The sequence below is a fragment of the Dermacentor silvarum genome, chromosome 5 (assembly GCF_013339745.2).
Source record: "Dermacentor silvarum isolate Dsil-2018 chromosome 5, BIME_Dsil_1.4, whole genome shotgun sequence".
Classification (NCBI taxonomy): Eukaryota; Metazoa; Arthropoda; class Arachnida; order Ixodida; family Ixodidae; genus Dermacentor; species Dermacentor silvarum.
The window spans coordinates 163,287,781-163,431,959 of record NC_051158.1 but is presented as its reverse complement, the minus strand read 5'-3'; the positions used below and the strand labels follow the sequence as shown (position 1 = coordinate 163,431,959).

General features: G+C 46.9%; 2 protein-coding genes across 18 annotated transcripts in view; one reads left to right on the top strand and one right to left on the bottom strand.

The window, feature by feature from the left end:
- Positions 1 to 26,166, top strand: part of LOC119453846 (uncharacterized) — a 214,386-nt gene extending 188,220 nt beyond the window's left edge. Inside the window, exons 1-4 of one of the 7 annotated variants that reach the window (XM_049666868.1) lie at positions 18,685 to 19,367; positions 21,741 to 22,107; positions 23,949 to 24,018; positions 25,705 to 26,166. In XM_049666868.1, the coding sequence (XP_049522825.1) occupies positions 18,793 to 19,367; positions 21,741 to 22,107; positions 23,949 to 24,018; positions 25,705 to 25,925 (1,233 nt within the window). In that variant the 5' untranslated portion in view covers positions 18,685 to 18,792 and the 3' untranslated portion in view covers positions 25,926 to 26,166. Of the gene's footprint in view, positions 1 to 18,684; positions 19,368 to 19,441; positions 21,181 to 21,740; positions 22,108 to 23,948; positions 24,019 to 25,704 lie in introns of those variants that run through there. The other 6 variants (XM_049666869.1, XM_049666870.1, XM_049666877.1 and 3 more) reach the window with 6 other exon arrangements.
- Positions 26,167 to 51,760: 25,594 nt separating this feature from the next.
- Positions 51,761 to 135,548, bottom strand: LOC119454526 (uncharacterized). 11 transcript variants are annotated; one of them, XR_007466713.1, is made up of 5 exons: positions 135,116 to 135,546; positions 129,975 to 130,341; positions 120,793 to 120,853; positions 115,902 to 117,224; positions 51,763 to 54,730 (listed from the first exon to the last, which is right to left on the bottom strand). XR_007466713.1 is itself a non-coding variant. In XM_049666885.1 (5 exons), the coding sequence occupies exons 1-5, from the start codon at positions 110,017 to 110,019 to the stop codon at positions 55,451 to 55,453; spliced, it is 834 nt and encodes a 277-aa protein (XP_049522842.1). In that variant the 5' UTR covers positions 110,020 to 110,157; the 3' UTR covers positions 51,770 to 55,450. The 11 variants fall into 11 exon arrangements, 7 of the variants coding, with proteins under 7 accessions (XP_049522838.1, XP_049522842.1, XP_049522837.1 ...); XM_049666885.1 differs by lacking the exons at positions 115,902 to 117,224; positions 120,793 to 120,853; positions 129,975 to 130,341; positions 135,116 to 135,546 and adding exons at positions 64,541 to 64,601; positions 76,752 to 77,118; positions 92,186 to 92,243; positions 109,851 to 110,157 and having other exon boundaries at positions 51,770 to 55,629; XM_049666880.1 differs by lacking the exons at positions 115,902 to 117,224; positions 120,793 to 120,853; positions 129,975 to 130,341; positions 135,116 to 135,546 and adding exons at positions 64,541 to 64,601; positions 76,752 to 77,118; positions 80,696 to 81,074; positions 85,885 to 86,262 and having other exon boundaries at positions 51,770 to 55,629.
- Between the last annotated feature and the right edge of the window lie 8,631 nt (positions 135,549 to 144,179).

Here is a 144,179-nt window from a genome sequence, read left to right as displayed (position 1 = left end):
GTGATTTCTCATGACAGGTGAAAAGATACCTTGCTCAATAATGCAATGAGTTGCCATGACTCTAACATCTTCATTGAATAAGGCATGATATACATTAAATATTTATACAGCATGATATAAGGCATTATGCTCATATGTAGTACTTACATCGTTAATTAATTTTATTGGCTTACTGGTGCCTAATGCATGTGTTCTTTCTGCTCTGACAGTACTGATACCACGTGCTCCCTGGGAGCCAAAATGAGAGCAGCCGTGTGTGCGCACCCAGCGACCAACGAAACCAACCGCGATCGTCACCGTCTCTGCAAGCATGCATGACCGCTTTGTGACTGCATCATAGAGAAATAAAAGTGACTAAATTACTGAACTCGGTGTGTACCTCTAACTCGATGTCGTATACAATCTTGTTGGACACCTCCGACACGCACTTGGCTTTCACTGTCACATCACCGCCCACAATTTTTCAACACCACACACGTGTGGAAGAAGACGCTCCCCTTTCTTGAGGTTGCCGCCACGAAAAAACCTGTTGGCGTCGGCAACCGTCTTGAAATCGCACTGCAGTCTTTGCATCGCTGTTCAGCAAGCAGGCGATCTGCCGCCGTCGAAAACGGAGCGCCGGGAGCACGAGCAGCGAAGGAAAGCGCGGGCGAAACAATGTAAACAAAGCGGAGACTGCACCGCGGAGCAACCGCGCTGCTTGGAATTTCCACATTGGGGGCGCTGTCAGGAAGCGCAGCATAAAGCCCCTCAGGGCTTTAGCGCAGCATAAAGCCCCTTGATGTTAGAAAGTAGCGACACTCTCCCCCCCGCGCGCGCTTTCCTCCTCAATTCTCCTCGGATTTCTCCCCCTCACCGGTTCGGCGCGGAGCTGAACTGTAGCTGAACCCTCCAGTGGCTCGCTGCAGCCGCATTAGAATCAATGCGCGCGCTTGTTTATTCGGCCCTTTGAAGCGTTGTATGGGAATTTATCCCTTGTGAAACTGTCATGACGAAAGTACGCTTCCGATAGAACGTCGTGCCATTTTTTTAGGACGCTTCGATAAATACTAGCGGAAGCGCTCCGAAAAAATGAGTACCAAGCAGTGGCTGAGCTGTTTACCTCTACGTCGCCACTTGGGTTGTCCGTAACGCGGAGGTGTATTGGGTGCATACAATATAAGCAGCGTAGAGTATAAACGAGAATTTGGTTCACAATCATCGCTCTTAAAAGGCTCAGAGAAGGTGACCAAGAAGAAATGTGATAGTTTACTTAAACTGAATTCGCCAAAATGAGTGGGCCAAAAGCCTTTGTACCAATGCCACTGTGCGAAATACGTGCTGTGTTTGCGAAACAGCCAACATAGAACTTTACACACGCGCCTGTATTCCGTCACTATGAAACGACGAGAAATTACATTCCATCACCTCTGGGAGTAACCTAAGTCTCTCTCTCTCTAAAAAAAAAGGCTGATTGCTTACACGGAAACTGCTAAGACTGGCACTTGATAATTAACTTACAGACTTCAAGATGTCAGGTTTATCAGAATTGAGGGAGATTATCAGAAGCGCGTGGCTTGTACTTAATGAGCATGCGCGAATAATACATAATACATAATACCACTTATCTACCTATATATTGCGGTTCATGCCTTCGCAACATAAAGTACATAAAGAAAAAAATGCTCGCAGTATTGAAACTTTGCAAAGATACAGTAAGCACGCAATAAGAGTAAAATAATTCCTTGGCTTCACAAGTATCAGGCACAAGGATCACACGCACACACACACGCGCACACACATACATGCACACACATACACGCACACACGCACGCACACACACACGCACACAACTATAAAATATGAGTTACAGGCATTAACTCACAAATTACATACATTTGAAAACTAATGCACGCGCGAAAACACAAAAAGCTTTGTCACGGCTCGAAGAGTCAACAAAAATTTCAGCCGACTGACTTAAAAAAAAAGTATATGCACAGTTATCGGTGCTCTGTATTAAACTGAACGAAGAGTCCAGCTATGCGAAGAGCATTAAAATCTCCATGCAACTTCATCCACAAATATCAGAAAAGCTGCAACATTCACCTCACAAAAAACGGCGTGCTTGGAAGGGGCGAAATCCCTTCTCCCGATGTTATGGAGCCACTGCTTCCGACGCACGACATTCCGTTCACCTCGGGGGATATAAAATAAGGCTTGCCCTTTCTTTGGCCTGCTGCTGCATTGAAACGCGCAGCGGCAAGGCATTTTCACGGAGAACGAGTCTCACATTCCCACGAAAGGATGGAAAAACTTGGGAAACACACGTTCGGAGCGGCAGGGCGACCACCACTTGGACTGCTCATGGCGAGCGGGAGAAACTAAAGGCGCGCGAAAGCAAGTTTCGCGCCGTTTTCGTGACGTCAGGGTCAACTGACGGGGTAGTCTCGAGCGCCGCAGCCATTCAGCGTGATAAGTGGTTCTTGAGGGAAAGGGAAAGGTTGGCGCTATCTTCTGCAGCGTGGCGGATGCGCTGCCTCCGCGAAAGAGGGGGAGAAAAAGAGGAGATTGACCGCGCCGGCGAGGGTGTTGCGGCGTAGATCAAAGCGTGTCGCTACTTTCTAACATCAAGGGGTTTTAGCGCAGCAGCGCTACAGTGGCTAGCAGCGCCTTCAGGCGATCGTTTTCTCGTGGTGCACAAGGGCGTTCGTTCCCGACGCGCGCACTCTTTCTCGTCCGTAGCTAGGGGCGCTGCGGTGCACAAGGGCGTTCGTTCCCGACACGCGCTCTCTTTCTCGTCCGTAGCTAGGGGCGCTGCATTGCAGAGAGAGAGAGAGAGAGAGAAATGAACTTTATTAAAGCACCGGCGGAGGTAGCAGGGTGCCACGCAGGGCCCTCTTGCTACCCGACTATATATGTGCAGTCAACAAGTTGCGTCTCGACGCTTACGCCGGGGGACCCAACGTTCTCCATGAGGCTGTCGCCCCTGGGTCCCGTCGGGTGCGTCCCTGCGCGTTTGGCGAGCGAGAGCTGTCCCGATCCGCTGGACCGCCTGTAGTTGTTGCTCTGAGTCCTGAGCCGTTACGGCACGGGCAATGTCCGTTGGCAGTCTGCCTGGGTAGGCCGCTGCCTCTTCTGGATTCAGTTTACAATCCCACAACACGTGAGTTAGCGTGGCGGTCGCACTGTTACACACACTACACTTTGCACTCTCGTAGACGTCGGGGCATATGAAGCGCGCGAGCGCAGGCGTGAGCACCGAGTTCGTTTGCAGCTGTCTGTAGAGTACCGCCTCTTCTCTGGTGAGCTGCGGGTGTGGGTCCGGCATGGAGCGACGTGCGCTCCGGTACCATTCCAGCACGTCCGCGTAGCTCGTTACCAGTTCGGCTTCTTCTTCGTCGTCTTCATCGTCGGTGGCTACTCCCTCCGCTAAGACGCGGGACGCTGGTGCCACCACGTGGCGAGTAAGACCTCGCGCAGCGGCATTCGCCGTCTCATTGCGGTTTGGGGAGGTGCTCCCGAAGTAGCAGCCTTGATGCGCCGGGAACCATCGGAGACGAGTCCGCAGTCCGTCGGTGCACTGTCTGTCACTGCACTTCACAACGCGCACCGCACTGGCACACACATTATTTCTGCCGTAGTTCCGAACCGCTGTGCGCGAGTCGCTCAGGATCGTTGTACACTTGTCGGCGAGGGCCAGCGCAATGGCGGCTTCTTCCGCCTGATGCGCTTGCTTCGCACGGACACTGCAAGCACTGTAGATTTCGCCCGTTGTGGCGCGTATTGCTACGGCCACGTATGTGTCTTCTTCGTCTTTGTATTTAGCGGCGTCCACGTATAAGGCGCCGTTATCGTTGGCATGTGCTTCAGTGAGGGCCTTGGCTCGTGCGTCTCGTCGGCCTTGGCTGTGCTCCGGGTGCATGTTCTTTGGTAGGGGCGCCACCACCAGTCGGCGGAGGGCCCTTTTCGGGAGGGCGTGATGTCTCTTCGCTTCGTTGTCAGTAGTGTTCGTGCCTTGGCCTAGTCTGGCCAGGATGCTTCGTCCCGTTCGTGTGGTTTGGAGTCTCTCGCGCTGAGATGTTCTTTGCGCTTCTGCGATTTCTTCGGGGGTGTTGTGCACCCCTAGCTCGAGCAGCTTGGCTGTGCTCATGCAGTTGAATAAGCCGAGCGCAGCCTTGTATGTCCTTCTGATGGCCGCATTTATCCGGTCGCGCTCCAGTACTTTCCAGTAGTGGAACGCGCCTACGTAGGCAGCGTGGCTGATGGCGAAGGACTGCACAAGGGCGTTCGTTCCCGACGCGCGCTCTCTTTCTCTCTCGTCCGTAAGCTGTGGTTTACCTGAATGATCCCCCGGTGCTTCGCCCACTCATCATCATTCACTTCGTGGATATGCTGTGATATTTTAAACCTCCTTGGTAATGACTAAAGGTAGCAGGAATGCAGCTGTGATGAAAAATAGGGCACTGTGGAATTACAATAGGTACGAAGTGGTGAGAGGGATTTGGAAAGGGGTGATGGTCCCTAGTTCGACTTTCGGTAATGCGGTCCTGTGCATGAGATCAGAGGTTCGAGCAAGGTTGGAAGTTAAGCAGCGAGGGGTAGGTAGACTGGCTCTGGGAGCACACGGAAATAGACCAAATCAAGGGGTACAGTGTGACATGGGATGGACGCCATTCGAGGGTAGGGAAGCTAGCAGCAAGATAGAATTTGAGGAGCGATTGAGAGAAATGGCAGAAAAGCGGTGGGCAAGGAGAGTTTTCAGTTATTTGTACATGAGGAATGTTGACACAAAATGGAAGAAGCTGACCAGAAAATTGTCAATCAAATATTTGGACTGTGGGAGGTGTGCAAACCAGGAAACAGCGGTTAAGAAAAAGGTTAAAGAAACAGAGAGGGGTCTGTGGAAAACAGGGATGCAGACGAAACCAGCACTGGGAACATACAGAACTTTCAAGCAATAAATTGCCAAAGAAAATATCTACGATAATTCTAGGGGAAGCTCTTCGTTGTTTGAAGCCAGGACGGGAGTATTGCGGACAAAGATGTACCTAGTCAAGTACTAAGGTATAGACACGTTGTGCGGTGCGTGTGGAGAGGAAGAGGAAACGGCTGAACACCTCATACTTTTCCCACAGTGCAAAGCAACGGGGCTGATTTTTTCAAAGCATTGGGGTTTAGGGACAGTGGAGGCAAAATAGACTTTAAGCGAGTAGAAATAACCAAACGGAGGTTATCTGATTCGTGGCTAAAATCAAGGCAGGGGTGAAATTTCACCCACCACAAAGTACAAAATATGTCAATATTCACGGCTAGGTGGCGTATGCTACCGCCCGATTTAAAGGGTTCAGCCTGATCCATCCGTCCATTGGGCGCACCTGACGAGTAGCGGTTGCGTTACTGTAGTTGTGTGCTGTGAAATCGTGGCTGCGAAGGGGTGCGGCCGCTGCGCTCCTCTGATGCCGGTGCGAGCCAACGTTACTAGATGGGTGCGAGCGACGGGATCAGGCGCCGGGAACGTTTATTGTGATGTGTAATCACCTGAAGCGTACGGATAAACGAACGAAATGGCGGAACATTTTCCCGTGTGGCATGATGAAGCATTCGTGTACAGCACGCATTGCCCCAGGGTACATGCGCTGATGTCCTTAAAAACAGATTTAAAATGTTCATTACGTGATGCACTACGCAATGAAAAAAATTAAGGTTGCTAAAATTTATAAGTGAGCTAGTTATGACGATTTAGCGTGATTTTCTTCGTAGCTGTAGCTATCTGGAAACGAGAGTACTCCAGCCAGCTGCAATGGTCATTGGCCTAACTACCGCCAAAAGCTCCATTTAAGTGCCTTAATGGATCGTGGGACTCCGAACGCATCTCCTTCGAGATAGTTCGAAGGAGCTCGCGGTCGCAGTAGAGTGTACGGTCTATGGGTGTTCTGTGGCAGGGGCGTAGCCAGGGGGGAGGTTGGGAGGGTTCGACCCCCCCCCCCCCCCCCTACACACTTACCCGCCCTTTGTTTTCGTCGCTTCGCGCTGACATAATTCATGAAACCGGTGCTACTATCACAATTTCATTCCTGGGCGCTTCCGTTTGGTTGGTAATTTACAGCGAATCATGTCTGCATAAGGAAAAAAATGTCACGGTGTTTGTCAAGGCTTTGACACTCTGTGAAGTTTTGGGCGAGAATGCGGCGGCCGCATTCTGAAGCAACAAATGCGGCAGCCGCATTTTAGATGATGGCGAAAACGCTCGAGGCCCGTTTACTTAGATTGAGGTGCACGTTAAAGACCCCAGGTGGTCGAAATCTCCGGTATACATTTTCGCCGCTTCCCTTCAGGTGCCGGTTAGGACGGGCTCGTGCAGGATCTTAGGCTACGTTCACACTTGGTCTCGAAGCTGTAGGAAGCGGCAAAATCTTGCAAAAATCCGCCCGCCTAGGCGGCAAAACAGGCAGAAAAACAGGCTGCGAGCCAAACCAGTCTCGGGCCGATTTTTTCGCCATGGCGAAGCGGAAACGCGTTGGAAAGTCGTTCTGCTTCACTGGAAGCTACACTAGCATGTAAACAACCGGTCGTAAAATTGAACATGGCACCGGAAGTGTAGGCTGTAATGCTGATCGACGCGATCAAGAACCAGCCCTTGCTCTACGACAAGAGTGGCATTAAACGTATACTGTCAGCAATACTCGCGATAGTGTATTCAACGTCGCGCGACCGGAGGTGCCGCAACGAAGCCTTGGCGTGACCCAACTTCTCGCGCTTTTGCAAAGCCAGGCGAACCACACCACCGCCGTTTCCGAGGTGTCCGCGTCTTCCGTTTATTCATTGTCCATTTCTAGAAAACAAGTAGGTAGAAGTATAAAAGCCATTTCTTCTTCCACTTCCACGGCAGACAATAATTGGGCAGATTCCTCGTTGGCGCTCCATAATTCTTCTCGCACGTGTACGGTATGTTGCAGAAGTCGCGGGGTGCTTTTCTCGTCGCGACGATAGATTGGGAGCGTAGGTCTCACGTAGGACGCGCAGGCTTTGGCGAGCCCCAACACAATGGCCAGCCCGGGTTTTAGCTGTGGTGTTCCCGTTGCCCCTTTGGTGTCCTGGAGGCGCCGACAATACGAAATGATGAAATGTTATTACAACTTGTAAATAAAAGCTATTAAAGAAATATAATCACGCCTAGGCACAATCCTGTCACTCAGCGCTACCGCGCCCGTGTGCGGAGAATTACGGAACGCCAACGAGGAATTTACCGAAGGTCGCAGATGAAACGCGAAGTTGCGTAAAATGATCACTTTTGATGACGGTACGTGGGTCAAAGAATGAACATACCGCTCGAAATAATGCGATAATAAGCGCCACCACGCCGACAAACGTACGCAGACGAGATGGATCTGGGCGAAAACGGCAGCGGCGGCCGCGGCGGTAGCAAAACAAATGTGAACTTGGACAGGCACGGAAAAAATTTTCAGGCCGCTTTGGCCTTTCCGCCCGCTTGCCGCTTCCCAAGTGTGAACGTAGGCTTAAGGCCCATTCATACTTGCGACTAGGCGAAATCGCGCGACCAATTGCGACTGGCGACCAGAAAACTACTCAAGACGAACGATGTTCACACTTACAAATGCGACCGACGAGTCGCTAAACCGAAATGTATCACGATATGCCGTTCACGTCTGCTTGAAATGTCATCGCCGCGTAAAATAAGCGTCAGCGTATACGGACGTCCTGTTCCTTCGCATCTGATTGGTTCAGCTGTTGTGCGACTGCGGTCGCGCGACTGAAAAATCGAGCAGTGAGCGACTGGCCCGAAACTGTCGCATTTCGAGAAAAGCGACCATTTGCGACTATACTTGCGACTGGTCGCTGGTAATTACTGTTGTGTTGTTGAATCCCAAACCAGCAATTAAGGAAGGCTGGTAGTTGCTGTTTTGTTGTGGAATCCCAAACCAGCAATGTACACACGTAGGGGTTGACGACAGCAGTGAAATTCCACCGACTCGCAATAGAATGCACGAAACAGACAGCCGACAAGCATGAATTACTGCTGTGCGCAGTACAGCGTAAGTAAACTCTTGTTGCAGGCGCTGACAGTTCTCGTCGGAGTTCACGCGTCCTGAGAAATTGATTATGTGCACTATGTACTGAACAATACCGGAGTTCATTCCTGCATCACTAATACACCAATCAGTCGAGATTCTGTGAGGTACAAAGCCGCTTCCTGTTTGCACCGGCGTAAGTGAAGCAGAAGTGAGTTGCACGCACTACTTAAAATGCGTACACATGCCATATCTATGCTGTGCGGTGAAATATTCTGTACAATTCTGAATCTGTTGACGTAAAGGCAAATGAGGGCTGCACGCTCGCACACAGCGGAAGACACAGCGGCCCATGCACTTGCCGCAGGAAATGCAACCCTCTCGTATGAGGGAGCAGGGCGACGAAAGCTTCGGGGGGAAAAAAAGCCTTACGCGGTTTTGCGCGTATTTAAGTTTTCTAGCGCAAAGACGCAGCGAACAAGCTATTGCTATAGGAGTAGGTATAGCCTGGTCACACGTGCATTTTCACGCGTATAGCCGTCCTTGACTTGTGAAACGCACTTCGCCCCGACGAGGACGACGCCATCTACGCTTAACGGAAATTAACAATGAATGATGTCTTCTCCGATCGCACGGGTCGTCTCAATGATGCGTTTTCGAAGACTGGTCCATTCAGTGGCGCGATGAGAGACCGTTGCTCCAAACGCCCACTGTACCTGTCGTACTTACTGTATTTACTGAGCTTACTTTTTACTTAATTTCTTCACAAGCACACGCACACGCGAGGGGGGAGGGGGGGGGGGGGGGGGTCCCATGTCTTTGATATACATGTATAGAGTCTGCTTAAACTACCGACATTTATTATCGATCACGTGACCTAGAGGAAAGCAGAAGCTTGCCCCCCCCCCCCCCCCCCCCCCCCTGAAAAAAATTTCTGGCTACGCCTCTGTTCTGTGGTACGGTCGAGTGGGACGAGCGGCTGGGGCGGTGCATGCTTTGCAGTGAGGCGCCCGACGTGGAAAAATACTGTGGCGGCGCTGCGATCGAAGTGAATTGGGCTGCATCAAGGTCGCGCCGTTGGAAACTGCTAAAGATAATGCTCCGCAGGGTCATTCGTACTACTTCGCGCGCTAGTATTTGCGTTCAGACCGCTAATATGGTGTTCATAATTGCATTTGACATGTATTTATGCCTTAAGAATAAATTCCTTTATTTCTCTTCTTTATTTTATTTTTTACTGCCGCTGCGCGGTGACTGCGCGTGCATTGCGGCCGCAGTGTTGGTTTTCATACTACTATGTTATTGTACGGTTCCCTTTCGAGAACAAATATTCTTCTCGTTCTTCAAGCAGCATGTATCTCTCATGTGTATTGTTGCGCATATAGTTTTCCATCAGTATTTCTTGCGAAACGCAGACGAAGAAACATATGTAACCTTCCTGCTTGCCGCTTCAAACAAGTAAAGCATATCTGCCCCATCCGGCGCCTTGCATTCAGATTTACGGGAAACATTGTTATCCATTCAAGTTTCCGCCTTCCTCGCGTAACAGAATGCGAAGTAATTGGTACGGGGTCATTTATTGTGGTCGGACCTCGAGCTCCGAAAACGGTTTTAGTTATTCATTCTATATGCTAATCTTTGGCCGTAAGCCGTACGTGGAATTTCTTTTCCAATCTATACTTCAGAAAAGACAAAAAAGAAAAGAAAGAAAACCTGCGTGGTAGCCTAATTAGTGGCTATATAGTGGAAACGGCGTTGCGCTGCTAAACTGCAGCTTGCGGGTTCAATCCAGGTCGCGGAATTCGACGAGAACTAAATGGAAAAGGACTCGTGCACTTCTATTTAGGTGCACGTTAAAGAACCCCAGGTGGTCAAAACTAAACCGGGTGCCTCATAATCATATCGTGGTTTTACCACGTAAAACCGAAAAATGTGTTTAAATAAAAAAAAGCAGGTGGCTGCGTTCTTCGGCTTTTTTCTAGGGGTGTAAACATAATTAATTATTCTCGAGTCCGATTTCTGAGAAAAACATGTTACGCTTATCCCATATTTCATACATAAATGTAATGCTGTTCCCAAATGTATGACCGCTTAACTCAGCAACTCGGCTGCTCTCAGTTATTCGGTGCATTAATAACGACCATAATGAAACAATTAAAGGAACGGCATGTCCGTGGGCATGTCTCACATACACGCAGAGATATGTGCAAATCTGTTGCGTTCGTTGAAGGAGATAAGTGTACGTATCACATGGGGCACCCAGTTTTAATGGGTTGCAAACATGGTGAGACTGTCAAACAAAGTTTTCCTTGTCTGAATCAAGTTAGCAGATTCACAGGCTGCCCCAAAACGGGGCGTTTATATTGAATGACAGCTGGGAACTTGTTAAGCAGGACTTACTAACACCCGTGCGTTAATTCTCTCAGGAACTGTGCCTCTGCGCCACGGCTCGATCGATCTCTGGCAGCACAATCATTCGGAATAACAGTCACTTGCATCGGTCACTCACCTTTGAGACTTAAATAGTGCTGTTATGCTTTACATTTGAACGGAAACGAGTATTCGGTGTCGTACAGTATATCTTACCATCTTATATATATATATATATATATATATATATATATATATGTGTGTGTGTGTGTGTGTGTGTGATGGTTTTGCCTGCAATGAATATTGGTTCTGCGAATGAGAATTTTATGTGCAGTATTCACTAATAAGTGCATTTAGAATATTTGTTATTTTCTCCCTTACCTATATATCGTTAATATATATTGCCACGCGCTTATGCCACTTGCTCCCAGAAGAAGACGAGGACAGTCTTGTTTACGAGCTAGCGCCTTGGTCTTTTGTCGGTGCTGCGCTGCCCCTTTGGCGACTCGGACTTACCTTAACGGCCTCTTTTAGAAGTCGCCTGTTCATTAAACGTGACATTTTTCTGGTGGAGGTGCGGGGTATTCTCGACCAATGCAACAGTCCCCTCCGAGCAGCAGTAACGCTAGATCGCTACCGGAGCTCACGCCAGTACATCGCGCCAGCCGGTGTACTGGGGCCATGGATTGGCTCAGGGGCCATGGATTGGCCCCTGAGTTTGAGCCTCTACCTGAGAGGACAACGTCGGCAGGTATGGATGCTACATCCGCTGCTACCTCGACTAACCCTGCGACGGCTACTCCGGTACCTCCTCATTACACGCTGCAAAAACCGCGTGTGCCAAGTCCCTTCCATAGCGACCTTCTAGAAGACGTGGCGGACTTCGTTGCAGAGTTCAGCGGATGGGCCGACGAGGCGAAGCGCCAAAGGGGCAGCGCCCCTTTGGCCACCCGGACCTTAACGGCCTCTTTCAGAAGTCGCCCGTACGTGAGAATATGTCTATGTACCCTTTGATTTAATTACCTAGAAATACATTGGTCATTCCTCGCGCCACGCAGTTAATAAACATGGTTTATTTCACTCTAATATTGTTTTCTTCAATCATTGTGCCTGATCAATATCCAACAAAAAGCGCGCGTAAAATGAAACGATATCAATAATAAAATTTTCCTATACGTAGCTTAATGGTGCAGAGGTACCAGTTACTTTTAGAAGACATGTGGTAAAAACAGCAGTTCACCTGGATTAAAGTACATTTGGTACCGGCCGTCAAGAGTCATGGGCGTAACAAAGCAACTAAAACATAAAAAAAATTACTGCACAGACGTTCTGCGAGAAAAACTGGGCGTCCGGCAGCGTCCCCGTAACGAACGCGCGCTCGCTAGCAGACGACGCGCTTGACGACGACAGCAAAATTGAAGACGTCGCGGTGTATAATCCATGCCTCAAATATGTATGTTTGGCAAAATGGTGTAAACATAATTTTGCATTTGAAATAAAGCACTATTTTAAGAGCGTATTATGCGCATTCGGCCTCGGCGCCCGCAGCGAAAGTACGTTGAATATGCTGCGGAGCGCGTCTCCGCCGCAATGATGATGATGATGATGATTTATTGGCATCCCCTTTGAAACGGGGTGGCGACAAATAGTCGCCTAGCCTGCTTGATTTAATCAGGTATACTACACATGTTCTTTATCTAGCAATTGCCTGAAATAAACTTCAACTTCTTGTATACATTTTTCAAAAATTTAGCTTGTACCGCTGCCTATGATTTTAAGAGATCAGGTCGTATCCATCTTTTCCCTGCTTTTTTTCCACCAGTACTCTAATCGTCTCTTGCTGATCTCTACGGCTGATCTGTTTATGTTTCCTTCCACTTTAAACCCAAGCGCTTCTGGGAGTTGCACGTTACCTACGGTTCTCGCTGGGTGGATCCCGTCGCATTCCATTAGGATGTGCTGAGTCGTCTCTGGATCTTTACTGCAGCATACACATGTCTCATCTAGTTCCGAATATTTGTTCCGATATGTTTTCGTCCTTAGGCAACCGGCTCGAGCCTCAAATAGCAAGGCACTGCCCTTTGTGTTATCGTACAGATTTTCCCTTCTAATTTCTTTCTTCTCATTCTTGTAAATCTCCATTGTCCTTTTCGTTTCCATTCTTTGCATCCAATTCACGGTCTCTATTTCTCTCACTTTCTTTCTGATGACCCCTGGTTGTCTATTTACAGTTTCGATTATCCTGTATTTGGTTGCCAACTTCCTTGACCTCTTCCTCCATTCTGTGTCCACGCTTTTCATGTAGAGATACTTGTGCACTTTAGCTGCCCATTTATTTTCATCCATGTTCCTGAGCCTTTCTTCAAAACTAATTTTGCTTTGTGCTTCTCTGACTTCAAAAGAGGCCCAACCCATGTCTCCATGCACTGCCTCATTTGTCGTATTACCGTGTGCTCCCAAAGCCAACCGGCCTACTGATCTTTGGTTAACTTCCAAACCCGCCAATATATCCGATTTTAAGCATATAATGGCATTTGCGAATGTTAGCGCTGGCACCATTACTCCTTTCCAGATTCCACGCACCACCTCATACTTATTGTGGCCCCACAGTGCTCTGTGTTTCATTAATGCTGCATTCCGCTTCCCCTTTATTTTCAGATTATCTTGGTGGTTGCTTGAGTAATTCTTTCCTTCGTTTATGTGTACGCCGAGGTACTTATATTGCTTCACTATGGGTATTACTTGCTGTTGAATTGACACCACGAAGTTACTCGTGTGTTCATTAAAGATCATAATCCCTGATTTCTCTGTGCTAAACTTAAGGCCTAGATTTGTCGCTGCGTTCCCACAGATATTCGCAAGTATCTGTAAATCTTTTTTATTGTCCGCTAGTAGCACAATGTCGTCTGCGTACATCAATCCAGGGACCTTCTGTTGCACCATTTGTCCATTACGCATGTAGGATAAATCAAAACCTAATTCGCTGTTTTCCAGACGTCTTTCTATGCCCTTGACGTAAAGCGTGAACAACAATGGTGACAGAGGGCATCCTTGCTTCAATCCTTGGTGAATTCCCACCATTTCATTTCCTTTTCGGCCTTCCCATGCCACTTGTACTTGGTTGTCTCGATATATCTCCCTCAGCAGTTCCACGAAATCGTCATCTATGCCTTCGTATTGAAGAATATCCCACAACAATTCCCTGTCTACGTTGTCATAAGCTCCTTTAATATCTAGAAATGCTACCCATAAAGGTCTTTTCTGAGCTACTGAAATCTCTATGCACTGAGTTAGTACAAACATATTGTCTTCTAAGCGTCTGCCTGGCCTGAACCCATTCTGTAGTTCCCCCAATACACCGTTTTCCTCCACCCACTTCGACAGTTCTAATTTTATGGCTTGCATTGCCATTCTATATATCACCGACGTTACTGTAACTGGCCTGTACGAGCTCGTCTTATCCTTATCTCCTTTGCCTTTGTAGATGAGATTCATCTTGCTTTCACGCCATCCAACGGGAATATTCTTTGTTCTAATCACTTGCTCTATGGCATTAGTCAGCAGTGCCTTGCTTTTTGGACCGAGGTTTTTGATTAGCTGTATTGGGATTTCATCGGGTCCTGCTGCCGTGTTGTTAGGGACATTTTCTGCTGCCTTTTTCCAATAGAAGCTTTCTATGCTGAATTTTGATCTCTCAAGCCTCTCTGTTGTTGCTGGATCTGTTGTCTGAACTACACTTTTTCTCGTACCGAAGTTATGCCTGATAACGTCTGTGATGTACCGCAGCGCATCATCGCCTTCATAGATGTTACCGTCTTCATCCCTTATAGCCGTTTGCGAGTTTCTAGTTGGAGCTCCGAGTGCTTTTATATGGTTCCAGAATCTTTTTGGGGCGCCTTTGTCTCTTTTGTGAATGTTATGCACCCAACGTTCACTTGCGCATTTAATTTTCTCTTGCACGAGCTCACTCGCAACCCTTTTCTTTTCTCTGTATGTATTCCATCTAAGGAGCACCTCTTCTTGTAATCCCAACTTTTTGGCTTCTCGATCAACCCTAGATGCCTCGTTTACGCTCTTCTATAGCTTGTTTAATTTCCTTGTTCCACCACTTACGTGGTTTCCTCTTTCCAATCCAACAATTGTATTGCCGTGTCCGCCTTATTTCATGCTGCATAACCTCCACCAGTTCCTCCACCAGTTCCACCAGTAACCAATCCAGTTCGCTCACAGCGCCCTCGCACAATTTTTCCACACGCGGTGCGTCAGCGGGAGAGCGCCGTTCGGCCCACTCGACTATTGTAGACAGGGGGAAGCCCGCCGCGCTGGGCAAGGGAAACGCGCAGGTGCGGAGAACCGCGCGGCGGAGGTGGGGGCAGGAAGGAGGCGCGATGGGTTCGCCTCCTCTAGCAGTTTGCTTTCTTCAGTTCAGTTGCATTACTCATTACCTAAGGGGTTTGTGTGCTCTATGGATGAATGGGGTTCGTCTGGCGATCGAGAAGCTGGGCGTCGAGCGAGAAGGATGCAGCAGCAGCGCAAGCGGCGGCAGGCCGAGCGCGAGTCGACCGACCCCGAAGTCGTCGCCAAGCGTCGGGCACGAGCTGAACAAGTCCGACAAAATGTGCGGGCTTGGCGTGCCCAGGAGACTCCCGGAGAACGTGCTAGGCGGCTTGCGACAACGCGGGCGGGTGTATTAGGCAAGACGGCATAGCCTAGAAACTCCGGAACAGCTTGAAGCCCGTTTGCAAGTCCAACGCAGTGTCTCAATTGCGCGAATCCCGGAAGCGCAAGGCCGAACTGGCTTCGCGCGGCTGCCTCCAAAATCTTTACTTTACGAGGGATTTCATCGGTAACTCGTTTAGGTAGGTGTGCACTAGTGTGATCGTCTCTGGCACTCGAGAGACATATACCATTCTACGCGCAATGCACAGAAACGTGCACCCATAGGCTTGCGCGTGACCCGCGTTCACGAAGTGAAACGTCACTATATTTTGACAGCGAATCTGTTTATGGCTAGGCTAGGCCCCGCACACTTTCAAGTTCCAGCGATCGATAGAGAGGCCGAAAAATCAACCGCGGCGCGTTTCAGCACGGCCGCTGTGATTTCGGCATGAAGCGCGCAACACGCGGCAAACCTCCCTGACCAGCTTCTTTCTGCAGCTGCCGGCAGGCGGTAACACAAGTTTATGCTTGTATCTGCGTGTTTTCTCAAAAACGTAGGACATTAGGCAAAATTATAACAAGGGCTAGGTGACGCAAACCATCACCCCATTTCAAAGGGGACGCTCATAGCATCCATCCAGCTCCGTCGCTGGAGCAGCTCGCATCGCCATGAGTGAAGGCAAATTTGCACTTATTCAAACGCTAAATAATAATTAGTAGCGCTTCCCCAGTCGAGGAAATGGGGGTAAGCGAAGCTTGTATGTTTCTTCGGTGTTCACTGCACGAGTACCACGTTGTGCTCGAACAACAACCGGTCACACGCACTGCAGCTGGCTCCGAAGTTCCGGTTGAGCAACTCGTGTTTAAACCTGGCCGTCGCACCGGGGAAGTTGGTGCTAGCGTTGCCGAGGCCTGCACCACCGTTGTCGGGTTCCTCGAGCGCTAGACGACGTTGACATTTGGCCTCAACATCGCGCTCCCGCAACTCGGGGTCAGCGGCTCTTCGCTGACGTTTTGCCTCAACTCGGGGTGCGCGGCTCTTTGCTGACGTTTCGCCTGGGCTTCGGAAGCATTTGCGTTAGAATCGGCACGACGAGCCCTTTACCGAGCGCGCTCATTCTAGATGGATTACCATCAAATTTCTTCAAAATTAAATCTGTCCGTTACGTAAGACAATCAATGGCTCATACCCACGTAAACGCGGCCTCTCCCTTACGACGACAGAAAAGTGAAATTCTACGCTGGAATGATTAGCGGCAACGCAGCCAGCAGCTGTGGAAGCAGACGATGACGACGAACGCGGGAGCAGTGGCACAAGCGCTTGCCGACCACATGTGCAGCTCTGAGAGCAGCTTTTTTTTTTTTTTTTTTTTTGCGTTACATCGCCGGCGCAGTCTAGCGTTTAAAAAATACCAGCTGCTCTCAGAGCTGCACAGGTGCACCGGTTGCTATAAAAAAAATAAAAAAAAGAGCAATCGGTTGAACGGAGAATCCTGCTGCGCCACCGCGCTACTGACGTCATTCTCTCCGCCAATAGGAGTCGAGTGTCTAGGCAACGTGAGAGGAACGAGTAGTGTTTCTAGCACGACCTACTGGAACTACAGACCTGCACAGATGTCCGGCTTCTATGGGAGCAGCTTGCGCCCACTTTCGTTCAACCGGTGGCCATAGGTGGCGCTTTTATAACCTGTTCGGAAAGGGGTGATGGTCCCTAGTTTGACTTTCGGCAATGCGGTCCTGTGCATGAGATCAGAGGTTCGAGCAAGGTTGGAAGTTAAGCAGCGAGGGGTAGGTAGACTGGCTCTGGGAGCACACGGAAATACACCAAATCAGGGGGTACAGGGTGACATGGGATGGACGTCATTCGAGTGCAGGGAAGCCAGCAGCAAGATAGAATTTGAGGAGCGATTGAGAGAGATGGCAGAAAAGCGGTGGGCAAGGAGAGTTTTCAGTTATTTGTACATGAGGAATGTTGATACAAAATGGAGGAAGCTGACCAGAAAACTGTCAATCAAATATTTGGACTGCAGGAGGGGTGCAAACCAGGAAACAGCGGTTAAGAAAAAGGTTAAGGAAACAGAGAGGGGTCTGTGGAAAACAGGGATGCAGACGAAATCAGCACTGGGCACATACCGAACTTTCAAGCAAGAAATTGCCAAAGAAAATATCTACGATAATTCTAGGGGAAGCTCTTTGTTGTTTGAAGCCAGGACGGGAGTATTGCGGACTAAGATGTACCGAGTCAAGTACCAAGGTATAGACACGTTGTGCTGTGCGTGTGGAGAAGAAGAGGAAACGGCTGAACACCTCATACTTTTCTGTAAGGGGCTTAACCCTACAGTGCAAGGCAACGGGGCTGATTTTTTCAAAGCATTGGGGTTTAGGGACAGTGAAGGCAAAATAGACTTTAAGCGGGTAGAAATAACCAAACAGAGGTTATCTGATTGGTGGATAAAATTAAGGCAGGGGTGAAATTTCACCCACCACAAAGTACAAATTATGTTAATAGCCATGGCTAGGTGGCGTATGCCACCGCCCGATTTAAAGGGTTCAGCCTCATCCATCCATCCATCCATCCATCCGTCTGCTACTCGGCGGGTGGCTGGGCGGCGTTCGAATGTGTGCGCCTGCTCTTCTGTAGCGGGCTGCTAGCATATGTGACAATTTCTTACGAAGACAACAGCAAGTATGTCAAAATTGTTTAAGTGTACTCACTGTAGTGGTATGTAATAACGCGTAAGATAGTACACGAATTCTTTCTAGGTTTGCTATTATGCGGAAATTTCGCGCCGCTCCACACAAGAAAAAACAAAACAAGAAAACTCACTGATGGAGTGATTGTTTACGTGTTTGTTCGGCCCGTCATATATGCATTGCAAAGCTTTTCTGAAACTGTGAAAACTGATGCTAGAGTCCTTGCTTTGTTCTGATTTACATGATGGCACACAGCAAAATACCACAATGTGATTCGTTTATGTTATCCCATCTGTAATTAACTCAAGCAAGCTGCGTGTAGCTATGGCTAAAGTTCCATGCCTTCTGCAGCGTCTGCAGATTCACGCAGTTTATGTGTGGTCTGCGTATACATACCGTCTGCGTGATTCTTTTAAATGTCCTTGTTCATATCAATACATCAAGTTCTTTATTATTGTATTTCTTTATTACTCTATTGTACTATATTTTATTCTATGAATCTTCTGGTAGAGTGTACTAGAACATGCTACTTCTGGTAATCGGATTTTTTTTTCCCTGTACTGCGAAGGCAACGGGAGGAAATGTTATCGTCTGCCGGCTGTACTCGTTTTCCTTTCTTGCACCGCTCTTCCTACTGTACCTCGTGATTGAAATGAGAAGCAATCATTCGCAAATTTTGCTTTCTTTTTTATTTTCGTGAATTTATGCATTTACAAACAATGTAAGCTATCTGTGGCTGCAGAAATAGCGGCACGAGCACTGGAACAGATCGCGGAAGCAGACGACAGCAAACAGGTTATAACTAGCGCCATTCTGCTCGTACGTTCTGTCCCTAGCGGCAAAAGAGGTGAACTAGACTAGGCGTGCTGGAGCAGGGAGATCTGTGCAGGTCTGTAGTTCGATCAGTAGGTCGTGGTTTCTAGTGTTGCGCTGAGCCGTGCCTTCTCAAGGGCTGCAGAAGATAGCGCCAACATTGCCTCTCCTTATATGACGAACCACTTAATAGTAGTCAGAACACTATAGCACAGAACACCCATACAAACTTACTATAGGAGCTGCGATGGGTCGGCCGCGCGTCGTTCGTTCGGCCGAAGAACAGGCGGCGTTTGATGAACGACGCCGGGAACTCGCTCGAGAAAGGGCTCGTCGTCGACGCGCCGACCTAGCCGTGAGGGAGCGCGAAGCCGAGGCGTTACGACAACGGAGAGCCGCGGATCCCGTGCTGAGGGAGCGCCAAGCCGAGGCGAAACGTCAACGAAGAGCTGCGGATCCCGAGCTGAGGGAACGTGAAGCAGAAAGTCGTCGACAACGTCGTCTCGGAGTCTACCTCGAAAACAAGAACAACAACGAAAGCCTCAGCAAAGCTAGCGTCAAATTTCTCGGTGCGACGGCCAGATTTCAACGCGAGTTTCTCGACCGGAACTTCGGGGCCAGCTGCGGTGTGTGTGACCGGTTGTGGTTTGATCACGACGTAGTTCTCGTCAGTGGAATTCGTTCCTGTGAACAACGACGAAACGCATTCGACGTTTTAAAGGAACATTACCCCAACCGTGACTGCAACCAGTTTAAAGTATGTGGTACGTGTAAAGACTCGTTAGTTCGAGGACTACTACCGGCATTTAGCACCGTCAACGGGTACGTGTATCCTCCCATAGAGACGTATTACCCAGAGGGAAATCTGGCGCTGTTGCGTTGTGACATTCATGGGTTGGGTAGAGCAACCTAGAATAAGAATTCTGGGAGATAGGGTATATGCTCCCCTTAATTGGGTCCCGTAGGGAGTATTTGCAGTAACTCGATCTACTGGTCAAAGCGCCGCGCAAATACACGGGGGAGCGTGAAACTCTTCCGGGGAACTGCCACGCCGCGGCGGAGAGGGAAAGACCATTCAGGCACCCTAGGAACCGCGGGCTTTCTCCGCTGTGGAAGCTTCGCCAAAGCGCCGGGCGTCTGCTACGCGCTTGATATTTTGGTCGCTGTTATAGCTAACATTGCCATAATTTAGCTCCTATAAAATACGACGTTAAGGTAATACTGCAGCGACTCGCCGCACAGAGAACGCGTTTGTGTGCTGTAAATACGGGGATTTTGTACATTTCCTTCTATATGCTTGCAGGCTTGTAACCGCAGTGGTCCGCACTTACGCGGCTGTTTCAGGCACACATTCAGCGCGCACTTCATCGTGAGCGAAGGTATTGTAATTCAGTTAAGTGAGGCATGACGACCGTAAACGTGCGGCAAAATAGAATAAGCACGAGATGAAGCAGAACCAGGAGGACGAAGCAGATATACACGGCTTGCTCATTCTAACGCTTTGCGCCCTTCATTTACTGTCTTTTCTGTCATGTGTTCGATTTGCTTTTAAACGCTACTGCCTCCAGCGCTCGGCTGTTTCCTTCTTAACATGAAAGTAAATTTAGCAATTTATTCCGTATGCTCGCCGGTTCGTACAGAGCAAATATACTTGCTGATCAATTAGTTCGTAGCTGTAATTACATAATGAAAAGAGACGACTTAATACAAGGATGTAAACTTTTCATGTTTTACTGCCACTGAAGGCGATGCTGGTATGCGGACGTTGCATACCAACTGCATCGCAAGGCCGAGGAACGTCTGTCTGCGGCACGATATACCGCGGTTGGCGCAGCCAAACTGTATGTCATTTTTTTTTTTTTTTTCTAGTGAAGCATGTATTGCCTGACTCGTGTCGCCGTCGGTGTGGCTGTCGTCGTACGCGAAAAACCAAGTCCTCCTCACCCGCAGCTGGCGGCCGGAAGCCCTCCTCACCCACAGCTGCTTGACAGTTTCACCTCCTCACCCGCTCCGCGCGCGCCGTTTCTCGCCAGTTCGCTTGGAGTTGGCGCTGAGCCGTGCTCCCTCAAGGGCTGCAGAATTAAGATAGCGCCAACCTTTCCTTTTCTCATAACGAACCACTTAGTAGCCAGTTCGAGGCCAGCTGCGCTATGGGAAGGCCGCGCTTGGTCCGCTCCGCCGAAGAGGAGGCAACCTTCAAAGAACGCCAACGGGAGCGGGCCCGTGAACGTGCGCGAGCTCGCCGAAGTATTCCCGAGTTTCGGCAAGCCGAAGCGGAAGCGAAACGACAACGCCGGACCGATCAACGAGTTCGACGAGCCGAAGCAGAAGCAGAACGACAACGGCGGGCCCAGCCGGAGGTTAGGGCTAGGCGTGCCGAGCGAGAAAGAGAACGGCGGGCCAATCCTCGGGTTCGACAGGCTGACGTGGAGTCGAAACGACAACGGCGCTCGGATCCCGAGGTCAGGGCTGCCGAAGCACGGGCGAAGGCCGCGTATCGAGAAGCAAACCCAGAAGTACGCAAGCGTGAAAACGAAGCTAGACGCCGGCGGCGGGAAGAGAATCCGGAGCTGAGGATCAACCATGCCAACCGGCTGCTAGGGTTGGACACAATTCGCGTGCACCCCTGTTGCCGGTAGGGGAGGGGTTTTATTTTTTTCCCTTTTACTTTATATAATGTTAGCTTTGACAAAAATGTGTCTATAACGACCCAGATGCCTTGAGGGTATACCAATAAATAAATTAAAATTGGGAGGCGTTTGCTGTGGGTAAGCCTTAAAAAAGGGCGTGCTATTCACCCCTTGCGCCCCTGCCTCTTCGTGTCATGTCCTGAAAATTTTTGCAAATTTTTGAAGTTCACAGGTTGGCAGGTATGATAGTATACTGAAATGTGGTGGCATCTACTACTGTCCCATTTCAGAGGGGAATTAATAGATCGTTATCATTTGTGTAGCCTGAGATGGTTTGTGACGGTAGCAGAGCAGTGTTTTATGTGCTGTGGCACAAGAGAGTGCCCCTGCAGAAATGGGTCTGAAACGTTTGTTAGCAGAGCAATTGAAAATGTGGTGTCAGTGTTTGCCCTCGGGCATCAATCCAGTTGGTATAACCACGCATGTCTCATATAGTATGATATGTACCCAGCGGGTGACGCGACTGGCGCACAATTATTGCTGTAGCGCACATCCTTTGGAACAGCAATGCAGATCCTGTTGTGCCAAGGACCGCAAGGTGTGTCGTGCCCATCTGCCACTCACGGTCAGCACCCAGCTCCATTCTGTACCCCTTGCCTGCTGAACTGTCCCAGCGCCAGGCTTGGATTGATTTTGTGCGTGGGTGCCCCTGTGGTGGTGCACGTGACTGGAACCCACCATCCAATGAGATCAGCTTGGTGTGCTCACTGCACTTCAGCGTTCGCTGCTTCCGGTTCCAGAGACCACGTGGCTACAGTGTGGGCTATAGCAAGTGTCTAAGAAGGGATGCAGTGCCAACACTGTACCCAATTGAAGAGCAGTGCAGTTCAGTTCCCAATGAGAATTTTCCTGATGACACTGCAGAACGTTTGGTGAGTCGTTATGTTTCGTTGCCGCATGCAGCAGAAATTGCTGCGCACACGTTCTAGGACCATTGAAACTGCATGATGCGCATATGAAGAGAGACACCAAGGACATGCCTTTCCAGTAGCGCACCCAGGATCTCTGCCAGGGGGGGGGGGTTGACAGTTTGCCAATACCATCTAAACAGCACTAATTTCGATTTCTTCACGGGAAATTGTCAATAAAATGCCTTTTTGCGAGTGTGCAGACGATTGCGCGTCTTACATCTTAGTTGCAGTACTCAAATGCGTAAGGAAAGAAAAGGGGTTAAACAAAAGGGGGGGTTAAGTCGGCCTCAGGGGGGGGGGGGTTCCAACCCCCGAATCCCCCCCCGTCGGTGCGCCACTGTGCCTTTCTTCATTTTTTTTCATCTCATTACATTTCATTTTCTGGACAATACTTGGCATTGCCCGTGGGCCAAGAAAAACGAGGTGATTAACATCCTAACAGGGTCGTACTCGTGACAGGGTGCCGCTCGTGCTGGGCTTTACAGTAGCAATGCCCATCTCGCGAAATAATTTCATGCTCTGCAATAATTTAAAGAAGAGAAGTTAGTGATGCGAGAGTGAGTATTCACAATTTCGAATATGAATGAAATAGTCTCTGCTATTTGATTATCATTTCATTTGAGAATTCAATATTTTACATATTGAAATATTGTTTCTTTCAAATATATGAGGTATTTTCATACCTTATATATTAACACTTAATTGGAGGGAAACAGACTGGTGGATGCGAGGACTGTTCCAAATGATTCTGCAGCAGGAGAGCCGCCGTTGTAGTCCTGAGTAAATGCACGGCGCACATAACTTGCCTATAAGAATGCCTTGCATTTAGGCGTCTTGTACAGGAATTTGTTCCGATTTATTATTTAAGCAGTCTCGTCGTGTTTGCATCCATTTCAAACAATGTGCAGTGCACTTCTTTCCTTCAGTGAACTCAACACTGTACTTATGCCTGGTAACATTCCCTTGTTTCCTTACTGTCATTGCCATTGTGTTGCAAATTGCAATTGCTGTTGTAAACAGTTGCTGCATGGTGCCAATGTACATAAACCTGCTTTCTTCTTTTACCAAACACTTCGTGCCAACTAAATATTAAGCATTATATATCCGATTGAAAGTTCAATGATCGTTTTGCTCGAAGTATATTTTCGGGCCGCTAGATTCCATGTAAACAAGAAATGTGTAAGGAAAATCGTAGCTGCCCTTCACAGCAGCTTCCCTGCAATACTCGCCTGCCCGTCTCACATGAAAACACCAGTTTGCACTCGGTGAACCAGCAAATCTCCTCTCGGGTCATCACACGCCGCATTCACAGCTAACACCACTAACCTTATTGCAGTAAGCATCTTCACCTATCTGTTTCATAGTATCGTTGGAAGCATACTGCATGCTTTTATTGGGTGATAAACCAAACGCATCACCTGTGGTTAAGTGAGCGTCATGTTTCGCTCATGCGGCATCGTTTTCCGGCGTCGCCAACCAGCTCGCACAGTCACTTTAAAAAGTTATTAAATGCTAGTGTCATTACAAATTTTTATATTCATGCACTAGAAATTTGTGCACAGTAAATTTTATCTTATTGCCAGTATTCCGTGTTTCTTTTTAGTATTAAGCCATTGTGTTGTGTGAAATATTCTGTGAATTATTCCGTGAGTGCAAATCTGCAAAGCTGTGTATACCTTGACAGTGCTGAGCAGTGTTTCTCAACTTTCCAGTCGAAGTTTGTCAAAGCTACCATGGGTCGCATCATGTGACATGTTTCCAGCGGTGTTTTGAGGTTGCTTGTAACCGCTTGTGCTTTACAGGTTTCCTCTGGCGTCGAAGATGCAGCAGGGAGGACACCCAATTCATTGGCATCCAGCCGGTCAGTTGCAGGTTAGTGACCAGTGATCTACATGTGTCTTTCCCACATTAGATGGCTGTAATCCATGAGAGAGTTTAGCAAGACAAATAAAGCTTGAAATGAAGGGGAAAAAATTGAGTTAAAATCTATATAAAGCGAAGCTTTGTGTGAGTGCATAAAGAGTTGAAACACAAGTACACGCACGCACACACATGCACAGGTGCCAACAAACTATACCAAGACTTTCGATAAGCAGAGTTGCTGACTACTAGCAAGCATGACGGACACCTTGAAGACATCATGGTTTCAGAGGCAGCATGCACATAGGTACCTAGCACAATTCCGAATCCATTCTATCCGCAAGAACCGTTTGCTTCCTCATTACCGTGCAGCTGCAGATGCGTGAAGGTGAGCGTCCTGGTTCTTTTTTTTTTCTTTCTCCCGCATGGCCGGCACTGCCGCTGCCACGAATGCACGGAGGCGAGCACAATGTAGTGGTGCTGCAAGGAACTTAGCTGCACGCGTGCTGTGCTGTGATTCGTTAGCCAATTCTGCAAGGGAACAGCCAGGCCGCAGTGCCCACAGTCATGGAACCTGGCGAGATTTGCAAAAAACAGCTTCGCTTTAAGTAACCATAAAAATTTTGCGCACTTGATGTCGAAAACTGAAAGGTTGCCTCGCATTTGTCCGTATGACCATTAGAGGTAGTGGGTGGATGGTCGTGGAGTTCTGGCTCTCGGAGACACGACGAGGTACCAGAACAGACATACATCGACACATGAATGCAGTACACTGCGCAGTGTCTACCCATGTCGGTCTGGCCAGTCTAAGTGGCCTGCACCTCTGGTGGCCTCATATCCCAGAGAGGGACCTCATCAACGATGCCCCTCAACTGGTGGAACGGGAGCGCTTCCTTGATATGTGGCAGGAAAGGCTTCTAGCAGGAGCTCTTAGACCTGGATGGGGCACTGGTTCTGCGGCTCTGCCAGCTTTGCAGCTCAAGTTTTCTTGCATCTCGCCTATATCACACTCCTGCTCTTGGCTTGGCTTCACTTTTGTTGTTGCACGCAGAGTCCACAAATCTAGATGCAGTCCAAAAATTGCTGAAACAACACTATTCGTTTAAGTCCATTCACCACATCAGTGTATTACCTCTGGGATTGGTGCATGCACTACTGGAACTGGTTGTAGCATTTCTTCACCATCACTGGCATACTAGTATTGCCATATTTGTCAAGCTATCTTTGTTGTCATGCTTTCACTTTGCCATTGTCACGTGCACAATTGCTCACTCGCCTTGCATGGACATATAGTGCGATCTGTTAACACTTTGCACTCTTCCAAATGATGCTAGATAGCCAGCTTCCTGTAAAATGCTTCTCATAACATTGTTTTCCATAGCGCATGATATCTGCATAATTTTTTCCTTTATTAGTGTTAGTACAAAAATTATAATCTTTGAGAGGCCTTTGTGGCAGGAACACAAGCAGCATTGGTGCTGTCGGCACCTAGGACAGAGTCATCACTGCAAAATTATTGAGGGGGAAGCTTTACCAAGGAGTGCCCTGTTACCGTGAGGATAAAATAATCTTTAACGTTTGGAGCCTTTATATAAGGCAAGTGAAGTGCAGCATGCAGCCCTTGACTAATGGAAGGCTCTTGTCTTTATTACTTCGGTTTTCAGCAGCTGTGCTTTATTTGAAGATTTCTCATCTCAGTGGTCCAACGCCTGTCTCACCGTTTGGCCTCTCTCCTTCCAGGACAAGATAGAGGACACTGTGCAAGTGACCAGGACACAGCACGGAGGTTGGCGCATCTTGCAGCATTCGAACTCACCTTCCTCAAGAACGTTTCCACCCAGTGTAGCGTGGAAATGGCCTCAAAGGCTGCCAGCTGTGCTGTCAGAACTGTGTCCAAGTCTGTGCAGTGCAGTGGGTGAATGGTGTTCCTTTTCAGAGATACTTTAAACGAAGAGTGGAAGACCTTAGCAGTGTGTGTGTGTGTGTGCAGTGCTTCTTCCACTGACCCAAGTGCCTGAGTGACTGTGAAGTTCTGCTGCTGTGAAGATCAAGGCTGCAGGTTTGATTCCCGGCTGTGACAACTGCATTCTGCTGGGCAGCACAAAGCTAGAATGCCTGTTCATCATATTGTCATCGCAGGCAATAAACCGAGTGAAGGAATTGGAAGGTGTAGTCCGAGTAGCTCAGCTGGCCTCTCTCTGTCCTCAGAATATGCTAGAAGTGTGCGCACTGCAGTTACACGAGCCTGTTGGACGTTACCTTGCTGTGTAGCTGTTGGGGAGGGGGGGGAGAAGAAGGTTGCGAAGTTTACCGACTGCAGATGACTGAGCATAGTGCTGCCAAATGGGATGGCGCTATAGCAGTGGCAGATGTGCATCAGTGTGGCCACAGGCGGTGAAAAGCCCATATTATGATGGCTGCCATAAAATGTGTAGGATTTTCAATCACCGTGCAGCAGACGATTCCCCAGCATCTCACAAGATGATCAGGCCATATGACGAGATTGTACGGGTCACATTACCCAATTTATGGCTTGCCGTGTCGCAATTAAGTTGTGTACTCCAGACACAGTGCAGATCATTGCGTCCACTCATTGACCATTTATTGTCAAATTATTTTATTTATGGCCCACCAGCACCATTTCTTGGGTAACGCTACAAATTTGTGACCTTCGGAGGGCGAGTGTGGATGACCAGCACAACGAGCTTGAGCTTGTTAGGGTGAGTTAGGGTGATTGAACATCGTAGGATGTTTATATTGGGCCTCTTCGATTATCCGTCTCTGACAGTCCCGGACTGTCTAAAAGACTGCATACGCAACGCTCATTGGCTGAAAGCACCATTTAGGGCAGTCCGTGACTGTCAGGAACGGATAATCGAAGAGGGGGCCCATTGTAGCCCTGCATCGTGGTGAAGTTAGGGTGCATCTTGTTATGCATTCCTTTGTTTCACGACTGTCATTCTCGTTGTGCACCACACACAGTCACCTTTCTTTTGTTTCTCACTGACAAGCTTCTCAGTTGACCTGATGTGTGCTTAACAGTATTACATGTGTGAATGTAATAAGCTTTACGTTGCAGAACACACTTCTCGCAACCTTTATATTTTACTTTGTTTAGAAAATGGACATCTTCCGCATTCAAATCATCATTTGAAACTTCTTTCTTAATATTTATATTTAGTTAGATTGCAGGTGTCACTGTTTGAGCACCCCTCAAGGAGCGGCAGTATTTAGTTCTAGATTGTTTTTTTTTTCTTTTTTGCTTCCCGCACTTCCATCCATTGCATATGCTGCTACAGTCGAACCTACTTATGACAATATTCAACTGTCAAGGAAATCCCAATGTTATAACCGGGTTGCACGAAAAAGCAGGGGGGTCAAACACCCAAACTTTAAGTAGACAGAAGTACAGTCGAATCCGCGTATAGCACTACCGGTTTTAACAATACTCGGATATTGCAATGAGAGCCTATGCACTGTCAACTTTCGTATGTGTTCTGTGGGGAAATAGACTGCTTACTACAAAGATCCCGCGTAGCATAATTGGTTAATTAGATCTAGCTACTGCATGGGTGGGTGCGCTGAAGTAAAAAGACTGAATCCCTGAACAAAAAAAAAAAGAAAAGAAAAAACAGTTTTCGTACTCGCCTGCGTGCTTGCCTGCATGCCGCACGCTTCTGTCACACCCACCTTTGTTGCACCGTGCACATCACTGTCCCCGCGCCCCCCCTCCCATCTTTCTTCCACCCTCCGATACACGAGTCGGCTGCGCCAACATCAAAGGGGTGGAAGACAGACTGCCAGGCTGGTGATGCGCTGGTATGGTGGCTAGAACTGAATGGTGTGAAGAGTGCGGGCCATCTCTTTTGCCCGGAAATGTCGCTTTGCGCCATCCTCTGCCAAGTCGAGATAGGGCACTGCGGTCGGGGGCGCGGGGACTGGTCAGCGTTCTAGATATGCAAGAGGCGTTTTAGTATTCAAGTAAAGAAAGCAAGAAAGAGATTGTTAGAACTGGAGGCATTACATTCATAGGTTACTGTTCCACATGTTCTTGCAAAGCTCCCTCGTTTTAGTGCACCCTAATTATTAACGAATGTCATCAAAACAACAACAAAACAAAGACTCAGCACATGAAATTGCAGCGGTGGCCTAGCGGTAGAGCATCCGCCTTGTATGCGGCAGGTACAGAGTTCAAATCCCGGTGCCGCCAGAAGAAGCAGAACGTAAACTTTATTATCAAATCGATAAAATTTGAGTCCGGCGTATATTTAGTGGGTCTGGGCACCCGCCGCGGACGCGGTTCCGTGACCTTGTCTCGAAGCGGCTTCTTCGGCTCGCTGGACGGCCCAGAGCTGTACTGTCAGGTTCGAGCTGAGCAGTGCAGTCTTCCAACGCGAGCGGAGGCTGGCGGTGGAAGAGACGGAGATGTCGGCACTGCCCGAATTGTTTGAATTGTTGACATTCCCATAACACCGTGCCGCCAGAAACCCGTTTTTTTCTTATGGGTAGAGGTGTCCCCTGGCCTGGCGCTCAGCTCTTAATTGTGGGGGCTCTCATCTCGAAAAGGGGGCCCAATTGAGATTTACGAGTTGTTGCCTCTGGGCACCTCTTGTCCAACCACAGACGGCCTTGTTGAAGAGCATCCGCCGCAGCTGTGGGAGGCAAGTGCTGCCGCCGAGCACCTACTGGTAAAATAGGTACAAGCGCACTCCCCTCCTGGTGCTCGGCCATTATCGGACCTCAATGCTTGGAAACGGGTGTCTGTCCCCAACCCGAAGACGTCCACACCAGGTGCTTATGAGGCGCCACATGGGAAATCGTCGCCATGGGAACTGCCCAAACAACCTATTGAAATGTACCCTGTTCGAAATTAAGACAGCTTGAGGCACCATTCACCACAGAGTCACAGATACTTTTGCCGATGGAACAACGTTCAGTCTCAATTGCTCTACAACATTGCACATATTACTGGTTCCACGATTGCACGACCACGCGCCACTTAAAGGTGCACTGAGAAAAAGATGGACATGATCATAAATGGACACGATCATTCGACATAAATGTCAGCGACTGCCACAGTAAGTCATTATGATGTCTCGCTCTTTTCCAAGTTTCCCAATTTCATCTCACTGCATAGTTCAGCTGCTGTCCTCAACTGCGCTTCCCCTCCATTGGGACTTATTCTGTAACCCTAATAGACCACTCGTTACCTGCCCTATACAGTACAGGCCTGCCCAACTCCCATTTCATCATCTTAACCTACTCTACAATATAGTGGCTAAATCCGTCTGGTATTCAATCCTTTCCATTGTTTTTGTATCCCTCAATGTTATGCCTGTCACATCTTTCAACATCATTCCATATCTGAGCGTAGTCCTCGGCTTCTCTAGGGTTTGGTTATCCTCCGAGCTTCTGCCCCATGGGTTAGTACCACAGCTGTATTCTAGAACATGCCTCTTCTGGTCGTTCCACCTTGACTCAAGAAAGAGAATGGAAGTGCCACAGCTTGTTCTCAGTGGTCAAAGCTTCAAGGACACTTCACGGCAATACTCAAGCAAAACTTTGCCATCCAGGCGTTCTCGGCGTCTGCTGAAATGCAGGAAAGTAAAGGTGTGTGCGTTACAAGCGACTTCTCATGTTGTAGATTGCCAAGGAGCATTGCTGAAGCGGTGTGTCGTTTAGCTGTGAGTTGCACTGTTGTCCATAAGGACGGGGAAAAGAAGCAACGCTGTTGTGGAGACTAATAAAAGACGAAAGATTGGTGCAGCTGGGCAAGTCAAAGTTGCTTTATTCCCACATCCAGCACCAAAAAAATTCTTTATTCTTTATTCAAACAAAACTCGCAGCGCCATTGGCATTATTGCGAGGGGCATAATACAGAGAAAAACAAATCAACAGAATTTTGGCTCACAACCTCAGCCGGTAACAAATTCCACTCCGATATGGTCCTCGGAAAGAAAGAAAACTTAAAAAGGTTAGTCCTGGGGGCATATTCCCGAACTTTGAACACATGGTCTCTTCGGGTGGATAAGTAATATGGAGGACGCAGATATGATGAGGCCTTGATTCCAGTTTGATTATGATATATAGTGTAAAAAAGCTTGAGACGAAGATTCTTGCGGCGTTCGCTTAGAGGAGTCCATCCTAGATTTCTTTTTAATTCCGTTGCACTATCAAACTGATTGTACCGCCCCAGGACATACCTTGCAGCGCTAGACTGAATGCGTTCCAACGCTTTTATTCGTACGGAATGGGACGGATCCCACACAGGGCAGGCGTACTCAAGTAATGGCCTTGCGTAGGCTTTGTATGCAGCCTCTTTGACGTGACTTCCCACGTGCTTGAGATTCCTTCGAAGGAAACCAAGTGAAGCTCCGGCCTTGTGCACAATGCAGTCAATGTGCTCGGACCATGATCCATCCTCAGATAAAGTCACTCCGAGATACTTATACGAAGATTCCTGGCGAACAACTTGATTATCTAGATAGTAGCGATACCGCAGTTTATTAACTTTTTTTGTGAAGCTGACATGCACGCATTTATTAATGTTCAAATTCATTCTGTTTAAACTGCACCACATTTTGATACGATGTAGATCTTCCTGCAGCTGTATGCAATCCGCCCCACTTTCCACATTACAGTACAGTGCACAATCATCAGCGAACAGACGTACAGTGGACTTGATTTCATTAGAAATATCATTAATAAAAATAAGGAAGAGCAGAGGTCCGAGTACGGAACCCTGTGGAACCCCAGACGCTACATCAACACACGGAGAACATTTACCATTCAGAACAACTTGCTGTTTCCGTGATGTTAAATAGTCTATTATCCATTTTTTAACAGAGTTATCAATATTAATGTAAACAAGTTTCTGTATTAATAGCTGATGCGAGACAGTGTCAAAGGCCTTCTGAAAATCTAAAAATAAACAATCAATCTGTCCTCTACAATCGAGACTGGAGCCTATATCGTGGTAAAATTCGAGTAGCTGAGTTGTGCAAGAAAAACCTTTTCGAAATCCGTGCTGTTGAGTATTTAGAAATCCTATTGACGTAATGTGCTTAATTAAGGCCGTATAAATAATGTGCTCGAAAATCTTACAACACTGTGGGGTCAGAGATATAGGTCTATAATTACACACGTCTGCTTTGCTACCTTTTTTAAAAATTGGTACTACGTGCGCTAGCTTCCAGTCGTCAGGTAACTGGCCTTCACTGAGAGACTTGTTGAATATTACAAAAAGGTATTTAGCTACCTCTCGAGAGCAGTTTTTCAAAATTCTAGGAGATATACCATCCGGTCCTGTAGCTTTACATTCTTCTATGTTATCAAGAAGCTTTATTATACCTTCCATGGAAATTAATATAGGCTCCATTGCTGCGTATTTCACTGGCGATGGTCGAAGCGAAATCGGAGGCTCCGCGGTGAATACAGATTTGAAGAAATCATTAAATACGGCAGCTTTTTCAACGTCATCGGTAATTATCCTACCATTATGTTTTAAATCTGGAAGCCCAGAACACTCCGCACTGCACCTCTTAAAAAACTTCCAAAACTTCTTCTTATTATTATTATTGAAATCAGTGGCTAAGCTTTGAAAATAACGGTCTTTACACTCCGCTAATTTAGTTTTATACACTGCCGTCAGATTCCGTAATTTGTTTAGAGAGGATAACGTTTTCCTTTTGCAATGTTCTGAATACGCTCTTTTGCGTCGTCGGACCAGTCGTAGTAGGTTGCCATTGATCCATGGCTTTCCCTTTCGCTTTACTTTGTTACTTCGAACACAAGGGACGTAAATTTGGGTGAGTGAGAGTATACGATTCTTAAAGATCAACCATAGCTCATTAGTATTTAGGGAATCAGCTATACACTCGAACGATAAATAGTGGTCGCTCAACTGTTTTGAAATTTCAGTGTAGTTTGCTTTGTGGTAAAGGTAAATTGTACGGGACTCACTAATTTTGGGGGGCGGAGAAGCAATAGCCAATCTAGCAACAACAACGTCATGGTCACTTATACCAGGAATAACACTCACGTTTGACAAAAAATCCGGGACATTGCAAAACAACAAGTCAAGAAGATTGGGGCCCCTTGTTGGCTGGGAAACATACTGATAAAAACCAAGAGAATCTGACAATGTTTTCAATTGACCATGGGCTCCGATATTACAGTTCAACACACAATGACCTTTATTCCACGTGACACCAGGAAGGTTAAAATCACCACCTAGTATAATGCACTCATTAGAAAATGTTCGTGCAATTTTACGCAGCTGGTTTAATATGTTAGGGTCAGAAGCAGGCGGGCGATAGAAGGCTCCTACAACAAACTTTATGCCACCGTTTTGTGTAATTCGGCACCAAACGGACTCTGTAGGGTTCTGGTCAACGCGAAGCGCGCAACTTTGAAGCGATGCCTTTACGAGCACAAAAACACCACCGCCATGCGAAGATCTGTCCCTGCGATATGCGGTGAAATCGCTGGGAAAGACCTCGTGGTCAGCTACCGTAGGATCAAGCCAAGATTCAGTGCCAATAATAATATCAGCACCTACGCTGTTTATCAACCCTTCTAGTTCACCGACCTTATTTTTTACACTTCGGCAGTTGGTTACCAACAGGACGAGACTACGTGGCTGCTTCACAATGCGATTGCGTCACTTTCGCCTGCTGTATCGCACTATCTCATGTGCTTCAGAGTTCCATGTAAACGTTGCACCATCAATATTCAGCCTGTCATGAATAAGCTTAACAGAGTGCCCGCCTTGTTCTCTTTTTGCTTTGGCGTATTCCCATAGATGCTTTCTTTTTAAGCGTACTTCATGAGAATAATCATTATTGAGAGACAAGCCGGTGTCTTTTAGTTTATGCGGTACATCTTTATAGAAAAGTCAACAGCACAGACGACAAAGGACAGTGAAACATTACATAAACAACTGCAGACTCGCTACTAAAGTTTGTGCCTCATAAAAAAGAACGAGCACCTGTGTATTAGTAAGCTACCAGTTGCTGTCCATGAGAATAAGTTACGTGTCTGGACTGTCGATAAGGCAATCCTTGGATGTCATGTTTCCCATTCTTTTCTTGCTTTTTTTCCAGCTCGCAACATCCATCATAGTTCATAATAGGTGCCCCAGCTAACATTAGCTAAGCTGTTAAAAGAAAAAAAAATAAATAACAAAGTATATAATACGATTACAAGACCTACGGTGCTCCATCGTCAGTCCTCAGACGAGTGATGACCGAGCCCTGCAGGTCTTATAATAGTACCTGGCACCGTGTCTTCTTTTTCTTCTTTTGGCAACTCGGCTAAAGTTAGCTGGGGCACCCCGTGCATGCTACTGTTCTTCCGAAATAAACTTTAGTTGCACGTGGGTGCTTGTCTACGTCATGTTCTACGGTATCTTGTTGGTGGGTCAAACGAAGGAATACTAACAGGTAATAAGAGCAAACTTTAGAGTGGATAATGTAGCTCCAAGTAGTATAGAGATATCAGGGATTTATATGCATCAGAAATTTTAAAATAACGAGCTTCGTTGAATGTGCCACCACCCCATTTCATTACTGGTGCTCATATAATCATCATGGAATCAAATCAGTCGGAAGTGCCTTGATAGCCCAGTGGCTATGGTGGTGCGTTGCTGAGCTAGAGGTTGTGGGTTCGATCCCGGCTGCCGCATTCATATGGGGGTGAAATTCAAAAATGCTCACGTAATAAGAATTAAGTGCAAGTTAAGGAGTTACACATTGTGGCATGCCTCATGATCAGGTCAATTATATTTTTCTTAAGCTTTGGGTTGAGGCCGGTTTGAGAATATCAGGATCAGTTTGTCTTTTCTAGTTTATCTATAGTGGTAACCTTGCCCTGTCTGTATCTAAACCCCTCTGCTGCCCTAAGACAGGTTTCCTTGTCGAAACATTAGCTACAGCAACATGTTCTTCGTTCGACCAGTGCTGACCACTTAAATTTTACTCGTGCCATCTGTATATTGTTGTCCTTTGCATCTCCAACTTGTTATCAGTATTATCATGCTTCTGCCCCTGCCCTGCTTTAGTTCATCATCAGCCTATTTTTATGTCCACTGCAAGATGAAGGCCTCTCCCAGCAATCTTCAATTACCCCTGTTTTACACTAGCCACCAATTCCAAGGTGCGCCTGCGAGTTTGCTTATTTCGTCACGCCACCCAATTGTCTGCTGTCCTCTACTGCTTTAGCTCTACCCCCTTTTCCTTGGCACCTATCCTGCACGTTTAATAGGCCACCAGTTATCTGCTCTGCGTTACCTGGCCTGCTGACATCAATTTCTTTTCTCCTTGTCAACTAGAATATCGGCAACCCCCGATTACTCTCTTATCCACACTGCTGTCTTCCTACCTCTTAACGTCATGCATAACAATTTTTTGGTTCCATTGCCCATTCCACTTCATTAAACTTCTTCTCAAGCTTCTTGGTTAACCTTCACGTTGCTGCCCCATATGTTAGTACTACTGGTAGAATGCAGCGACTGTATGCTTTTTTTTTTTTGAAGGATAGTGGCAAGCCACTGGTCATGGCTTGGTAGTGCATGCCATACGTACTCCAACTTATTTTTATTCTGTAGGTGTCCTTCGCATGATTGAGTTTAGCTAGTAGGTTTAGCTAGCGACATCCAATTCTTTACGTCCGTAACAGCAGCCTGGCAGCACAAGTCAGTATCATACAAGTTTGCCGCAATGCTTTGTAAAGTGTTGTGTACACAATGTGATAAATGCCGACTTACTTAGAATGTGCTGAGTTATCTACTTTAGCTGGACACACTGCATGATTAATCTGTCCCAAAAGCCTTCATCATTTCGTCTACCTCACATGGAAAGTAGCACCCGTAAGATGTAAGTAGATATCGTCTTCATGAATGCTTCACCAAGTTTGCTGTTGCATTCTACGACTGAGTAATGATTGTGAAATGCAACGATGCCTTGAAAGGAGAGATCTGCCACCTCCACTCATTGGAGTCGAGGAGGTATGAATGCAAGGGTAGTAAAACGCACCTAGAGGACTTGTTTGTGGTCACAGTAACATCTCTTCTTCCTTCCATATTCTTAAAGGGGCCATGACAAATTTGTCTATTGTAACTCAGAATAGAGGGCCTGATATGGTTATACACACAAAGAAACTGGGCTCTCAGAACACATTATAACCTAAAATTTCAATTTGAAATTGTTGCCTCTAAGCTACAGTGGCTAGATGGGTATCTAAGCCCCTCCCTCCCACTTACAGCAATTAACTGCCATTTTGGCACGGAATCCGAACCAAATAAATGAACATCGTCGTACATGATTTGTTTTCATCTTGGATATAGCGATTAAATATAACAGCTACAAATGAATGTGTGTATGGCTACATTTATGCACTTTTGTTGCCCATTGTTTTTTGTAAATCTTGTGTATGTATCAATAAGGTACTACAATGCTTGCACAGACTGTTTAATTTCCTCTTCCTTCGCTTTCCTTACTGGGCTCAAGAAATTCATTAAATTGATTGACAGTTTTTCGATACGTTGTTTTTCGATCCACAAGCAACACCATGCACTGTATGAAATAACTGCACTTTAACTATTGGTCATATTTGCAAATTTTCGCCACATTGGGGAGTATTTAAAAAATAAAGCTTTGACAGGAGGTATAGTCGAGACGAAGCTCCAGTGCTCCTAGCACTTCCTCAAACAACGCCAAAAATGACAACAGCAGTGATGACGCAAAAGCTTCTGTCAGTTTGTCTAATTGTCCAATATGATGTCTATGCTGTTTTAACAATGTCTCAAACATTGGTACATGCTCAGTAGTGTGTTGTTTTGATGATTACATTCAACTAATAGCATCAAATGCAAGTTAATTTTTTCATGCACTGGTTTGCTGTTATCCAGCAGGGTTTCAGCAGCTTATGCACAACTTATTATACGAGCAATCACTCGCACAAGAGCACGCAGTCGATTTCAGATAGACCTTCGGCAGAAGCTTGACTAGCAGTCTAATGCTTGAGGAGTGTGCCATGTTTCTGGAGTGCGCTAGAGAAAAGCTGTTGTCACGTCATCCAGGAAAGCCTTGAGGATCAGAGGCTAACTGCAGCGGGTTTTCTTGCACAAGTGTTTAAGGTGGTAGTTGAGAGCCTATGTGTAATGCTTAAAAGACAAAACAAACGTGACTAAAAATCTGACAAAAATTAAGAAAAAAGAAAAGTTCATGTCGTGTCTTATATTCATAAAGTGTCACAAAATATCAGGGAAGTTGCTGGGCAACATGTTAGTGTTTTCTGCTCCGTGTAAGCTGTCAGGACTGTGCACGTGCATTGAAAATGTTGGAAAGAAGAAAGAAGCCTCCACAACCAAGCATGTGAACAAATACGTTAAGTGCGCGACGCAAGTTATCTACAAAATCCTGCTGAAGTGTGGTAAGGTCTATATTGGCCAAACAGGTCAATGTGTCAATGACCGGATGAGCGAGCATTGTGCGTTGACTTATACTAAAATTAGCGAATTATTACTTTCATTCGTGTTCCTTGAGGTGCTTCGTTGAAGTTTCACATAAGCACTCTCCAAAACTGCCCTAGTGCAATTAGTACCTGCTTAACATCCATTCAAAATACCAGTGATCTGGCTACAATTTTATGTATTGCGGTATATGTTGAACCTACTAAGTCACAAAATAGAACAAATGCACCGAAAATTAGCACAGTTCTGGCAGTAAGGGTTCACTTTATAAGGCTGTTCAGGTGCCCAGTAATGTCAGACAGAAATGCAAGGGCACTAATTCATTCACTTTGCATCTAAAAACTCGCTGACTTTATTGCCTTTGGCTTTCGTGAATGAATCCATCTCACTTAACAACTAAAAAAATTCATTAAGCACTTTTGCCCGACTCGGTCATCACACTTCAGTAAGGTACGCAATGCCATTATGCCCAGTGTCGCCTGCTTCTAATGCAGACAGCAACTCGTGATGGTTCAGAGTTTGCAACCGAGTAAAGTTCGCTGTGCTAAACACAGTGTTCATGACATTTCTCATTTGCAGTGACTTGCACTATAGTGCCTCTTGGTGCAAAATGCAATGAACTGCAACAGAGAGAGAGAGAGAGCAAAGAGAGGAAAGGCAGGGAGGTCAACCAGAGGAACGTCCGGTGCTAACATATGGGGCAGAAACTTGGAGGTATCAGCACAATACTGAAAGCACGCTCATGGGTCTATAATTCTTCAATTCTTTAACGTCTCCCTTCTTCTGTATTAGTATAATGTTGGCATTATTCCAGCTCTCTGGTACACATGAAGTTGTGAGGCATTGCGTATAAAGGGCCACAAGCTTTTGAAGTATGATATCTCCTCCATCCTTGACTAAATCGACTGTTATTCCATCTTCTCCAGCAGCTTTTCCCCTGGTCATGTCTTTCAAGGCCCTTCTATCTTCATCGCTAGTTATAGAAGGGGCCTCTGTATCTTGTTCATCACTACTTCGAATGAAAGTAGCTTGGCTGCTCTGGGTACTGTACAGGTCAGTATAGAATTCTTCCGCTGCTTTTACTATGTATCGGCACATTCCTCTTGATGCAGCTCAGCTGAATGGGTTTGACGGTAGCGTCAAACATTCTGTCGGTGGTAGGGAAACAGGAGACTGAAACACAGGTTGCAAATAACGCAGGCACAAGCATATCCCTGGATACGCACACACATAAGAGTATGAATATCTATTTCTTATCTCGGGTATTTCCTCGCAACATGCAGTGTGAAAAAGTTTGAGTGATACTTAAAAAGGGCAATAAGTACAACTTTTTCAACTACTCCCCAATGCCAATCATTCCTATTTTTTTCTAAAGGATTGGAAAAAAATTATCCTGGAGCATCTTCTTTCATTTACAGACCGTTACAATATTTTGACTCCAACCCAATATGGATTTCGGGAAGAAAATCTGCCGAGGTCGCACCCCCACTTATGCAAAAAAATAATACTCAAACATTTCGAAAATAAAAAAAATGCTCCTTGGTGTTTCTTAAACCTCATAGAAGCATCCAATTATGCTAACCGCGGTGTACTTATTAAAAAACTGCCTTATCACTGATGTCCTTGCACCTGCATTGCTCACAATATGTAGTCATTAGCAAGCCAATCTTTTGCTGTAAAATTCACCAAACTAGGAGTTCTGCAGGGAAGTATACTGGATCCTTTTCTCTGTCTCATACACTAATGACATCATAAACATTGATCATTCCGATAAATGTAATTTGTTTATATTTGTCTTGGTAAAACAACAGGACAGAGCATTCTTGCTTTGTCCCTTCAACAGAATGAGGAAGAAATCTGGCTATTAAACCCACGACCTTATTATGACAGCACCAGAAGGGTCTAAAGGGAAAGGGAGCTTAACCAGACCGCAATATCCAGCTTGCTACCTTGCGATGGGAGGACAGACTACGAGACCACACCACGCTGAATGATCATGCGCCCAAGCAGTTGTCTAAGGAAGTACACAATCGTCTGTGCCGACAATCGGTAAAACAGTTTTGGACTTTCTGTGCATGAAATGATCGCAGCTTGTGGAGCATTCCTCTACTCAAGGGATGCCAGCATTGCACTCCGTGTATCCAGCCCATACATTGAACTTTGAGCAGACACAGTGTGCTGGTTGTTCAGGCCCTGGACAGGTCCTTGAAAAAGCTTTTGAATTGAAAAGTATGTTTTCAAAGAAAATCCCAGAATTTTTTGTCTTTTGAAAACCCTTGAATTTCTAGAGTAATACAGAATGATTATGTGATCTGCTTTCAATGGTGAATGAGCATGGACCTGGCATAAGCTAATCATAATGCAAAAAAAAAGCTGTCCGAGCGATTGCTAAGCAGCCATATAATGCACACACAACTCCGTTGTGTACTAAACTCAAAATTTTGAAATAGCACAATTTGTACGATTTTAACCCTTTCAGCCCTGGATTTTCTATTTCTTGCATATATTTTTTTGCTTTGCATATTTTACATCACAAGGACTCTAGAAACATGCCTGAGCAAAAAAATAAGTCATTTGTGTTATTATTTGCCGATTTACAGTCATGTCGTCAAAACCGCACATCAGGGCTCAGTAGTTGCGAAACGCAGTGAAAAGCTCATTTATTCAGAGGTGGAAAACACAGTAATTGCAAACACAAACTTCACTAATTGTTCATGTGGAAGCCTCTGAAGCAGTTTCGAGCCTTGGAAAGACACAGGTGCACGTTACATTTTTCGCACATGATACGGATTTGTCCTGTGCATCCCTCAAGCTTACAACGCTGTTCCCTGCTGTCGGTACGAACAGGCCATTGTCCCACTTGATCAAACCTGACGTCTTCTACAGGCCTATTTTCAGCATATCTTGCTTTTTTCGAAGTCACCAGAGGGGAGAGTGACGGCCTTCTTCGCTTTTGCACCTTTGGCCGGCTGTCGGCTCGTGCAAGTGCTTCAGTAATATGGAGGGTGAAGTCCAGTAAGTCCAGTTGCTTGCCAGGCATCAGTCCTCGTGCAGCTGCATAACTTCTATACTCCAGCCATGCGTTCACAACTGAGGCATTGATAACGAGAAATATCTGGCTCAGGCTGCTCAAACTCATCATCGCTGTCTGAAGATCCGTCGATTTCTCCCTCCACATCAGACAAGTTTCCATTATCAAGTTCACGGAAAATTGCATCCGTGCATTCTTCCAGATGCCTAGAACGCAAGTTCTGGCGGGAATAGAATGAATCTGTCGGTATACACGGTGTAGCGCCCACCGACGCCGCAACGCTGGGCGTTTTGGTCGGTGCTCTCAGCCGGTGCCTTGGCGCCGGCTGTCAAAGAGGTGAGAAATAAGGAAGCGCAGCGCGTGCTCGAGGCGCAAGCTCGGCACGCGCAGTGTCGTTCCAGAAGCTTGCCACGCTGGTCGTCGCAGCCGCCGCTCGGCTCACCGCCTTCGCCCTTCTGAGTAGGAACGACGGCACTGCTCGTACAGCCGTCGTACTACCCTCTTCCAGTGGCTGACCGCACGGTGCGCGAATCGCTGCCTGCGTTCCCACCGCCAGCGCTACCCGCATCTTGTCCTGTGCCCGTCAGCCACCATCAGACAAGCCTTCCTCCCTCGACTTGCCCCGATACCGTCTCGTCGACCACCCGATGCGCTACCGCACCGTCCCCGGCCTCCGGCTCTCTTCAAGGGTCTCTTTCGGGCGAGTACGCGCACAATGTCCTCGACACGACCATGATACCGGCTACGTCATCGTCCTCATGTCCCTCTTACAACGGTATAGGCGTGCCTGAAAAAAAAAAGAAAATAAAAACACCCAATGAAATCGGACGCAATGGCAAGCCGACGGCACGCCATATACAACCACAAAGCCCTGCTGTCGTCAAAACCGCACACGGGAAAAACATCTTCTTACAAGTAATATCACCATGCAATGACGCTTATTCAAGTACATGCGTTCTCTGCAATCTGTTTTGAAACTATAAAAAAAAAACCGCAACGTAAACTACGCAGGGGTTATTCAATTATAAAAGAAAAAAAGTGCACGTACCTGACGGCGCGTCTGCCATGTTTGTTGTTGTCATTTCTTCTTCCTCGTTCGACACGGCTAGGGTGGCTAGCCGTGTCGAACGCCTTCTAGCTAAAACCCCTATATTTATAAAAGTAGCGCCATCCACTTCCCTCCTCCTCCGTTCCACTATCGCGCTCGGCGCGACCAGCGCGATCGAGGCGCAATATCGACAGTGGCGCCGCCTGCGTCGGGCCTGCCGTGGCAGACGACAGCTAACTATGGGTGTTCTGTGAGCTAACGCGCTACCAGAGGAAATCCGAGGAAAACTTAGATCGCGCGCTGCGGAGACGTTTTTGAGGCGCGATTTTGCTTCGTCAGTCAGTAACTGGTCTTAATAATGCCGTTTTGGAAATAGCAACGCGATGATGCGAGACGGCGCAAATATGAAGTGTGCAACAAGCGTTTGCGCACGACGGATGGTAAACAAAAAAAGCCTTTTGCCCTCGCCTTGTCGGTTGCGGCAACTTAAGGCGCAGCAGCATGCCATCACAACGAAGTTCTTCTCCCTAACACGTTTGATCCGTTTGTGCGTACAGCACTTTCGTCGCACAGGCCCGAGAATGGCAGTCGGAGCACGCTGGAAAGAAAAAAATATACAAAAGCGCGACGCGAACTTCCACGTGACACGGATTGGCCAATGGGGGAGCGGAGGAGGCGGCTAAGAGAGGGCGAGGAGGAAGCGCCGGGGTGAGCGCGGTGGCGGTAAGATCTAAGAATGGCGCTACTTTTATAAATATAGGGGTTTTACTTCTAGCCACCCTAACACGGCTCCGTAGAGTCAGGCAGCGAGTCAGGTACGGTGGCTAGCCCCTTCTAGCCACCGTAAGTCAGGTGACTAACCATGGGAATGGCACTAGCACTTTCAATAGTACGATGCGGGAAAAATACAAGCAGTTTCGGTTCTTTTTTCATGCTGAAAATTCCGATTCTAAGTCATGTCGTCATTTGACGACGCCAGGGCTGAAAGGGTTAAGTTACTATCCAGCCTTAAATGTGAAATACGTAAGGACACACAATCCGAGAGCATTGTAAAACTTGAAAAACAACTCTTCTTTACGCTCATTGAGGCGCACAGAACTTTCGCATGTACCAAGATCTCGCACTAACTATGGATTTCAGATGATTCAGTCTAGCATCCCACAGGTTTTAAATAAATTCCACCTCACGATAGAGGATTTGCGTGTACTTTCGAGAAATGACTTGTATGCGCTTTTTGCATAATGCTTATCATTCGCTTTTTAGTTCATTTGGTTACATAATGCAGTAGTTTCCATCTTGTATCTAGTATTGTTTACCTAATATTGCAGCTTTAACAGTCTTTGTGTACATGTATTATTCGCTTCTGCTAAAGTGTCCGCTATTGTTTTAGCAAACTAGTATCACAGCTGTAACAGTCTTTGTGTACATGCATTACTTCTGCAAAAGTGCCTGCTGCCGGGTACTGGGAAGTGGGGCCAGTCAAGGAGATGTAGCTTTTTTCCCACTTTCCCAGCCACATCTCATGTGCAATTTTCTGTTGTACTTTGTGTGGTAAAATAAATCAACTTCAAACTCCCCAATGGTATAAAAATTTAGAGCTGGCACAAGTGCACAAACGTTCCACTTCGTAAGACTACTTCCACAGAACTGGAAAACCCCACAGTGGGTGAGAGCGAGAGGTGCCGGCGTATGGTGCTGGTTCTCCTCCGGTATTAACGCTGCTTTCTTCACACCTCGTTCTATCACTCGTTTCACTTCCCTGGCCGTCAGTGTGCCTTCTCCCCCCCCCCACTTGTATAGACTTCATGCCAGCACCTACTCCACTTCTGGTGAGTGCTGTCACTATTTTTCTCTCCATAGAGCAAGCAGAGCACAGAGGTGAAGTTCGTTTGACTTGTTCCAGTGTGGCCAGCAGCTCAGCAACTATCTGCTGTCTTTGTACCGCCAGAGTCGAACAAAAGCAAATAAAAAAATGCTGCGTGGGAGCCAAATACCAAGCATCATCAGCTTTAATTAAAACTGCCAATGCTTGGTGTTTGGCTCCCACGAGGCTTTTAAAAAAATTTTTTGCGCATAAAAAGACTAACAGTACGAAAAAAAGCAGATATTTACTGAGCTGCTGGTCACATTAGCACAAATCCAATCCGTTCAGAATAGTCTGTACTAGAATAAGGTACCTAGTACACTCTAGTTCATGTGTCTTTACAGTGGACAATAAGGGTTTTATTCTCAACGTGCATGGTGGCTGCACAGCCACCATTATGACTCTCTGATTCGCTGTCGAGAAGTCATATGCTTTGAAATTTGTCCTGGGAAGCGGAAGTTTTGCAAAATGCCATGTTGCAATTTCGAGATGACAAAATGTGATGTGCAGCTGCTAATTTTATCGACTAATACCTTTTTCCGGTCCTTGGCAACTTTATTGAGATGTTAGCGTTTCAAAAAGAAAGTGAGCGGTAACGTGCAGAAGCCAGTGCGATGCATCTGCAGTTTCACGAATATGTGATGGCAATCCAAGATAGTCGCCATGTCAGCTTGCTGATTGGCTGAAGGAATACGCCATAAGCAGCGTCACAGGAAGGGCCATTTCGTAAACGCCAATTTGACATTGCGTGACATTGTGCTGGGCCGCCATTGCAGAGATTTCCCACCATAATTTATGGTGCGACGAGCAGCGTGAATTTTGCTAATAACTGGCCATATGCAATAGCAACCGAGAGGCATGCGTAATGCCACATTTTCTCCGTCGTTTGGAGCCACGAAAATCTTTTGTGAATAATGTGTGCTCAAAGCATTTGCATCGCTCTCTGGAGGTGTTGGCATTTGGGTTTTGGACAATCAATTTCTTTAAGGTTTGTGCGGTCTATCGCTTCAACATAAACTGAGCAGCGAAAGCACAGCGCATACAAAGGTCAGAGCTGTCTGGAAATCACTTTCAAGATACGGTGCGCACGACAGCCCGCACCGGCGCAAGGTACGCAGTTGTTGGAAGAGTAGAAGTCGCCCCCCTACTCCTGCGCAGCCTTCCCACTTTACTCCTTTTGCGTAGGAGATTGCGTCGCCATTTCCCTTTGCGCCCGGTTGCAAGATACGCATTTGGTGCTGCAGCACAGCGTCACCCCCCCTCCCTCCCATACCCCCACGGCCTTTCGCACGATGGAAAAAGTTTGCTCTCTGCCGTGCTTTCACTCGCACATACGGCGCACGGCGATGATTTTATCGCCCTTTGATTTTATACAGAACCTCACGGCGACGGCGACAACTGCAGAAATCCGCTTGAAGTGTACATATAATTGCTATCACAATAAAAAAATTATTTTAAATGATATTTGTTGAACATTACAAACCTTGTGCAACTTTTTGCACCTTTCACTGCTCAGTTCGTACTGTAATCAAGATGAATGGCTTTTCACATTATCAGAGGCTATGACAACAGCGGCTTTTTGTTTTATAAGAAGAATAGCATACAAGGCAACACCTTGAAGTTTCTTCATGCGGTGTGAGTAAGCAGTGAAGTGAGCAAGAGATGACAGTGAATACCTGTGGCGCACGCAAAGCTATCGGTGATTTTTCGCCAGTTCTCAGCCAGCGGAGTCGGGCTGAGTCACTTGCATTCCTCGAGGTAGAGATAACGCTGCCTAGAACATGCGTTCATCACCACTGGTAGGTCGCATAAGTCATTCCAAGGTAGAAAACAAGCGTGTCAGCGCCAATATACGATGGCTCATTTCATTTCCGTGAACATGCATCCTAACGAATGATGCAGACGACAGCCTGTACGCAGCAGACAACGGAAGCGAGAGACGCTTTTGACGGAATAATCCTCTGCTTTGAGCTAGCTGCTTTACTTTTACTGTGGAGTAAAACTGTTTTGCTTTATCAAGAACGTTACGTTCATTGCCTCCATTTCAGTTTCTTAGGCAAAACGTCAAGTTTGCGTCATGTTACGAAAGCAAATCGAGGCCATCAGCGCCATTTTGTAAGTGTCATGCCTATGTCACAGCTCCAAGACAATGGCGGAATGTCCAGAATAGAGCTGTAAGAGCACAAACGTCGTGCATGGAGCATATATGGCTGATGGGTCGGCTGGGAAAGGAGGTGGCCTTGAGACAAGTGTGCCTGAGAATAGGCAGTGGCTCACATGAGCAGAACATGTAAATTCTAGCGTGTCTAGAGAGAGATCTGGCTGATCTAGCTTGACCTACTATTACAGTAGAAAACTTTTGCTTGTATAGAGGAGCTTGATAAAGCAACATGCTGAATGGGCAGACAAGACCAAGCCTGTAATGGCAAATAAAACTCCCAAGTGTAATGAAAAAATCACTTGGGCAGGGAGAGACATGACATCCTGCATTTATTTTACCGTCGAGTGCACAGAGGGGAGTGGGGTACATAAATAGTAAACAAAATACAAAATGTAATAATATGTACAATTCTAATAACTCTACAATACACAGGACGAGACAATGTTAGGCTAATAAAACAAAAAGTAGGAATGAAGATATAATGCGAAGAGCCACGTTAAGAAAAAAAAAAACACTTCATGCGTCATCAAATAAGTGATTGTAAATGGTTGCACAAAATAGATCATGGTCCGAAATGGAAACGATATCTGAGGGAAGGTGGTTCCAGTCACTGGACGTGCATGGGACGAAAGAATTTAAAAAAAGTGTTAGCGCGCCAAGTAGTAACGTGCACCTTATGGTGGTGATCCAAGCGGACTGAACGATAAGATGGGGTCATAACGAACTGGGTTTCCAAAACTGGATGATGGTATATCTTATGGAAAAGTGCAAGACGACATGCTTTGCGACGTGAAACAAGTAACTGCAAGGAAAGGGTGCGTTTCATCGAGGTGATACTGCTAGTACGATTGTAGTTGGATAATATAAAACGTGATGCGTTATTCTGTATCATTTCAAGTGAACAAGTGCGATTGAAAGGGGCCCCAAATGGAGCATGCGTATTCAAGTTTTGAGCGCACTAATGTTTTATACATTGTTAGTTTCACACTTACAGAAGCTCCACTAAAGTTACGTCGTAGGTACCCTAGCATACGGTTACCATTGTTAATAACGTAGTTAATGTGATGTTTCCAGCTTAGATCAGTTGTGATATGAATTCCCAAGTATTTATAAGAACTAACAGATTCTAGAGTAGCGTTATTTAGGGTATAGGTAGCAGAGGGTCCGTAGGTGCTGTAACACGTAAAACTTTGCATTTGTTAGTGTTCCATGTGCCAAGTTCTGGACCAATGAGCAATATTAGAGATATCGTTTTGCAGGGAACTGACGCCTAGGTTACTTGAAATTTCGTGGTAAACAACACAGTCATCTGCGAAGAAGTGAATTGAGGAGCTTATACAGTCTGGTAAGTCATTAATATAGATGAGGAAAAGTAAAGGCCCGAATACAGAGCCTTGGGGCACGCCAGAGGTAACAGGAAACCACGGTGAGGTGGAATTATTGGCAACAACGTACTGTGAGCGATTGCTTAAAAAAAATTCAATCCAAGTAAGAATTCTGCTGTCAATGTTTAGGCTGCTAAGCTTGTAGAGTAATAGGTGGTGGTTAATCTTGTCAAAGGCCTTGGAAAAGTCCAAGAAGATACAATCGACCCAGGAACCACATTCTAGAATGACGTGTAAGGAATGGGTAAAGCAGAGCAACTGTGTTTCACATGAGTATGATTTCCTAAATCCATGCTGTGACTTGCTAAAGAATGAATTAGATTCTACGAAGGTGACCAGATTAGAGAAGATTATGTGCTCCAGAATCTTACATGGTATACAAGTGAGAGAAATAGGTCGGTAATTAATCACACATTGTTTGCTTCCAGATTTATGTAGGGGAACCACCTTCGCCTCTCTCCAAGCACGAGGTACCGCACCATGATCCAAAGATTGTTGAAATATTTTACGCAAGAAAAGAGATGAGCACAGTTTTGTTTCTTTAAGAAATCTTGAATTAATTTTGTCAACACCGCAAGCAGAGGACATTTGGAGGGATTCAATCATTTTCACAATGCCAGGCACTTCGATCTCTATTGGAGACATAGGTAAATAATTGCGCATTAACAAAGAAACAGACGTGCTAGTGGACGAAACTGAAAAATTGCGGGCAAAGTTTTCATTCAAAAGTGTTCACACTTCCTGGCAGGTACGGGAAGGCCATCAGTGTCAACAAGTACAATTTCACTGTTGTTAGTATTTGTTACAATTTTCCAAAGCTTCGTCGCTTTATTGACAAGCATTGCAGGTAGGGTGTTTGATAGAAAGTTAGCCTTAGCATCTGAAACTGCCAAAGAATATGCTTGTGTAGCAGATTCGTAGGCACGCCAGCGTTCATCAGTATCTTGCAATTTTGCCCCGCGAAACAAGCGTTTCTTTTTGTTAGAGAGAGATGCTTCAAGTATGTATTATACCAGGGTGCGGAGCTGCTTACAGGTATTAACTTCTGAGGAATAAAAATTCGAGTAAGTTCATAAATTTTGTTAACAAACAAATCCCAGTTTTCCTGTACGGTTTTGTGATCAAAATCATGTAAGTGTCAAAAAAGAGAAACAGTTGGTGAATAATTTCTTCAAAGTTTGCGGCATTGTAGTCGTAGATTACATTGCGTTCCTTAGTAGCAGCAGGCGTGCTGCTGTTTATGTAAAAGTGTAACATACAGTGATTGCTAAGACCAGGAAAGGAAGATAGTAAATGAATAGTTTAAGGCATTGATGTCAGGATCAAGTCAAGAGTGTGCGATGAAGTACTGGTAACACGAGTTGGAATAGTCACCATCTGTGTTAAATTAAAAAGGTTGCAGGTATCAAGGAAGCATTGGCTGTTAGAAGAAAATGGCACGACTTGTGGTAATGACAACGTCCACGCTATGGAAGGATAATTAAAATCGCCTAGAATAGTTATTGACGCTGGTGGGTACCGCATTATAATTGCATTAATGTTATCGTGAAATTCATGAACAAAGCTAATGTCCGTATCCGGGGACGGTACCAGACACCAAAGACATGCGTCTTATTGTTGGCAACCACCCCACACCATATCGCTTCCAACGTAGACGTCAGGTTAATGAGGAAAGACTTGAAACATTTTGAAATAGCAAGCAAAGTGCCACCGCCCTGTCTTTCATCTTGATCGCAGCGATAAATTTGCAATGACTGGGAAATAGTTAAAATTTCACTGTCACTAACATTAGAATTCAACCGTGTCTCGATTACAGCGATCATGTCGGCTTCACATGAACCGATATGACCTTCGAAAGCGTCAGGCTTCATGATGCTACGAATGTTGGTATACAGCACAGAGATAGGATGCGATGCTTTTCCGCAGCCACTTCCCTCCACTGATTGTTAAGAAATAGCATTAGAAGTCTGCGCATGTGACAGAGGTGCAGAATTAGAAGATGAACACGCTTGACGGTCGCGGTTGTGACTAGAGAAAAAGTGCGTCCTATCTTTGTTGCGAGCTCGGCTGCCATCGGTGCAAACATGAGCAGTATTTTCGCAAACCTCATCCGTGCTGGCGTCATAGGCAAATTTTTTGTGGTTAACACTAAGCTTGTCGTAACGGAGCTGAAAAGAAGGTCTAGCGGGCGTCGATTTGGCATAACTGAGTAGCATGTTGTGCGCAGTTCTTGTTGCCTGACAGTAGTCCTCCGATACCGAGACGTTATGGCTTCTCAACCTCGATCGCTCTGCCATAACAAGTTCTTTTATTTTAAACGTTAAAAATGTCACTGTGACAGGGCGACATCTTTCAATTACGTATGGACAACCTAGATGATGGGCTCTTTCTACGGAAGGGCGATTTACGACAGCGAGCGACATAAAACTACTGTTTTATGTCACAGGCCCTTTTTCAATATCTTAGCGAGATGGTAATCAATACTACTCGGCAGGACAGTGCTGGTAGTGCCCACAACAGTCTTCAGTTGGTTTTTGGTGTTGTGGGCAGCAAGGCTGTCTGTACGGATGGCTCATCTGATGCACTGCCTGACTGGGCTACTAAGAGCGTCAGCAATCTGCTCGAGGAGGAAGTTGAGGCAATCACCACAAATTAGTATACAGGGAAGAATGGTTGCAAAGAACAGCAACTTCAAGACTCAATTTCATGCCCTGGGAGCCACGAGGAAGAGAACAGGGGAAGACACGGTGTGGTAAGGATGTCGCTGCAGCATTAAAAGCTAGCATGTGGGCACCACAGAGAGACTGTGAGAGACAAGCTCGATGCCAGTGAAGTTCTAAGTCACTGGTGCACACATCAGGAAAGAAAGAAGCAAATAGCTGATATGGTCCAACAGAAGTTCCTATTGGAACTGAAATCGGCAAGTCAACAAGCAGGCAGGAAAGTGTGCAGATATTTGCAGCCCCTCCACCCCACAGCTGACATTGAGGGAGTGTTGCGAGCACTGAACATGACCGTGAATATTGCTTGCAGTTCATGGAGGACTCCACGGCAAGGAAGCTTCCTTCTCAGCGTACCGCTCCTGTGAGGACACGGCTTTAAAGTCCAGCTCATTGAGGGAAGAGCAGATTACACAGGGTGAACTGGACCGAGCCCTTAGGAAAGTCAGCAGCTGGACTGGACAACATTCCCAGCTCAAAAAGTTCGGAAAGAACGACAAAAAGCTCCTGCTGGATGCCCTCAATACATTGCTAATGTGTGAGCATGTACCACTCGGAGGCCTCCAGGATCAGGCTTATGTAAAAAAAAGGGGCTCTGACCTGCCTGAAAGTTGCAGGCCAATGTCACCTCTGCTCCATACGGGCTGTTTGCACATATCCTCAGGAGTAGGAGTCGATATTGGGCAGAGTAGACAGGCACATTGTGAGAACTACAGAATGGTTTTAGGCCTGGGCAATGTCTGGAGGAAAACTTCCTTATTGCCTCCCAAATGATAGATAGCCAGGGCCGAGAGTCGGGAGCTGGTGATAGCTCTCTTGGACATCGCTCAAGAGTGTGAATGCATTGTGCATTAAAGCTCGTGGTCGCAAGTGCAGGGAATGTAAATGTCTGATGATGTTTTCCGGACTTTGAGGGCACTGTATTCCGACAACTACACAGTGATAAACTGGGAGAATAGCAGAACTTGCTCTTTGCAAGTCCAAAGGGGTCCGAGACAAGGTTTCCCCATGTCACTGCTGCTTTTCATGGTATACACTTCAGGCATGGAGAGACATCTCATGGAATGTGGCTGGGGTTTCGACCTCACTTAAAGGAAGGAAGAATGCAGCAATGGCTGCTGCCTGCTTTAGTGTATGCAGATGATATTGCCACCAGCTCACGAGCTGCGGCAAGTGCGAGCCAGTACTAAGGCAAGTGCGAGCCAGTACTCAGGCAACCTCAGGCAAGAGAAACGTATGTCCATGAATGCTAACTCTGAGTGTGCATATACCAAGGGGGGTGACTACATGTCCGCCGGCAGTACGAATTTGTGTTCCGTACCAAGGCGTAACGACTTTCTTCAGGTGTGTCGCTAGTTTTCGGCTCACGATCGAGTAATCAGCCCCTGTGTCCAATAATGCACTGACTTCATGGTGACCGTCGAGAACCACAGGTATATCTAAACACAGTCGGCTTCCGAGTTCAGTTGTCGTCGAATCACTGCCGGTATCTGGTCGCGTCGCTGGAAGGCCTTGCTCGTGTCAATTATCAGGGCCTCGCCCCCGAAGGTCGCTGTCTTTAGTTTTCCCATCCAGGGCTTGGCGAACGCCCCTGCGTCGCCACTGGGGAGCTCCAGGAATTTGGGGAAAATCGTCTCGGCGACGGTGACCGTGACTGCCGTCGCAAGAGCAGTGGCATGCACTGTTGAGACAGGTATTCTTCAATGGCTCTTGGTCTTTCGCCGAATCTTGGCCTTGGAGAGTCGACGGCAAAACCCTGAAGTCCAAGGCGGCGATACGGGCATTCACGGTATACATGTCCTGCTTCGCCGCAGTGATAACACAGCGGTCGCCTGCCCAGTGTGTGCTAGACGTCCGATTTTCTTTGAAGCGGTTGGCGGTTCTCCGAGTGCTGGATCGGTTGCACTGATGGAAGTGTATCGTGAGGCGTGGGGCGCACGAAGCGCAGAGAAGCAGGAATATACCGGCTCGCAGCTTCCGTGTATTATGCGCGCCGAAGCTCTGTCGGCACAGGTGGTGTGACCTCACTGGCAAGCGGGACTTGCAGAGCATGCTGTACCTCGTTCCTGATGAGGCTAGATATGGATCCCGCAGTAGGTTGAGGCGGGCAGTGAATTTTTTGCAGCTCGTCGCGTACCACTGATCGGATGAGGTCGCAGAGAGAGTCCATGTTGATGCTACCTCCGGCAGCTCCGATACTGATCCATCAATGATGCGACGCTGATTTGCCGGTCGTACACTGCTGACCGCTACTTAAGCACTTTTTTCATTGTCGTGGCTTCCGTTAAGAACTCGGCCACAGTCGTCGGGGGACTCCGAACGAGACCAGCGAAAAGCTGCTCCTTAACCCCTCGCATTAAGTGGCGTAGCTTCCCATCTTCTGCCATGTCCGGGTTAGCTCGACGAAAGAGGCGCGTCATGTCCTCAACGCACATCATCATGCTTTCATTCAGCATTTGCATGCGCGACTGAATGGCCCGCTCGGCGCATTCACAGCGATCAGCATTGGCGTAACTTGCCCGCAGATGATGGCAAAAGTCGTTCCACGACGAGAAGGGTTCACGGTTCTCGTACCAGGTACGAGCGCCATCCTCCAGGCTAAAGTACACATTCTTCAGCTTGTTCGCATCGGTCCACCCATTGAAATCAGTGACGCGTTTGAACTGAGCCAACCAGTCTTCGACGTGTCTTCTGGCAACAAGTTTCTGCAGCAGAAGGAAATTGATGTGCATGTGTGCTGGAATTCCTCACATGAGGCTGCCAAAAGATGCCTTATGTCTGTCTTCATGGGGCACACAAATTCAGAGAACATCCAGGAAAAGCTGTTTAAGGGACACTAAAGGCAAATATTAAGTCAAGCTAAAGTGATAAGGTTAACGGTTGAGAACACCTAAGGCATCAATATCACGAATAGAGCTTAATAAAAAATTAAGGCAAATGCAGGACAGTATTTGACAACCCACCGGAACATTCAAGTACTACTGAGATGACATACGCAGTGCTCATACTTATGGCACTAGCACTCAACCACTCGTAATAAGCAGATCATTGCATTGCATTATAAGACAGAAAAAAATATGCTAGTTGTTCAGTTCTGTTCAATTTCTAGAAAAAAAAAAAAGAAAGAAAGAAAGCTTGTTGTTACCTTTGACAACTCGGGTGGTCAAAAGGTTTTGACTCGACTCTGCGCCGACCCCGCTTTCATGTTTCAGTAGTTTCGTTATCGTGTAGAGCAGCGCTGGTTATGCTGGCTCGCGAAACTCGCACAAGGTAGTAGAGAATGCCACGTCCATGTGATGTCACGCGATGCCCAAACGGTGCACGCCACTTGACCAAGAGCAGCTGCAGCGGAGAATCTAACGCTCTGTCTTGGCTCGGTTTCTCCATGGCCATGCGTTTGCATTTTGTGCAAAAAAAAAAAAAAAACGTAGCACCCGTCTGTTGGACGCCGTTTTACTCACCCACCCAGCTCAAAGGTGGGCAAATTGAATTACGCTAGAGTTATACAGATCCTTGAGATGCAATTTTCTCTTAAAGCTAAGGCTTTTTTTGGCACGAAACCAGCACTGCAAGGTCTTGGCAATACCATATTAACCCTTTAAGGACGAGACATATAAATAGCCAACAAAAATAAATATTTTCTATCTAAACGTGCAAAACACATCAAGAATCGGCATAATTAACAAAAAGAAAAAATATATTGTACAAACTTTTTCAGCAATAGGGGGAAAACCCCAGGCCAGAAATTGGAAGTGGGCTTCACCCCAAGGCACCTAAGGCTTCGTTTTCAATTTGTACAGACAGCTCTCATCATATGTGAACCATAGGTGTACATTTCATTTGCTTTACATCACATGTGTGACACCACTGCAACCAGATTCCTTGCATCGGCTTTTCTCTTCTGACCTCGTTTTCAAAAGACTGAGTCGCGTGCCGAACTTCTTCCTCATCCAGTGTTCCTGTTATAAACCACTATATGATGCTTGCTGCCTGTCATTCAGTGTTGGCCAAAGATATTTATCCGGGAACTTAGTACTTAATGGTGAAACTAGGTGAGAAGATATTTTTTTTTCTGGTATGTTGCCTGTAGACAACACTCGTCAATAAAGGGCACGCTGCTACGCTGCCCAATATTTGCCTTTAGTGTTCCTTTAAAGGCCTTGGAGCCTTTACCACTTGGGAAGATTGCCCAAGTTTCAATGGATGGGCTGAAAGTTAACCTAAAGTTATTTAGGTTCCTGAAAGCAGACTTGCTTGAAAACTACGAAGTGCAGTGTGTTGATTTAAGCACGTGTGGCCTTCACACAGTCCAGAATGTCTATAAGGAAGTGGGAACTTGACGTCCTACAATCAAGTCCGAGCATGCTTGAGGTATTTTTCAGCGTGTTAGACTGGGACAAGTGAACACACACAGAGCTGTGTGCGTACACTTTTTTGTCAACGTCTAACACGCTGAAAAATACCTCAATAATGCAGGACCAACTAGCCCAATGATCAACCTGAGGATGTTGTTTGACAGCTCCCCACACAAGTTGGTCCGACAGTTGGTTTTGAATTTAGTTCCCTCAGCACAGCAGCCCAGTGCTCTAACCTTAATTTGACCATGGACTAACCAGTGATCCAAGTTGGCGGTAAAGAGGCTAGGCGCCAACCATAAATACATAGACGGAGATATACCGCAAACTGGTTGAAGTTCCCAAAGAATCCTAATTGCATTTAATAGTACTCGAGAAGGGCCCCTGGAATTGTCCCTGGTCAGAGGTCTGTCTTCTCTGGACTCGCAGCGCACGTGCTGCAAACCAGATGAGTGTCTTGCAGGCCTAAGGAAAGTGGTGGATGCCCTCATCGTAGCAGGTAGAGCAGGTGACAAACAACGGGACTCTGCTGCGGCTGAATGCACCGAGTTGTTGCAAGAGCAAAAACATCAGCACTGTGGAATAAAAGGCTATGACGAACACTGTGGAAGTCACTTCGCGAATGCAAATGTCACTACCTGAGAATATTTCTGGTGGCGTAGTGGCCGCACACACAGAAACCTCGAAGCAACGATGCTCACACGTCAGGCTTCGCTTCAAGACTGAATGTTTATTTTACAAAAGACAGATTGCAGGGAACAGAAACGAAAGTGAAAGAAAACACAAAATCCGAGTTCTCTGTAGGCTGCACCGACACTTTCGAGCCTCTCGGAGGCGCCAGCGATTGGTACTCAGCAGGCAGTCCGCCGAAAACACGGGGCACGGATCAAGTTGCGGGTCGAGGCGCCGGCAGGAACGCTAGCCCAGCCTGTTTGCCCTTGTCTGTTTGCCGGCTCCCTCTATTTTACGTCATTGGGTCCCCAAACACGGGTGCTACAAACGTGTGGCGGTCGCTAACAATTCTCAACAAGCTTCGACTTTTCGAGAATGGCTTGAATTGGCTGGATGAGTTCTTCTATGAGCTCATAGGCTTGAGTACTTCACTTCGTATGGCAAGCTGTGGAATGCTGTCAAGCTGGTACTTGTCCTCAGCCCTAGATAGGCAACTGTGGAGCGGGGGTTGCACATAATCCGCCAGGTTGCTGTAGAGAACCTCACGAACTTGTCTCATGTCTCACAGCACATCATATGTGATGCAGCAAATAAAGTTGGTTGTATTCTGAGTGCCTCCATCATGGAGGAGCTAAGAACGTATGTGTCAGCAGCAAGGATCCGCTACAATGCGCAAATGGAAGTGCCAAAAAAAGAAAGGAGGAGCTTGAGGACTCTGGGCAGCCAAAAAAGCATCTGGCCCAGGATGAAATTGACAATATGAGAAAAAAGTAAAAAAGAACTTGAAGCAGTCATTCCTAATATGACTGCTTCAACAGACCACTCTACACAGAAAAACCGGAAGCATGCAATGACATCACCTTAGTAGTGAAATCGAACAGCTTGCAGTAGACTATAAAATGCAAAGTGGGAGAAACTGTGAACATTATCCAGCTAATGCAAGCGAAGTCCCAGCAGCTGCATTAATGTTCTCAACTTTTGTGCAAGTTAGGAACTTGAAGTGATCAAGGCTGAACCTTTCTAATAAAATTTTTGTATCTCTAGTGCAATAAAGCAATCTATAATGTTTTGGAAACGTTATCGTAAAATATTGCTCCATGGGACGGCGTTCTGCACCCTTGAAAAAGATTGGACAGGGCCTTGAAAGTCTTTGAATATCCTCGAATTTTTGTCTCTGAAACTTGTATGACCCTGTCAGTCTATCCAGTACATTTGAGTAGATGTAGTGTGCTGGTTGTTCAGAACAAGGATGACTTCTATTAATGAATGTAGTACACATACGACTTGTCGAACGGCGATTGGTAGGTACCTCATCAGCAGGTGTAGTGCATGTGAGAGCAAGGGCACAACACTAAGACTCCTTAAAAATGTGTGCGTACGATAGTTTAAGCCATTTTTCTGAGCCTTGCCAGCTTGGGTCTCCGATGTGGCCTCAACTGCATGCGGCACTGAAGGGAATGTAGGCGTCTCCTTCACAGCAGCCATACTCTGTTTTAAAGATCATCAGTGGTGGCTACGGCAAACAATTTCAGGGGCTTCTCCGTGGGTCCAATTTTCCCTGGCCATATTTTCCAAGACAGCGGACTCATTTTTATATGAGGACAGACTTTTTCACTTGAATTGCAGAATATCACAGTCACTAAGGCTCCTGGCCGATCGGGATAAGCACACCACACGTGTATTTAGGCTAGCATCTTTTGCTGGCTGTTTAAAGTCTCTCCAGATATGAACACCATTCACCCACTGCACTGCACTGACTTGGACACAGTTCTGACAACACAGCTGGCAGCCTTTGAGGCCATTTCCACGCTACACTGGGTGGAGACGTCCTTGGGGAAGATGAGCTCAAATGCTGCAAGGCGAACCAACCTCCGCACTGCATCCTGGTCACTTGCACAGTGGCCTCCATCTTGTTCTGGAAGCAGAGATGTCAAACACTGAGACAGGCATTGGATCAGTGAGACAACAGGAAACCTTTAAATACACCATACATGCTGAGAACCAAAGTGCAGACACAATGCTCCCATTAGTCAAGGGCTCCATTTTGCGTTTGACCTGCCTTTCAAAAATGGACCCTAACTAGTCAAGAGCATTAAAGTTCATTTTATGCTGGCAGTCATAAGGCACTCTGTGGTGAAACTTCCCCCACAAAAATTCAGCAGTGATGACTCTGTCATCGGTGCATACCTGCCAAGTTCGAAGAAATTAAAGCCAGAAGATCTTCCGACAAGGACGGGGCGGAGGGGGCAGGCGGTTACTCCCCCCCCCCCCTCGATGCCTATATTTTCAAATGCTGACGAGAGAGCTTCATTACAATTTTATTTACAGATATACAAATGACCACATGAACAAGAAGGTCTCACTTTTGCAAGCATTTCGTTGTTGCTAATTAAATTCTCGGCTCTTACGTCCCACAACTATCATCTGATTATGAGGCATGCCGTAGTGGGGAACTACTGATTAATTTCGACCACCTGGGGTTCTTTAAGATGTAACCAATGAATGGCACACGGGCGTTCGCCTCCAACAAATGCGGTTGCCTCCAACAAATTTCGCCTCCAAAAAATGTGGTTGGACAAACGCAATGCCAGAGCGGCTGACACCAAGGAGAACGATGGAGAGTTGAGTGTTGCTAGTTGTGGAATGTGGCATTCACTCGCTAGCTTAATGAGACTACGGCCACTAGGGCACCAAACAAACCCGTCAGCGTAAGGATCGGCTCCGTGGTTAACGAAATAGCGCATGTATAGGGTTTCCCTATTATTTTCTTAACATTTTGCGCGAACAACTTCCAGTTGGATTGGATTGGGTTGGATTCTTTTTGCCAATGTGGCCTGACAAAGCACTGGATGCATATAGAAACGGGACACAACTGCAATTTCCGGGAGACTTTCCTGTCAACCGTGCAACCGGAAGACATGGTCCAAATCCAGGAGTCTCCCGGGTAATCCGGGAGGCTTGACAGGTATGTCGGTGCACACATAACCAATCCCGACAAACAAAAATTTTTAAAATCATGGATGGATTTTGTACCGAAATCAACGAAAGAAGAACTATGCAGACCCGAAGGAGTGTGGGAATCAATGTTTGGTCAAGTGAGGAGCCTGCTAGCTAGCATCAATTTAGGATTGTACAAAGCGTTACCAGATAGCACAACATGTCCGTGTAAGTCAAGCAACTGTATGTGGTGCGAGCATGTGTGTGACAACGATAAAGCAACAATTGCACAAACTATGGCTTGGCAAAAATAATAGTATGACACTGTGAATGATTGCATGGTCACTAATTTATTGCATACATCTGGAACAGACATAGTTTATACTACTCGATACTTTACACTACTGATATACAGTACAATTCCGTTAATTTGACCCCATTTAATTTGATTCTGACTGAAGATCCCAGCCGGCGCCCATGCAATTTTACCGCCCCAAACTTTCATTATTTCGATCCTAAGATTGGCCTTCGCCAGAGAATTCGAACTTGACAAGTCAGCACGCACGCGTCTAACTCTAGGTGACCCCAATAGCGATAGTGGCAGCGTCTGTCTTGGGGGAGCTCAGGGGACAGTGAATGTGTTGAACGCACGTCATCTCCCGTTGAAAATGCCTATGCTCAGCCTGCCCAGAGGGATTTTCAAGCAATAATCGAAGCTCACAATGTTTGATGACGGTATTTACCAGATTCAAAAGCGCACCTTTTTTCATGTTTTTTTCCCCGGAATGTGTGTGCACAGTGCAATCGGACACGAAACTAAAACCGCCTTAGCGACGTTCGTACACTTTACGGCATAACACTGATGTATTGTGGTGAAGCTGACTTTAAAAACTGGCAGCCATTCTGCAACAAATATTGCCCATTTTTCACGCTAGAAAAATCGGGTGCACATTACATTTCTACTTAGAGCTTTAATGTCATTTATATGCTAGTTTTCTACTTTGTACACATAGAAAGAGGACATGCGTGTGATTTGTGGGTGTGTTAAAAACTGGGAAATACTACCAAATCAATCAGCAATGTATTTTGATGTTTGCCATTTTTTCTGCAGCTTATTTAATTTGATAAATTGGTCCCATCAGGGTTGAATTAGTGGAAGTCAACTGTATAGCCATTTAAAGGGCCACTAAACCACCCTAAGGTAAAAACTTGTTATACGAGGTGTGTTCCAAAAGAAACCGAACTTTTGAAATAGTGCTCCAACTGGCAGAGGGAGCGTGCTGTGGCTACAGAGTGCATGTAGCAGCAGGTTTAGACAACAAACTGCCATTTGCTGTGTTTTGCTCTGACTGTTAGTTGGCGAGCTACAGCCGCTGAAGTGAGCACATGAACAAGCTGTTCTTCGGATTGGTGCCAAAGTGACAATGAAGGAATTGGAAGAACAGCGTGTGTGTGTGTTCTGCTACAAACTTGGGAAAACTTTCACACAGACATTTCAGTTGCTTAGCCGAGCATACGGGGAGGACTGTACGAGTCACACGTAGTGCTATTATTAGTTCAAGCGTTTTGAAGACTGAAGTATGTCAGTCTGTGACGATCCCAGGCCTGGATGACCTTCCATATCCACAGATGATGACCATGTCGAGAGTTCGAACTGTGATTCGTGGAAATCGTCGTTTGACTGTTCGAGAAGTCGCTGACGAAGTGGGTATCAGCGTAGGGTCATGTCATGAAATTTTGAGTGACAAACTTGGGATGCGTCGTGTCAGCGCAAAATTCGTGCTGCGTTTTTTGACTGACGAACAGAAGCAGACCCGGGTTCAAATCAGCCAGGAACTGCTCGCCACTGCCAATGACGATGAAAACTTTCTTAAGAACATCATAACAGGCGATGAGACATGGGTTTATGACTATGATGTAGAAACAGAACTGTAGTCATCGCAGTGGGTGGCCAAAGGTTCTCCTCATCCAAAAAAAGCACACACGAGTCTGTCAAAAATGAAGGTGATGTTGGTTGTGTTTTTTGACTGCAAAGGCATTGTCCATCAGGAATGTGTGCCACATGGTTAGACGGTAAACAAAGAAGTTTACCAGGAAATCCTAGCACATTTGAGAGATTCTGTGCGCAGTAAGAGGCCTGAATTATGGGAAAATCAGGCTTGGATGTTGCATCATGACAATGCCCCGGCTCACGCGTCGCTCCTTGTCTGCAGCTACTTAGCGAACCACCACACTCCTGTTGTGCCCCACCCACCATATTCTCCGGACCTAGCCCCAGCAGACTTTTTTCTATTCCCCAAGCTGAAAACCACCTTGAAAGGACGTCGTTTCCAAACCGTAGAGGAGATCCAGGTCAATGCAAAAAGAGACCTGGGTGCCATTCCAGAAAGTGTGTTCCAGGAGGCTTTCCAAAAATGGAAGAAAAGATGGGAAGAGTGCATTGCCAATAGAGGGGACTACTTTGAAGGGGACAGCACACAAAATGTTATACCATAAGCAGTAAAGGTGTTATAGCAAAAATTCGGTTTCTTTTTGAACACACCTCGTATATAGTGGTAGTTCTGTACGAGTCTACAACAAACATGCAGCTGCAAGAATTGTTGAAAATGATTCCATAACAGCCGTTACAGGCGTTTGATGATCGAGAACACAGCTGCCGCTAATTTCTCACTCTCCGTGTCTCTCCCCTCAAGCTGTCCCTCCACCTTGCCATGCATTCCTCTAAATGGCACGTTGACACTATGTCATTACCCATGTCACGCTTGTTTCAAATCGCCATCCACTTCCGGTTACCATGACTGCATTTTTCGGCTACCCACCGTGCTGGCCTGTACTGCGTGCTCCTGCGAAGCTGTGTCACCCTGTGTTCTGAATGACACATGGGACCACTGCCCATTTTGTCCACAATACGCTGTTAGAGGTCCAACAACGCATGGCACAAAGAGCAAAAGGGTGAAGGAGGCCCAGCTGATGGCTGAGCGTGGCTCTCTTATCTCCGGGACCAGCACTGGATACGTACATGTTTTCCTATCGTCCGCCGACACCTTTGTGACTAGGACTTCAGGTCGCGCACGGTGCCTATGCCCGTGCGGGGAGTGCATACCTTATGTTGATCCTGTCCGGATGCTAAGCCGAAGAGGTCATGTGAGGTCGTACCACGCCGAGCCGCACTTGCTGAAGGCCCAACCCCGAGCTCTCGCGAGTTGGCCTACTAGTTATCACAAAAGGAAGTAGCATAGCTGCCGGGACTTTTCCTAGTGGTGTGTCCCACCTTGAGCCTGTGACTTTGCAGCGACGTACTATAGGTGCCCCTGTCTGTACTTTCACCCTTGGCGCGGGACCCATTTGGTTCCTGCACCGCCCCGGGATTGGGTGTTTGTACACTCGTAGGTGTCGCCAGAGACAAACGGTTTCCATCAACTCAGGGGCAATCTTTCGTGCGTCGCTCGGTAGCCCCTTGCGGCCTGAGCTCGTGTGCAGTGTACTGGAGGAGACGGCTGACGCGGCCCTGTGGCTCACTTAGCTCGAACTTGCGGTGGTCGGAACTCCTGTGAGACCCTAAGACCCCACAACCTTTAAAGAAAAGAGAAACGAAAGTGGACAAAAAAAAAAAAAGACTACTTGCTGGCAGTGGAAGCCAAACCCACTTCTTTCACATTACGTGTGTGATGCTCTACCAATTGAGATAGTGGCGACAGTCTTTCCACCCACTTTCTTGGGTGTTTGTACACGTTTCGTAGACCTAGGCCTGGGAGTGTGGTTAGCCAGTGCGACTCACGGCTATGGCACTGGATGTAGCCTATCCTTTCAAATGGAGGTGTCCCATAGTATGTGAACCTATCGTGTGACTTGAGTCACCGTGATATGCGAAGTGCGCGAGGCGATGCAAGAAAAAAAGCAATATCTAAAGAAAAGTCCACGAGAGACTATGAGAAAAGAAGAGGAAGAGAAGAACGGAACAGCAGGTACGTGCCATGGTGGAAGATCATCATCGTGATCATGAAAGAGGGAGAAGACAGCAGTTGGAACAACTCAATTCTTGGCCAATCCCCCGAAGTGGGTACGAGCCATGTGCTGAGGACATCATCATCATCATCATCAGTTAGAACAAGGGCAGGCGGCTAGGGTGCAGAGGTGTGAGCTTGACGGGCGCTTGGACCCGGGCTTACGAGGCCTCTACCTGGCTGGCTCTGCACTTGCCGACGACCTGGCATCTACTCACAGCCAGTTACGGTTTGCTCGACAGTGAGCACTCTCGGAAGCTGGACGACGAGGCGCGGAAGAGTGGGCTGCCAGGTGACTGGGCCTGGATGCCTAGGCCTTCCACTCGATCACAGCGGAGCTGCTGGAGACACTCGAGACGAACATATGTGACCTCTTCTCGACGGCAAGACCTTTCTTGAGCCAGCGTCACGTCGGCCGTTCGAGACTTGCTCCCTTCCTCCGACCCCAGGCTTCATTTTGCTGGTGCCACCTCCACATAGACTTCTCGACCACCATCCTCGCCTATAACTGGTGAACACTTTACTTTCACGTGACCTCCGCTTGTTTTGTAACCCCTACGTATCTTAGTGAACTCTAGGTTTGTTCGTGAACTTATCCGTGTATTGCGTGCTATAACTGTCGTTGTAATCTTTTCGCTTTGTTATTCCTAGTCCGTGTATATAAGAGAGTGTTATTTTCTATTGATAAATGTTTCCCTTGCGTGTGGTTTGCAGCCAGCCTTGTCTTTTATTGGAAGCACCAAGGCGCAACACCTTGGATGCGTTTCCTATCACAGTATAAAGAACCTAATCATCACAGTCACATGACAGAACATTTGCAGGTGTACAGATGATGTGTAAAGCCAGCTGTGACCTTGCTTGCACTTTAACATATTAACTATGAGTGCACAGAAATTGGAATGCTGAAAGTGGAGAGGATAACACTAGTATGGACAGCCCAGGGAACACAATACAAGAACAGTGATGTAGCAAGTGGTGGTTGGCAATTGACACATTTATTCCCACTTATCTGTCATGGAGCAATATAGTCAAAAGTAAAAGTTAAAAATGCAAGAATGGACGACACTACAGCGGTCGATGGAGCAGAAGCATTAGAGAAACGGAATGTGCCGATACTTGTTCACACTTTTGGCAATACAGCTCCTGGTTTATACGCCAAAAGGTGACCTGTATATTTATTTTTTTTTAATTGTTAATAGAAGATCATGTTCTGACTTCGTCCTCTGTGTTCACCCCACATTCACAGCAAGATAGATTGCATTTGTTTGGTGCACATCGTAGAGTAAAATACTCAGCTTCCTTCTTTGCCTGGTTAGTTTGGTAAAACTGAAGAGCATGACTGTGTGTGCAGCATGCTGTCAGAGAAACGAGTTGCTACACAGGTGTGAACTTGTTTACATGCTTCTTCAAAAAAATTCACTTTCTTGAATTTGAGTTTGCGATGAAAGATTCAGTTTTGTGCCGTGTAGATGATATCTTCCCATTGGTGGTACAAAGCGAAGTCAGCCATGTTTTCACGTCACAGCTGCAGCTGATAGCATCGCCCACAATGGGACGACGCTATTATGAAAAGCGCCGGCAACGTGAAGCGAATGCTTTGTCTGCCTCTCCAACGCATGTGGTACTAAGTGAAGGGAAAGGTTAAAGGTTGATGGTCAAAATCAGTCATGAGCATGTCTAAGGCTTTTGCCTTAAGGTCTCTTAGGCGTAGCTAAAAGCGACTCCCGAGGACTCATGACATGAATTTCATGACATGCGTGTCCTGTAGGCCATGAAACAGCCATCTACGTCTTGGTGCTCTCATGGTCGTTTCGTTAACTTGGTAGGCTTCCCGCACCCTGCTTCGCATAACATCGATTCCCACAGGGCATGGGATTTGCCGGCTTTTGGATCTGCCGGCTTTTGTATCTTCACCTGTGTCACATAAATGTTTAGCACTGCGTGCGCCACTGAAAACAACACCAAGACCCTTCCTTATCACCTTTTTCAGTCATATGCCACTGAAATTCGATTGTAAGAATTCCAGCCTAACAAAAACTAATTTACACTAGAATGCTATTTTGCAGCACGAACGCCATATGGACCTGCACAATGTTTGGCGCAGCTCTTTGTTGCAAGCATTTAGTGTTAAATAGTTCCGAGATTTAAATATGTTCGGGGACCTGCATCAGGTGTAGCTCCCATTAAAGGGACCCTAAAACACTTTTATAACTAATCACAGAATGACCTCGCTATAAAAGGATGTCGCCCAAGATTTACCTGCCACAAAAATGTTTAAAATCCTACGAGTATGTACACATAGTTATCGCCCCAATGAGAAGCTTTCTCTGTCCTTTCGTCTCCACCAGCGTGCTGAAAGCTACACAGGCAAGGGAGCAAGGCTGCGCCCAGAAGTTGAGCGTCTCACCAGCGAGAGGGCTCGTCACGGCATGCAGCTGCAATCTCAGACACCACGCAGCTATGCACAACTGTCGCGCGTAGACTGGCCGTGCGCAAAGGTGAAATGCTTTTTCGGTCTTTTGAGATTGCAGACATATATATTTTTCACTTATTTACCTCAAAATTAGCAAGCATAGTATTACTGAGAATGTTCTCCCAATCAAAATCAGCCAATAGCTAGCTGTTGGTGCTCGTGATGCTGTTTGCAACGACGACATTGCGAAGGCAAGAGCAAGCGATTTTTCACTGTCTCTGACACGAGATTGTACATTCTTTGCTGCATGCAGTGCAATAAAATTTGGCTCACATGTTCAGAGCAGCCACTGCTACCAATCAGCAACATTTTCTTATTACGTTCAAGAAGTGTTTCAGGGCCCTTGGCCTAGAATACATTATAATATAAAGTACTGTACTTTTCGGTGTATAAGACGCAGTTTTTTTCTGAATTTTTCGTCGGTGCGTCTTATAGAACGATGCGACTTATGTACGTTTTTTTCCCCCCGGGAAAACTGCCATCAAAATCGGACTCGATGTTATGGCCACGCGAAGCGCGCTGGTTGACGTAATTGCTACGTCTTCTGTGTGCGCTATCGAGGTGCCAGGTTCTTCACATGATCGAGTTCCTGAGCGCTGTGCGATAAGGATGGAGCAGCAACGCAAGTGGCGGCAAGCTGACCGCGAGTCGCCCACCCCGAATTTGTCGCATCTGCAGATCGCTGTCAAGATACGGCAGGCGCCGCTGTGCAAACTATGCAGTTGCTACCAGAGTACAACCCCCCCCCCCCCTCCCTCCTCCCGCGTTCCTCCCTTGTGCACGATTCGGCTCACCGTCGGACACTTTCACTCGCACATACCGCGTATGGCACGCGGGGACGATGTTATCGCCCTTGGACTTTATACAGAAAATCACAGCAACCACGACAGCAGAAATGCGCCTGGAGCGGAAATATATGGCACCCATACGCTTGCGCGTGACCCGCATTCACGAAAAGAAACATCAAAATTTTTTTTTAATTGGTTACCGAACGAAGAGGTGCGCCTTATACACCGGTGCGACTTATATACATGTTTTTCCAGAAAAGCAGCCGGTTTGAGGGGAGTGCGTCTTATAAAAAGGTGCGACTTATAGATCGGAAAATATGGTACACCATTGCAGTGGTTTTTTGAGTACTTAAGCAAAACTCGTGATACTTTCACAATGCAGTTGGAGTATGAAAATGTCATTGGGTACTAAAAATCAATCAAATCTGGCAGGTAGAGGGTTCATGGGCCTTAATGATTTAATGAATGACGTGGACCAAAAAATTCTATCTTGCTGTGGAATTAAAGTAAACAAAATGCAGCACTCAGCACAAGATTCTAGTTTAAAGCTGTTAGAATAAAACTGCAGATCCCTGTACTGTGTTTTTCTGCAAGAAAGGCATTGATCCATCGCTGGTCACTAACCTGCAACTGATTGGCTGGAAGCAAATGAGTCACGGGTCCTCCCTTCCAAATCAGAGGAACCCTGCAAAGCAGAAGGGGTTACAAGCAACTTTAAAGCACTATAGGAAGCATGTCACACAATGCACCCCACAGTACTCTGAAAAGCTTGGATTGCAACTTTGCAGGGCACTAAAAAATTAAATTATGGGGTTTTACGTGCCAAAACCAGTTCTGATTATGAGGCACGCCGTAGTGGGGGACTCCGGAAATTTGGACAACCTGGGGTTCTTTAACGTGCACCTAAATCTAAGTACACGGGTGTTTTCACATTTCGCCCCCATCGAAATGCGGCCGCCGTGGCCGGGTTTTGATCCCGCGACCTCGTGCTCAGCAGCCCAACACCATAGCCACTGAGCAACCACGGCGGATTTTGCAGGGCACTGATGGGCTGTGTAAAGACATGCATAGCTATGCACACACTCAATAAATTTATTGCTTCTCACCAAGAAAAACAATTAATTCATGCAGTAATAATTGAAAGTGTTCCTACAGCAATTATTGAAATTTATAAAACAAGCATTGAAGAATAAAACTCGACAGAAACAACCTCGAGTTATCTTTGTAAACAATCGCATGCACATTACCACAAGGCACGCACTTTAGATTTCAGTGATGAATGTGTTCCTCAGCCACCATGGTGGACCTTGTAGCTGAACTTTTATCCAGCAGTGAGACATGTTGACTCACAAAGATACAAAGCGCTTGAGAGACACACACACACACACACACACACACACACACACACACACATGGACATTTTGCATGTACTACCTAGTGGCATCTAGTGACAACTAGTGCCCCAGTTGGCCATAAATGGCCAGAACTATAAAAACTGCTAAGTGGGCCGAAGTCTCAGAAAAAGACTACAACTTTAATAATTCCAGCAAAACTCTGTACTGAGGGCTTTGACTTGATTTTATTTGATAAATGAAGTGTGTCCTCTCTCTATGCCTGAAAATGTGGCTACATGCTAAATAAAGGAAACAATGGTGTGAACACTCAGTAATTCACAAAAATGTCACCATTACTATGTACAAATGTCATGTGCATAGAAATTTGGCATGAAACTGCCATTTTTTTAGACTCAAAAGTTGACTACATGAGTTCTGCCTGCTTATGATGCAATGTAAATGCCACATTGGAAACAACTTTCACAATATTTCTGGGAGGGTAAAATGTACAGTTCGAGGAAATCAGAAGACTTTGCCATTACTATAAAAGACGGCGGTGATCTTGCATGAACATTTGTCAATGCATTCCAACTCAAGCTGAGTAGAGTTATCAGTGAATAAAGCCAATCAGCAATGATGTAAGTGCTTTAGTAGCAACAAAGTAGAAGGCATAGTAGAAGGCATACTGACTGCTGCATAGGAATAACACCAATATTTTAGAAGAAAAACTGACACTGCTACATCTACCAAGGATAGAAAATGCTTATCCTTTGTTCGAGGGTTCAGGGCATCATGGTATTGAGTGCAAAATGTCAGCGAAGAGCCACCGACCCCGAGTTTAGGGCAAACGAAGTGAAACGCCTGCGACAGTGTCGTCTTGCAACAAGCTTCGCTTACCCCTATTTTCTCGACAGGGGAAGGGCTGGCGATTTTTTTCACTTCGCTGTTGCTGACTTCCCGACTTATTGTCTCTTGTTCTGCTGGCCTATTCGGTAACCTACCAATATGTCCACATACGTAGTGTCATGTGCCCATTTGCACACACCAAATGAGCCAAGTTGTCTATTCAGGCACATATCCAATGGCCCAAGTTGGCGTAAAAGAGGTTAGATCCAGAAAAGATCACAAGAATGCTAGTCCATGGTTTGTACAGTACATGTGACTCAACATTCAAGGACATTTCAAGGATGCCAAAGGCAAAAATTAAATAAGGGAGGAACAAACCTTATTCGTACACGTACAAGAGAGGAAAGAGCTGGGCTAGTTGGTGCAGTTTCATTGCAAAGGAGTGCAAACAAACAGACACAGAACACCTAGACACCACTAGTGCTTAGTGTCCAGGTGCACCATGTACATTTTGGTACGCGTCTTTACAATGTATCGTACACATATACTGGAAAAAAGCGAAACCTCCTCCTTAGCTGCAATTTCTTGCAGCTAAGCAGCTGCTGAGTTGGATGCAAGCATCAAGCTTTTAAGGTGGCGTTTCAAAGTTAACTTCCCCACTGTAACGATGTAAACAGCCTTCTAGCATGATGGTTAGTACTGTGCAGCTTCAGCCAAAGATACCTGTCGCATTAAAGCCACATGGCTGAGACTTTCCACCAGGCATTTCCAGAGCATACGGCTCCAAAATGGAGCCATGATTGCAGCAGTGTAAACCAAGTAATAAAACAGCAAAAATAGTGGTACGGCTTTGTAACTTCATCTCGCTTCGTCTAGCTCCACGACAACAATGGTAATTTAAACAAGCCTGCTGCTGTTTACGCAGATATTAGTCTTGAAGGTCTCTCCCTTCAATTGCCATTGTGTTAAATTAGTATTTCACGTGATAATTTAGGTTTTCTGGATTGCAAGTCCCACTAGAAAATAGTTACATGATATTAGTAGCTACACGTACGACGGGACCCTTTAGTAATTCTGCTGGGTCCCAGAAAGTGTCTATATACAGTAGAACCCCGCTGTTACATTCGCGGGTGCTATGTTTTCCCAGCTGTTACGTCGTTTTCGACCGGTCCCGGCACAGCTCCCATAGAGAGAGAGAGAGAGAGAGAAAGAAAGACAAGGAGGTTTGCCAGTGTGAATACCGGCTTGCTACCCTGTACTGGGGAAAGGGGAAAAGGGAATAAAAGATGATAGAAGAAAAAAAAAACATTGAAGTAAGAAAATTTGCGCAATAACGCGACCCTACGCGCTACAACATTCAAAGCCGGTCGCACAATTCACAAGCCCTTAAAAAAACTTCAGCAGAGCCCTTAAGGCCTTGAGTGCAGAAGTCCGTCTACACCAGTGTCCTAAAACTTTTCTTCTGTGAGGGGGTGATTGTCCAGTTTTTCGAGCGCAGTCGCGAGCACTTTTCTTGCCACATTGTAGCGGGGACAGTCACAGAGTAAGCTCCCATAGAACCCAATGCATTGGTAACCCCGCTGTTACGTCGCAACTGTGGGACCGTTTCCGCATCATACGTTGCGAACTGCCACCCTGCGCCGGCCCGAGCGGCCGTTTTGACTTTTCACGTCGCTTGGCTTGGTTGCTTGACGATGGCACTGGCCGCCCAATGTGCCGGGGGCAACACTTATGACGTATTTTTGGTTTCCGCCAGCAAAAGTATGGCCCTTGAGATCCATATTTGCTCTCTAAAGATGGCGTCTATGCCGCGTTGCTGCCCTAAAATTGGTTTTGGCTCATAGATGTTCCGTATAAAGTCCAAGGGTGATAATGCCGTCGCCGCGCACCATATGCTGTATGTGCGAGTGAAAGCGTGCGAGGGAAGCCGACGACCGCATCTAAATCTCGTGCGCGAAAGAAAGAAAAGCAGGGAGGAAGCGCGCCTTCTTGCGTTGCACTCGGGGCACCGGCGCGCGTGCGAGGGGGGAGGGATAGCGGGCAGCGTTGTGCTCTTGCATCAACTGCGTACTGCGCGGCGGCGCGTATCTTGAAAGCGATCTGCATTGGGGGCAGAGTCTACGCAGTGTAGGTGCGTCGGCGGCTCCTAGCTTTGTGCATGCTGTGTGTTCTCGGCATCACGAAAGTCACTTCGCTTGCCTTCTGCAGCGGCACTTAAATTCTTCACCCCAGCGTTCAATGTGATGTGTTCATGTTTGCCTGTGGGTGCTGACACCATGCTTGTTAATACAGTTAATAAGCGAATGTTTACACGTTTACACGGACGATAAAACTATTATTCTTACTTTGTATAGCGGTCTACTAATTTGCTATCGCAATCGATACTTCGGCTGTCGGGCAAAACTACGACTTTTTTTCATACGTAAGAATTAAAATAATATTGTGTGCAGTTCAACACTACTCCCATTTCTCAATTTTTACTTTTTCCCGACTTGCGTTTGCCGGCTGTTACGTTTTTTTTTTTTTTTTTTTTAACGGTCCCATGAAAAACGTATCAGCGGGGTTCTACTGTATATGGGTGCATGCGTTGTATTGCTAACAATAATGTCAAGCTCAGAAGGGCAACACTGACGTGACAGAGCATACCAGTACAGAGAGCACCACTGCAGTGTTTGCAATGGCACTGCTGCTGTTCCCTGCTGGCCTCGCAAAATGTTCCCAATTGTAAGCGCGAAGCAGTGCATGAAGCAATGTTGGCGTGGACAGGCTCGTAGAAACTGGAGACTAAGGCAGCAGCACTAAATACAAGACAGCAAACGGGGCAAGTTGGGATAGATTTGTGGTTAGGAAAGCATGAAGGGTCAGACACTTTCAGCTGACAATAAGCACTTGGCCTGTTCTTCCGTTTGGATTTGTCCTGCGCTTCCCTAACCACTAAAAAAAAAATTTTTTTTTGCTCATATGTTAAAGCTGCTTTGTTCTACTCTGATACCCGCGACGGGGTATGTGAAACATCTGTGAGTGCTACAGAAGGTGCACGGGCATTAAGGTACAGAAATGATGTAACCAGAAATTATACACCTTGCAGTTATGCATTCATTACAAAGCTTACATGCTTAAATTATGTTACAGCTAGTGGGAGTCTAACGGTCTAATTTTGCAATCGTGCTCGCTCCCTATTCACAGTGGGAGGGTTAGTTTTGCAAAGGGGTGCATGGGCACTAGTGCACAGAAATGACTCCCTACTGGTGGAACCATACACTACCCTGCACCGCTCAAACCTGCCGCACTCATACATGGTTAGGGCTCCAGCACTTGCTTCAATGTCCCACTCTTCTGCTCCCCCTATGGACAAGTTCTGCTGTGGTCAAAGAAATTCGATAGCCCTTTGTCTTGCTGCACGAGTCTCTACACGCCATTTCTGGACCCTGTGTGAACGCAGGGGCCACAGCCCAGAAACAGTCGCCGTTCTGCAACAAATTGCACACCTTATAACTCATAATGAGCACTGGTTGAGTCAAATGAATGACACCTACGTAGAGTGAGCTCTCTCAAACACGACCACGCCAGCTCAGACTGACAAATGTACTGCTGAACTATGTCTCTCCAAACACCGCGTGCGAGGCTAAATTTAGTTCCGACTGTGCCACGTGTGGCACAACAACGGTGTCATCTCCGCACGCAACACATGCATGAACAAGGCTTCTTCTACACAATGATACCAAAGCAAGGACTGTGGGTAGTACTGTTGCGAAGATAGAAGTGATAATAGTGTTACATGTAATTGTTACATGCGGTTTTAGCAAGCAAGCCCCTATGCTGACAAAATGAAAGACGTTTCATGTCAAAAAAGGTCACATCACCACCAGTGCCATTGCCTACAAGCATATGAACAGGAGCAAAAACAGTGGCATATGTTCAGGAATATGATCAGCTGAGCAGCATTGATAGAACTGCGAAGAAAAGTAGACAGGACAGCTTTGCCTCCCAGACTATTTACCTTGCACAGGGGTATAGCACTTTACAAATGTATCCCAACAGCATTCCAAGCACAGGCTCTTCTCCCAGGTGCATTTACTGTCTCTATCTAAGTGCATGAAAGAAATGTTATTGTTCCCACATGACCAATCAACAGGCACAGCCCATTGTATTATGCTACAAACGGCACCTGCACTGCCTGCCTTCCGAAATGAGTCAGTGCAAGAGTGCGGAAACGCCATGCAGAGCTTGTCCCTGCGTCAAATCGTGCAGCGTTTTCAGTTGGCTGGCACTGCTCTGTCCAGCAGAGTGCTGCACTTCCCAAGCTAGTGCAGATGATGATGATGATCATCATCATCAGCCTATATTTTATTTCCACTGCAGGACGAAGACCTCTCCCTGCGATCTCCAATTACCCCTGTCTTGCGCTAGCGTATTCCAACTTGCGCCTGCAAATTTCCTAACTTCATCATCCCATCTGGTTTTCTGCCGACCTCGACTGCGCTTCCCTTCTCTTGGTATCCATTCTGTAGCCTTAACGGTCCACCGGTTATTACATTACATGGCCTGCCCAGCTCCATTTCTTCCGCTTAATGTCAACTAGTGCAGATGATACACTTTATTAGAATAAAAAGTAAGAGTAGCCGTTGTGCAGAGGGTTCAGTCCAGGGTTCCGCCGGGAACGCCTTTCATCGCTGCAGTGATGAAGGTTGCCAAGTACCGCTGAGCCAGTAATGATGCTGCGAGAGTCAACCAAGCAGCCGTTGGGGTAGGGGATAGGTTGGTGGATGTTGGGGGGGAAGGATGGGGAGGAGGACAGGACCACTGTATGTGAGAGCCATTGGGATGACCGCCACACCTGTGACATTGCGGAGGTGGCTCTTCCGCGAATGCGCAAAGGAGATGTATACGTGTGGGAGAAAGAAGAGAGCCCGTCTGGGCTTGTCGGATGAAGACGCTGCGCGCGCGAGATAGAGTTATAAAGGCGGAAACGCGTGGCAGGCGAGTCGACAGGGCAAGAGAGAAATGGGAGGAGCTCGGGAATCACGTGAGCTTGGCCTGGGGAAGTCGGGAGCCTGGCGAAGAGTGTCACAGGCGAGCCGGTTAGCCTGTTCGTTCCCCGACAGTCCCGCGTGGCCAGGTACCAACACGATTTCAACTTGTGCACTCGGACTACTTTGGAGAATGTGTGCCAGAGGGGTAGGATGTTCCCCGCATAATAAGGAGCGACAGGCGGCCATGGAGTCTGTGAAAATGATAGGAAGGTGTGGGGTGTTGGGGGGGAAGATAGCGGCAAGCAGCTACTATCGCATGTAGTTCAGCAAGTGCAGGATCTGTAATCGAGAGGACTTCTCTATGGAGAATAGCATAGCTGCCCGAAAGAACCACTATGGCAGAACCGAGTGAGGAGACGCTAGCGTCCGTGTAGTAGAAATGACAGTTTGAATGAGTGCGGATGAAATGCTGAAAATAGCGGATTCTAGCCGCGCGGCGTTGTGCGTGTATACAGGGATCCATGTTGCGAGGTAATGGCACGATGCGTAGAAGTGCTGCGCAGGATGACGAAAGTGCCATAGAGGTGGTGGAGGGGGACGTGGAGACAGAGAAGCCGACATAGGCCAGGATGTGGCGTCCCTGAGTGGTGGTGCTCAGGCGAAGTTCCTGATTGCAACGGTGAGCCAAGATAATCTCTTCTGTAGTGTTGTGGACGCCCAGCTGAGTTAGGAGGTCATTGCTGGCACTGATTGGGAGGCCCAAAGTGACGAAGAAGTTCAGATTTACGTAGGCCCCTAACACGGTTGGTGACGCGACGCATTAGGTGTAGAATTTGTTCCCCTTGCTGGAGAATGTGCTGGATTGCAGGAGAGGGTCCGCCATCAGCTTGGATGTGGAGGCCGAGAATTTTTATGGATTTTACTAGAGGGATGGGATGACGATCCAGTAGTAGTGCTAGGGGAGGGGGTTGCCATCGCAGATGGTGGACAAGGAGGAGAGCAGATTTAGCGGGTGAGCAAGAAAGCCAGATTGTTTTGGCGGCATCCGAAGCGGTAGCAAGGGTGTCCTGTAGGCAGTCTTGTATGTATCCCTGCGAACCTAGATAAGACCAGGGGGTTATGTCATCTGCATAGATAGTATAGCGGATGGAGGTTAACGGTTCGAGGGCGCGGTGAACGACGCACATGGCGAAGTTGAAGAGCAGAGGGGAAAGAACTGAGCCTTGTGATAGCCAATGAGAGTAGGAGGTAAGATGTATTCTCTAAGAAACGCTGATGACGGTGAAGTACTAAGCGCTCCATGAGTTTGCCGATGCAGGAGGTGAGGGAGATAGGTCGAAGGGATGCAAGTGCGGGTGGTTTTCCTGGTTTGGTTATGAAAATGATTTCAGCAAGCTTCCATGCAGAAGGAAGGTTCCCAGTATTCCAGGCATTATTCATAACAGAGAGTAGGAAGTAGTGATCTGAGTCGGCGAGATTGCGAAGGTGACGATTGGAGACTTTGTCCTGACCCGGACAGGTATTACGTTGGAGGGCTGAAACAGCTGCTCGGAGTTCATGAAGAGTGAAAGGATTAGAAAGATCGAGATTGATTGAGGGGGGTCCTGTGTAATCTGGGTACGTTGGTTTATCGTATGGGGCAATGTAGGTGTCTTGGAGATCTTGATAGAGAGCTTCCACTGTGTCATAAGAGTCAAGGATCTTTCGTAAAGCGTGCTGGCTGCTCGTGCGTGTGGCCGCAGGATTAAGAAGGGAGCGAAGGAGACACCATGCAGAGCTGAGGTGCATGGTAGTGGCTAGACGGTCACAAGTGTGGGGCGAGCTCTCTCGCGTAAGTGTCGGAATAATCGGCGATTTCTTCATTAAGTCGATTAATTCGAGCACGTAGACGGTGGTTGCTTTTCTTGCGGCGCCATCATTTCAGAAGGCCTCGTCGAGCATCCCAAAGATGGAGTAGGGTGCTGATCAGGTGGTGCATCCGACGCGCTGGTCTGAGTCGATGTGATGAGATCGTGAACACAAGTGTGAAGCGCGTCAGCCCATTCCTGTAGTGTCCTGACGCACCTGTCTCACCCGGGACCAGTTTGCAATGTGTATGGAATTGCTATGGCGCTTGAATGCTGTGGTATGTAGCGTGGTGATGATAAGAGTGTGGTCGCTAGTGAGCGTGTCGTGGGTGTTGTTCCACGTTGCCATCATGGGACCCCGTATAAAAGTTAGATCCGGTGTTGTGTCCCGTTGAACAGAGTTGCCATGGCACGCGGCAGAATCTGGGTCGTTAAGTAAAAGAAAGAATGACTGCGGAAAGTTTTTAGAAGGTGAGTGCCTTTAGGGGTGTTATTTCAGGAGCCCCAGGCTTGTGCGGGGCGTTAAAATCACCTCCGACAAGATGAGAAAAGAGGCGAGTAGGGCGTAGGTGAAAGGCGTCATCAAGGGTTGTGCTGGATGCACAAGGGGGGCAATACACGTTAGTGAGGAAGACACAAGGGGTAGGAGAGGTCCCGGAGGATGTGGAAATAAGGCAAATTGTGAGGTAGGATCGAGTGTCCGCTACTTTGATCGCTGTGAAGGTTTTACGTACATACATAGGTGAGGTGAGTAAGGTGAGGGCCAAAAACAGTGTATCCAGTGAGAGTAACAAGTTGAGCGGGTTCTTGGAGAAATATGATGTCAGGTGGCGAGGTGTGTGCGGCAATGTACTGCAGCAGGAGCCCTCGCTTGCGTGCGAGCCCCCTGCAGTTCCACTGCCACACGATTAAATCGAACGCCACTGTGGAGAACGCAAATTTAGAATTCGTCCGGCCGATCCTAAGATGCGGTGCGGCAACGACTACGCGAGCGGCGGGGGCTACGGGAGCGACGCGGATGATCCATGTCACCAAAGCATTGTGCCAGACGATCGTCCAGTGCTTCACGGATGAGGGTGGGAAGAGTTGTGGAGATTTGGTGAACACAAGCCGATGCCGCTTCGATCCTAGAGAGTGTGGTTTCAAAGTGCTGTTCTAACGAGTTGAGTCAGTCTAAGACTTCCATGAGAGCCGCAGGATTGGCGATGAGCGGGCATGCCGCAAGGCTTTTTTCAATAGCTTTAATGCAGGCCTCCAGAGAGGCGTAGGCCGACTGTTAATTATTTCAGACGGAGAGGCAGACGACGAGGTCTGTCGATTCAGCCCAGTGGAAGATACTTGTGGAGTGAGGGTTGTAGGTGAGGTGTTGGAAAAAGATGTTTTTGTGTTTGTAGCTAGGGTGGTGTCCATGGCAGATGACGTTTGAGAGGGGGTTAAAGGGGGAGGAGAGTTGATTTCTGCCACCCGAGGGCAGTTGGTGCGGAGGACAGCAGCGCAGTAGTCTCGTTTTGCTCTGCGGGGGTTTAGGGGCTGTTGGCTGAATGTTGGGTTTGGGGCAGGAAGAGTTGAGGAATGGCTGCTTGGTTGACTTGCCTGAGAAAGGTGTTCCGCTGTAGCCTGTGAGGTTGAGGTGGCCTGGCCAGCTGGTCCACTGGGGGAGCAGTGGGGGGGTCTTGGAGCGGCTCGGGGGCCCACTGCTGCTCCTGGCTTGGCTTGCGCTTTTGTTTTGGCAAGGTTTCGCAGTTAAGGTGGACGAGTCGGCGACAAATGCCGCCTGGGTAAGCAAGGTAGTCAATGGAATGAATTGCTGCTGCCGACTTGACGGTTGTACTGCTTTTTCGAGATCTTTGGCAGGAACACGGAGACGTAGACGACGGGCGTACTGCGTTTGACGGAGGGCGCGGTCAGCAGCCGCTCGGACTTCGCAGCGAGAATCTCTGGCTTGGTGGTCCCCGCCGCAGTGAGGGCAGCCCATGCAACAGGTGTGCAGTTGGTTCTGCGAGTCTAGTGTAAGGCCACATGTAAGGCACTTAATAACTTCAGTATTGGGGCACACATCCGCACGGTGACCGATGCCGGAGCAGACGGTGCAGAATTGTGCCCGAGGCTTGTATGAGGCACAGCGCACCATCACACCCCGACAGTTCACCCAGTGCGGAATGTGCGATCCAGAGAACGTGATGAGGGCAGTGTTTAAGACTTAGAGATTGACTCCAACCAAATAAGGAAATTTACTAGCCCGACGTTTCGGAACCAATTCGGCTCCTTCTTCAGGGGGTATTCTTCGGAGGTGGCAGTGTGCCGCTTGGACCTTTAAAGTGGCACACCGCCACCTCCGAAGAATACCCCCTGAAGAAGGAGCCGAATTGGTTCCGAAACGTCGGGCTGGTAAATTTCCTTATTTGGTTGGAGTCAATCTCTAAGTCTTAATCAATTTTCCCAACCAGACAGGTAATTCTGTCGAAACGTTTAGCTTCATGAGGGCAGTGTGCGTGGAGCCCATCATGTGAGCGGTGAGAATGCCGGAGTCAGGGTCCCAGAGGTTTCCCATGAGTGCAGCCGTTGGGGTTTTCGGTGTTATATCATGAATGACTCCTCGGCAGGTGTTGGCCGAAGTGGCTTGATAGATGCGAGCAGCTAGTTGGAAGTTTGGGATGGTCAGAGGATCCGCTGCCAAAAGCTTCGCATTTACAGAGGGAGTCTGGCAGGCGAGCAGGGCAATGTTCTCCTCAAGTAGGATGCGAATAAGAATGAATCGTAGTTCGGCATCGCTCAGAGATGTCAGCCCTAGCAAGGAGTGCAGTTCACCGGGTGGAGTTTGGACGAGGCGCAAGCCTTGTGGTGGCCGGTATATTAATTTTTCAGCAGTTGTAGATGATGAGATTGCAGAGAGACTGTGCGGGCTCACCCATTTGCGGGAATGAATGGTGGTCCAGCCTTCAGCGTCTTAGTGTAGGTGGAAGCCATCGCGCTCTCCGAGCCGTCGTCGACCGAGCGAGCAGGCAGCACGGGCGACGGTCAGGCGAGCAGGCTCGGCAAACTCCCCTCACTCAACCGTGGGAAACAGTGATAAGAGAAGGCCGCTTCCCATATAACTCTCGATGAAAAAAAGGCCCTGGCAAAGGCGGATGGTGAAGGTCGCGAGGCGTTTCGGTGGTTGGGGAGCACTCCTATGGCACGTCCGTTCACTTCGACCGGCTGATTGTGTGTGCTGAAAGCGCAGTGCAAAGCATCAAAGGTGCAGGCATCGGTGACAGGATCAGTTTGCATTCCTATTTCATTTACCTCGATGTGGGAATTAGATGCGGAAGGCAAACGCAAGCAGCAATTCACCTGTTTCCTGGGTGGTGCTACTAAACATCAAAAAGTTGGCGTTGGAGCTCACGAAAGGGGGCAACAGTTCTGGGCTAACATAAGGTGCAAGGCATGCAGGGAGGTTAGGCCTGTGTGATAGTCAGGCTTCCGCTTTTCATTTCTGTAGCTACTTCCGAAGTATTTTTTTTAAGTTCCAGCCTTGTACATTTTGCACTGAGGACATGACAGGGTGTATGTGAGTGAAGAACAGCAGCAGCAATAACCCAAAATCTTTCTCGTCTGCCCACTCAACCAGTGGAAAAATTATTTTGCTGAAGTTACTCTGGAGGTGCCATTGCTGGGGTGAGAAGGTTCAATGCAGGCAGCAGCTATTACTTCCGCCCCTGCATCAGGTCTAGGAAAGATGTTTGAAGAGGGTGTTCCTTAGTGTTCCTCTGTGTGCGCATCACGTAGATTCAATGGTCCTAGAAACGTGCGACCCGATTCCCACAGAGTGGGCCCCCGAAATCTCACAACTCACCAAAATTGATGCGGTGTCGGCCGTGGAATTCTCATTGGCCACTAAAGTGCACCGCTCTTCGACTGGGTACAGCGTTGGCACGGCGCCCCTTCTTAGACGCTTCCTCCAGCCCATGCTGCAGCCACGTAGTTGCTCGAACCTGAAGCAGCGAATTGTGAAGTGCAGTGAGCACACCAAGCTGATTTCATTGGTTGGTGGATTCCAGTCACGGGCAGCACCACAGGGGCACCCGCGCACAAAGTCAATCCAAGCCTGGCGCTGGGTCGGTTTGGCAGGCAAGGGGTACAGGATGGAGCTGGGTGCCGATCGCGAGTGGCAGACTGGCACGACACACTGTGGAGTTCTTGGCACGGCAGGATCTGCATTGCTGTTCCAATAGATGCATGCTATAGCAAAACTCTGGCAATCGTGTGCAATTCATGTCTGTGGCCAACACACAACCGAGTGCTAACTCGCTCTTGTGAAAACAGGACAGACACTTCGGCTAGCTGCTCCGATCTGAGCAAGATGTGCGGCATTGTGAAATTCTCAAACTACAAAGCTTATATACTGACAACTTAGCAAAACAATGGCAATGATCACAAACATTAGAAAAAATAATACTAGCAGCATGCATATTTGCATGTCTAAACGGTAGCAGCATGCATACCGTTCCTAGCCATGTTCCGACAAGCCCAACAGCAGACGTTACTAAGCATGCATATTATACGCTGACCGTTTTTTCACTATTTTAAATTAATTAATATTTCTTGTAAGCAGCACAACTACGTGGTCTTGCCCGCTGGAACAACACTGCTCTTTCAAGGCACATGTTGTATGCATTGCAAAACTTTGGCAAGTGTGTGCCTGAGTCAAGTCAGCTTTGCGTTTTCACAAACATTTTTGCTCTGTCGCTTAGCAACTTCTGCGAAAAAGCTATAGTAATCACGGCGAGGGGCGGGGGGGGCAGACTGTAAATGTCCACCTCGTAGCCATGATCATTTCGGCTGCTGCTTAAGTGCTGACTGGCTGGGCTGGGGCACCACCGAGAAGGAAACGGATGACCACAGTCAGTTTGCGTCTCGCTGGTTCAGCTCCAGCCAATCAGCGACTACCGAAACGGATAATCTACTAGGTTGATACCTACTTCCCCCCCCCCCGTCTTTAAATACTAGCCATTAGCAGAACTGCATAAGAAAAATTATGCAGGTATGAGTCACTTTTGACATGTAAATGATGTGAAGTGTTTGTGTGTATAAAGAATGTCATACGATTGACATAGTGGCAATCGGTGCTGTTTGGGGAAACTGCAATAAATTTGATTTCTCTTTCCTCGTCGAAGAAGTTCTCCTTGTTTGTCCTCGTCTATCGCCGCCCGTTTCATGTCATACTCTTCCCGCCTAGCTTCTAGCATCGCTTCTTGTTGCGAGTCATCCAATGCAGACCTCCAACGACGCCTATCTTCGAGTTTCACTTCTAGCATCGTCTCTCGTTTTTTTTCGTCCAACGTCGCCTGTTGCTAGCGGTACACTACGTGTCTCGCTGTAAGGGTCGCCTCTCGTTTCTTCTGGTAGGCTTCTCATTTTGCTTGGAAAATGGCCTCATGTTTCTTCTGGTACATCTCATGTTTCGCTTAAAATATCGCCTCTAGTTTATTTTGCTACGCTTACGTTTCGCTTGCTGCATCTGCTTGCGCGGCGCCGCGTTTTGCTGCATAACAATGCCTCGCCTGCTCTGCCCAACGCTTCTTCCGAGCCTCGTTTTCTTTCTCTGTTAACACGAGTTTTGGACCCATCTCTGGGAGAACACTAGACACTGCCTCCACATCCCAATGACCGAAACACTCAATTTCAAACAGCGGCAATCCATAGAATCCACAGATCTCCAGAGCTGGCTTTCCGGCTGTTTGCTTCGACCATGGTTGCCAAGTCTTCAGGAGAAAAAGTAGCTGAAATTCCAGAAAGTAGCCAAAAAAGTCACCAACTGTGGCCAAAAGCTTTATTTGTTATCTAAAAATTTCACCAACGATTACGATATTCCCTCATGCGAGATTCGAGCACAGCTCTATACGTGTTTTCATTTTGCGATATATTGGCTGGCGCGGACAGGCTGTCTTTTGCTTGCAAACAGAGCAAATTGTGGCGCGACTGATTCGCTAATTTGGAGATCGCAAGAGCCAGCGTGCGGGTGACGTGTGGGCGCGATTCACAGCAGCCGTCATCGACAGGCCTTCTAGACAACCCGCACTAGTCTTGAGCCATCTCGTATTAATCATTGCCGCACTACATTTTCCTCACCCTTTCACCATACCCTCCCCCTCCTCTGCTTTCCTGCTCGCATCTTTCATCACCCGCTGTGCTCCGCATTTGCCTTCATCTTTCGCTGTGCTTGTTCGCTCGGTTATGGCAACACTCACCCCAGGAATAGGCGCCAAAGCGCTGCGCTCTAAAAAGTAGACACGGTCCCACAAACCAACCGACCCTCCCCTTGTCTGTATATGTGCCTGTCAGTTAATTTTATAATTACCAGCCAATACGTAATTATCGATCATGCATGGTGAACCATGATGGACCGAAAAATTATTGGAATATAGTATTCCCTGAAATTATATAAAATCTCAAGACGATGCAGTAACAAAATGAGTGCCTGAAAGAAGTCCCTGACCCCACACAGTAGCAGCAATACAGCGCATATAAAAACTGACAATTTGCAAAAATTTTTTTAATTTGAACAAATAATACTATTGGTTTTTGACTACCCATTTTTCTCTAATTAAGGCAATAGTACTTGTCGAGGTTATACAGAACGAAGTACAGTCAACATACCAGACCTAAGATATTCACAAGAAAATAAGAATAAGCAGATGTTCTACCTTGCAGAATCAAAAACCAATTTCCAGCGAAGTCGTTTGTTTCGAGCAGTTGGAAAGAAAAGTTACCTGTAATGACACTTTAAAAGGTTGCTCATATATGACAGTTCCTTTTGAACCCTTACCTGCATGTAACGCGTTTGAACACTTATTGTTAGGAATTTGTAAAAGCCTGTAATTCATCAACACACATTTTACTTTGCCAGAATATTACCCATAGCATTAACATACCCGCCCACCCTTTATTTTTGCTAGATTTGATCTCGGTTTCGTTCCCAGTTCTCTCAGAGCAGCGGGATAAATTCTGCTTTGTTCGTAAACCACATTGATAAAGGTCAGGATCGCTTGGATGAGTAATTTGCGGCAAATGTAATTTGTCCCTTCACCCTCGAATTTAGCCAACACACATTATCCCCCCCCCCCCCCCATAACACGCCCTCTTATTTTCGCCAATTATAACCACGGTGCCTTGATTAGTTCACCGAGCTTCGCAGAAGAAACTATGAAAGTATTATGACGCATGAAATCACAAAAAAAAAGTTATTTGCAATGGTTCTAATTGGACCAGGAACTTAAAAATGTTGTCCGACATGGCACTTAGCATGGCCTGAGCCCCTCCCATTTCCATGCAATATAATCATGTCGTAATCTACACTACGACGGGACAATGGGAAGTCTAATAGCGGTCACATCAGACATTCTAAAACTTGATTTTTATTCCTTTTTTTTTTTAGAAAAGCTGCGTTTCATCCAACTCATTTTACTTCACAGAGAAATTTTCATAGCGTTCCAACCATTTTCGCTAAGTTTGATCTTGGTGGCAATTGTTGTTCTGCCAGGGCAACAGGTTAAATTCTGCCCCGTTCGTTACACACATTCACCCGTATTGAACTTCGCCTACTCATCCCCCACCACCTCGTCCTTACTCTCACCAGACATAACGAAGCTGCCTGCTGCCTTGTTTAGTTTACTGTGGGACACCAGGATACTTATCATGCATGAATTAAAAAACAGCATATCCTCGGGGTGAATGATGATGAGTGGGCGAAGCTCCGGTGGTTCATGACTCTTCCATGAAAATTCGCCCATTACAAACCACAATCTGTCGCAGACATTGCAGCTGTGGCCGAAACTGTTGTCTAGAAAGTCGCGCTTGAAACAGGCGCGCCTTCGGGCAGAGCTCGCTTGAGGCGCTTGGCAGCAGCTTCCCGCGCTCGCGCAGCCTCGGGATCCGCCCGCCTGTACGCGCGTTTCCTCGCCGCTTCTCGTGCTCTCACAGTTTCTGGATCCGCTTCTCGGCGTCGCCGTGTGCCTTCTGCTTCGCGGGCTCGAACGTCGGGATCCGTTTCTCGGCGCCTCCGTGCAGCTTCGGCTTCGCGGGCTCTCACCTCTGGGTTCTGTCTGCGAGCGCGCGCTGCAGCCGCTTTCCGTGCTCTCCGCTCCGCCGCCTTGTCTTCCATATGGCGCAGCGACTCCTAGCGAAAGGGGAAGCGCGCCAAGAGCGAGCGCATTTTATAGCTCTCACCCCTAGCGGTCTCCCATCGCACTGCATCGAAACATCTCGAACGATCGCCTCCATCCAATGATCTAGTGATCGCTCATCACACTGCGCTCCCATACATCTGAATGATGATGATGATGATGATTTATTGGCATCCCCTTTGAAACGGGGTGGAGACAAATAGTCACCTAGCCTGCTTGATTTAATCAGGTATACTACACATGTTCTTTATCTAGCATTTTTGTATACCTCTCATTATCTTTCTTTTTCAAAAATTTAGCTTGTAATGCTGCCTATGATTTTAAGAGATCAGGTCGTATCCATCTTTTCCCTGCTTTTTTTCCACCAGTACTCTAATCGTCTCTTGCTGATCTCTACGTCTGATCTGTTTATGTTTCCTTCCACTTTAAACCCAAGCGCTTCTGGGAGTTGCACGTTACCTACGGCTCTCGCTGGGTGGATCCCGTCGCATTCCATTAGGATGTGCTGAGTGGTCTCTGGATCTTTACTGCAGCATACACATGTCTCATCTAGTTCCGAATATTTGTTCCGATATGTTTTCGTCCTTAGGCAACCGGCTCGAGCCTCAAATAGCAAGGCACTGCCCTTTGTGTTATCGTACAGATTTTCCCTTCTAATTTCTTTCTTCTCATTCTTGTAAATCTCCATTGTCCTTTTCGTTTCCATTCTTTGCATCCAATTCATGGTCTCTATTTCTCTCACTTTCTTTCTGATGACCCCTGGTTGTCTATTTACAGTTTCGATTATCCTGTACTTGGTTGCCAACTTCCTTGACCTCTTCCTCCATTCTGTGTCCACGCTTTTCATGTAGAGATACTTGTGCACTTTAGCCGCCCATTTATTTTCATCCATGTTCCTGAGCCTTTCTTCAAAACTAATTTTGCTTTGTGCTTCTCTGACTTCAAAAGAGGCCCAACCCATGTCTCCATGCACTGCCTCATTTGTCGTATTACCGTGTGCTCCCAAAGCCAACCGGCCTACTGATCTTTGGTTAACTTCCAAACCCGCCAATATATCCGATTTTAAGCATATAATGGCATTTGCGAATGTTAGCGCTGGCACCATTACTCCTTTCTAGATTCCACGCACCACCTCATACTTATTGTGGCCCCACAGTGCTCTGTGTTTCATTAATGCTGCATTCCACTTCCCCTTTATTTTCAGATTATCTTGGTGGTTGCTTGAGTAATTCTTTCCTTCGTTTATGTGTACGCCGAGGTACTTATATTGCTTCACTATGGGTATTACTTGCTGTTGAATTGACACCACGAAGTTACTCGTGTGTTCATTAAAGATCATAATCCCTGATTTCTCTGTGCTAAACTTAAGGCCTAGATTTGTCGCTGCGTTCCCACAGATATTCGCAAGTATCTGTAAATCTTTTTTATTGTCCGCTAGTAGCACAATGTCGTCTGCGTACATCAATCCAGGGACCTTCTGTTGCACCATTTGTCCATTACGCATGTAGGATAAATCAAAACCTAATTCGCTGTTTTCCAGTCGTCTTTCTATGCCCTTGACGTAAAGCGTGAACAACAATGGTGACAGAGGGCATCCTTGCTTCAATCCTTGGTGAATTCCCACCATTTCATTTCCTTTTCGGCCTTCCCATGCCACTTGTACTTGGTTGTCTCGATATATCTCCCTCAGCAGCTCCACGAAATCGTCATCTATGCCTTCGTATTGAAGAATATCCCACAACAATTCCCTGTCTACGTTGTCATAAGCTCCTTTAATATCTAGAAATGCTACCCATAAAGGTCTTTTCTGAGCTACTGAAATCTCTATGCACTGAGTTAGTACAAACATATTGTCTTCTAAGCGTCTGCCTGGCCTGAACCCATTCTGTAGTTCCCCCAATACACCGTTTTCCTCCCCCCACTTCGACAGTTCTAATTTTATGGCTTGCATTGCCATTCTATATATCACCGACGTTACTGTAACTGGCCTGTACGAGCTCGTCTTATCCTTATCTCCTTTGCCTTTGTAGATGAGATTCATCTTGCTTTCACGCCATCCAACGGGAATATTCTTTGTTCTAATCACTTGCTCTATGGCATTAGTCAGCAGTGCCTTGCTTTTTGGACCGAGGTTTTTGATTAGCTGTATTGGGATTTCATCGGGTCCTGCTGCCGTGTTGTTAGGGACATTTTCTGCTGCCTTTTTCCAACAGAAGCTTTCTATGCTGAATTTTGATCTCTCAAGCCTCTCTGTTGTTGCTGGATCTGTTGTCTGAACTACACTTTTTCTCGTACCGAAGTTATGCCTGATAACGTCTGTGATGTACCGCAGCGCATCGCCTTCATAGATGTTACCGTCTTCATCCCTTATAGCCGTTTGCGAGTTTCTAGTTGGAGCTCCGAGTGCTTTTATATGGTTCCAGAATCTTTTTGGGGCGCCTAGCTTTGTCTCTTTTGTGAATGTTATGCACCCAACGTTCACTTGCGCATTTAATTTTCTCTTGCACGAGCTCACTCGCAACCCTTTTCTTTTCTCTGTATGTATTCCATCTAAGGAGCACCTCTTCTTGTAATCCCAACTTTTTGGCTTCTCGATGAACCCTAGATGCCTGTTTACGCTCTTCTATAGCTTGTTTAATTTCCTTGTTCCACCACTTACGTGGTTTCCTCTTTCCAATCCAACAATTGTATTGCCGTGTCCGCCTTATTTCATGCTGCATAACCTCCACCAGTTCCTTATATTCCCAGACTGCTGTAGGAAAAGCCTCAATTTTCTTCTCTATGTTGTTTGCGATCTCTGTTATTTGCTCGTCATTCATTTTTAAAAACTCTGAGGCTATTGGTTCATGTTCTGCGCTGGTATCTCTCCCAAACTTTAATGCTAAACGTCTATGATCGCTTCCCAGGCTATTTTTTTCCATTTTCGTCTATTATCATTTGGTCCAGTTGTTCGTAGACCATTTCTGAGACTAAGGCGTAGTCGATACATGACTGCCTGGTTCCGCATTGCCACGTTACCTGTCCATGACACTTATTCTCCCTGTTAACTACTATAAGGTTCTGTTCATCACACAAATCCAGCACTAGAGAGCCGTTGTAATCAGTATATCCATCTAAATCGTCCATGTGCGCGTTCATATCTCCCACTAATATCACCTGGCCCGAGTTACTGAACTCATTAATATCGCTTCAAATGCAATCGACCAATTCCTTATTTTTTTCCCTGCTATCACTACCTGTCCATAGGTAAGCTACTCCCAGCCACGTCTTGAAGCGAGCGCCACCAACGCCGTCTAGTGATCACTTCACGAACTAGACGAGGTGGCTACGACGGAGGAGACTGACCCACGGCCAGTGCCTCCTCTATTGACCCTTTTCGCGGAGCGGTTAGCTCTACAGGAACGAGATGGCGCTTTCGGCCACGCGCCATACGTTGCCTCAGCGAATGCGCACGAATACGAAACTATTACTGCTTCTACCCTGCTACTGTGCGATCAGCTGTTGAAAATGCAACTGGGTGTGCGCTAATGCACTGTGCCCAATTCATACTGCAAAATGTGTCACGATAAAGGGAAGACGTGTGCGGTAGTTCGCTGCAAAAATAGTGATTCACATATTGAATGGAATCAACCTGTGTCGCCGCTGCTACATAATGACTGCCTGTGTTGCCGCCCTTCGCGATGCACGGATTTCCTCAAGGATAAAAAATATAATTCATCCGCCTGCGCTGTATAGCCAACCTCCAAAGAAAGGACTTCAACTCCGGAACGTCGGCACTTTGGAGTGAGTACCGCTCGTTACAAAATGAAGTAGCGCCACTTACTGGCATAGTAAGTTTCACGCACGCTATCTACACACATCCACCCTTACTCGCACGAAAACTTACGCCCACCCTATCGCCAATGTGTGAGTGAAGAGGCGCACACTTGAATCAATGTGCCGAAGCATGAGTGACGGAGACTACACCGACAAGACACGAATCTTGGAAGCTGAATGTTTCGTGCCGGTCCACAGAGTAAGCGAGGGACTAGCGATAATATGTCTTTGCTACGAGCTACCGCAAAGTACAGAACATTTAAATTCCAAGCCTTGTGCACAGCAAGAACAAATTTATCGCAGCAGAGCACACCCGCGAGTGATTACGCTGAAAATAAACAATCAGATAGTGGCCGCACCGAAGAACTTTACTGAGTCAGAAATATGACAAGCCACTGGTTCAAAATGTTTGCCTAATAAAGAACGCAGAGCACACTGATCCCGATTTATTTCATAAGCGGAAAGATTGGACAGCTTGGAATACATTAATTTCTAGCCCCGCTCTTAGTACAAGCACCGTATACGCTGCTCACGCCGTTTGGACAAGGCGTAATGAGCTCTGAAAGCACTTACATGGCCTCTAAAGCTGTCACCCAAAGCTTCGTGTCGTGCACGCAGTCACCGGCTACGATACGCGTCGAAACAGCGGTTTGCTGCGCCTCGCCGGCGTCACGCGCTTGTATTGTAAACGCGGAGGCAACGGAGGCGGCTGAGGCAAGCAATGGACGCGTCACCACGTGATGAAACATAGCAGCGCCCACGGGAGCACCGCGAATAGGGTCACGGCGTAAGGAGCTTCGCCCCTAAAAGAAATGAAAAACTGTGCCCTTCCACTCTGTGAAGGATAACCAGCGAAGCTGTATTGGGATGACCATTATGAATAGTAAAAACCAGTCAAAAATGGTTTTTACTATTCAGTATGTACCAACTGACCCAGTCAGCTACTCTGCTGCAAAGACTATTATGGTAACAAACTCCCGCTCGAACCTCGCCCCGGCGAAACGTTCCGGAGGACTGTAGCCACATCGACGCCTTGCGTTGTACCACTCGCGGTACTCGGGGTCCTGACGGGCACAACGCTTTCGCTTGGCCTCCGCGGCCCGCTCCTCGTCGGTCGCATTCGCCCGCCGTCGACGCCCATATTCTCGCTGCTGCTGCCGCCGACGCTCCTGACGGGCCCTCACTTCGTCAGCAAGAGAGCTCGATGGTCCCGACCCGACGGCCGCTGCGCATACAGCGGCTTCGGCTACCCGTTGCTTTCGCGCCCATTCGCGCTTTTGTGCACGTCGGCGCTCTTCGACTTCTTCAGGAGGAACTACGCGCGGCCTGCCCATCACAAGTCCAAAGTGCGACTGCTGCTAACGCCCTCTAAGGTCGCTAGCAAAGAATAGAGTGTACTAGACAATGGTCGAGTGTAATCGAGTGGGCCGAACGGCGCTCTCCCGCTGAGACGCCGCGTGTGGAAAAATTGTGCGAGGGCGCTGCGAGCGAACTGGATTGGGGCGGAGACTCGCTCCGCATCATATTCAACGTAATTTCGCTGCGGGCGCCGAGGCCGATTGCGCATAGTACGCTCTTAAAATAGTGCTTTATTTCAACTGCAAAATTATGTGTACACCATTTTGCCAAACATATATATTTGAGGCATGGATTATACAACGCGACGTCTTCAATTTTGCTGTCGTTGTCAAGCGCGTCGTCTGCCAGCGCGCGCGCGTTCGCTACGCGGACGCTGGCGGACAGTACGTTCAACTGACCCGCACTGGCACCGTGCCAGTACGCCGGAAATTACGTCAAGCACGGCACGAGTTTCACGCACTGCGCGCTGCCAGACGAACGTCCGGAGCAGTCCGGAGCACCGGAGGTATGGTGCCGGAGGTGTGCAATCTTCCCTAGCGCCCTCTGTGCTGCGCGCCAGTAGCAGACGATAGCGTTTACACGGCCCCTTCGCTTCGGCAGAAAACTGTCGATTTCAGTCGTTTTGCAAGGAATGCAGTGAAACTTTACGTGGACGGCGAGTGTTTCAGATGCCTTCTTACGAAAGAACAGCTGAAACACCTCCAGGCAGGTAAGTATATCATGTTATTTAATGTGTTACTATCTGGAAGGAAATACACATTCGTAGACTTCGACCAGACAGCCGGATTGTAAGGTGTACGCATGGAACGCCAACGAGGAACTTACCGAAGGTCGCAGATGACACGCGAAGTTGCGTAACATGACCACTTTTGATGACGGTACGTGGGTCAAAGAATTAACATACCGCTCGAAATAATGCGATAATGAGCGCCACCACGCCGACAAACGTACGCAGACGAGATGGATCTGGACGAAAACGGCAGCGGCGGCCGCGGAGGTAGCAAAACAGGTGTGAACTTGGACAGGCGCGGAAAACATTTTCCGGCCGCTTTGGCCTTTCCGCCCGCTTGCCGTTTCCCAAGTGTGAACGTAGGCTATAGGATCCTGCGCGAGCGCGGCCTAACCGGCACCTGAAGGGAAGCGGCGGAAATGTATACCGGAGATTTCGACCACCTGGGGTCTTTAACGTGCACCTAAATCTAAGTAAACGGGCCTCGAGCGTTTTCGCCATCATCTAAAATGCGGCTGCCGCATTTGTTGCTTCATTTGTTGCGCATTAATTAATTCAGAATGCGGCCGCCACATTCTCGCCCAAAACTTCACGGAGTGTAGCCTATTGACAAACACCGTGACAGTTTTTTCCATATGCAGACATGATTCGCTGTAAATTACCAACCCAAACGGAAGCGCCTGCAGGAATGAAATTGTGATAGTAGCACCGGTTTCATGAATTATGTCAGCGCGAAGCGACGAGAACAAAAGGTGGGTAAGTGTGTGGGGGGGGGGGGGGGGGGCGGTTGAACAACCCCCCCCCCCCCCCCTGGCTACGCCCCTGTACGCATCTTTCTAATGCTGTGTGTTCTTTTCCTTTTGCCATGAAATAATAGATCCATCTAAAGTCCCCGATTTTATCGCTTCTCTACGAGCGAGTGGTGGTGACAGCAGCGAGAGACGTGCGGACAGCCATCCAACACGTACGGTGTGCATGGTCAACCTGCATGATTCTTATCGATCAGTGTGGTAACGGTATGCATGCCCACAAGATGATCACGTACGTGCACAATAAATAAATAAATAAATAAATAAATAAATAAATAAATAAATAAATATTACTATAGCATGGAGGTAAGGTAAAAGCGTAGAGTGTACGGAAGAAAAGGTACCGTGAAAAATACCAAGGAAGAGACGACAATAGAGAGAGTGAAAAGAGCGCCCTTTTCACTTTGCCTTTATTATCGTCCCTTCCTTGTTATTTTTCGCGCTGTTACATAAGTTGCAATGAACCAACTAGCCCAGAAAGCCACCATTCTGCAGTACCGTGAAGCATTACAATACACTGTAATTCTGTGCAGGTGGCAAAACAAACGGCCAGGCCAAGGAATGCGTCACTTTAGGGAGCGAAGGCGACACTATATAAAATCCTCGTTGAGAAGTTCACCCAGTGTATGCCCGAAGTTGGCCCAAAACTTAAAGACAAGAAAAGCATGTGGGCAACCACCGCCGGAGAACTCTCGAGTGAAACGGGCTTAGAGAGGACCGCAATGCAGTGCGAGAACCGCTTTAAAACCGTAAAGAAAAAAACATAACAATGAAAGGAAGCACAACCAGGCGCGGATCCAGGGGGGATGTCCAGATGTCCTGACCCCCCCCCCCCCCCCCCCCCTCAGATTTCTGCATCGCCCCCTCGCTGACAGGGGGATGGCACTGTCACAAAAAAATATGGCCACCAGCATTCTTCAAAAGTATTTTTCGCGAATACCAGTGGTAGCAGCCATGTAGAAGTAAAGCTAGCTCGCTCACAAGCTAAGTTGTATTCTGTAGGGGTGTGGTGTCCCGAAGTTGCCGTAGTTATTTTTTATCATGAGCACCTTGGACCTCCTTGCACCGGCCGTGCCTTACTCGTCCCGTCGGTGGCGTCGAATGAACGAGGGGACGTCCCTTTTGCCAAGCACGCCAACGTGCGCGTAAGCGCCTTCGCGCCTGATTAACTGTCATCGGTTGCCTCATTGGCTGTCATCGGTTCCGCGACCAACCTGCTTAATGAAAGAGATCTCTCACTGAAGTGTTCATATATAACTATATTATATAATTATATATAACTATAACAACTAACAGCTAAACTAAGAACTACGCATAGGCATTTTTTTTAACTGTAGCACTCACAGTTACACGTTGACAATATCCAGCACGAGCACAGCACCGTTCGTACGCTACAAGTTTTTCATTGTAAAACTTCGCAGTTTTATTGTCGTACATTAAGCATACCAGGCTCAAACCCGCGTTCTCGCGGAGCGGGGCGAAGCCTCGAGCCGCGTCTGCGAAGTGGGGGAGCGTGACGTCAGCGGCCAACGCCAGCGCGCGGGCCTAGGATGGCGTCGCGTGGTTATTGACCCTTTTCGCACGGCCGCCTGGATCGACGCGCGCGGCAGGGTTGCTCCGGCCGTCTCATTCGGACGGAGAGGGTGTAATTACAGAGGCTAGAACCCTTCTAGCCTCTATAGTGTAATTGCGGAAAGGGGCGTGGCCGCTGCTTTCGCCGCACCGCGGCGCGCGCCTCCCACCCCTCAACTCCCTTGCTACGGCTGCGCGCGAGACGATTTGCGCTATAATTCGCACTATAATGAAAATATCGCTTTATACGAAACCGCGAGAAGTTGTGCCGAACAAAAAGGCACACAAAAGAACCGATGTCCCTTGACGCTATTTTTTTTTCCTTCTTCTTTGCACTCCAGCCTCTGTCATGATGATGCTGCCCGAAACGCGTACACTCGTAAGCGAAAGTTTTGCGGGAAAATTATTTCCGCGCAGAGGCGTAGCCAGGGGGGGGGTTCAAACCCGCCCTGAAATTTTTCCTGCAAACCCCCCCACCCTTTTTTCTCGTCGCTTCGCGCTGACATAATTCATGAAACCGGTGCTACTATCACAATTCATTCCTGGGTGCTTCCGTTTGGGTTGGTAATTTACAGCGAATCATGTCTGCGTATGGAAAAAACTGTCACGGTGTTTGTCAAGGCTTTGACACTCAGTGAAGATTTGGGCGAGAATGTGGCGGCCGCATTCTGAAGCAACAAATGCGCAACAAATGAAACAACAAATGCGGCAGCCGCATTTTAGATGATGGCGAAAACGCTCGAGGCCCGTTTACTTAGATTTAGGTGCACGTTAAAGACCCCAGGTGATCGAAATCTCCTGTATGCATTTCCGCCGCTTGCCTTCAGGTGCCGGTTAGGCCGCGCTCGCGCAGGACGGAAGGCTGGTAATTACTGTTGTGTTGTTGAATCCCAAACCAGCAATTAGGGAAGGCTGGTAGTTGCTGTTTTGTTGTGGAATCCCAAACCAGCAAAGTACACACGAAGGGGTTGATGACAGCAGTGAAATTCCACCGACTCGCAACAGAATGCACGAAACAGACAGCCGAAAAGCATGAATTACTGCTGTGCGCAGTACAGCGTGAGTAAATTCTTGTTGCAGGCGCTGACAGTTCTCATCGGAGTTCACGCGTCCTGAGAAATTGATTATGTGCACTATGCACTGAACAAGACCGGAGTTCATTCCTGCATCACTAGTACACCAATCAGTCGAGATTCTGTGAGGTACAAGGCCGCTTCCTGTTTGCACCGGCGTAAGTGAAGCAGAAATGAGTTGCACGCACTACTTAAAATGCGTACACATGCCATATCTATGCTGTGCGGTGAAATATTCTGTACAGTTCTGAATCTGTTAACGTAAAGGCAATGACGACTGCACGCTCGCACACAGCGGAAGACACAGCGGCCCATGCACTTGCCGCAGGAAATGCAACCCTCTCGTATGAGGGAGCAGGGCGACGAAACCTTCGGGAAAAAAATCCTTACGCGTTTTTGCGCGTATTTAAGTTTTCTAGCGCAAAGACGCAGCGAACAAGCTATTGCTATGGGAGTAGGTATATATATATATATATATATATATATATATATATATATATAGCCTGGTCACGCGTGCATTTTCACGCGTATAGCCGTCCTTGACTTGTGAAACGCACTTCGCCCCGACGAGGACGACGCCATCTATGCTTAACGGAAATTAAAAATTAAGGATGTCTTCTCCGATCGCACGGGTCGTCTCAATGATGCGTTTTCGAAGACTGGTCCATTCAGCGGCGCGATGAGAGACCGTTGCTCCAAACCCCCACTGTACCTGTCGTACGTAATGTATTTACTGAGGTTATTTACTTTTTACTTAATTTCTTCACAAGCACACGCGAGGGGGGGGGGGGGGGGGGTCCCATGTCTTTGATATACATGTATAGAGTCTGCTTAAACTACTAATATTTATTATCGATCACGTGACGTAGAGGAAAGCAAAAGCTTGCCCCCCCCCCCCCCCCCCGGTCGGGCCGGTGAACCCCCCCCCCCCCCGAAAAAAATTTCTGGCTACGCCCCTGTTTCCGCGTGCTCAAGCGCAGCATGCCAATGGAAAGCCTGCACGCGAGAGAAGGCATTCGAGCTCTATCTGCTAGAAGGAATGCCAGCTTACTGACGAGGCAACCAAGATTTTTTTTTTTTTTTTCGCGAATCCGCAGCCCGCAAACTTTTGTGTATGACTTGCATTTCCCCCAGCTTGACCAATTGACTGTCAAAATACGCTTTGGAAAGCGAGAGATATGACTCGGAACTTTTAAGTGGAGAGCTGAAGTCGCGGCAGTCTTGCATCTGTACATGCGAATGCGCTGTTTATTGTGTTAAATAAGCGTGTTAAATAAGCGAACTCATCGCGCGTCTTCCTGCACGAAGTATCAAGCTGCTTACCTGAGTCGACAGCCACGGACAGACATTTTTCAGCAACTTTCTGAGCCATCAGTAAATAATTGAATGCCATGTTTGTATTCATGGCGAAATTACCAGCATAACGCATTCACAATATATACCTACAATTTATTTACGATAGCAAACACACAGCGCTTGTGCACTCGCAGTACTCCTTCAAACCCGGAGAACTTTTCGGCTCAGTGGCTTACTCATTAGTTTTTTGCGGTAAGCCACTGTGTCCGTAACCACTGCGCCAATATTTGAGAGTAGGGGCTTTATAAATTTGCTTGCAATTAATGAAGAAATCGCTGATGCATGCTCTTCGTTTGCCTGGCAAGCAAAAAGAGGGCAGCTCTCTAAGTGAGGACAAATTAACGCTCCACTGCTCCAGTTTCCTCCACTGGAAATTCGTGAAAACTTACACCAAGCTTTTTCTTGGTGCTCGACTTGCAGCACGGCACGCAGCGGTACAGCATGTTTCTGAAAAATACAGTAAATTACACGCAGAATTTCAGGCGAGATTATAAAAACAAATCACTTGTCTCAATTAAATATGGTACAACAATGTGAAATGCATATATGCTAGTTACACAGGGCCTTCAGCAGCAACACTTCCAAGTAACATATCTTCCAAGTAACATAACTTCCAAGTTCGAGGCTTGAAGGAAAAGCCGCTTCAGCACCACTGATGTATCGCGGGAGCTTCACAATGTAAATGCGACGCGCGTGCAAGGGCCCCAAATAATTAATTCGGCCGGTACATCAGGCTGGAGAAAATGTACTGCAAAATTATTATTACCACCGTGATGTCTGTATATGATCGAAGACTTCTGTGAACACAGCGCTCGACCCGAGAACGTACGTAGCCATACAGTGACCACGATGATGAAATACGTTTCTTTTGGAAGGGAAAAGCGAGCGCAAGAAAAGAATGACAAGCGTGGTCAGGGGAAGCGCTTATGCACAGCGGCAACTCACTCGCCAGAATACATGTCTCAAGGCGCATGCAATGCGCCACACAAAGTCGCATAAACACCCTGCCTATGCGTTAGCTGCATCTCTATCGTATTATGCTACAAAGAAACACCCTCGCTGTGTAAAGCCGGCTTAAGAATCTATCACCACGTGCCTTGATTATCGTGCAGTTTCTTGCAGCTGTCAGTCCACTTTGGGCCAACAATCAACCAAACTTCAGCACGTGCCAATGTCAAATGCGCATCTCTCCAAGCATCTCCACGGCCGCGACGCCGTCAACAGAGGTGTGGGAGCACAGCGCCGCCTCACGGCGCGCGGGGCTACTTCCTCAATTACATTTTTTCAATGGGGCGCTTGTCGAATGGGACGGCCGTAGCAACCCCGCCACGCGCGCCGATCCAGGCGGCCGTGCTTTTCGCGGAGCAGTTTGCTTTACAGGAACGAGATGGAGCTTTCGGCCGCGCGCCATACGTTGCCTCAGCGAATGCGCACGAATACGAAACCATTACTGCTTCTACCCTGCTACTGTGCGATCAGCTGTCGAAAATGCAACTGGGTGTGCGCTAATGCGCTGTGCCCAATTCATACTGCAAAATGTGTAACGATAAAGGGAAGACGTGTGCGGTACTTCGCTGCAAAAATAGTGATTCACATATTAATGAATGGAATCAGCCTGTGTCCCTTCAGGCGCAGCATCCACATTTGTGGACGCCAACTTCACAGCTAAATATCTCAAAATTAACTTTGAATCTCGCGCGCAAACAGTGCTCCCCCCATCTCTACATGTTGCTGCAGCAACCCGTGGCGCCATCTGCCGCACCTGACACAAAATAACTACAATAATAAATCTCAAAGATGGACGCCTCCACGTTTTACGGCGTCACACGGAAGTGGCTCTCACTTTTCAAGCTTTTGCGATATTCTATTCAATGTGGCATGAAATTCTGCATTTGTCAGTAATAGCTATAAGACACACCGCATGCCAATAAACAAGACTTTTGCAATAGGAAACAATTTATAGTGTTAGAAGGGGTGCGCAAAATACCGCGTCCACGATCGTGGACATTGCGCCTTAGTGCCGCCTTTGTTGTGGGGCAGCTGCTTTGGCGGGTGATTTTGGCGGTGCATCATTTCTGCACCCTGCGTGGAGAAATGATGGTTATTTGTGAAATCATGCATCAAAACGTCAGAAAGTTGATGATGCAACAGTAGAAGAAATCCTGATGAAAATATCAAATGGAGATGTCTCAGATGGAGACTTCTCTGATGATGAAATGGTAGAAGAAAATGAAGAAAACAGTAAGTTTGCTCTAGACTGTGAGACATTATTTTGTGTTCTCGGGAAAAAATATGGCACCAAACTGTCGAAGTTAGTTTGTCCCTAATTTACGCTGCTTCAGCCTGCCAATGGTCAGGTGAACGCATCCATGGCCACAGCTGCACTGCCGGCACGACCAGACGCCACGGTCATTACCTCGAACAAGCCTGCGACATCCAAGAAGGGTGAGATGAAATGGATGAAGAAAGATTTTGCTCCAAGTGATGTTGACTGCCACTACAATCCTGAGATAGCGTCGCGACCGCAGCAGCCACTTGTGTGTTGTAGCAAGTATTTCACCGAACAGATAATTGAAGACCTTGCTGAATTCACCAAGAGGTATGTCCTACAAAGAGACAGTACCGTATTAGTCACTGCGAAAGAAGAGATCAAAATATTTTTTGGAATGGTCATGCTAATGGGTGTTCTGAAATGCCCTCGCGTCAGAATGTATTGGCAACCTGCAACGAGGATTCCAGCAATAGTCAATGCGATGGGCGTGCAGATTCTTCAAAATCAGAGGCGCTCTTCACATAAGCGGCGCTGATGAAGAACGGTACCCCTACAGCCAACGCACAACGCTGCCGGGGAGAGGAATGCACATCCACCAAAAGCTGTGTCCGCTGCAGGAAGTGCAACATTTTTCTGTGTTTGACATCTCAGAACGACTGTTTTTATTTATTTCATAACAAATAGACTATTTCTGATAACTTTTGCAGAAAAGACTTCCTAAGCAGTGTTCCCACAATGATTATTTCCGAGCCTCCAAAATAATAGCGTGTGTTTTCTTCTTCATAACCTTTCACTGATATTACTGCTTTGAGGCGCAACGTCCACATATGTGGACGCCACGGAAAAACTTGACCAATCAATTTTTTTCTGAATTTCTTGTGGATTCCTTCTTTAATAGCGTTATTTATTCACAATCAGAACAAAAAAAAATTTTTGCTACGCCAGATTTAATTTGTGCCTGAAGGGACGTCAGTGGTTTACAGGGTTCTTCTTCTTTCTGGGGTTTTACGTGCCAAAACCAGTTCTGATTATGAGGCACGCCGTAGTGGAGGGCTCCGGATTAATTTTGACCACCTGGGGTTCTTTAACGTGCACTACAACGCAAGCACACGGGCGTTTTTGCATTTCGCCTCCATCGAAATGCGGCCGCCGCGGCCGGGATTCGATCCCGCGATCTCGAGCTCAGCAGCGCAACGCCTTAGCTGACTGAGCTACCGCGGCGGGTGGTTTACAGGGTGGTGATGCAGATTATAAAGGACAGACTGCAGGCATGGGTGGAGAGCGAGGAGGTGCTGGGGGAACTACAAAATGGCTTCCGGAAACAAAGAAGGTTAGAAGATAATCTGTTCTCATTGACGCAGTGTATTGAAATAGCAGAAAAGGAACACCGGCCCCTATGGCTTGCATTTCTGGATATCAAGGGAGCCTATGACAGTGTAATCCAAAAGGATTTGTGGGACATACTGGGCACTCTAGAGGTGGAAGATGGAGTAAGAAATCTTTTAAAAGATATCTATAAAAGTAACAGGGTGCTTATAAAATGGGAAAACAAGGTATCTGGGCCTATAGAGATACAGCAGGGGCTTAGGCAGGGGTGCCCTCTGTCACCTCTGTTGTTCATGTTGTATTTACAAGGATTAGAGAAAAAATGAGAGAGGAGCGGACTTGGCTTCAACCTTTCCTTTTTCAAGCAAGGAGAATGGATTAAAGTCATTACCAGGACTGATGTACGCGGATGACATTGTACTTATGGCTGACAGCAAGGAAGACTTTCAGAGATTAATGGACATCTGTGGTAAAGAGGGAGATAGCTTAGGTTTGAAGTTTAGTAAAGAAAAATCGGCAGTCATGATTTTTAATGACAATCAGGGCAGCGAGCATGGGATACAGGAGGTTACGCTGGAGGTGGTGGATATAAGTACAAATATCTTGGAGTGTGGATAAACAATGGGGCTGAGTACCTAACGGAACATGAAAAATATGTAACGGCTAAAGGTAGCAGAAATGCAGCTGTGATGAAAAATAGCGCACTGTGGAATTACAATAGGTACGAAGTGGTGAGAGGGATTTGGAAAGGTGTGATGGTCCCTATATATAGTTTGACTTTCAGCAATGCGGTTCTGTGCATGAGATCAGAGGTTCGAGCAAGGTTGGAAGTTAAGCAGCGAGGGGTAGGTAGACTGGCTCTGGGAGCACACGGAAATACACCAAATCAGGGGGTACAGGGTGACATGGGATGGACGTCATTCGAGGGCAGGGAATCTAGCAGCAAGATAGAATTTGAGGAGCGATTGAGAGAAATGGCAGAAAAGCGGTGGGCAAGGAGAGTTTTCAGTTATTTGTACATGAGGAGTGTTGACACAAAATGGAGGAAGCGGACCAGAAAATTGTCGATCAAATATTTTGACTGCAGGAGGGGTGCAAACCAAGAAACACCGGTTAAGAAAAAGGTTAAGGAAACAGAGAGGGGTCTGTGGAAAACAAGGATGCAGACGAAATCAGTACTGGGAATATACAGAACTTTCAAGCAAGAAATTGCTAAAGAAAATATCTATGATAATTCTAGGGGAGGCTCTTTGTTGTTTGAAGCCAGGACGGGAGTATTGCGGACTAAGATGTACCTAGTCAAGTACCAAGGTATAGGCACGTTGTGCTGTGCGTGTGGAGAGGAAGAGGCTGAACACCTCATACTTTTCTGTAAAGGGCTTAACCCCACAGTGCAAAGCAACGGGGCTGATTTTTTCAAAGCATTGGGGTTTAGGGACAGTGGAGGCAAAATAGACTTTAAGCGGGTAGAAATAACCAAACGGAGGTTATCTGAATGGTGGATAAAATCAAGGCAGGGGTGAAATTTCACCCTCCAAACAGTACAAAATATGTGAATAGTCACGGCTAGGTGGTGTGTGCCACCACCCGATTTAAAGGGTTCAGCCTCATCCATCCACCCATCCACGTGTTCCAGCATGAAGCGTGCAAGTGGAGCTACTGTAATTTGGTTGCATACTTTAATTTGTAATTTTTCTGCTAGGGGCGCTCAATGCGGCTCAATTTGTCATCTATTAATGTAAGTATATATAATAACCAACAAACATAGGTACGGTGTAATTTTTTACAGAATAAGCAGTCTATTGTTCTTATTGGACTTTTGTAATTAAAGTCCGTGCTTTGTTACCTGAATAAAGGTTTTGAGGCCTCACTGACGTGTGATAAGGAGCAGCCCACTGGTTTCGATTGCAGTCCGTGCCGTTTATAGATTGTACAGTTCTTTACTCTATCTATGGTTCTTTGTTCTATGATAGGGTGGTCGTTTCCTTTGAGCAGCATCACGCAGGTTCGTTTTATTTATATCAACAATATCTCAGCCAGATTATGTGTCCAACATTCGATAGCTGCCACCAAGCGAACATCTTTGAAGACAGTGAGCTTTATCAGCTGCGGCGTTTCACTGGCATAACGGCTGTTTGCACGGCTTCCGCCGTTAGTGATCTGCCGCATCTGGCCGTGTAATGACGTGTTGCTTGAAAAAAAAAAAAGTGCTAGCCAGCGCGAAAATTAATCACTGGAACCAAGCGCAGTCTGCTTGAAGACTACCCACGAAAGCGGATTAGCCTTGCAGTCCCTGGGCATGTGCGCCAGTGAGTAAAAAAGCAGTGCTTCGCATTTTTAACCTTGAATTTCTTTGCATGCGAGCTGGATAAAACAGATTCCTGTCGTCATTACTTAACCACTGAAACACCACTGAAAGAAATGCACACTCATAACAGTGTTGTGTTTGTGTGTGCTTTTCAGTCATGGAGCATTTTGTGCACTGTTCTTTGTCATACTTGAATCACAAACTCACCCACACTTCCACCATAGTAATTGAGGCTCTTTTTTCTTTAGACTTCAGCCTCCAAGACGCTGCTCATATTTGGACTCATCCCTTTGGACTCTATTGTCTCTGGACGTACAAGTCAATCGTGAACCTGTCACCACTGGAAGTAACATCAAGGGCCAGAATCCTCACAGGGTATGTTTCTGAAAACTTCAACTAGAACCGTGATTTGTTCATTTATGGGACTAACTTTTGTTTCACCATTTTCTGCTTGCATGTGTGTCATGGCTTTGTCCTTTATCTTTTCAGGAAGACGGACAAAAGATAGATTGTTGGTCTGCAAGTTGCCCACGCTAAGCCACAAGAAGCTCAACTGTCACCACAATGACAACAGGTCCTCTTGAACTACGTGCCTCACCATGAAATGTTTGGAAGTTTACCAGATAGAGGGGTGTGAGCCCTATTAGGAAAACAGCAGTCTACAGTTCTGTATCGTACCAAGCGAGAATGAGAAATTTGACACACAAGCTTAGTTGCTTTTAAGGGCATTTTATGACAATCGGAGAAGTAACATGTTGAGTCCCAACTTGTTTCTTTTCCAGTCATTATGGCCATGACGACCAGAACAGAAACAATGTAGCAAGCTCCTACTTGCTAATGCACAAACTCTGTCATCTGCTCTTTGCAAATCAGTTTGACGGGCATTAGTACCACGAAGTATCACATGCTCCCTCACAACGATAATTTGTTACATGAAAATGCAAAGAATTTTAAAATGATCAAAAGCGCTCAATGCAATTTTAATGCAATTTTAAGGAAATGATACTTCATGTTGCCAAACTCTGGCAGTCACCCTTCATTTGATTATTTTATTTTTTATTTTAAGTACCCTCAGGGCTGCGTGGCATTAAAGAGGGGAGGGGTTACAAAGTAGTAGAGTAAAACAAACAAGTGCAGTGAGTTCTGGCAACATAATGATTCTCCTGATTATACAATGTTAGCTAATGTTTTGCAAGAAAGTTTGTTATCTGCGATGGCTGCAATACTTGGTGGTTCCATTTCTGAGATGTACGGGGGATGAAAGATTGAAAGAAAGACTTCGTGTTACATGAATGAATTCGTACCTAACTGCGATGATCGACGCAGTTTGAAATGCACTGAGTATAAAGTCATGAAGTGCAGTGTGATGAAAAATTTTATGAAATAGCAAAAGACGTGCGACTTTGCAGCGATTAGCTAGTAAAATAAGTGCTAGGTTAGTTTACATTGAGGTTATACTCGCGGTACGGTTATAGTTATAAAGAATGAAACGACTAGAGTTATGTTGTACTAGTTCAAGTGAAGTAATAAGATAAATGCGACTGGGATCCTGTATTCCAGATGCATATTCAAGTTTCGAGCGAATTAGAGTCTTGTAAAGCTGTACTTCTAAAGTAGACGGTGCTTTGGAAAAGTTGCGCCGTAAGTACTCGAGCATGCGATTGGCATTGTTAATGACATACTCTATATGAATGGTCTAATTTAAGTTATCTGTAATGTGTACACCTGAGATTTATATGACATGACAAAATCTAAGGGAACGTTGTTAACATGGCAAGTGCTACGATTAGAATTAGATGTGGATGCGCGCATTATTTTACATTTGTTTACTAGTAGAGGCTCATATACAGTTTGCATGAAATCAATAACTAGGCTAGCCGTTTGCCATAAGAGATGGCTAGAAAAGGCAAGCTCACACAACAGGCCAGCCTATTACACACTTCACTAACTTGAGAAATCAATAAAACAATTTTTCTTTCTCTTCAAACAGCAGATGACAAACTTCAGCACAGTGTGCTCCCAAAAATATTTTGAAATGTACTCGCAGGATAAGTTCAGCTTAACATTCAGCTAATCAACAGTGAACGAGCACGGGAAACCTCAGCGTGGGAACTTGTCTTTGTATCGGCCCTCACAAATATGTTTGCTTGGTGAAACGCTGGCTCCAAGCTGAGGCTTCCCTCGCCCACCTCCGTTACTCAACTGAAGTGTTCATCTCCTTGCAACCTCTTGTTTGAATACATATACCGAGATTCTTTTTCAACATGAAGCCGCAGATTGCATTTCCCAAGGATCTGTGAGCATTAATTGGGCTTGCTTATATATTCATTTCGTGTATTTGTTTATTCACACAATATTTGCAGAAGTCCTTCTAAGCACTGCTGTCTCCATAACGTTCCTTGGTTTCCCTACGAGTACTCCACTTGTGTCAAAGCCTTTACTGCCGCACCTGAACACTAAATGTGCAGCAGAAGAAAATCAAGAGCAGACAATATTTGATGTAAAATTTAGCATAACGTTCCCCCCCCCTACACTTTGTGCCTCTCCAATGTGTTACGAGAGCAATGGGACATTGCAGCTCGAGCTTATCTTGCTGACAGTACATTTTTGCTGAGGAATTTTTTATGTTCCTTTCTTTAATCTAGCTGAAAGCATCGAACGCAGAGAAACGTCAAGCAGCACTGTACGCAATCTAAGTACCAGGGCAGCTCGGCATAAATATCACTGTCTGAACCTTCGTTCTCCCTGCTTTACGGCACGCCGAACACGATGAGAAAACTTCGCTCGATTTCAGCTTTGGATTCCATTAAATAGATGGTTATCTGTGTTTCTGTATGTTGTAAACTCAGTGATGGACAACATTAACCCCTTAAGTGCTTTGGACGAGCAGAGCTCGTCCTGCCCAAACTGTCCCCAAACTGCTTTGGACGAGCAGAGCTCGTCCTAGCAGAATAGGTACACCCCTCTAGCGTTCAGGATGAGAAGCGCTTGTTTACGGCTTAAATTGCGTGTAATCTGCCAGATGGCAGCATTTACTTGATGATTTAGTTTTGTTCTGCGGTAGGAGCGCGGTTTTTGTATGAAAAGATGGCGTGCGGTGGCGGCGACCCATGCATAGCTGGTCCGTCAACGCGAAAAAGAAGCTTTTCATTTTTGTCATCTTCTTCGAGTGATGATGATTCGGATACAGATGTTTATCTTGTGTCCGGAAGTGATGACAGCGATGACGGTGAATTGAGCAGCTCCTCCGGTGATGATGAAGACAGCTCGAAAGCGAACATCGCGAGTGCTCGCCAGTGGATCCTGCTTGATGTGGACAATCCTCCTGTGAAGCCTCCTCGCTTTCCCTTCTTGGCCATTCCAGGCAAGACTTTCAACTTGTCATCGTCAGATGACCTTATGGAATATATTCAGCAGTTTCTGGACGATGAACTCATATCACTAGTGGTAGACGAAACCAATCGCAAAGCGGTTGAAACGTTGAAACGCTCTCCTCCGAGTGAACACTCCCGCCTCAAAAAATGGGTGCCGGTTACAAAGGAAGAGATGTGGGTATTCCTTGCACTCCTGCTACTGCAGGGAATAGCTCACAAGCCTCGACAGCAGTGGTACTGGTCCAAGAACAAGTTGTTGTCTACACCTGTTTTCGGAGAGGTTATGTCCTGCCACCGGTTTCTGCTAATTATGCGAATGTTGCACTTTGTGGACAATGCCAGCATCACCGATCTTAGTAGCCATCCACAGCCGAAGCTGTGCAAGATGTGGCCATTTTTGGAGCGATTGTTGAAGAATTACCGCTCGGCATATATACCAGAAACAATAGACGAAAGTCTAATGCTCTTCAAAGGAAGACTTGGATGGGTGCAATACATCCCGCTCAAAAGAGCAAGATTTGGCTTGAAATTTTTCTTGCTTTGTGAGGCATCTTCGGGATATGTGTGGGATGTCTTGATCTATACAGGAAAAGGCACAAATCTAGGCACGCCAGCAAATCTTCAACCTTGTTCACCAATGGGTACCAAAGTTGTTATGAAGCTCATCGAGCCTTTGCTAGGCAAGGGGTACTGCCTGACGATAGACAACTTCTATACTTTGCCAGAACTCGTCGACCTCCTCATCCAGCACCGCACGGATGTGTATGGCACCGTGAGACCAAACAGAAAAGACATGCCTCCAGATTTCCAGACCAAGAAGCTGAAGAAGGGAGAGGTGCAAGCCTACCAGCGCGGTAAATGTATTGCTCTCCAATGGCGAGACAAAAAAGTAGTCTCCGTTATAGCACAGTGCACACTGCAAGCATGGAGACTTTCAAAGATTCTAAAGGGCGAGACGTCACAAAGCCCAGCATCGTGCGTGATTATAATCACACGATGGGCGGTGTGGACAAGTCAGATCAGATGCTGTCTGACTACCCTGTCCCTAGAAAACGGCAGAAGATCTACTACAAGAAGATCTTTCGACACTTGATCGATGAAGCGACGTTTAACTCTTTTGTCTTGTACCAAAAAGACGGAGGGAAGATGAGCCACCTTGACTACCGCCTCGCCCTAATTGAGGCGATCCTGACTAGGTACCTTGATCCTTCAAAAAAGACAAAGCGCGGCTGACCGTCTGATGTGCTTGACGCTGTGCATCTCAAGGAACAGCACTTTGCTTCTTACATCCCGCCAAGCGAAACCAAAGCAGCACCAACAAGAAAATGCTTAATTTGCTGTCGGACGCGAGGAGAAAACGAGAAAAAGTTGAGAAAAAAACTCGCTTTTGGTGCAGGAGCTGCAACAAGCCGCTTTGCGTTATTCCATGTTTCGAAATTTTCCACACAGTCCCGAAGCTTCCCGAGTGAAATAGCCCAAGGGTACTTATCCTACACAAGGGAACAAATATGTGACGTCTGCAACTGTTTTTTATAAGGTTTTTATTTATATTAGCAGCAGGTAGCTGGTCTCCTATGTATTGTTCCGAAATAAACTTTATTGTGTTGATTTGACTAAGTATGTGGTGCAAATATTTTTTCAACATCGGCTAGCTGCTTTTTAGTACAATCAGATTCGAAATCAGCAATAAAAAAAATAGGCACTTTTGCTTCGGAAATTGTCAAAAAAAATAGAGCACTTAAGGGGTTAAGTCCACCTGAGCTGTACGAAAATTGTGAGCATGTACTGCCTCATTCACCATTGACAATGGGTACCCTGCACTGTTCAGAGGGTGCTACGACGTTTACATTTTTTACCCCAGCGTCGCCGACACCGGCCGCTAGAGAGGTGATGAAAATGATACGCCATTTCAAACGATAGCGGTCACTTTTCGTCGCTCGTCACCATAAAATGGTTCCCGGCCAACATGGGTGCCAACGTATATCCCGATGTTCCAAACGCCAATGAATTTGCCCATGACCGTGTGCGAGGTTTTGCTAACCGCGACAGTCCCGGCGGATTCGAAGGCAGGGACGCCGGGAGGTACAGGGACTCGCTCCTCACTTTCCACGAGATCTTGACTCATTATCATCTTTCGCGAAGGGCTTTTCCATTTCCTCACCCTAGACTCACTCGATCGCAATCGACGGCCTTTAGGATGCTCCAAACGGGGTCTTTCCCTTCGAGGGGCAGATTTAGTCACTTCTTGCCCAACATCGAACCGCAATGTCCGGACTGCGGAGAGGCATACCGCTCATTAGCTTATATGCTCTGGCAATGTCCTGCATTACGCGACACAGAGTTCAACAACGAAGAGGACTGAGAGGAAGCCCTTAAAAGCGGCGACCTCTTGGTTCAACTTCGGGCTGTCCAGAGGGCCTGCGAGAGGGCGGAGAGCCACGGTCTTCCGGTCCCTGCGTGGGAGCAGCCTGCGACTGCTACCGACTCCCCCTGAAAGGGGGCGTCCCAACGCAGTTCCTCAGTAAAAGTTCTTTGTCTGTCTGTCTGTCTGTCGTATGAGTGTTATGCCCTGCGCATGCGCACTTTCGACGTTTTCACTACTGGGACAGTCTTGCCTCGTGATAAGCAATTAAAAGTGTCACGCCCAATGTATACAGCGTCTTTCCAGTTTTGCTTCGCCCACTCGCTAGGCTGTGTGTTCTGGCGCTGCTGTCTACTCTGCAAAGCTTTAGCGCAGAGTGCCTATAAACAATGTAAGCTTACTTGTTTGAATTGTTTTATTGCCAGTTGAGGCCTCTCGGTCACCTGGTGACATAATAAAGATATCTGTAGTCATGTTAGAGTACAGTACACACGAATACCGCCCCGAAAGCCGCAACAAAACGCCCAAAACCAGCGAGCGCGCAGCGCGACGAGCCTGATGAACCGCTAACGTAGCGGCCATATTGCTCACTGTGTATGATACTGTGTATCACTGATACTGTGTGTGTGTATCACTGTGTATCACTATATTGCTCACTGTGTATGATACTGTGTATGATGAGGATGGATGGATGGATGGATGGATGAGGCTGAACCCTTTAAACCGGGCGGTGGCATACGCCACCTAGCCATGACTATTAACGTATTTTGTACTTTGTGGTGGGTGAAATTTCACCCCTGCCTTGATTTTATCCACCAATCAGATAACCTCTGTTTGGTTATTTCTACCCGCTTAAAGTCTATTTTGCCTTCACTGTCCCTAAACCCCAATGCTGTGAAAAAATCAGCCCCGTTGCCTTGCACTGTAGGGTTAAGCACTTTACAGAAAAGTATGAGGTGTTCAGCCGTTTCCTCTTCTTCTCCACACGCACAGCACAACGTGTCTATACCTTGGTACTTGACTCGGTACATCTTAGTCCGCAATACTCCCGTCCTGGCTTCAAACAACAAAGAGCTTCCCCTAGAATTATCGTAGATATTTTCTTTGGCAATTTCTTGCTTGAAAGTTCGGTATGTTCCCAGTGCTGATTTCGTCTGCATCCCTGTTTTCCACAGACCCCTCTCTGTTTCCTTAACCTTTTTCTTAACCGCTGTTTCCTGGTTTGCACCCCTACTGCAGTCCAAATATTTGATTGACAGTTTTCTGGTCAGCTTCCTGCATTTTGTATCAACATTCCTCATGTACAAATAACTGAAAACTCTCCTTGCCCACCGCTTTTCTGCCATCTCTCTCAATCGCTCCTCAAGTTCTATCTTGCTGCTGGCTTCCCTGCCCTCGAATGACGTCCATCCCATGTCACCCTGTACCCCCTGATTTGGTGTATTTCCGTGTGCTCCCAGAGCCAGTCTACCTACCCCTCGCTGCTTAACTTCCAACCTTGCTCGAACCTCTGATCTCATGCACAGGACCGCATTGCCGAAAGTCAAACTAGGGACCATCACCCCTTTCCAAATCCCTCTCACCACTTCGTACCTATTGTAATTCCACAGTGCCCTATTTTTCATCACAGCTGCATTTCTGCTACCTTTTAACCGTCACATATTTCTCATGTTCCGTTAGGTACTCAGCCCCATTGTTTATCCACACTCCAAGATATTTGTACTTATCCACCACCTCCAACGTAACCTCCTGTATCCTATGCTCGCTGCCCTGATTATCATTAAACGTCATGACTGCCGATTTTTCTTTACTAAACTTCAAACCTAAGCTATCTCCCTCTTTACCACAGATGTCCATTAATCTCTGCAAGTCTTCCTTGCTGTCAGCCATAAGTACAATGTCATCCGCATACATCAGTCCTGGTAATGACTGTTTAATCCATTCTCCTTGCTTGAAATAGGAAAGGTTGAAGCCAAGTCCGCTCCTCTCTAATTTTTTCTCTAATCCTTGTAAATACAGCATGAACAACAGAGGTGACAGAAGGCACCCCTGCCTAAGCCCCTGCTGTATCTCTATAGGCCCAGATACCTTGTTTTCCCATTTTATAAGCACCTTGTTACTTTTATAGATATCTTTTAAAAGATTTCTTACTCCATCTTCCACCTCTAGAGTGCCCAGTATGTCCCACAAATCCTTTTGGATTACACTGTCATAGGCTCCCTTGATATCCAGAAAGGCAAGCCATAGGGGCCTGTGTTCCTTTTCTGCTATTTCAATACACTGTGTCAATGAGAACAGATTATCTTCTAACCTTCTTTGTTTTCGGAACCCATTTTGTAGTTCCCCCAGCACCTCCTCGCTCTCCACCCATGCCTGCAGTCTGTCCTTTATAATCTGCATCACCACCCTGTAAACCACTGTTATGGGACGGTAGTTGTTTATGTCGGCTTTGTCCCCCTTTCCCTTATATACCATGCTCATCCTGCTCAGTCTCCACCCGTCGGGGGCTTTACCGTCCATTATCATTTTGCTCACTGCCTCTCTTAATGCTTTCTTAGATTTTGGGCCCAATGTCTTTATCAACATAATTGGGATGCCATCAGGACCTGTCGACGTGCTACTAGGAACCCTCTTCTCTGCCCTTTCCCACTCGCTTTGTGCCAGTGGAGCCACTGCACTGACTAGTCCATTCTCACCTGATTGAGCACATGCTATGTTTCGTTCTTTAAATTTTTCTGCCATCATTGTTCTTATATGTTCCATTGCCTCATCTCCCTCTAGTCGAACACCTTGAGCTGTAACTATAAACCTCTGCTCTAGGCTAGTCTTATTACTCAAGGAGTTGAGATGTTTCCAAAATTTCTTCGCTGCTTTTCTATCCTTTTTGTTTACTTCTGACAACCATTGGCTCCCCTTTCTTCTGATCTTCTCATTGATCAAATTGGATGCTTCCCTTCTACAGTTTAAGAAGTTATTCCATTTTCTACCTACATCAGCTTCTGGTTCACCCCTCTGCTTTGAATATCTGTGTTCCCTGGATGCTTCCTGACGTTTCTCTATGGCCTTCTTAACCTCCTCATCCCACCAGCTCTTGGGTTTACGTCTTCTGTTCCCTTTTGTCCTGACTCGTACCTTAGTAAGCTCTAGCTCAAATAGTCCTGTTAAATTTGCATATGTCCATTCTGTTTTTGTATCCTCTGAAATTACTTCTTCAATTTGCTGGGTTGCTATTTCAAGCTGCTTTTCCGAGTAAAATATCCCACCTGGTTGTTCATCTTGCCTCCTACCTACTTTCATTTCCCTTCTAAAACTCACCTTAATACGTTTGTGATCACTACCTAGACTTCTGGAGCCATATTCATCTATGCTCATTACATTTAGCCTATCGTGCATCCTATGTGACATTAGTGCATAATCTATCGTCGACTGCAGGCTCCCTACCTCCCATGTTATGTGCCCTTCACACTTCTCAGTACTGTTGCATACAACTAAGTCATGCATTTCACACATATCCAGCAACATGTTGCCTGTTGAGTCTGTGTACCCGTCCATGTCTTCTATGTGTGCGTTCATATCTCCTAGTATAATAATCTCGCACCCTTCTCCTAGCTCATTAATGTCACTTGATATGCATTCCAGCATTTTTTTGTTTTCCTCTTTGGCATTTGCTCCTGTCCACAGGTATACAAAGCCAAGGAGTGTCTGCTCTCCTGCAACTTTCCCTTTTAGCCATAAATGCTCCTTGCATTCCTGTTTGACCCTTTGCCAGTTCATACTTTTATGAACGAATGCACCAATTCCACCCCCTTTTCTGCTGCCCTCTGTTCTATTGCAATATTCCCATGCATAGTCAGGATTACAGGGAGGTTGCTCCATGTCCCTAAGATGCGTCTCCACAAACCCGTATACCATCAGCTTTTCTTGCCTTAGTTGCTTGTCTATCTCCTCCCACTTCAGCCTATTCCTGCCACCTTGCATGTTAATGTACCCTATGTCAGAATGACCTTGATGATGTTGATGAGTTTGATGACCTTGATGACCTTGATGAGTTTTGATTTTGCCAGCGCCATCTCTCGGTCGCATACTTTAGTTTACAACCCCCCCGCCACTGCAACGCTTATTTCCGTTGCACTGTGGAAGGTACAGTTTCCCTTCTCTAAGTTTGTATGGGTGTTCTGTGGCTAGACCATGGTGAGCTACACGGGCTACACTCCGCGGCACGGAGAAGACCGTCCAGTGTTGCCGAGGGCGGGAAACTGCACTCGTGTGCTCTCGGCATATCAAGCTTTGCAACCCGTGTGCAGCCACCCTGTGGTGTTGACAACGTACCTGAAATACGACCATGAATACGACATTGTGTGTCTTCAGTATGAGCGGTGCTGCTCTGTGATTGCCATGGAATGAAGACAATGAATGAATGAATGTGTGTGGTTTAGTGGCGCAAGGGAGAATGAAGACAGAGATCGAAACTGCCTCGGTAATGCTGGTTCTTTATTGGTTGGTTCTTTATTCCATGGCCATATTGCTCACTACAGAATGATGATATTAGTTTTCATTTTTCCTGCGCCATCTCTCTGTTGCATACTTTAGTTCACAACGCCACCGCTACGCTTATTTCTGTTGCACTGTGGAAGGTACAGTTTCCCCATGCATACGCTCGAAGCCAGCGCGCCAAGGCGGGCTTGCGATGGCAGCACCACGCTATTGCGAGCTACCGAGCTACCGAGCTGTTGCTACCGAGCTGTTGCGGCAAGCTGCCGCTTCTCGGCCGGGCGTTACGGCCTGGGAACTTTTCACCATCCCTGTAGTACCTAGTACACTCCAATCCACGTGTCTTTACAGAGGGCAATAAGGGCTCTATTCTCGACCTGCAAGGTGCCTGCACGGCCGCCATTATCCACCATGTTGACTCTCTGATTGGCTGTCGACAGGTCAAGTGCATTTGAAATTTGTGCCGGGAAGCGGAAGTTTTGCAAAATGCCATTTTGCATTTTTATCAAGATGACGAAACGTGAGGTGGAGCTGCAAATTTTATCGACTAATACCTTTTCCCAGTCCTTGGCAACTTTATTGCGATGTTAGCGTTTCAAAAAGAGAGTGAGCGGTAGCGTGCAAAAGCCAGTGCAATGCATCTGCAGTTTGGTGAATATTTGATGGCAATCCACCATAATCGTCATGTCAGCTTGCTGACTGGCTGAAGGAATATGCCGTGAGCAGCGTTACAGGAAGTGCCGTTTCGTAAATGTTAATTTGACGTTGCGTGATGTTGCGATGGGCTGCCATTGCAGAAATTTTGCGCCATAATTTGTGGTGCGACGAAGAGTGCGAATTATGCTAATACGCAGCTATATGCAATGGCAGCCGAGAGGCATTGGTAACGCCGCATTTTCCCCGTCGTTTGGGGCCACGAAAATCTTTTGATCATAACGCGTGCTCATAGCAATTGCATCGCTCTCGGGAGGTGTTGGCATTTGTGTTTTGGACCATCAATTCAAACAAAAAGAAAACATTATTTGAAATAATACTGTTTGAACACTATAAACCATTGTGCGACGTTTTGCACTTTTCATTATTGCGTTTGTACTGTAATCAAGATGAATGACTCTTCGCATCAGAGGCTATGACAATGGTGGCTTTTTAATTTATAAGAAGAATTGTACGCAAGGCAATGCCTTTAAGTTTCCTAACGCGGTGTGAGTAAGCAGCGAAGTGAGCAAGAGATGGCAGTGCCGGCGCTTGCGTAGCACAAGCGGATACCTGTGACGCGTGCAACGCTATTCGTGATTTTTGGCCGGTTCTGAGTCAGCAGAGTCACTTGCGTTTCTCGAGACAGAGATAACGCTGCCTAGAATGTGCGTTCATCACCACTGGTAGGTCGCATATGACGTTCCAAGGTAGAAAACAAGCGCATCAGCGCCAATATACGATGACTCATTCCATTTCCGTGGACACGCATCCTAGGTAACGATGCAGACGGCCTGTACGCAGCAGACAACAGAAGCGAGAGACACTTTTGACGGAATAATCCCCCACTTTGAACTAGATGCTTTATTTTTACTGAGGAGTAAAACTATTCTGCTTTATCAAGAATGCTAGGTTCATTACCTCCATTTCAGTTTCTTAGGTGAAACGTAAAGTTTGCGCCATGTTACGGAAGCAAATTGGGGCCATCAGCGCCATTTCGTAAGCGTCACGCCTACGTCACGCCTTGAAGAAAATGGCGGAATGTCCAGAATAGAACCCTAAGAGCACAAACGTCTTGCATGAAGCATATATGGCTGACGGGTCGGCTGGGAAAGGAGGAGGTGGCCTTGGGATTGGTGTGCCTGGGAACAGGCAGTGGCTCACATGAGCAGAACATGCAAATTCTAGCATGCCTAAAGAGAGATCAGGCTGATCTAGTTTGACTTACCAATATAGTAGCGGACTTTTGCTTGTATAGAGGAGCTTGGCAAGACAACATGCCAGATGTGCAGACTGTTTCTGGAATGGGCAAACAAGACCAAGCCTGCAATGGCAAATAAAACTCCCAAGCGTACTGGGAAAATCACTTGGGCAGTGAGAGACATGACATCCTGCATTGAGTACTGTTTTATGTCACAGGCCCTTTTCCAATGTCTTAGTGAGATGGTAATCAATACTACTCGGCAGGACAGTGCTGGTAGTGCCCACAACAGTTTTCAGTTGTTTTTTGGTGCTGTGGGCAGCAAGGCTGTCTGTACGGCTGGGTCACCTGATGCACTGCCTGACTTGACTACTAAGAGTGTCAGCAATCTGCTCGAGAAGGAGGCTGAGGCAACCAGCATAAAGTAGTATACAGGGAAGAATGGTTGCAAAGAACAGCAACTTCAAGACTCAATTTCAGTGCCCTGGGAGCCAGGAGAAACAGAACAGTGGAAGGCACGGTGTGGTAAGGATGTCGCTGCAGGATTAAAAGCTAGCATGTGGGCACCACAGAGAGGCTGTGAAAGACAAGTTCGATGCCAGTAAAGTTCTAAGTCGCTGGTGTACACATCAGGAAAGAAAGCAGCAAATAGCTGATATGGTCCAACAGAAGTTCCTACTGGAACTGAAATCAGTGGGTCAACAAGCAGGCAGGAAAGTGCAGATATCTGCAGCCCCTCCATCCCACAGCTGACATTGAAGGTGTGATGCGAGCACTGAATATGACCGTAAAATTGCTTGGAGTTCATGGAGACTCCACGGCAAGGAAGCTTCATTCTCAGCGTATCACTCCTGTGAGTACACGGAGTCCAGCTCATTGAGGGGAGAGCAGATTACACAGGGTGAACTGGAGCGAGCCCTAAAGTGCATTGTAGAGAAGTCAGCAGCATGACCGGACAGCATTCCCCACTCAAGAGGTTCGGAAAGAACGACCAAAAGCTCCTGCTGGATGCCCTCGATACAGTACTACTACGTGAGCATGTACCACTCAGTTAGACCTCCAGGATAAGGCTGATGTAAAAAAAAGGGCTCTGACCTGCCTGAAAGTTGCAGGCCAACATCAAAACTGCCCCATATGGGCTGTTTGCGCATATCCTCAGGGGGTAGGAGTCAACAATGAGCAGAGTAGACACGCACATTGTGTTAACTACAGAATGGCTTTAGGCCTGGGCAATGTCTGGAGGACAACTTCCTTATTGCCTCCCAGATGATAGACAGCCAGGCCCGAGAGTCGGGAGCTGGTGATAGCTTTCTTGCACATTGCTCAAAAGTGTGACTGCATTGTGCATGAAAGCTTGTGGTCGTTAGTGCAGGGAATGTAATTTTCTGATAATTTCTTTCGCACTTTGAGGGCCCTGTATGCCGACAACTACACAGTGATAAACTGGGGGAATAGCAGAACTTGCTCTATGCAAGTCCAAAGGGGTCTGAGACAAGGTTTCCCCATGTCACTGCTGCCTTTCACGGTATACACTTCAGGCATGGAGAGATATCTCGTGGAATGTGGCTGGGGTTTCGACCTCACTTAGAGGAAGGAAGAATGCAACAATGGCTACTGCCTGCTTTATTGTATGCAGATGATGTAGTAGCAATGGCGGGGAGCATGGCAGATCTCCACGTGTATAGCGATGACAACTGATGCACTGTCAGTGGTGCTGGGCTTCCAGCAGAGAGATCAGGCTATAGACCAGAAAATCGTCCTTTCTCATCATCGTTTCCTATACCTAATCCAATGCACCTTCTTACCTTCTCAGTGTGGTTGGTGTCCACAATCAACTTCCATTGATTGTGGAAGCTGCACTCTTTTCCTTGAGTGTAAGGGGCATGTCAAAAATCCTAAAATGCCTGGGAAGTGCAGATTTCAAAGCGTGTGGCTTAGCAGTCACAGCTACAAGGACTGGGCTGCATTGGATACCAGGGACCCACAGCAAGCGAAATGCAGGCCTTGCGGAAAGATGCGGAAAGAGTAGACTCGCCATGGGCGAGTCTACTCTCATTAAAAACTCTGCCTATGTCGTGCTTTTCAACGACTCTGGCTACGAGTTTCTGCAGCAGAAAGAAATGGATGTGCATGTGTGCTGGAATTCCTCACATGAGGCTGCCAAAAGATGCCTTATGTCTGTCTTCATGGGGCATGTGAATTCAGAGAACCTCCCGAAAAAGCTGTTTAAGGGACACTAAAGGCCAATATTAAGTCAAGCTAAAGTGGTAGGTTAATTGCAGCAGAACTGCAAGTGGTACGTTAATGCTCGAGAACATCTAAGGCGTCAGTATCACGAACAGAGCTTTAGTAATTGAGAAATTAAGGCACATGCAGGATACGATTTGAGAACCCCCCGGAACATTCAAGCACTACTGGATGACATGGGCACTGCTCATATTTATGGCACTAGTACTCAAACACTCGTAATAAGCAGATCATTGCATTGCATTATAAGGCAGAAAAAAAATGCTACTTGTTCAGTTCTATTGATTTTTAAGAAAAAAAAAAAGCTTATTGACGTTACCCTTGACAACAAGGGTATCGAGTGACAACTCACTCGACTCTGCGCCGCCCACGCCTTTACATTTCAGTGGTTTCGGTATCGTGTAGAGCAGCGCTGGTTCTGCTGGCTCATAAAACTTGCACAAGGTAGTAGAGAATGCCACGTCCATGTGATGTCACGCGATGCCCAAACGGTCCACGCCACTTGACCAAGAGCAGCTGCATCGGCGAATCTAACGCTCTGTCTTGGCTCGGTTTCTCAATGGCCATGCGTTTGCATTTTGTGCAAAAAACCGTAGCACCATCTGTTGGACGCCGTTTTACTCACCCACCCAGCTCAGGGGTGGGCAAATTGAATTAAGCTGGAGTTATGCAGATCCTTCAGATGCAATTTTCTCTTAAAGCTAAGGCTTTTTTTGGCACGAAACCAGCACTGCGAGGTCTTGGCAATGCCATGTTAATAGTCCACGCTGCCTAATATTTGCCCTTAGTGTTTCTTTAAAGGCCTTGGAGCCTTTACCACTTGGGAAGATTGCCCAAGTTTCAATGGATGGGCTGAAAGTTAACCTAAAGTTATTTAGGTTCCTGAAAGCAGACTTGCTTGAAAACTACGAAGTGCAGTGTGTTGATTTAAGCACGTGTGGCCTTCACACAGTTCAGAATGTCTATAAGGAAGTGGGAACTTGACGTCCTACAATTAAGTCTGAGCATGCTTGAGGTATTTTTCAGCGTGTTAGACTGGGACAAGTGAACACACACAGAGCTGTGTGCGTACACTTTTTTGTCAACGTCTAACACGCTGAAAAATACCTCAATAATGCAGGACCAACTAGCCCAATGATCAACCTGAGGATGTTGTTTGACAGCTCCCCACACAAGTTGGTCCGACAGTTGGTTTTGAATTTAGTTCCCTCAGCACAGCAGCCCAGTGCTCTAACCTTAATTTTTGACCATGGACTAACCAGTGATCCAAGTTGGCAGGAAAGAGGCTAGGCGTAAACATAAATACATAGACGGAGATATACCGCAAACTGGTTGAAGTTCCCAAAGAATCCTACTTGCATTTAATAGTACTCGAGAAGGGCCCCTGGAATTGTCCTTGGTCAGAGGCTGGTCCTTCCTGGACTCGCAGCTTACGTGCTGCAAAACAGATGAGTGTCTTGCAGGCCTAAGGAAAGTGGTGGATGCCCTCATCGCAGCAGGTAGAGCAGGTGACAAACAACGGGACTCTGCTCCGGCGGAATGCACCGAGTTGTTGCAATAGCAAAGACAGCAGCATTGTAGAATAAAAGGCTACGTGGAATCTCGATGATACAATCACGGCTAATACGAATTTCCGGATGATACGAATTTTTCTGAGGTCCCGGCCGAGCCCCATTACTTTGCAACGTGCTAGAGAACGGTTGTTACAAATCGATTTTCGACTAGCGTCGGTTGATACGAATAAACGCCGCGCCATCGACGGCCGCGAAAGAGAACAGCGCGCAGTCACGCGCATTTTCCCTTTCTCGTTTGGTGCGGAGGCGCAGACGCGGCGCCGGACAGCCCGTGACTGGGCGTGAAGAGTTCGAAGCGGTGGCGCTTTTGGTTGCTTTTGTGCTTTTCTGTTTGTCTCTTCGCTCGCTGCGGCGGCCGCGCTTGCCGCAGCAAGCGAAGGTTCGTGTGGTCTATCGCTTCAACGGAAACTGAGCGGCGTAAGCACAGCGCATACAAAGGTCAGAGCCATGTGGAGATCGCTTTCAAGATACGGTGCGCGCGACAACACCGACAACCGGCACAGGTGCAAAGTACAAGAACGCATTTGTTGGCATAGTAGGAGCCCCCCCCCCCCCCCTCCCTCAGTCCTGCGCTACCTTCCCGCTTTGCTCCTTTCGCGTGGGGAGATTGTGTCGCCAGGTACCCTTGCGCTCGGTTGCAAGGTACGCATTTGGTGCCACAGCACAGCACCCCCCCCCCCCCTTTCTCCCATACCCCTACGGCCTTTCGCGCAATGGAAGTCGCGTTTGCTCTCCACTGTGCGTTCGCTGTCCGTGAAGGTGCGCGTCCCCCGCGCGCTTTCACTCGCACATACGGCGCGTGGTGACGACTTTATCGCCCTTGGACTCGTGCTCCACGTCTCATGCTCCTCCTCCGCATCGCCCTCGTTGATCTCGTCTCCCATCGGTGGGCGCACCTCGTGCTTGCTACCGCCCTTGTCGGCGAGATTTTCCAGCGGAAGCCGCAATTTCGTCTCACGCGGCTGCACTGTAAGTGGTATGCGTATACATGGAGTTCTATGGGAGGGTAAACGGGAGTCGGAAAAGGCCGCGTTGTAGCCAGTTCTGTACTATAAGCGGTTACGTTTAAGTGGTCTATACTGTAAATGCTTTTTATGTATGTGTGCCTGAGTGAGTTCACCTCTCGACTCTTTAATTTAGCTAGTTTTAATTGTGTTTCGATGATACAAATTTCGGCTAATACGAATTTTTTTGTGACCCCATGAGATTCGTATCATCGAGATTCCACTGTATAACGAACACTGCAGAAGTCACTTCGTGAATGCAACTTTAACTGCGTGAGACTCTTTCGGGGGGCATAGCGGCTGCACACACAGGAACCTCGAAGCAACGATGCTCACTTGACAGGGTCCGCTTCAAGACTGAATGTTTATTTTACAAAAGACAGATTGCAGGGAACCGAAAAGAAAGTGGAAAGAAAACATGAAGTCCAAGTTCTCTGTAGGCTGCACTGACGCTTTCGGCCCTCTCAGAGGAGCCAGCGATTTGTACTCAGCAGGCGGTCCGCCGAAAACAAGGGGCACGGATCAAGTTGTGGGTCGAGGCGCCGGCAGGGACGCTAGCCCAGCGGGGCCCTTGTCTGTTTGCCGGCTCCCCCTCTCCTGCGTCGTCGGGTGGCAGCCGCTCAGAATTCTCAGCAAGATTAGACTCTTCGAGAACGGCTCGAATACTTAGTATGGAGAGCTGTGGAATGCTGTCAAGCTGGTACTTGTCCTCAGCCCTAGATAGGCAACTGTGGAGCGGGGGTTCCACATAATCCGCCAGGTTGCTGTAGAGAACCTCACGAACTTGTCTCATGTCTCACAACACATCATATGTGTTGCAGCAAATAAAGTTGGTTGTATTCTGAGTGCCTCCATCATGGAGGAGCTAAGAACGTATGTGTTAGCAGCAAGGATCCGCTACAATGCGCAAATGGAAGTGCCAAAAAAAGAAAGGAGGAGCTTGAGGACTCTGGGCAGCCAAAAAAAGCATCTGGTCCAGGATGAAATTGACAATACGAGGAAAAAGAAAAAAAAAAAACTTGAAGCAGTCATTGCTAATCTGACTGCTTCAACAGACCACTCTACACAGAAAAACCGGAAGCATGCAACGACATCACCTTAGTAGTGACATTGAACAGCTTGCAGTAGACAATAAAATGCAAAGTGGGAGAAACTGTGAACATTATCCAGCTAATGCAAGCGAAGTCCCAGCAGCTGCATTAATGTTCTTAACTCGTGTGCAAGTTTGGAACTTGAAGTGATCAAGGCTAAACATTTCTAATGAAATTTTTTTATTTCCAGTGCAATAAAGCAATGTATAATGTTTTGAAAACATTGTCGTAAAATACTGCTACATGGGATGGCGTTCTGCACCCTTGAAGAAGATTGAACAGGGCCTTGAAAGTCCTTGAACATCTTCGAATTTTTGTCTCTGAAACTTGTACGACCCTGTTAGTCTATGCAGTACATTTGAGTAGATGTAGTGTGCTGGTTGTTGAGGAGTACACGGATGACTTCTATTAATGAATGTAGTACAGATATGACTGGCCGATCGGCAATTGGTAGTGTTGGGACTCGGGTAGCATTTAGGCCGGTGATCCTTCCGCCATAGGGATGAGTACGTCCGGGAGTAAAGCGAGAGAAAAAAAGGTTTATCTACATATTTACAGTGGCTCGAAATATGGAAGCCCACTCCTTGGGGGAGCACTTTCAAAGTCTCAGCTCACTACATGTCTGAGCACATATCAGAACACGTCAGGACACCCCACTGCACCCAAGGTGTCCGCTTATAAAACATTGGTCTTCCCTAGTTGACCCGACTAAGGAATCTGATGACCTTGGTGCGGCCAATCAGAGGGGTCGTATTGTTTACAGAACTCCGCCTCTAATGTTGCACCCTCTAAGCAAGGACGAGGCAATCTGGAAACAAGGGATTCACACCCCTACAAAAGTCGTCTCCTTGGTTTCTATCTCTCGGTGATGTTCCTCTTGCCAGGGTCGGGAGAGTGACCTTAGTGCTGGTCCCCGCTTCCACGAAAGGTGGAAAGGTGGCGGTTGTGGTCGCTTCGTGAGCTCCTTTGTCATTGCGTCCCAGCCGGTGTCCGATGTGCCCTCAACTGCATGCGGCACTGAAGGGAATGTAGGCGTCTCCTTCACAGCAGCCATACTCTGTTTGAAAGGCGATCAGTGGTGGCTACGCCAGGCAATTTCAGGGGCGTCTCCATGGGTCCCATTTTCCCTGGCCATATTTTCCAAGACAGCGAAGTCATTTTTATATGAGGACAGACTTTGGCACTTGAATTGCAGAATATCACAGTCACTAAGGCTCCTGGCCGATCAGGATAAGCACACCACACATGTATTTAGGCTAGCATCTTTTGCTCGGCTGTTTAAAGTCTCTCCAGATATGAACACCATTCACCCACTGCACTGCACTGACTTGGACACAGTTCTGACAACACAGCTGGCAGCCTTTGAGGCCATTTCCATGCTACACTGGGTGGAGACGTCCTTGGGGAAGATGAGCTCAAATGCTGCAAGGCGAACCAACCTCCGCACTGCATCCTGGTCACTTGCACAGTGGCCTCCATCTTGTTCTGGAAGCAGAGATGTCAAACACTGAGACAGGCATTGGATCAGTGAGACAACAGGAAACCTTTAAATACACCATACATGCTGAGAACCAAAGTGCAGACACAATGCTCCCATTAGTCAAGGGCTCCATTTTGTGTTTGACCTGCGTTTCAAAAATGGCCCCCCAACTACTCAAGAGCATTAAAGTTCATTTTATGCTGGCAGTCATAAGGCCCTCTGTGGTGAAACTGCCCCCACAAAAATTCAGCAGTGATGACTCTGTCATTGGTGCATACCTGCCAAGTTCGAAGAAATTAAATCCGGAAGATCTTCCGACAAGGACGGGGCAGAGGGGGCAGTCGGTTACTCCCCCCCCCCCCCCCCTCGATGCCTATATTTTCAAATGCTGACGAGAGAGCTTCATTACAATTTTATTTACAGATATACAAATGACCACATGAACAAGAAGGTCTCACTTTTGCAAGCATTTCGTTGTTGCTAATTAAATTCTCGGCTCTTACGTCCCACAACTATCATCTGATTATGAGGCACGCCGTAGTGGGGAACTGCGGATTAATTTCGACCACCTGGGGTTCTTTAAGATGTAACCAATGAATGGCACACGGGCGTTTTTGCATTTCGCCGCCAACAAATGCGGTTGGACAAACGCAATGCCAGAGCGGCTGACGCCGAGGAGAACGACGGAGAGTCGAGTGTCGCTAGTTGTGGAACGTGGCATTCACTCGCTAGCTTTATGAGACTAGGGCCACTAGGGCACCAAACAACCCCGTCAGCGTAAGGAGCGGCTCCGTGGTTAATGAAACAGTGCATGTATACGGTTTCCCTATTATTTTCTTAACGATGTTTTGCGCGAAGAACTTCCAACTGGATTGGATTGGGTTGGATTCTTTTTGCCAATGTGGCATGACAAAGCGCTGGATGCATATTGATACGGGACACAACTGCAATTTCTGGGAGATTTTCCTGTCAACCGTACAACCGAAAGACATGGTCCAAATCCAGGAGTCTCCCGGGTAATCCGGGAGACTTGACAGGTATGTCGGTGCACACATAAGCAATCCTGACAAAAAAATGTAAAGAATCATGGATTTTGTACCAAAATCAACGAAGAGAAAAACTATGCAGACCCGAAGGAGTGTGGGAATCAATGTTTAGTCAAGCGGAGAGCTGGCTAGCTAGCATTAATTTAGGATTGTACAAAGCATTACCAGATAGCACAACATGTCCGTGCAAGTCAAGTAACTGTACGTGATGCGAGGATGTGTGTGACAATAATAAGGCAACAATTACACAACAAACGATGGCTTGGCGAAAATAATAGTATGACACTGTGAATGATTGCCTGGTCACTATTTTATTGTATACATCTGGAACAGACATAGTTTATACTACTCGATACTTTATACTACTAATATACAGTAGATCTCCATAAATTTGACTCCAGTTAATTCGATTCGGACAGAAGATCCTGGCCGGCGCCCATGATGTTTCTGGGCTCAAAGTTTCATTATTTCGATCCTAAGATTGGCCTTCACCAGTTAATTCGAACTTGACCAACCAGCATGCACACATCTAGCTCTAGGTGACCCCAATAGTGATAGTGGCAGCGTCTGTCTTGGGGGAGCTCAGGGGACAGTGAATATGTTGAACGCACGTCATCTCCCGTTGAAAATGCCTATGTTCGCCTGCCCAGAAGGATTTTCAAGCAATAATCGAAACTCACAATGTTTGATGATGTTATTTACCAGATTCAAATGCGCACCTTTTTTTTCCATCTTTTTTTTTTCTTCCAGGATTTGCCTGCACAATGGAATCGGACATGAAACTAAAACCGCCTTTGCGACGTTCGAACACTTTACCGCATAACACTGACATATTGCGGTGAAGCTGACTTTAAAAAGTGGCCGCCATTCTGCAACACATATTGCTCATATTTCATGCTAAAAAAATCAGGTGCACATTAGATTTCTACTTTGCTTAGAGCTTTAATGTCATTTATATTGTCACGTACGAGTTTGTACCACTATGAACAAAATTATGTTGGTTGGTGGAGAGACTGAAGTGTCTCGGAACTCGGTAGATGTGGTACTCTGAGCTACAACCTTCTAACTGTATATATTGTAAATACATATATTTTCTCCCCAAAACATTTCTGTGGAAGTGTGGGGTAATCTCGCCACAAGCCGGCCCTGGATCTTCGCAGCGGGCGCCACGTTGGGTCCGCTGTTATGGCTACTGACGCTGCCTCTGCCGCTAACGCTGCCTCCGCCGCTCAGACACCAGCGGAAGTGGTACTAACCCAACTACGTCACCCGGGAATGTTCACTGGCACTGGCAAGGTCGACGTCGAAGACTGGCTGACGTCGTATGAGCGCGTCGGTAAGCACAACAAGTGGAATGCCACACTTTTGCTGGCCAACATGATCTTTTACTTGGGAGGAACCGAGAAGGTATGGTTCGAGACACATGAAACCAAAATTACAAGCTTGGACTCCTGCAAGGAAAAGCTACGCAATCTTTTCGGAAGACCTGTTGGACGTCAAATGGAGGCCAAGCAAGAGCTAGCGTCTCATGTCCAGACACCAACCGAATCGTACGTCGCGTATATTCAAGATTTTCTGGCTCTCTGCCGTAAAGCGGACCCGGACATGCTGGAGGCCGATAGGGTTGGAGACATCTTAAAGGGCATCGCGGACGATGCGTTCAACCTCCTGCTTTGCAGGAACTGCTCAACGGTTGAATCCATCATAAAGGAATGCCGAAATTTTGGGCAAGCGAAGAGCAAACGCATCGTACAATGCTTCGACCGACTTCCGAATACAGCTGCCACTTCCTCCTGCAACGACCCTCCGGCACCACATCCGCCTGCCACACCAAGCTTGACACAGGTCATCCATCTCGAACTTGAGGCTGTGGCTCCAAGTTCTCACTGTCCCCATACGCACGACATGACCAACTCGCTCATTCAAGCTGTTGTCCGCCAAGAAATTGCAAACATGGACGTCCAGTCTGCTGCGGTACGGGTGGGACGCCCACGTCCCACCCCTACCGCTCCTGTCATTGCGTCTGCGGCACCTTGCCAGTCGTTCCCGAATCGATATTGGAACCCCTCTGAGTGGCGAACACCGGATGACAGGCCAATTTGCTTTGGTTGCTCCCGGGTCGGTCACATCTCACGCCACTGCTGTAGTAGCCGCTGGTACTCCTCGCCTCGACCATATGCTGATCGCCGCTTCGACCGAGACCCTCGGTCTCTGTCGCCCCTTACTGAACCATACCATGCCGGCCTTCCCTCTCGGGGAAACACCTCTAGCCGCTCACCCTCGCTGCAACGCCGTCAGTCCCGTTCGCCTCAATCAAATCAATCAAATCTGGCAGGTAGAGTGTTCATGGGCGTTAATGATTTAATAAATGACGTGGACCAAAAAATTAAATCTTGCTGTAGAATTAAAGTAAACAAAATGCAGCACTCAGTGCAAGATTCTAGTTTAAAGCTGTTAGAATAAAACTGCAGATCACTGTACTGTGTCTTTCTGCAAGAAAGGCATTGATACATCGCTGGTCACTAACCTGCAACTGATCGGCTGGAAGCAAATGAGTCATGGGTCCTCCCTTCCAAATCAGAGGAACCCTGCAAAGCAGAAGGGGTTACAAGCAACATTAAAGCACTATAGGAAGCATGTCACACGATGCACCCCACAGTACTCTGACAAGCTTGGATTGCAACTTTGCAGGGCATTGATGGGCTGTGTAAAGACACACTCAATAAATTTATTGCTTCTCACCACGAAAAACAATTAATTCATGCAGTAAGTGAAAGTGTTCCTACAGCAATTATTGAAATTTATCAAACAAGTACTGAAGAATAAAACTCGACAGAAACAACCTCGGGTTGATATCTTTGTAAACAATCGCATGCATATTACCACAAGGCACGCATTGTAGATTTCAGTGACGAACGTGTTCCTCGGCCACCATGGACCTTGTAGAGAAAGCTGAACTTCTATTCAGCACCGAGACATGTTGACTCACAAAGATGGAAAGTGCTCGAGACACACGCACATCTTGCATGTACCTAGTGGCATCTAGTGACAACCAAGACAGAAAGCACTCGAGACAGACGCACATCGTGCATGTACCTAGTGGCATCTAGTGACAACTAGTGCCCCAGAAACATAAAAACTGCTAAGTGGGCCGCTGAGCGAGAAAAAGACTACTGCTTTAATAATTACAGCAGAACTCTGTACTGAGGGCTTTGACTCGATTTTATTTGATAAATGAAATGTGTCCTCTCTCTATGCCTAAAATGTGACATGCTAAATAAAGGAAAAAATGGTGTGAACACTCAATAATTCACACTAATGTCAACATTACTATGCACAAATGCCATGTGCAAAAATATGTGTATAAAAATGTGGCATGAAACTGCCATTTTTTCAGAATCAAAAGTTGATTTCACGAGTTCTGCCTGCTTATGATGCAATGCAAGTGCCACATTGGGAACAACTTTCACAATATTTCTGGGAACTTAAATGTACAGTTTGAGGAAATCGGAAGACTTTGCCATTACTATAAAAGACGGTGGTGGTCTTGTATGAACATTTGTCAATGCATTCTAGCTCAAGCTGAGTAGAGTTATCAGCGAATAAAACCAATCAACAACGATATGATAAGTGCTTTAGTAGCAACAAAGTCGAAGGCCTACTGACTGCTGCATAGGAATAACACCAATATATTTTAGAAGAAAAACTGACGCTGCTAGATTTACCAAGGATAGAAAATAGTTATCCTTTGTTCGAGGGTTCAGGGCATCATGGTATTGAGTGCAGAGTGAAAGATACAAGGGCGTCAGAAGGATGAAAAATGCAAGTGCTTACCTGCAAATAAAATAAATACTCAATAAGAGCAATAATACAAACAATTCTTTTGTGGCATCGCAAAAAAAAAAAAAAGATCTCTGTACACCCAACAATGAAATTTTATTTGCATATGAGCCAGCAGCTGTGTTTTTGCATTGCTTAGCACATTTCATGCACTTTCCGGTTTGTGTGTTTATTTCTGTGTTCTAACCTCTCTCCCGCCAACTTGGGTAACCGGGTAGTCCACGGTCTAATGGGTGGAGCATCCAACTGCTGTGCCGAAAAAACTGCGTTTGAAATCAACCGTTGGACCAATTCGTGTCACTGAGTATGACACGCTTGGTATGTGCGGCTTTTTAATTAATGAGCATGTGCCGCTTTACAATGAAAACAAAGATCCTTTAATACTTATCTATTGCTGCGCGGAATCGAACCCACACCATATAATATACTCAGACAATCGTGCATAAATATATATTCTGATGCATGTGGACTTTGTTGCACCACTGCTAGATTGTGCAGCATGTCCAGAGGAATGCGCAAGAGGAATCCGGCTGCATACACGCCTCACGGGACGTGTTTTGGCAGTGGAAAATGCAGTGTGTCGCTGCAGTGCTGCAATTAACGTCGACATTCGTTGCTAAATGGTTGCTGCCAGATTTTCTGGTTTTCCTTTTTTGTGCCTTTCTCTACAAAGAAATTTAGCCATAAAGTTTGGCCTGCCTCTTAGGGAGAAGAAATTGCGCAGACTGTGCGGTAAAACTAATGCAAGTCATAATCCGTCATATTGTTTTTCTTTCGTTCAGTGTCAGCTATAGCGCTACCCGTAGATCATAATCAATGTCTCTGTATGAGGCATAGCATTTCCTCTAAAAAATTACTACAGCTAACTCTGGCGTCAGTGGTCTACAGGAAATGCAAGTATGGCAGTTTGGCCGGCATGGCAATGAGGGTTAGTGCATAGGTTTGCCTTAAATTTCCTCCTCCTAGCATTGAATCGCTTTGTGACTTTGCAAATTAATAACTTTCAACAGACTATTGCGTTATAAATGCAACAATTCGTAATGATTATGCATGTGCGCAGAAACTTGTTGCTTTCATGCGCTTCGGAAAGCATGATTGCATGGAAATTTAGAAAGATAAAGCAAAATTAATAATGCCGCAAGAACGTCTGAAGCCACAAGGGTGAATGTTAAGACGAATTCATGTAATACTTGTCACTTCCATGCTTGCTGAATGATCACAGTGGCAGAGTTCACTCCAGACTACAACTTTTTACACTTCATGATAACATGCTGCAATTGTCGAAATACCACCATTTTCAAAATACGTGCTGTGAGCATGTGTCTGTCGATGCACACTCTGGTGTCATTCTGTTCACCTGACTTTTTCACTTCGCTGTTGCTGACTTCCCGACTTATTGTCTCTTGTTCTGCTGGCCTATTCCGGCACCTACCAATATGTCCACATACGTAGTGTCATGTGCCCATTTGCACACACCAAATGAGCCAAGTTGCACGGCCGCTCGATGAAAAACACACAGTGCGGCCTGCCGCGTCGCGGCGCAGGCAATGGGCGAGAGCGTGGAAGCGGAGTTGACAGTTGTCGCCGCATTTGGCTAGGAGGGCGCCAGTAGTAGGGGAGGGCTCCACGTGACGCGCGGGCGGGAAGGAGCGCGCGTTCAGCGGGTAGGTCGAGATAGCGGTTGTTTTTCTCCACATGAATCGCTCGCACTGAGTGTCACTCAAGACAGTTTGCGCATGTGTGATATTTTATGCGTTAGGCAAAATGCCGCGCAACTGTTGTGTGCCGTTGTGTTCCACGAATGCATCGAAGGACCCGCAAATACGCTACCACGAGTTTCCCAGTAACGCAGGGCAGCATGGCTGCCAAACATTTCCCGTGAGGGACCCGGCGGGAAGGGAACAGTATGGCAGCCGAATGACAGGTCCCTGGTGTGCGCCTTGCATTTTACGGAGCAGGACTACAAGAAGACCGATAAGTTGAGGATACTTTTGCCAACGGCTGTGCCGACAGTGTTCCCCGGTTATCCAAGCTACATGAGCACGAGGAGCACGCCTGCTCCGAGGAAGAAGCGGCCACGCTTGGAAATGCTCGGGCAATGCTGCTTCAAAAGACAGTCCTGTCATTAGCCAAAACGGCTCGTCAAGTCACGACTGAAGGCATGACGCCCAACAACTCCGAACTAGAGAATGAAACGTGTGTGGAAATTGCATCATTTTCAGATGCATCATGTCAAACTACATTCGACCTTGTTAAACTGACAGAAGAAGCTCAAAAAAAAAAAAAAAGCGCTGCTTCCAAGCGAAGATCGCTCGTATGAAAGGAGCACTGCAGGCCCTTCAAGAAAAAGTGGATGAGGCTGAGGAGCGTGCACAGTTTTATGAAAATAACACGGACATTGCATGTTTTATGAAGGTGCTCAATGGTGCTGCGCAAAGTGACAAGACTGCCGAGTTCGTTAGAAACCAAGTCCGCAGTTTCTCGACGAAGAAGCCCCACCATAGTGACGTCATTTTAAGGGAATGTGTAATTTGGAAGGCATGCTCCAACAAAGGTTATGAACATGCAAGGTCCAGAAATCTCTTTAAATCGCTCAACGCTCCGGAAATATGTAGGCCATTCAACAGGTGAAATCGGCGTCACTTCGTTGATAAAGGAGCGGCTGTGCATCGAATTCAAGGGTCTCACTGGTCTCACTCTTACGAGCGCTTCTTGCCAACTGGGCAGGAAATGTTAATTTGTCTGTTGAGCGTCTCGTACGCTTGGCTCAAAAACCTCTGGCCAGGAAAGTGCTGCGCCTGTGATTCCAATAACACAGTGATCCGTTTTATCACACACGTGCAATAAAGCAAGTATGACTCCCCTGATGTTCACAATGCTTTTGTTTCTAAGATGTGAGCTACAATCATTCCGGAAATACAACCGCATCTGTCAATGAGCGTCTCTCCTGTTACAAAAATAACTGTAGCACAAACATGCATTATCGAGGGTGAACAGCGCAACGGCAACAAAAGAGGGAAAACATGAGGCGAAAAATCGCAACTCGCACGAGCAACCACTTGAGATAAAACTAACACTTGCTATATTTAGGTTGAAGCATCGCCGACGCACATTCGGTAGGACGATTACCAATATAGTTAACGCTGTAGCAAGTTTATTGTAACCCTTTAAAAACTAACAAGCGCATAGCAGCTGCTGCTGTCAAGCCGCGATGCCCCGCAATAATTCCGGCGCTCTCGCTTTCGGTCTCCCCAGAGGCTCCCCTACTGGTGGCGCCGCGGCGGCAGCCCGGAGCACTAGGCGCGCCACGCCATATCCGCTCCACGCGGCAGGCCGCACCGTGTGTTTTTCATCGAGCGGCCGTGCAAGTTGTCTATCCAGGCACATATCCATTGGCCCAAGTTGGCATAGAAGAGGTTAGATCCAGAAAAGATCACAAGAATGCTAGTCCATGGTTTGTACAGTACATGTGACTCAACATTCAAGGACATTTCAAGGATGCCAAAGGCAAAAATAAGGGAGGAACAAACCTTATTCGTACACATACAAGAGAGGAAAGAGCTGGGCTAGTTGGTGCAGTTTCATTGCAGAGGAGTGCAAACAAACAGGCACACAACACCTAGACACCACAAGCACTTACGGTGTCCAGGTGCTCCGTGTACATTTTCGTGCGCATCTTTACAATGCACCGTACACATATATTGGAAAAAAGCGAAAACCTCCTTCTCACCAGCAATTTCTTGCAGCTAAGCAGCTGCTGAGTTGGATGCAAGCATCAAGCTTTTAAGGTGGCGTTTCAATGTTAACTTCCCCACTGTAACGATGTAAACCACCTTCTAGCATGATGGTTAGTACTGTGCAGCTTCAGCCAAAGATACCTGTTGCATTAAAGCCACATGGCTGAGACTTACTTTCCACCAGGCATATCCAGAGCATACGGCTCGAAAATAGGAGCCATTACTGCAACAGTGTAAACCAACTAATAAAACAGCAAAAATAGTGGTACGGCTTTGTAACTTCATCTCGCTTCGTCTAGCTCCCCGACAACAATGGTAATTTAAACAAGCCTGCTGCTGTTTACTCAGATGTTAGTCTTGAATGTCTCTCCCTTCAATTGCCATTGTGTTAAATTAGTATTTCACGTGATAATTTAGGTTTTCTGGGTTGCAAGTCCCACTAGAAAATAGTTACATGATATTAGTAGCTACACGTACGACGGGACCCTTTAGTAATTCTGCTGGGTCCCAGAAAGTGTCTATTGACCCTTATCGCGGCGATCCTGTGGGCGCTGCCATGTTTGATCACGTGGTGACGCGTCCATTGCTTGCCTCAACTACCTCCATTGCCTCCGTGTTTACAATGGATGTGTATGACGCCGGTGCGGCTTAGAAAACCTCTGTTTTCGGATATATCGTAGACGGTGACTGGGTGGACGACACGAAGATCTGGCCATAGCTTCAGAGAACATGCAAAAGCGCTTTCCTAGCTGATTAAGCTATGTCCAAACGGTGCGAGCAGCGTATATGGTGCTTGCTCTAACAGTGGGGCTAAATATGTATTCGAAGATATCCAAACTTTCCGCTCATGAATTGAATCAGGATTATGGTGTTTTGGTCTTCGTTCTTTATTTGGCAAATATTTTGAAGCAGCGGCTTGTCACGTTTCTGACTCAGTAAGGTTCATCGGTGCAGTCACTATCTGATCATTTTTTGCCCAATCGCTCGTGGGTGTGCTCAGTTCCGTTAGATTTGTTCTTGCTGCGTACAAGGCTTGAAACGTAGCTGTTCTGCACAGCATAATACATTGTAGCAAATGCGTATTATCGCTAGTAACTCGCTTACTCTTGTGGACCGTCACGAAACATTCAGCTTCGACAATTCGTGCACTATCGGTGTAGTACCGTCACTTATTGTGCATATATAGTGCGCATATATTCAAGTGTGCGCTCATTCACTTATTCTTGACACGCTGTCGAAAGAGTGGGTGTAAGTTTCCATGCTGGTTGAGGTAGATGTGTGTAGATACTGTGCACAAAACCTACTACGACAGGAAGCAGCACTACTTCCGTTATCATTGTTTAACGAGCGATACTCACTCTTGCCGACGTACCAGGGCTGAAGCCCTTTCTTTGAAGGTTCGCAATACAACGCTAGCGGATGAGCAAATTTGTGTATCCTCGAAGAAAGCTGTACATCTCGAAGTGCGGGAAACGAACAGTTGCAGCAGCAGTCCGCAAACTGGGCCCCCACATATTCATTACATTCCTGAATATGCCAGTCAATATTTTTGCAGTCAACTATTGCACACGTCTTCAATCCACATAATTCAAACCAGCATGAATGGAGCACAGTGCATTAGCGAAAACTCAGTTGCATTTCCGACAGCCGATTGTACAGAAGCAAGGTAGAACTGGTAGTAATGGTTTTGTATTCGTGCGCGGTCGCTGTGGAGACGTATGGCACGCCGCCATAAGCGCCATCTTGTTTCTCTAGAATAAACTGCTCCGCGAAAATGGCCAATATATGTGTGTGCATGCATTGCATTGCTAACAATAATGTGAAGGGCAACACTGACATGACAGCCCATACCTATACAGAGGGCACCACCGCAGTGTTTGCAATGGCACTGCTGCTGTTCACTGCTGGCCTCGCAAAATGTTCCCAATTGTAAGCGCGAAGCAGTGCATGAAGCAATGTTGGCGTGGACAGGCTCGTAGAAACTGGAGACTAAGGCAGCAGCACTAAATACAAGACAGCAAACGGGGCAAGTTGGGGTAGATTTGTGGTTAGGAAAGCATGAAGGGTCAGACACTTTCAGCTGACAATAAGCACTTGGCCTGTTCTTCCGTTTGGATTTGTCCTGCGCTTCCCTAACCACTAAAAAAAAAATTTTTTTTTTTGCTCATATGTTAAAGCTGCTTTGTTCCACTCTGATACCCGCGACGGGGTATGTGAAACATCTGTGAGTGCTACAGAAGGTGCACGGGCATTAAGGTACAGAAATGATGTAACCAGAAATTATACACCTTGCAGTTATGCATTCATTACAAAGCTTACATGCTTAAATTATGTTACAGCTAGTGGGAGTCTCACGGTCTAATTTTGCAATCGTGCTCGCTCCCTATTCACAGTGGGAGGGTTAGTTTTGCAAAGGGGTGCATGGGCACTAGTGCACAGAAATGACTCCCTACTGGTGGAACCATACACTACCCTGCACCGCTCAAACCTGCTACACTCATACATGGTTAGGGCTCCAGCACTTGCTTCAATGTCCCACTCTTCTGCTCCCCCTATGGACAAGTTCTGCTGTGGTCAAAGAAATTCGATAGCCCTTTGTCTTGCTGCCCCAAGTCTCTACACGCCATTTCTGGACCCTGTGTGTTGAACGCAGGGCTGCCACAGCCCAGAAACAGTCAGAGTTCTGCAACAAAGTGCACACCTTATAACTCATAATGAGCACTGGTTGAGTCAAATGAATGACACCTACGTAGAGTGAGCTCTCTCAAACACGACCACGCCAGCTCAGACTGACAAATGTACTGCTGAACTATGTCTCTCCAAACACCGCATGCGAGGCTAAATTTAGTTCCGACTGCGCCACGTGTGGCACAACAACAGTGCATCCTCCGCACGGAACACATGCATGAACAAGGCTTCTTTCTTCTACACAATGATACCAAAGTATAGGACCGTGGGTAGTACGGTTGCAAAGATAAACGTAATAATAGTGTTAGATGTAATTGTTACATGCGGTTTTAGCAAGCAAGCCCCTATGCTGACAAAATGAAAGACGTTTCATGTCAAAAAAGGTCACATCACCACCAGTGCCATTGCCTACAAGCATATGAACAGGAGCAAAAACAGTGGCATATGTTCAGGAATATGATCAGCTGAGCAGCATTGATAGAACTGCGAAGAAAAGTAGACAGGACAGCTTTGCCTCCCAGACTATTTACCTTGCACAGGGGTATAGCACTTTACAAATGTATCCCAACAGCATTCCAAGCACAGGCTCTTCTCCCAGGTGCATTTACTGTCTCTATCTAAGTGCATGAAAGAAATGTTATTGTTCCCACATGACCAATCAACAGGCGCAGCCCATCGTATTATGCTACAAACTGCACTTGCAGTGCCTGCCTTCCCAAATGAGTCGGTGCAAGAGCGCGGAAACCTCAGGCACAGCTTGTCCCTGTGTCAAATCGTGGAGTGTAATGCAGGTGGCTGGCGCTGCACTGTCCAGCAGAGTGCTGCACTTCCCAAGCTAGTGCAGAAAGTGCAGTGCAAAGCATCAAAGGTGCTGGCATCGTGATAGGATCACTTTGCATTCCTATTTCATTTACCTCAATATGGGAATTAGAGGCGGAAGGCAAACCGCAAGCAGCAATTCACTTATTTCCAGGGTGGTGGTACTAAACATCAAAAAGTTGGTACATTTCTGGGCTAACATAAGGTGCAAGGCATGCAGGGAGGCTAGGCCTGTGTGCTAGTCAGGCTTCCACTTTTCATTTCTGTAGCTACTTCCAAAGCATGTTTTTTTTTAAGTTCCAGCTTTGTACACTTTGCACTGAGGACATGAGAGGGTGTAGGTGAGTGAAGACCAGCAGCAGCAATGACCCAAAATCTTTCTCGTCTGCCCATCCAACCAGTGGAAAAATGATTTCGCTGAAGTTACTCTGGGGTTGCCATTGCTGGGGTGAGAAAGTTCAATGTAGGAAGCAGCTATTACTTTCGCCTCTGCATCAGGTCTAGGAAAGATGTTTGAAGAGGGTGTCCTTAGTGTTCCTCTGTGTGCGTATCACGTAGATTCAATGGTCCTAGAAACATGCGACCCAATTCCCACAGAGTGGGCCCCCGAAATCTCACGACTTACCAAAATTGATGCGGTGTCGGCCGTGGAATTCTCATTGGCCACTAAAGTGCACCGCTCTTCGACTGGGTACAGCGTTGGCACGGCGCCCCTTCTTAGACGCTTCCTCCAGCCCATGCTGCAGCCACGTAGTTGCTCGAACCTGAAGCAGCGAACTGCGAAGTGCAGTGAGCACACCAAGCTGATCTCATTGGTCGGTGGATTCCAGTCACGGGCACCACCACAGGGGCACCCGCGCACAAAGTCAATCCAAGCCTGGCGCTGGGACGGTTTGGCAGGCAAGGGGTACAGGATGGAGCTGGGTGCCGATCGCGAGTGGCAGACTGGCACGACACACTGTGGAGTTCTTGGCGCAGCAGGATCTGCATTGCTGTTCCAATAGATGCATGCTATAGCAAAACTCTGGCAATCGTGATGCAATTCATGTCTGTGGCCAACACACAACCTCGCTAACTCGCTCTTGTGCTAACTCGCTCTTGTGAAAACAGGACAGACACTTGGGCTAGCTGCTCCGATCTGAGCAAGAGGTGCAGCAGTGCCAAATTTTCAACCAGCAGAGCTTATGTACTGACAACTTAACAAAACAATGACAGTGATCACAAACATTAGAAAAAAGAATACTAGCAGCATGCATATTTGTATGTCTAAAAGGTAGCAGCATGCATACCGTTTCTAGCCATGTACCAACTAGCCCGACAGCAGACGCTACTAAGCATGCATGTTATACGCTGACCGTTTTTTCACTATTTTAAAGCAATGAATATTTCTTGTAAGCAGCACAACTGTGTTGCCCGCTCGAACAACACTGCTCTTTTATGGGAATGTGGGAGATGGAAATTCAAGACGATGAGCAGTATCATTCACAAGGCGAGAGCAGGAGCCAACGTTTCGACAAGTGGACTTTTCTTCAAGGCAACATATGCTCTCCTTGGAACAGTATATATAGGTAGGGTTCTTCTAAAGGGGAGAGAAGGTAAGGCGGGTAGTGAATAACGAGCGAGAGTGTATTGGCGGCAAGGGTGTGGAATTGAAAAGAAAGTTAATACGCTACTGATAGTCGGTGTAGGAATTTGAGGCAGCGCCATGTGTTAGCTGGTTGACGTGTCACTGTAGGTTTCTATTTTCGTGGAAGGGGCCTGGACAACGGGGAAGGGGGGGGGGGGGGGGCGGTATCTGCTTCGTGGAGGTCAGTGAACTATCGTGTCTGACAGCGAGAATAAAAGTAGCGGCAGAAAAATGGTGCTCGTGGGAAAAAGAAATGGGGGGGGGGGGGGGGGGGCATATATATATATATATATATATATACATAAAAAATGAATGAATGAGTGAAAGCAAAGGGAGGTTGGAATATTATTGATAATTGAATAACAAAAAAAACTAAGCAACTCAATGAAAAATGACTAAGTGCTGTTGCCTAGACTTGGAAATTTAACATAGCAAATGGATTCTCAAGCTCCCTTTGAAATGTTCATGCCTATTGGCTGCAATGTCTTGAACTTATGGATGAGGTACGATTCTCTATATTTTCTGTCTTACATAGAATGGAAATTTGACTGTAGTATGTAGAGTTTAAGTTCATCAATGTTCTGACCTGGTTGGTTGAAATGCTCGGCGACGGCTTTGGGAAGCTTTTTAGCTGTGTCCGCGCGATGTCCGTTTAGCCTGATGTTCATTGATTGACCCGTTTCACCGATATATTGCTTCTTACAGAAGGAACACTCAAGCATATAAATTACATCGGAGCTAGTGCAAGTAAAGCTAGTTTTCACTTAATGTGTGTAACCATTTGCAGTGCTTTTAATTTTAAGGTCCCTTTGAAGATGCCTGCAGGTTTTGCACCTGGGGCGAGAAAATGCTTCTATTACGGGGAGTGATGTTGGCTGACTTTTGCATGCACCAACATGGCTTAAATGTTTCTGTTGCGGCGACAGTAACCCTTGGTACATCCGGGAATGCTTTTCTCAGATGCTTGTTATTTGATAATACTGGGTGGTATTTTCGTAGGATGTTATTTATGCTTGGGAGGGCATTAGAATATTTTGTTATAAAGGCTGGTGGTCTATCAGATGCTGGTGCACGTTGTTTCTTAGCTAATGCCGACTGCCTTTCTAATCTTGACGTGACGTGATAAACCTGGTCAGGAGGAATTTGTTGATGGTTTCGTTCCGCTAGCGTTACTTCAAGGTCATTTAGGTGGTGGATATAATCGTTGTCTTCGCTACAGATTCTTCTTATTCATTTTGCTTGTTCAACAAAATTTCCTCGCTTGCAGTGTCGCGGGTGATGACTGGTGTAGTCTAAGTAGGCTGGCTATCCGTAGGCTTCCTGTAACGTATTGTTCTCAGTTTTTCATTTACTATGTAAATCGTAGTGTCGAGGAAGTTGATCTGACTAGGAGAGTGGTGAGCCGTAAACTTAATACTCGGGTGAAAGCGGTTGAAATGGCTAATTAGGTCGGTTAGCACATTTGTGTAGTGTTCTCATATAATGAATATGTCGTCAATGCAACTAGGTAGGTGCGGGGTTTTAAAGGGTATGATTTTATCAGGTTTTCTTCAAGCTGTCCGATGAAAATGTTGGCATAGGTGGGAGCGAATGGTGTTCCCATGCTTGTGCCGAAAGTTTGTAGGTAGTGAATAGAATCGAATTCGAAATAGTTGCGTGTGAGAACTCGAAAAGTGACAGGTAAACTTCAGGAGCGTGCGCTTGAGGATTGACTGCGAGGGACTTCGACACGGATTCAAGGCACATGTTGCATGCATTGCAAAACTTTGGCAAGTGTGTGCTCCAGTCATGTCAGCTTTGCATTTTCACAAACATTCTTGCTCTCTTGCTTTGAAACTTCTGGGAAAATACTATAGGAATCACAGCAAGGGGGGGGCAGACGGTAAATGTCCACCTTGTAGCCATGATCATTTCGGCTGCTGCTGAAGTGCTGTTTGGCTAGGCTGGGGCAACACCGAGAAGGAAACGGATGGCCCGTCAGTTTCCGTCTCGCTTGTTCAGCTCCAGCCAATCAGCGACTATGAAAATGAATAGTCCTACTACGTTGATATTTACTTTCAACCATGGTTGCTTCAACCATGCTTGCCAAGTCTTCAGGAGAAAAAGTAGCCGAAAATTCCAGAAAGTAGCCAAAAAAGGTCACCAACTGTGGCACAAGCTTTATTTGGTAGCCAAAAAATTCACCGACGATTACAATACTACTTAATGCGAGATTTGAGAGCAGCTCTATATGCTTTTTCATTTCACCATATATTGGCTGGAGCGGACAGTCTGTATTTTGCGGCACGTTGCAAACGGAGCAAAGTGTGGCGCGACTGATTCACTAATTTGGAGATCGCAAGAGCCAGCGTGAGGGTGACGTGTGGGCGCGATTCACAGCAGCTGCAGCCGACAGACCTCCCAGACAACTCGCATTACTCTTGCACCATCTCGTATTCATCCCCCCCCCATCGCCGCACTACTTCTCACCCTTTCGCCATACCCTCCCCCTCCTCTGCTTTCCTGCTCGCATCTTTCATCACCCGCTGTGCTCCGCATTTGCCTTCATCTTCCGCTGTGCTTGTTCGCTCGGTTATGCCGACACTCACCCTAGGAATAGGTGCCGAAGCGCTGTGCTCTAAAAAGTAGACACGGTACCACAAACCAACCAACCAACCCTCCCCTGGTCTGTAAATGTCTCTGTCAGTTAATTTTATAATTAGCAGCCAATACGTAATTATCGATCACGCATGGTGATCCATGATGGAACAAAAAATTATTTGAATATATTCCCTGAAATTATATAACATCTCAAGACGATGCAGTAACGAAACGAGTGCCTGAAAGAAGTCCCTGACCCGACACAGTAGCAGCAATACAGAGCATATAAAAATTGACATTTGCTAAAATAAAAAAAATTCACTAACTAATACTGTTGGTGTTTGACTACAAATTTTTCGCTAGTTAAGGTTATAGTATTGTCGAGGCTATACACAACAAAGTACAGTCAACATACTGGACTTGGGATATTCACAAGAAAATAAGAATAAGCAGATGTTGTACCTTGCAGAATCAAAAACCAATTTCCAGCGAAGTCGTTTGTTTCGAGCAGTTGGAAAGAAAGTTACCTGTAATTATACTTTAAAAGGTTGCTCATATATGAGAGTTCCTTTTGAAGCCTTACCTGCATGTAACGCGTTTGAACACTTATTGTTAGGAATTTGTAAATGCCTGTAATTCATCAGCACACATTTTACTTTGCCAGAATATTACCCATAGCATTAACCCACCCGCCCACTCTTTATTTTTGCTAGATTTGATCTCGGTTTCGTTCCCAGTTCTCTCAGACCAGCGGGATAAGTTCTACTTTGTTCGTAAACCACATTAATAAAGGTCAAGATCGCTTCGATGAGTAATTTACAGCAAATGTTGTAATTTGTCCCTTCACTTCGAACTTAGCCTACACACATAATCCATAACACGCCCCTTATTTTCGCCAATTATAACCACGGTGGATTGATTAGTTCACCGAGGGCCACGCAGGAGAAACCAACTACGAAAGTATTATGACGCATGAAATCAGAAAAAGAAAATAATTATTTGCAATGGTTCTAATTTGACCAGGAACGTAAAAATTTTGTCCAACATGGCACTTGGCATGGCCTGAGCCTCTCCCATTTCCATGCAATATAATCATGTTGAAACCTACACTATGACGAGACAATGGGAAGCCTATCTAATAGTGGTCATATTACACATTCTAAAACTTGATTTTTTTTTTTCCTTTTTGCAAAAGCTGCGTTTCATCCAACTCATTTTACTTCGCAGAGAAATTTTCATAGCGTTCCAACCATTTTCGCTAAGTTTGATCTCGGTGGCATTTGTAGTTCTACCAGGGCAACGGGTTAAATTCTGCCCCGTTCGTTTGACACACTTACCCATTTTGAACTTCGCCTACTCATCACCCACCACCTCGTCCTTCCTGTCACCAAAAATAAAGAAGCTGTCTGCTGCCTCATTTAGTTCACTGTGGGACACCGGGCGAACCCATTATACGTAACATGCATAAATAAAAAAAGAAAAAAAAAATCTACGAAGGAGGATAACCAGCGAAGCTGCATTGAGACGACTATTATACGGTAACAAACTCCCGCTCGAACCTCGCCCCGGCGAAACGTTCCGACGGACTGTATCCACGTCGACGCCTTGCGTTGTCCCACTCGCGGTACTCGGGGTCTTGACGGGCACAACGCTTGCGCTTGGCCTCAGCGGCCCGCTCTTCGTCGGTCGCATTCGCCCGCCGTCGGCGCCCATATTCTCGCTGCTGCTGCCGCCGACGCTCCAGACGGAGCGCTACCCGGGCCCTCTGTACTTCGTCGGCAAGAGAGTTCGATGGTCTCGACCCGCCGGCCGCTGCGCGTACGGCGGCTTCGGCTTCCCGTCGCTTTCGCGCCCATTCGCGCTTTTGTTCACGTCGGCGCTCTTCGAGGGCACGTTCTTCTTCTTCAGAGCGAACTACGCGCGGCCTGCCCATAACAAGTCCACTGTGCAACTGCTGCTAACGCCCTCTAACGCTGTTCTGTGCTCTAACAATGCCTCTTTTACTAAAGGGGGCATTGGCTCTAACCATCTCTAACGTCGCTAGAGCAACTACTACGTTACGTCAGAAAAAAAATTACAAAAAAAAAAAAATACGAGGCACCACGATTGGTAGGTAGATTATCACGTTTCAGTTACTTTTTCAGTCCCTCCAATCGGGAACGAGGGAGAGCCGGCGGCGCACAGTGTACTAGAATATGGTCGAGTGGGACGAGCGGCTGGGGCGGCGCATGCTTTGCAGTGAGGCGCCCGACGTGGAAAAATACTGTGGCGGCGCTGCGATCGAACTGGATTGGGCCGCATCAAGGTCGCGCCGTTGGAAACTGCTGGCGATACTGCTCGGCAGGGTCATTCGCACTACTTCGCGCGCTGGTATTTGCGTTCAGACCTCTCAAATGGTGTTCATAATCGAATATGACATGTATATATGTCTTAAGCACAAATGCCTTTCTTTCTCTTCATATTATTTTTTAATGCCGCTCGGTGATTGCCCGTGCATTGCGGCCGCAGTGTCGGCTTTCATTCTACTATGTTATTGTACGGTTCCCTTTGGAGAACAAATATTTTTCTCTTTCTTCAAGCAGCATGCATCTCTCGTGTGTATTGTTCCGCATATAGTTTTCGATCAGTAGGTCTTGCGGAACGCAAACGGATAAACATATGTAACCTTCCTGCTTGCCGCTTCAAACAAGTAAAGCATATCTGCCCCATCCGGCACCTTGTACTCAGATTTCTTTCTTCTTTTTGGGGTTTTTTACGTGCCACAACCAGTTCTGATTATAAGGCACGCCGTAGTGCAGGGCTCCGGATTAATTTTGACCAGCTGGGGTTCATTAACGTCCACTACAACGCAAGCACACGGGCTTCTTGCGCCTCCATCGAAATGCGGCCGCCGCGGCCGGGATTCGATTCCGCGAACTCGTCCTCAGCAGCGCAACGCCTTAGCTAACTGAGCCCCCGCGGCGGGTACTCAGATTTACGGGAAGCATTGTTATTGAAAAAAAAAAAAAAAAAACTGCAGCGCAACATTCTATTCAAGTTTCCGCCTTACTCGCGTAACTGAATGCGGAGTAATGGGTACGGGGTCATTTATCGCGGTCGGTGTCATTCTGGAAATTCATTTCAAGTGGGTGCGTTTTGCAACCTCACCGGCTGCAATTCGTAAATTGCAATATGTGTCGTAAAGTAATTAACTAAGAAGTTCATTAATTCATTTTGTTAATAAGTTGAATAGGTGTTTCGATTCTCGTGCTACTAATGTCCGCCTCTTCGAATAACCCAGCTCATCAATGAGAATTGTGCTAACTGCCACAGGAGATTTTTAAAAATCCCCTAAACCTTAATTTCGAACACCCGGTACAGTGAATATACGGCGTTGCGCTGCTAAACTGGAGCTCGCGGGTTCAATCCGTCGCGGAATTCGATGGGAACAAATGGAAAACACTCGTGTACTTCTATTTAGGTGCACGTTAAAAAGCCCCAGGTGGGGAAATCTAAACCGGGTGCCTCATACTCATATCGTGGTTTTGCCACGTAAAACCCACAAATTTGTTTGAACTAAAAAAAAAAAAATACAGGTGGCTGCGTTCTTCGTCTTTTTGCTAGGAGTGTAAACAAAATAAATTATTCTCGAGTCTGATTTCCGAGAAAAACATGTTACGCTTATCCTATATTTCATACATAAATGTAATGCCATTCCCAAATGTCTGTCCGCTCAACTAAGCAGCTTGTATATTATAAACGGCTGCTTTCAGTTATTCGACGCACTATCATAACGACAATAATGAAGCAATTAGAGAAACGGCATACCTCACATACACGTACAGATATGTGTAGATCTGCTGCGTTCGTTCAAGAAGGTAAGTGTGGTACCACATGGGGCACCCAGTTTTAATGGGTTGCAAAGATGGTGAGACTCAAAAAAAAAGTTTTCCTTGCCTGAATCAAGTTAGCAGATTTACAGGCTGCCCCAAAACGGGGCACTTATATTGAATGACAGCTTATTACACTTATTAGCAGGGCTTATTAGCAGCTTATTAGCCGGACTTATTAACACCCCTGCGTTAATTTTCTCAGGAACTGCGCCTCTGCGCAACAGCCACAACTCTCCGGCAGCACAATCATTCGGAATAACAGTCCTCACTTGCATCGGTCTCTCACCTTTGAGACTGCAATAGTGCGGTTATGTGTTACATTCGTACGGAAACGACTGTTCGGCGTCGTACAGCATAACAATAACACTTGCATATATATATATATATATATATATATATATATATATATATATATATATATATATATATATAGTTTTAATTGGCTGCTGTGAATATTATTTCTGCGAATGAGAGTTTTATGTGCAGTATTCACTAATACGTGTGTTTCGTATGCAAACGTGCACGGTCGGCAGTTCTCACTGTACCATGTGTACCATTCTCAATGTACCCTTTGATTTAATTACGTAGAAATACATCGGTCATTCTTCGCGCCACGCAGCTAATAAACCTGGTTTATTTCACTTTAATATTGTTTTCTTCGATCATTGTTCCTGATCAATATCCACCGACAAGAAGCGCGCGTAAAATGACACGCTATCAATAATAAAATTTTCGTACGCAGCTTCATGTTGCAGAGATGCCAGTTGCTTTTAGAAGACAGTGTTAAAAACAATGGTTAACTTGAATGAAACTACCTTTGGTACCCGCCGTCAAGAGTCATGAGCGCACCAAAGCAAAAAAACATAAAAACAAATGTACTACACAGACGTTATGCGAGAAAAACTGGGCGCCGCCAGCGTCCGCGTAGCGAACGCGCGCTCGCTAGCAGACGACGCGCTTGACAACGACAGCAAAACTGAAGACGACGCGTTGTATAATCCATGCCTCAAATATATATGTTTGGCAAGATGGTGTAAACATAAATTTGCAGTTGAAATAAAGCACTATTTTAAGAGCGTACTATGCGCAATCGGCCTCGGCGCCCGCAGCGAAAGTGCGTTGAATATGCCGCGGAGCGCGTCTCCGCCCCAATCCAGTTCGCTCGCAGCGCCCTCGCAAAATTTTTCCACACGCGGCGCCTCAGCGGGAGAGCGCCGTTCGGCCCACTCAACCATTATCTAGTACACTCGAGTGGACCGAACGGCGCTCTCCCGCTGAGGCGCCGCGTGTGGAAAAATTGTGCGAGGGCGCTGCGAGCGAACTGGATTGGGGCGGAGACGCGCTCCGCGGCATATTCAACGTACTTTCGCGTCGGGCGCCGAGGCCGATTGCGCATAGTACGCTCTTAAAATAGTGCTTTATTTCAACTGCAAATTTATGTTGACACCATCTTGCCAAACATATATATTTTAGGCATGGATTATACAACGCGTCGTCTGCTAGCGAGCGCGCGTTCGCTACGCGGACGCTGGCGGCGCCCAGTTTTTCTCGCAGAACGTCTGTGTAGTACATTTTTTTAAAAAATATTTTAGTTGCTTTGGTGCGCCCATGTCTCTTGACGGCGGGTACCAAATGTTTCTTTTTTGCAGAAACGCATGTTTTTCTGTTCTGCATATATCCATTTGCTGTCATTACTACGGTGCACTATGACATAGTTATTTATAATGCAGTCATGATTATTATCGTTTTCCTCACATATATATATCTACTACAGTGTTTTGATCATGTACCAAGTTGATGTTGCCATGTAAGGTCTTTTGGGCCCCGTCAAGCTACTATCGTAGCTTTTAGCCCAAAATGACCATCCAGTTTCTGTTTCTTTTACTGGAAAATAAAAATAAATAAAGAAAGTTTTAGCCAAGTGAACCACTGTTTTTAACACTGTCTTCTAAAAGCAACTGGTATCTCTGCAACATGAAGCTACGTACGAAAATTTTATTATTGATAGCGTGTCATTTTACGCGCGCTTCTTTTACTCGGTTTGTGACGTTCACTGCTACAAAAAGAAACCTTCGCGCCGATTGGTCTCTGTCCTTTCACTTGTTTTCATTACGTCAACGGACCGCCCCAATGTGACGCCACCGCCAAACCGAATCCTTCGAAAACCGAAGCGTTACAGAATACGGCCCCAGCACTTCGGAGGCGTCGCCGGACCGTAGCAAGCAAGCGTCCACATCTAGCTGCTCCCGCACTTGCCTGGCGGACTGGAACGGGTTCTCGACGACAGCAGCTACCATAAGCGCGTCTTCATCCTCCGTCGTTGCCTTTGGTCGACGCCTGTGTGGGGCATCACAGAGTCGGCCTTCCTTGCTGAATGCCTGAATAATCCTGTTCACGGTCTTTAGCGGCCTGTGCACGAGAGCACCGATGGAGCGCTGTGAATATCCCTTGATTGAATATTGTACGATTTTCCACCTCTCTTCTTCGGGAACGCGGGCCATGCTGAAATTCAGTTGCTGCTCTGACAGATGCAGTAATGTGCAAGAATATATATATATATATATATATATATATATATATATATATATATATATATATATATACGCTCCTCAAAGACGGAAGCCGCTCTTTAAGTGCGCCCACAAGTGTCATGAGCATGCGTGGCCTGGCTACAGATCAACAATGATCTTGAGAACGCCCACAAAACATTACATATATTTTCAAGTTTATTGATGCATCGTGGGGAGCGTAATGAGAAGTTCAACATCGTCACCAATCCCGAACCGTACGGCTACTTTATTGCGGTACGCGCGCGGCAGACGACACGCACTTGCTTGCGTGACGCAATGCGCGCGGCGGGAGAACTTGCGCACGCCGGACACACATGAGCAATGCTTCTCGTTGCCGCCGCTGAACCGATCTGTGAGCTCAGAAGGCCACGCGCGTTCCCGTGTTCACATAGAGTTTCTCACTATAACGGTTTTATAGTCTGAAACTCTATGCGTGTTCACCCTCAAAAAGATTGCGACTGTACGTTGCATATGCCGCGGAGCGCGTCTCCGCCCCAATCTAGTTCGCTCGCAGCGTCCTCGCACAATTTTTCCACACGTGGCGCTTCAGCGGGAGAGCGCCGTTCGGCCCACTCGACCATGGGGCTTCTGCGTTGCCCAGGGGCGCTGCAAAAATTGTGATAAAATGCGCCCTCAATCCGAAACTGGGTAGTACCAAGCTCGGTCGTCTGCTTCGGAAAGCACGTTTACAGTATGGACCCACCACTTTCGGGTGTGTTGTACCAAGGCTTGCAGCGAATATCGTGCGCCGAAGATTTTTTCAGGGGTGGTACGCTGCGTAAAGGCAAGAAATTATGCAACGCTGAATACGTGTACGCCGTTCAAGAAATAAGCGGCGAAGTTTTAGCGCGGTACGTGTCAATCGCAAGTGAAGCCAGTCACGTACGAAGTTGAACTTCAGGTAAGGTTTGCACGCTGCTAGATTCAGGCGCACAAATGCGAAGAAATGCTTGCTATAAATGAATTCACAGCAGCGATAAGCAGATATCATGTGTACGGAACTGCTCGAGCGCATGATGGTACGCGCCGCGACGGCAGCGGTCTTTCAGCTTGCCGCGATGTACGAACTGCTCGAGCGCACGATCGCACGCGCCGCGACGGAAGCGCTCCTTCAGCATGCCGCGAAACGGCGGGCCTCCTGCAATATTTGTTGACTGCATGCCGCTACACAAGAAGTCATGCCTGCGCTGTAGTAACGGCCATCTGTCCCTTTAGCAACTGATAAATAACTGATGCACTGCATATGAGCTCGCTGTAACGTACTACGTGGGAATCGCGCTGCAGCGCGAGCTCGTGCGCTGCTCGCTTGATGTAGCTTTTAATGACAGCGCTCGAACATCGATGTGGTGTAATCAATACTGCCTTGCTGCGGTGCCTTAACGTGCTGGATTGAGGTCAAGGATGAGCACATTTACCTCTCAAACCTGTGCTGCTCATAGTGGGGTAATGAAGTTATCCGCGCGCCCGACGACCCGCTTCGTGGGGCCTTGAAAGAAAACGGTAGAATCTGATGTTGGGATTCAGTCCTTCTAGCTCGTGGCAGCTCACGACGGTGACTCTTTTTTTGCGGCTGAGCTAGGTCTCTGCGGATCGGCGTCGCCGATTCCTTCGGCTTCCAGCATTACGTCCCACGGCACACGGAGTGTCCGTTTTCGTTAAACTAGGCTGCGGCCAGCTCGCAGCGGGGTCGGCGTGGTCTCTGAGAAGTGACGAGCCTTTTCACGCTCGCAAAAGGGCCGAAAAAAGTGCGTATATATCGACGTAAAATTGGGCTAGAAACGGGCTTCGCCACAGCCAGGGCTCAATACTACCCAATACTACCCAATACTACCTGAAACTCCAGCGCAAGACGCCCATAGTCTAGTACACTCTAGCCAATCCGCGTCACGTTGAAGCACGCATCGCGCTTTTTCCAGCGCACTCCGACCGCCATTCTCGGGCCTGTGCGACGAAAGTGCTGTGCGCACAAACGAATCAAACGTGTTAGGGACAAAAACTTTGTTGTGATGGCATGCTGCTGCGCCTTCAGTTGCCGCAACCATGGCCGCAACCGACAAGGCGAGGGCAAAAGGCTTTTTTTATTTACCATCCGGTGAGCGCAAACACTTGCTGCCGTCTCGCGTCGTCGCGTTGCTACTTCCAAAACGGCATCATTAAGGCCAGTTACTGACTGACGAAGCAAAATCGCGCCTCAAAAACTTCTCCGCAGGGCGCGATGGAAGTTTTCCGCGGATTTCCTCCGGTACCGCGTTAGCAGCCGTCTGCCACAGCAGGCCCGACGTAGGCGGCACCACTGTCGTTATCACGCCTCGATCGCGCTGGCCGCGCCGAGCGCGACAGTGCAACGGAGGAGGGAAGTGGTTGGTGCTACTTTTTATATATAGGGGTTTTACCCGATTTAAAAGGTTCAGCTTCATTAGAGTGTACTAGATAATGGTCGAGTGGGCCGAACGGCGCTCTCCCGCTGAGGCGCCGCGTGTGGAAAAATTATGCGAGGGCGCTGCGAGCGAACTGGATTGGGGCGGAGCCGCGCTCCGCGGCATATTCAACGTACTTTCTCTGCGGGCGCCGAGGCCGATTGCGCATAGTACGCTCTTAAAATAGTGATTTATTTCAACTGCAAATTTATGTTTACACCATCTTGCTAAACATATATATTTGAGGCATGGATTATACAACGCGTCGTCTTCAGTTTTGCTGTCGTTGTCAAGCGCGTCGTCTGCTAGCGAGCGCGCGTTCGCTACGCGGACGCTGGCGGCGCCGTTTTTCTCGCAGAACGTCTGTGTAGTACATTTGTTTTTATGTTTTTTTGCTTTGGTGCGCTCATGACTCTTGACGGCGGGTACCAAAGGTAGTTTCATTCAAGTGAACCATTGTTTTTAACACTGTCTTCTAAAAGCAACTGGCATCTCTGCAACATGAAGCTGCGTACGAAAATTTTATTACTGATAGCGTGTCATTTTACGCGCGCTTCTTGTCGGTGGATATTGATCAGGAACAATGATCGAAGAAAACAATATTAAAGTGAAATAAACCAGATTTATTAGCTGCGTGGCGCTAAGAATGACCGATGTATTTCTACGTAATTAAATCAAAGGGTACATTGAGAATGGTACAAATGGTACAGTGAGAACTCCCGACCGTGCACGTTTGCATACGAAACACACGTATTAGTGAATACTGCACATAAAACTCTCATTCGCAGAAATAATATTCATAGCAGGCAATTAAAACTATATATATATATATATATATATATATATATATATATATATATATATATATACATGCAAGTGTTATTGATAGCAGCACTATTGCAGTCTCAAAGGTGAGTTACCGATGCAAGTGCGGACTGTTATTCCGAATGATTGTGCTGCCGGAGAGTTGTGGCTGTTGCGCAGAGGCGCAGTTCCTGAGCGAATTAACGCAGGGGTGTTAATAAGTCCGGCTAATAAGCTTAATAAGCCCTGCTAATAAGTGTAATAAGCTGTCATTCAATATAAATGCCCCGTTTTGGGGCAGCCTATAAATCTGCTGACTTGATTCAGGCAAGGAAAACTTTTTTTTTTTTTTTTGACAGTCTCACCATCTTTGCAACCCATTAAAACTGGGCCCCCATGTGGTACCACACTTATCTTCTTGAACGAACGCAGCAGATCTACACATATCTGTACGTGTATGTGAGGTATGCCGTTTCTCTAATTGCTTCCTTATTGTCGTTATGATAGTGCGTTGAATAACTGAAAGCAGCCGTTTATAATATACAAGCTGCTTAGTTGAGCGGACAGACATTTGGGAATGGCATTACATTTATGTATGAAATATAGGATAAGCGTAACATGTTTTTCTTGGAAATCAGACTCGAGAATAATTTATTTTGTTTACACTCCTAGAAAAAAGACGAAGAACGCAGCCACCTGTCTTTTTATTTTTTAGTTCAAAAAATTTGCTGGTTTCATGTGGCAAAACCACGATATGAGTATGAGGCACCCGGTTTAAATTTCCCCACCTGGGGCTTTTTAACGTGCACCTAAATAGAAGTACACGAGTGTTTTTCATTTGTTCCCATCGAATTCCGCGACGGATTGAACCCGCGAGCTCCAGTTTAGCAGCGCAACGCCGTATCCACTATACCGGGTGTTCGAAATTAAGGTTTAGAGAATTTTTAAAAATCTCCTGTG

Excerpts from the sequence above, each read along its gene's own strand:
- LOC119454526 (XM_049666880.1), bottom strand. The coding sequence starts at position 86,038 with ATGGGCGTCGACGGCGGGCGAATGCGACCGACGAGGAGCGGGCCGCGG. Across the intron at positions 81,075-85,884 it reads GAACGTTTCGCCGGGGCGAG|GAGTCGCTGCGCCATATGGA; the intron begins GTTCGAGCGGGA and ends CCCTTTCGCTAG. Across the intron at positions 55,630-64,540 it reads TTCCAGCCAATCAGTTGCAG|AACAAGATGGAGGCCACTGT; the intron begins GTTAGTGACCAG and ends CTCTGCTTCCAG.